This window comes from Chenopodium album, chromosome 23 (assembly GCF_948465745.1).
Source record: "Chenopodium album chromosome 23, dcCheAlbu1.1, whole genome shotgun sequence".
In the NCBI taxonomy this organism is placed as follows: Eukaryota; Viridiplantae; Streptophyta; class Magnoliopsida; order Caryophyllales; family Amaranthaceae; genus Chenopodium; species Chenopodium album.
In genome coordinates, this window is record NC_137856.1 from 35,408,608 (window position 1) to 35,530,503 (window position 121,896).

Sequence of the window (121,896 nt, forward strand, 5' to 3'; positions counted from 1 at the left end):
CTTCTGACGGGACAAGGGTTATCAGGCGCTGCCCCAAAGCTTCCGACCCCTACGATACTCTTGCTTCCGTTTGCGGGCGTGCTCCAGCCATTAGTGCCAAAAGAAGAGCTGAGATCATGGCCGATGAAAATACCAAGAAAAGAAAACTAACACCTCTAGCCAACCGGCGAGGAGGCATTGTGATTTCCAGCCCCAGGCAACCTGAAGGGCGAGCCGAAAAGAAAAGGGAGCAATCGGCGCCCGAGAAGAAGAAAGACCAGTCGGTGTCTGAAAAGACCCCGACTGCTAACAAAGCTAAAAGCCCTGAGGCCGTTGTGAAGAAGGTTATTCAGGGTATTGAGGTCGAAGATCTCACTTCTGCTGAATCTCCCCGTCTACCTCAGGCAACCACCGTAATTGCTCCTACAACGGTTGGGTCGGATTCCAGCATCCCAGCCTTGACTTATCGGTCCAATCAATGGATTGAACGTGTTTCTGGAAGGTTTCCAGATGAAGTTCTGAAGGGGTTTGCTGTCCCTCCCGGCCATTCCGGCGACCGTTGGCAACCTGCTATGGATGTCGGCCAGAACGAATCTATGATAACCGATGACCCAATGCAAGGTGGGAATCTCGGTTATCGGTTGCTGAGCAATTTGACTCTGCCAATGGACAGACCTGCTGGTCCAATCGGTCCCCTTGCTGCTATCCACATGCACAACATGATGAAGGTACGTATATATGTTATTACTTTATTTCTTTATATATATATTTTTATGTAGTGTTCTCGGCTTCCCTATTTTTACTTATATAAACATTTCTGTAGGCCGTCATGTCTGGCACAGAGCTGGTTGAGATGTATCGTTACTATCAGGAGAAGCATCATCAAGCCTCCGCCAGCGAAAGTGCTATGCAGGAAGTCATCAAAAATGCTGAAAAAGCTTTGGATGACTTGAGGAAAATAAAAGTGAAAGACGACAAAGAGATGTCGGAGCTGAAGGTCAAGGCTGAGAGGGTTGCCAATCTCGAGTTAGAGGTGCAAAGTTTGAAAACTCAGATCACTGAGAAAAACAAGGCCGTTGAGCGGCTTCCCTCAGTTGTGAAAGATCTCCGAGATGCCAGGATTAAAGTTAAGAGCCTTGAAGAAAAGGTTCAAAAAATGGAAGCCGACAAACCTGGTATCCGTCAGAGAGCGGTTGGCCGTTATTTAGCCTCCGACGAGTTCTGCTCCAAACTCCAAGATCGTTTTGATGGAGGTTGGACCGCTGCTCAGAGATGTATTGCCCACGTCGCCGGTTGGAAGAAGGATGATTGGGCAAAAGTTGAAAAGGCTTTCGGCGAGGAAGCCTACAAGATCCCTTCCGGCTTCGAGGCGCAGCAATTCTCTGAAGAGGACTTGTATAACCTGGCGCCAACTGCTGATGACGGCCCCAAAAATCCCAGCATTTTGGATTCCCCAGTGCCTGAGAATGCACAATCTTGAAGGGGCGGGCAGTCATCACCGACATCCTTTTGTGGGTCTTGTATCATTGGGCCTTACCAGCTTTAACTCTGTAATTGTCTTTTGTATGTATGAACACTTATTTTGACAATGCTGTCCTATCGGCATATACCCCTTTTTTGTGGTGATGCCTGTCGATTGTCAATTTCATCTGCTATCTGTCAACTATTTTTTTTTTTTTTTGTTGTCTGTCAACTATCTTACGAATTTATACACTTTTTATCATAACTATGTTTTTTTCTGCTTATCGTTTTATAATCTGTTTGTACTCACAACGTTATGATAGCTATATTGTCTTGCTACTTCAGCATATATAAAAGAACTTGCAAGAAATAAAAGTTTACCTGATAGTTTATCTGATGTTCGACAACTTCCCATCAGAAACTTCAAGACCTCGGCTTTGGAAGACATAAGGTCTTTACCAAAAATTGCATTTAAATTTACCAAGGTATGACAGATAAATACCATATCACTCCCTGCTCCCCTCAGTATATATAGTTCGTTGTAGATCTATGTATACTGAGTCATAACCGGTTGTCGGTGGTTCAGATTATAACATCGGTCACCTACTGCTTTGTTGTTTCAGCCAGTTAGGTACCCTCTCGGCGATCACATTCTGAGTTACGCCTCATATCGGCGTATACTCGAATTGATTTGGCCGGTATTTATATTTTGAACCAGCAACCTCATGAGTTAACGTATACAACTGATCAGGTTGTATAACTGTTATCTTCATGGAAGCGGTTTTGAGCTGTCCGTCCCACTTAACGATGTTCTGTTAAATGGAGGATGCCTATTTCAATGCGCATTGCCTGAATACTTCTTAATTCATCACTGACATCTTTCTTGATATCAGCTTCACATTAAAAACGTTTATTACACATAATACTTCTTCAGTACAGCCGAATTCCATACATTTTTTAGAGGTGTTCCATCCAAAGTTTCCAGGTAGAATGACCCTTGGACGACGACATCTCTAATCCGATAAGGCCCCTCCCAGTTTGCAGTCAGCTTCCCGTCTTCATTTCCCTTACCGGTTGCTGCGGTTCTTCGTAGTACCAGATCTCCCACCTTTAATGGCCGATGAGATACCCTTCTGTTATATGCTCTAGACATTCTTTCTTTAAACGCAGCTGACTTAACTGCTGCTTTCTCTCTTAGCTCTGGCAGAAAATCTAAATGTTGTCGCAAGAGTAGATCATTTTGGTCTTCACAATAATGCTGAACCCTAAATGTCGGCAGTCCGACTTCTGCTGGTATGACCGCCTCTGTCCCAAAAACCAAGTTATAAGGTGATTCACCTGTGGCTTCCCTTACTGTTGTCCGGTTTGCCCACAATATCTCTGGTATCAAATCCGCCCACAAACCCTTTGCATCTTCTATCTTCTTCTTAATGGCTGCTATGATCTGTTTATTCGCTGCCTCCGCTTGGCCGTTAGACTGTGGATGGCATACTGCTGCATAAGCAAATTTTACCTTATACATCATTAAGAGATCTTTGACTGGTTTACAGTCAAACTGGGTTCCATGATCAAAAACCATCGCCATCGGTAACCCAAACCTCGTGAAGATATTTTTCCATATAAACTTTTTCACCTCCGATGCCGTTATCTTCGTTACTGGTTCTGCTTCTATCCATTTGGTGAAGTAATTAATTCCCACTATCAGATACTTTCTGCCACCTGTGGCCGATGGGAACGGGCCTACTATATCCATCCCCCATTGGGCAAAAGGGATCGGGTTCAATATCGGAGTCAGATCATTTGGAGGCAAATTGATAATTGGGGCAAACTTTTGACACTTTTCACATTTTTTAACATAAGCCACTGCATCGGCGTTCATTGTCGGCCAGTAGTATCCCCTTCTCATTGCCTCTCTGGACAAGGCTCTTGCTCCAAGGTGGTTTCCACAGCTTCCCTCGTGTAATTCTTCTATTAACCTTGCTGATTCCACACCCGTTATACACCTTTGCAATGGTAATGAAAACCCCCTTTTGTACAACTGGCCCTGGTACATAACGAACCACACACTATCCTTCTGTAACCTTTTCAGCTCTCCTTTGTCTGTTGGCCCTACACCATGAACAATGTATGCCAGTATTTTATCATACCATTGATCCCCCACTTCAACACAACAGACATCCGCCGACATCTCATCTATGCTTCTCTGCCTTAAAACCTCAACCATTACTGTTCTTTCCAAGTCATTGAAGCTTGAACTTGCCAATTTTGCCAATGCATCTGCTTGAGCATTTCTTAATCTCGGAACCAATTTAATCTCAAAGTATTGCAACTGAGCTGCTAACTGTTTCATTTTCTCCAAATACTTCACCATTGCTGGCTCTCGAGTTTTGTATTCCCCACTAAACTGGCTTGACACCAGCTGAGAATCAGTTGTCAAAACTAGCCGTTTTGCTTCTGCCGCTATTGACAGCTGCATTCCGGCTACCGCAGCTTCATACTCGGCCTCATTGTTTGTTGCCTTGAACTTAAATTTCATGGCGTATTCAAATATTTTTCCATCTGGAGCCGTTATCACAACTCCGGCCCCTACCCCCGTTGCTGTGGCTGATCCATCAACTGATACCTGCCATGTTCCCAACTCCTCTTCTTCATCTGTGTATGTGGTTTCAACAATAAAATCTGATAATGCTTGAGCCTTAATTGACGTCCTAGGCTTGTAACTTATTTCATACTCCGATAACTCTACTGCCCATGTCAGTAGTCTACCAGACGTATCCATTTTGCGCAGTGACTTCTCCAGGGGATGATTGGTAAGTACTTCTATCGGATGTGCATCAAAGTAAGGTCTTAACTTCCTGGCTGCTACTAGTACAGCTAAAGCCATCTTTTCTATAACTGGATATCTGCGTTCTGCCGCATTCAAGACATGGCTGACAAAGTAAATCGGTTGTTGTTGTCTCTTCCTTTCTACCAACAAAACGGCCGCTATTGTTTTTGGTGATGCCGAGATGTATAATTGTAACACTTCTCCCTTCTCAGGCCTGGCAATTGTGGGAAGAGATTTAAGATGATTCCTCACTACTTCTAAGGCATCACTTTGTTCTTTTCCCCACTCAAATGCCTTATTCTTTCTCAGCACCATAAAAAACGGGAGTGCTTTATCAGCTGATTTGCTGATAAATCTTGTTAGCCCTGCCATCCTGCCCGTTAATCTCTGTATATCACGGATGGTTTTTGGTTGTTTCATTTGAAGCACCGCATTCACCTTATCGGGATTCGCATCTATCCCCCGTTCACTAACCATGAAACCTAAAAACTTCCCTGATCTAACCCCAAAAACACACTTCTCTGGATTCAACTTCATTTGATATTTTCTCAAGGTTTCGAATGTCTCCCTCAGATCGGCTATATGGTCTTCTTTGTTCTTACTCTTTACTATCGTATCATCCACATACACCTCAAAATTCCGCCCTTTCTGTTTTTCAAAAATCTTATCCACCAACTTCTGATAAGTTGCCCCTGCATTTTTCAACCCAAACGGCATTGCCTTATAACAATACACACCTACATCTGTTATAAAGGCCGTTTTATTTCTGTCGGCCTTATGCATGCTGACCTGATGATATCCTGAGAATGCATCCAGAAAACTAAGCATGGCATGACCAGAGGTCGAATCTACCAGCCTATCTATCCGAGGTAATGGGTAGCAATCCTTAGGGCAAGCTTTATTCAAATCTGTAAAATCCACACACATTCGCCATTTCCCTGTCGGCTTCCTTACCATTACTACGTTTGCCAACCATTCGGGATATGTACAGGGTTCTATAAACCCTGCTGCCAAGAGCTTATTCACCTCGGCCTGGATCGCTTCTATCTTCTCAGTCGAGAAATTACGCTTCTTCTGCCTTATCGGCCTAAACTTTCTATCAACATTCAGCTTATGTTCCATTACCTCAGGATGTATGCATGGCATCTCACTGGCCGAGAACGCAAAGACGTCGGCGTTCTCGCGCAATAAACTTATCAGGTTACACCTGGTCTCCACATCCATATCCGCCCCAACTTTCACTGTTCTACTGGGGTTGCCTGGCTGCAATTCAACTTGGACGGTTTCTCCGCCCGGCAACGGCCTTGGTGTTTCTTCAGGTCTTGCATCAAAGTTTTTCATTGTCAAATCTTGCACTGTCGGCTCACCTTCCCTTGTTGGGTTGCATGGAACTGCGGCACTACCAACTGGGTTCTTCAAAGCTGTTACATAACAGGCTTTCGACATAACCTGACCTCCATACACCTTTTCCACAGCTCCCAAGTTTGATACATAGGCTATTTCCAAGTGGTAGGTTGATACAACAGCCTGCATGTCATGAATTATCGGTCTGCCGACAATTGCGTTATACGCCGACTTGACATTCACCACCAGAAACTCTGCCATCACATCTCTTGCTTGTGGTCCATCACCCATCCTTACAGGCAACACAATGCTCCCCTCCGGCCTCACAGTTGATCCATTAAACCCGATTACTGGATACGACACCGGTTTCAGGTATTGCCTTCTGATATTCATCTCATTCAAAGCTTGAACGAACAAAACATTTGCTGAGCTACCCCCATCTACCAGCACCCTTTTGATGTCGGCACCATTTATCTTGATTATCAAGACTAACGGATCGTCATGTGGGAACACTACACCTCGTGCATCTTCTTCCGTAAACACAACTTGTGGTATTGATGCCGGCCGAGGACGATTATCTACATCTAAAGCACAAACCAGATGCCGGTGCTCCGCTAAATGCTTTTTTGCCCCACTAATCGTTCCTCCGTGAATCGGTCCTCCCGTTATCACATCTACTCTTCCAGTAGATAACGGTGGTATTCCTGCATCCCCTTGTCGGACTATTCTTCCTTGAGCTCTTTCAGGCCTTGCTTCTATCTGTTGCCTCTCAACGGCCTGTGCCGGTTGTTGATTTCTACCGGTATTCAACCGGTATTGTGTTAGGTGCCCTCTCCTGATCAACTCCTCAATGTTGTCCTTCAATTGGGTACACTCTTCTGTATAATGCCCCACATCCCTATGGAACATACAGTACTTCTTCATGTCCCTCGACCTTGCTTTCATGGGAATCGGCCTTGACCAATCTTCTCTGTTCTGATTCACTGAGTAGATTGCAGCCCTTGGTGTATTCAGGGGGGTGTAGGTGCTGTATCTCATTGGCAGCCTTATCGGTCTGGTATCTTGCCGACTTCCTCCTCCCCTTCCCGGGGCAGGAGTTCTCGGCTTGCTCCCTCCAGACGAGGTCCCCTCATTTTGACTTTGCCCCTTTCCTACCACCATATGCCTGCTACTCGTCTTCAACAGCTCCTCACTCTTTATGTAATCGTGAGCTTTGCTGAACGCTGCCGCCAATGTCGGGAAACTCTTCCTTGTAAGATACCTTTTGAAATCCGAATCAACTAATCCATTCATCAAAGCCATCACAGCTATCTCCTGTTGTAATTTCGGAATAGTGTTTGCTTCATTATTAAATCTCCTGATGTAATCCCTCAAAGATTCATCTGATTTCTGCTCCACAGCCATCAATTCTCCAGAAGTTTTCTGCCTCACGCTGTTACTGACATATTGCCCTACAAACATCTCAGTCAGTCTTTCAAAGCTATCTACTGATCCAACTTCTAGGTTGTTAAACCAATCGGCTGCAGCCCCAATCAAAGTTGTCGGAAAGACCTTACACCAAACTGCATCTGAGTTTGTGTACAGCATCATGTGTCCCTCATAAGACGTTATAAATCTTGCCGGATCCCCTCTTCCATCATATCTACAAGTCGGCATTTTCACTTTCTCCATTGGTTGTTCTAAGATGTGCTGGGCAAATGGGGATGCCCTTAACTGCAATACCGTGCGTACTGCTTGACCTGCCACTTGTGAGCTTCTTTGCTGCTGAGTTCTGGTACTCGCAACACGACTCGAGGATTGCCCATCCTGCCGTGATGTTGTATGCGTCCTTACTGACGACTCATGTCGGGGTCTCCTTGACGAGTTCTCCAGCTGATTGTGTTGTTCCTCCTGATGATGGTGCGATACTCCTCTATCGGCCTGGGTAGCTTCTCTTTCAGCCCGTGCTGCCTCAGCCTCCTTTCTCTTCTTGCTCATTGCACTCATTACCCTTGCGGCTGTTTCCAATTCATCTGGAGTAAATGCTGCCATAGGATCCTCTGCCTCCCTTCCTCCTGCAGGGGGGGTTATCGGCATATGGAACTGATTACCCTCTAGGGTATGGGTTTCATCTACTATCTCCACCTGGGGTTGTCCTTCTGGTATTCCATTGCTTAAATTGTTTCCGGCCATGATTATTGTTGTTGTATATATATTTTGTGTGAGGTTCTTAGGCGATAGAAGTGATCAACTGTCCCCTCCTTCTAGCGCCAAATGTTTCTGTCTGATCGCGACTCCTCCAGGAACTCGGACCTGAGATTCTGATACCCCTATCGGCAAGCTGAGAACCTACACAATGAGAAGAAGTTAGCTAACCCCGGGGTGATCCGGGGATAACCACTCCGATGATAAAGTCAGAAAGTGTTTGAGAAGAGAAGATAAGTAAGAGAGAGAAAGTAGAGAGAGATTAGAGAGAGAGAGAGTCATTAATGCCCTCATTAATGAGGTCTTACCAACTATTTATAATAGTTTACCTTGACAGGTGGCTCTCATCCATGCAGAGCCTTTTGTGCCAAGTGTTGAGCTTCTGTTGCCACGTGTTGAGCTTCTCATCCATACAGGCCGACATGTCTTCATTCTGTAACATATCAGCATCTTCTCTATAATTATTAAAACCTGGTCGTGTGCTTTCGCAAGATATCGGTCATGCCCGGATATCATCCCATACACTAACGACGTCAAGTGACGAATACACAAGCGTTAAGTTTTGTTTCAAAATTCGAATTGCTTGTGCCCCAAGTCTACTGTAGTACAATACGTGTAGAAATTTTCTCCTCATCTCTAATTCTGTCTCATCACTATAAATTACTGCAGTTAGGTGAGTTAAATGAGAGTTTTTTTTTTTTGATGGAATCGAGGAGTAATTGTAATTCATGTGAGTGATCTTTAAAGAAAAAAAAAATTGAGTACAGCGAGATTACTTGCTGGAGTAGTCTGTGTAATAAATTTGTTTTCTAAAAGGGAAACAGACTTAATGTATTGACTGAGTAGAAAGAGTTACGATACTAACGCCGTGAAGTTACTCAAATTGCTTCTGCCCCTAAGTCTAGCCATTTGTACACTACAAATTCTCTCATCAATACACTAAACATGAGAGTATTTACTAACTCATAAAAGGCTAAGTTTTCGAATTTTTTTACCACTAATTTTTTTTACTTATTATCTAAGTCGGTGAGTTATCTACATACTAACTCACCGTTAACCACACCAAATAAAAAACTTTTATTACATGTTACTCGGTTTAAAGGAAAATTTCAATAGCTAGCCATAAGATGATGGATATATTGAATGTATTTTTGTAAAAAAAAAACATGTATAGTGATGGTAATATTTTATTGTGGTGGCTTATGAATAGTTGATTTTTTTGTAATTTTGATAATGGCCTTAAGCTTGTGTGAAGCCAAGGTGAATGGGAGAAGTCTAATCTGTTTTAGACAATTTCCAAATCCAATATATTTTGATTTCTTGTTGTTTTATTTGGAATTTAATTTTTAATACTTCGTAGTTATAATGAAAATACTCCGTACAATGTTAGATTAAAATTTATAATTTAGCAATTCATGGATCATGGCATAGCAAAATGTTACATATAGACTAATAAACTAGCAAAAACAGAGGTAGCATAAATCTGAGTCTTGCATCTTAGCAGTTTAGCACCATACTTTCTTGAGTTCTTCTATCAAAATTAGTCCATGCCACCATCATTACGCTGCTTGAGCTTCCTTCAACTTGCCTAGATCGATATAGAACTTCATGTTTGATTAAACTAGAGGACAACTTAATCTAGAAGAGGTAGATCAACTATGTCTTCTAGTATAATAAAGTCGGCTGGATCTTCTAGAGGATTTTCCGGTTGGACACCTTCTAGTTGAATAAAGTCGGCCTGGCCAGGAGGATTCTCCAGTTGAACATCATCTGGAATAACAAATTGAACCGGACCAGGAGGCTCCGGTTGTTGATATACCGGCCAAGTCCCCTATTTTAAAACAAAGATGATCAATAGACATATTCATAAGGATTTGCATTTATTCAATGTTCCACCACTTGAAAAGACGAAAATTACTCAATTAAACAAAGCATAGAAGGTACCTCTGGTGGCTCATTGGGCAATTCAGCTGCAGGATGAGGTGACCTTTGGCTAGGAGTATAAGTATCAATAAGAAACACGCGATCATTGAAGGTTGCAAGTGTTCTGTTCGAGGATTGATCAAGCAAGCCTAGCATCCCTGGGTTGGACTGAGTGAAAAACACTTTGCCAGTCTTAGTGAACCCAAAGAATTGATCACAATCCTCTACGTCCAAATCACATGAAAAAGCAACAGAATCCACCCTTCCAGGATACTTCAAAATCTCAAATTTCAATTCATTTTCAGAATATGAACTACATTTCGATAAACACCCTCCCATCACACACAATGCATTATTACTCAAACTCAAATGGAAATTAATTGGCAAATAAGGGAAGAACTCGAATGTGTCCCGGGCCAAATCAAAGGCAAGGTTTCGGCCTCTAACCAAACACCAATACAAAGTCTCATTAACTAAATGTGCTTGACCTATAATTATATCACTATCCTCAATACAACATTCAACTTTGGACCAAATGTTAGACCTTAATGAATAAACATGAACTATGGAAACTTCTCTATTCTGATATAATATTATCCTGACTACTTTAAAGTCATCAGTAGATGATACATACCCAAAACCCCAACTAGTAAAGGGTTTTTTCAAAGAAGAATTCCAATAATCAGAATCAGCAGGGTAGTATTTGTGGGATTGGTTAGTAACAGGGTTATATAAGTAGAAATATTTTCCATATCTTTCAGCTAAACAAACTAACCCATTTGAACATCCAACCAATTTAATCTCATCAATTGGACTATCAACTTCAAAATCAACATTTAATCTAACCAAATTGTTGTCATCAACAACTTCAACATTTTCATCATCATCAAGATTAGTACAAGAGTAGAGATAAAAAGTAGTACCAGATTGAATAAAGAGAGATTCAAGAGGGATAAAAGGGTTACTTTGGATTAAGGGTTTGACTGGAAGATGTTTCTCTTCGCCATCTTCTCCAGCATTCTTGAAATTGCCATTGTTATCATCCATTTTCTAACCCCTTTTACTCTCTCTCTCTCTCAGGGTTTGTCTCTCTTTAGATGCTACTCCGTAGCAAATGCGAAATGGTAGTTGTCTGAAAATATGAAGTAGAGTGCAACTTTTTTTTTTGCTACCCCTTTTTATTTGAGAAAATACTAACGAGTAACGTTTATATGAGGGTCAAAAGGTCATTTTTACCTATTTACTAAGGGTAAAGTCGTAAAAATGCGGAAGGAGCTTTAACATCATACTACCGGCGTTAACTGCTTCCATATCTACACTCCGTTGCAACACCTATTGTTACTCCGTTCTCCTCACTCTTCTGACTCTCCTCCCTAAGATACTGGCCATACTGCAATTCGAGAGCTTCTTCTCTACAAGTCCGGTATGTCGCAATTCGAATCGAATTTCAAATTAATGAGGCGGTTGTTCTGGCGAGGAATTCTGGGTATGGTGGTGGTAGTGGTGGCGGAGGGGGGAAATAGGAAGGGGAGGATGAAGGAGTAGATGAGTATGAGGAGGAGGATGGTGGAGGGAGAGAGGATGCTAGTGGGCTGTCGAAGAAGATAAGAGGTATGGTGATGGTAGTGGTGGCGGAGGCAGAAGCGAGCATGATAATTATGGGTTTGGTGGTAATGGTGGCAAAGGTGGGCTTTCTGGAACCAATTTGTTCCCCTTTCCTTTATATTTGACTGTGAATGGTTGATTATGCAAATTTACTGCAAGTTTTATTGGACTTGATTGTTTAACGATTGGTTTTATTGATTTGATTTTATGAAATTGAAATTGACGGAATTGCAAATGGTGGGATGTTATTGCTATAGTATGATTTAATTTGCTTTGGTAGTTGAATGATTATGTTTCCGTAGTTGCTGAGGTTTGTTCAATGGAGAATGTTTGCTAAATTACAGAGAGAGGAGAGAGGAGAGAGGAGAGAGAAGAAAGGAACGGGTGAATGATGAAGAAACGGAGTTTGTAAATCGTTAGAAAACGTCCAGTTAATGTCACATCATTGAAATGCATAAATAACATTAAAATATTTTGCTCATTGCTCATAATTGCGAATATGCCACTATATTAACAAAGTTGGTTAATATGGCATATTAACCGGGTACAGCTCTTTTTATTTAAAGTAGAGTGCAACTTTAAATAGCACCTTGACTTACATCTTTGGTGGGGGTAAAACCGTAAAAATGTGGCGTTTCAGGCAAGTTTTTGTAGTTCTTCCTCCGTTTCTTTATACTCCCTCCGTTTTTAAATACTTGCTCCATTTTCTTTTTCCGACCTTTTTTTAAATTTTTGCTTCATTTCTTTTTTTGGAAAGCTTTTACAATATTTAATTCATTTATCACACTTAGTGGACCCAACATAATACTCACTCTCCTCCTATTCTTCCACTATTTTTCCTTTTTACAATTTTTTATTTTCTCAACTATCCCATTACTTCCATATTTTATTATTTTCTTCCATTTCTCCTAAAACTCCGCGCATGGAGAAATGGAGCAAGTATTTAAAAACGGAGAGAGTATTTACAACACTTTTCTAATATGGAATTGTCATAATAGTTGCAACACTATAAAATGAAGGTTTTTATGGTGAAAATTGTGTTTTAACTCTATTTAAAGCACATGTCCCACTTAATTATGCTCCTAACAACCTATTAATCCCATTTTAAGTGTATTATACCATGTGATGTCCACTTTTCTTAAATACCGTGATAAAGTGTGTGTTGCATCCATAAAGAAATGGAGGAAGTCCTTACTAGTAGGGATGGCAATCCAGTCCGAATCCAACCCTACTCTGCCCTGATCTGAGGGGAAAAAATCCGCTTTGAGTCTGAGAATAATTAATCTGAGTCCGAATCCATTAAAATTATCCACCTCCTAGTCGGAGGAGGGTCGGAGTTGAATCCTACTAAAATTAAAGATATAGAGGTACTAGTACTTTCTAAATTTTGATATTTTTAAAACAAAACAAACAATACCCTTCATAATTATAATTTTTTTTACACCTTTATGTTATTTTTGGTTTTGGGATATTAATATTACTCTCACAAGTCACAACCCGTTCATCTAACCCGACACATATTTCTATCTTATCAACCTCTTTACGTAAGTAAAAATTTTAGTAAGTGACTCATCGCCTCTTTTTGAGCAAATATGAGAAAATGAAGGGAATAGTACATACATTAGTAAGGAGTATTCATTCAAATCAAAAAATATATGGAGTAAATAATTTGTACTCTGATAATAATAGAAGTCAATAAGTCATATAACAGAGTCAACAGACTAATGGAGTAGATACATTAGTAAGGACTAAGGACTACTTAAGGAGTATTCATTAAAGAGTTATTTATGAGACTTGCAACATGAAGTGAATAAATAAGCCGGGGGAAACATATATATTTGCATTTCTGTCTCATCATTATAAAATATAAATTACTGCAATTAGGTGAATTAAATGATAGAGTAAATTGGTGCGACCTTAAATGATTTTATGAGATTTTTATATGCTGAGTTAAACATAAAATGGCTAAATTTTCAAATCATTTAAATTTTCAAGGCATTTAAATTTGCCTTGAAGTGAATAAGAAAGATAACGCGATATACCTAATAAAGTTAAGTGTCTGGTTGAGTTTTAAATTTTTTTAAAAGTAAAAGTTTAAAAAAACTAAATACATAACTTCACCATTTAAGTGTTACGCAAAGAAGGTTGTTGGTAAACATATTTTAAACATGGTGATGAAAGAGAAGAGAAGGAATCGAGTCACAAAATAGGACATGCAAAAAATAAAAGCAACACATTCTAAAACGGTAAGACCGTTAACACATTACACAGACATAGCATATTAGCATGGAAACTTGCCTGAAAATGAACCACAAGTAATGCACATCAGCATAAAGTTTACATTCCTTGATTGATCATCACATTCATAGCATACTAACATAACAAGGAGTCTGGGAGGCCAACAGCATATCAAAAGTCACAGATTTCATAGGTTACAAGTCGTAGCATTAGTACGTAATAGTAGTTCCCTAATGGATCATGTCTTAGCAACATGTTACATATAGGCTAATATAATGGCAAAAGACTTCCATATATAATAGACTAAGGTAGCATAAATCAGAGTTTTGCATCTTAGCACCATACTTTTTATCAAAATGAATCCATGCCACCATTGTTACGCTCTTGAGCTTCCTTTATATATTTGCCTAGATCGATAGAGAATTTCATTTCTAATACTATAACAATGTCGGTTGATGTCCCAGCCAAGTACTCTGTTACAAAACAAAGATGATCAATAGACATATTCACAAGGATCTGCAATTATACATTCAATGTTCCATCACTTAGAAAGTCGAAAATAATTCAAAATTAAAAATACGGAAGGACAAGCATACCGATCTTATAGTACAATAACGTTGTCTAGGGATCAGGAAGAATCTCCAGCTGATATACCGGCCAAGTCCCCTATTTAAAAACAAAGATGATCACTAGGCATATATATTCAAAATCAGAAGGATATAATATAATTATGCAGTGTTCCACCACTTCAAACGACGAAAATAACTCAAACAAACAGAACATAGAAGGTACCTCTGGTGGTTCATTGGGCAAGTCGGCTGCAGGATGAGGTGAGCTTTGGGTAGGAACATAACTCTCAATGATAAACACCTGATCATCAAAGGTTGCAAGTGTTCGCTTTGAGCATCGATCAAGCAAGCCCAGCATCCCAGGCTTTTCACGAGTATAAAAGACTTTGCCAGTCTTTGTGAACCCAAACAGTTGTTTACAATATTTGAGTTCTCTAGGATCTTCAATCTTCACATCACATGAGAAAACAACAGAAGACACCCTTGGAGGATGTTTCACAATCTCAATAATCAGATCATTTCGAGAGTTGGAACTACTTTTCGATAAGCACCCTCCCATCACACATAATGCATCTCCCAATAGATGGTTAACTGACAGAGAAGGGAAGAACTCGAACGTCTCCCGGGCCAAATCAAAGGCAAGGGTTCGGCCTCTACACATACTCCAATACAAAGTCTGATTAACTAAATGTGCATGACCTATAGTCATATCACCTTCCTCCAAACCACTTTCGAGTTTCGACCACATATTAGACCTTAATGAATAAACATGAACTACGGCAACTTCTCCATTCCGATATGGGATTATCCTAACAACTTTATAGTCGTCCTCAGATGATACATACCCAAATCCCCAATTAACCCAGGGTCTTGGGATACAGGAATGCCAGAAATCAGAATCAGCAGGATAGTATTTGTGGGATTGGTTAGTCTTAGGGTTATATAAATAGAAATATGTTCCACATTTTTCAGCTAAACAAATTAACCCATTTGCAGATCCAACCAATATAATCTCATCAATTGTAGTATCAGCTTCAAAATTAACATCTAATCTAACCAAATTGCTTTCAACATTATCAACAACACCATCATCATTATCATTATCATGATTAGTACAAGAGTAAAGGTAAAAAGTATTACCAGATTGAATAAAGAGGGAATGAAGAGGGGTAAAAGGGTCACTAAATATAATATAATCGGAATTGATTTTAAGATGCCATTGCTTAGAAAGTAGCTTACATCGGATTAAGGATTTGATGGGAAGACATGGAAGGATGTGTTGAGCAATGATTTCATCAGGAAGATGCCGACTTTCTTCTTCAACTACATCATCTTCTTTAGCCATCTTGCCATTGCAGTTGTTGTCTTCCATTTCTAACTCTTTTCTCTTGGATGAACTAATTTTGTGAATTGACAAGACTGAAGAGTGAAGACTGAGTAGAGAGAGTGAGTGTGCTTTTATTTAAATGGAATACAATGAGAGATTACTTGCTGGAGTAGTCTGTGTAATAAATTTGTTTTCTGAAAGGGGAACAGACTAGTGTAAATACTGTGTAATTAACTGAGTAGAGTAGAGTAGAGAGAGTTATTGATAATAACGCGTAGTATTTGCTCTTTTGGTCAAATTGCTTGTGCCCCTTACTAAGGCTGACAGTGTAATTTTTTTATTTTCTCAAGGAAATGAGAAAGTAGTACAAGTAATTTTTATGAAATTAGAGTGAAATTCTATGGCCTTGTTTGACAATTGGCTGCTGGCTGTTGGCTGTTGGCTGTCGGCTGGTTTGATTGGCTGGTTTGACTGGCTGTTTGTATTGACTTTTTTATTGGTTGTTTGACTTTTTATTAGTTTAAAAACATGTTTGGTAAAATTGGCTGTTGGATGTTATTTATAACTTAGATAGCCAAAAGCCAAAAGCTACTCCAAGTAGCTTTTTCATTTTGGCTTAAAAGCTAGCTTTTCAGCTGGCTAAAAAAGCCATTTACCAAACACAATTTTTAGATGTTTGACCAAATGAAAAAGCCAAAAGCCAATCAAAAAGCCAATGAAAAGCCATTTACCAAACAAGCCCTATATGTTGGTTGAGTTAAACATAATAAGGCTAAGTTTTCAAATTCTATATGTTGAGTGAAATTCTATATGAACATATTTCAACTAGTCTAATTTGATCTGGTCTAATCTGATTTAATTTGACTAAACTTTGACCTTAAATGTACGATAAAAAATGTATCAAATGGAATCTTGTTAGATTCCTAATAATGTGTATTTTATTAATATGTAATTTTCATAATTTTTCATTACGAAATTAAAGATATTTAACGATTAAAAATTCACATAAAACAATGATCTGATCTGAACTTATTTTTTCTAATCTGATGTAATCTAAACATATTTTTTCTAAAATACACCGTACGTAGTAAGTGGAAATAAGTTAAACTAAACAAGGCCTAAGTTGGTTACATACGAAGTATTATCTAAGTTCGGTGAGTTCTGTACCTACTAACTCATTGTTAACTAGAGCTATCAAAAACTGACTTGACCCGAGAACCCGATCTGAACCGGTAATGATCTGAACCCAACCTATACCTGGACATTGGGGTGAAACTAGTGACCTGTAACCCGACCTAAACTTGACCCGATGTTAACCGACAACCGATTTGATCCAATACTTTTTGACATGAACCCGAACCTGCACCCTGAGAGTCACCGTCAACCGATTTAATCCGACACAACAACAATCTGAACCCGGACTAGTACTCGACCCAATTAGAACATGTACCCGAGTCATGGAAGGTTTAATAAAATTTATATGCCTTTTGTTCAACTTATATACTGGTACAAATCTGTAAACCCACAATCCGATTTAGCATGTATACCTTTTGTTCTCTATTACTCTTATACAGGTTTAATAAAATCTTGATAATGCTAATTAAATTATGGAAGGCGTAATTATATAGGTTCAACTTGAGCACATCGATATTTATTGGAATTGAACTTGAACCAAAACCAAACTCAACACTAACTCCAACCCGAATGTACCATCTATTAACCCACTCAAACCTGACTCACACACAACCCGAACCTAAATTTGAATTCGATCAGAATTTGGCTCGAGTTGAACACGAGGACCCGACCTTAACCGACAATGATCTGAACCCAACTTGTACTAGAAAAATAGGGTGGATTAAAGCCTTCAATTTTGCCACTTTTTGCCACCGGGCTCAAAACCTCAAAATTTCCTTAAATAGCGTAGATTATAGCCTTCAATTTCGTAATTTTTAACCTTTTTTCGCCTGAAAATAAAAATTGCCGAGATGTTTACCATGGTCCCTAATACCCTCCGGAAGTCCAATTGGGTCGGTGGAACCATCCAATATGCCCTTAAACGGTCATTTTACCGTTTGCAACTTGCACCGATTGTGTAAACTCAAGACTACCACGAACGTTTATGACAACATATAATGATCATATATGGTTTTAAACAGAATTATATGACCCCGAGATTTATTTCTTAGGATCTCAAGGCTTTTTGCCACCGGGGTCCGAAACCTCAAATTTTTCTCAAAAAACGTGGATTATAACCTTTAATTTTGTAATTTTTTGACCTTTTTTTGCCCGATAATAAAAATTGTCGAGATGTTAACCATGGTCTCTAATACCCGGCCTCCAGGAGTCCAATAGGATCGGTGGAACCATTCAATATGCCCTTTAACGGTCATTTTACCCGTTCACAACTTGCAGTGATTTTGTAAACTCAAGCCTACCACGGACGTGTATGACAACATATAATGATCATATATGGTTTCAAACGACACTATATGACCCCGATATGTATCCCATAGGGTCTTGCGACTTTTCCCCACCGGGCCCCTAAACCTAAAAATTTCCTCAAAAAACGTGGATTATAGCCTTCAATTTCGTAATTTTTTGACTTTTTTTCGCCCAGAAATAAAAATTGCTGAGATGTTAACCATGGTCCCTAATACCCTCCAGGAGTCCAATTGGGTCGGTGGAACGATCCAATATGCCCTTAAACGGTCATTTTAGCCGTTCACAATTTGCAGTGATTTCGTAAACTCAAGCCTACCATAGACGTTTATGACAACATCTAATGATCATATATGGTTTCAAACAGCATTATATGACCCCGAGATATATCCCTTAGGGTCTCATGACTTTTCGCCACCAGGCCCCGAAACCTCAAAATTTCCTCAAAAAACGTGGATTATAGCCTTCAATTTTGTAATTTTTTGACCTTTTTTCGCCCGAAAATAAAAATTGTCGAGATTTTAACCATGGTCCTTAATACCCTCCAGGAGTCCAATTGGGTTGGTGGAATCATCCGATATGCCCTTAAACGGTCATTTTAGCCGTTCACAACTTGTAGTGATTTTGTAAACTCAAGCCTACCACGGACGTTTATGACAACATATAATGATCATATATGGTTTCAAACGGCATTATATGACCTCGAGATGTATCCCTTAAGGTCTCAAGGCTTTTCGCCACTAGGGCCCGAAACCTCAAAATTTCCTCAAAAAACGTGGATATAGCCTTCAATTTTGTAATTTTTTGACCTTTTTTCGCCTAGAAATAAAAAATTCCGAGATTTTAACCATGGTCCCTAATACCATCCAGGAGTCCAATTGGGTCGGTGAAACTATCCAATATGCCCTTAAACGGTCATTTTACCCGTTCACAACTTGTAGTGATTTCGTAAACTCAAGCCTACAACAGACGTTTATGACAACTTATAATGATCATATATAGTTTCAGTCGGCATTATATGACCTTGAGATGTATCCCTTAGGGTCTCATGACTTTTCGCCACCGGGCCCCTAAACCTAAAAATTTCCTTAAAAAACGTGGATTATAGCCTTCAATTTTGTAAATTTTTAACTTTTTTTCGCTAAAAAATAAAATTTATTGAGATGTTTAACATGCTCCCTAATACCCTCCTAGATTCCAATTGGGTCGGTGGAACCATCCAATATGCCCTTAGACGGTCATTTTACCCGTTCACAACTTGCAGTGATTTCGTAAATTAAGCCTACCAAAAACGTTTATGACAGCATATAATGATCATATATGGTTTCAAATGGCAATATATGACCCCAAGATGTATTCCTTATGGTCTCAAGACTTTTCGCCACCAGGCTCTGAAACTTCAAAATTTCCTCAAAAAATGTGGATGCTTCAATTTTGTAATTTTTTGACCTTTTTTCGCCCAAAAATAAAAATTGTCGAGATGTTAACCATGGCCCTTAATACCCTCCGGCAGTCCAATTTGGTCGGTGGAACCATCCAATATGCCGTTAAACGGTCATTTTACCCATTCACAACTTGCAGTGATTTCGTAAACTCAAACCTATCACAGACGTTTATGACAACATATAATGATCATATATGGTTTCAAACAACATTATATGACACCGAGATATATCCTATAGTGTCTCAACACTTTCGCCACCGGGCTCCGAAACCTAAAAATTTCCTCAAAAGACGGAATTGATGTTACGACTCCATTGCTTTGAAACTAGATTACTTCGTATTGGTTTGAGGGGAAGACATGGAAGGATGTGCTGAGCTATGATTTCATCCGGAAGATGCTTCTCTTCACCATCTTCTCCAGTATTTTTAGAATTGCCATTGTTATCTTCCATTCTCTCCTTCTTTTTTTAACACAACACGACGAACTTATATTACAGGCTTAAAGCCTTAAAGAGTATATTACAACTAGGGATGGCAATGGATCTGGACCCGACCCGGATCCGTGGATCCAGATCCGTTTTTCACGGATCTGGGTCTTCAAATTTTGGACCCAACGAATCCGGGTCGGATCCGGGTCCTGCTGACAAAAAACGGATCTGGATCCGGGTCTAGCCCCAGACCCGGATCCAGATCCGTTTACCCGTTTTTTATTTTACATATTAAAAAAAAAAAAATTTGTTTGTTTCTTTATTTAAAATGTTGATGATGTTAGTAATGATAAAGATTAGCCCTTTCAAGAGATGAATATTTGATGCTCATATTGAATATATCATCGTATATGTAGCATCGTACTTTTTTCCGTTGTTTATAATTTTTATTACAAAATATAAGTGTATAAGTTAGTTACTTTGTGTTTTTAGATTAGGTGTATAACATTAATTAAGGTTGAAATTAAATTAATAACCCCCAACGAAAGTTTAAAATAAATTTTTTGACCCAAACATTACATTTATTGCAAAATATTAGGCAAAATATATTGGACCCGTTTTGGACCCGAATCCGGACCCGGATCCGTGGACCCGTCGGATCTGGATTCGGGTCTTCATTTTTCGGACCCGACGGATCCGGGTCGGATCTGGATCCAGGTCGGATCTGGATCCTACATACGAAAACGGATCTGGATCCGGGTCCATCCGGACCCGGTCCAGATCCGACCCATTGCCATCCCTAATTACAACAAAAGCCCAAGGCTAGCCAAGATACCAGTATACCAAAAGTCCAAAATACATGGCTAAGTAAGGGATTCGGAAACTGCATCCTAGTGCAAATACTACTAGCAGAACCATCAGAAAGAGAGTTACTGACAGACATAGTTACATCAATATAATACAAACTGCAAATAGAAAAAACTAACACATAGCTGAACATACAAATTAAAATACTTAGCCATTCTCTCCTTCAAATGGTAGTAATTTGAAGAAATGAAGTAGAATAGAGCTTTTAAAAGTGGAGCACCTTTTTCTTGTCAAAAAAAAAAAAAAAAAAAAAAGTGGAGTACCTTTTTGGTTAAATTGAGATGAGTAAATCCTAAGTTGATGTTTTATTGAAAAAGCAGAGTCCAACTTGAGTACATAATTCAAAATAAATTTGGACGTGAAGTGACTACACAGCCACAGGGGCAGGGCCGCAAAGGGTTAGACTAGCGCTACTGCAGTGCTACACTGGGCATCATTACATTACTCATAGGCCAAAGATCATATATGGGGGTTAAAATGTTAAATGTGGCTGGTTTTCTTACCACTCGTATTTTCAATCTTAATCTAACCTATTTAATACCGGGTTCGTGTCGACCCAATTAAATTTTTGGGTCAAAAACCTCAATCCTAACTCGTTTTTACGGGTCAGGTTTAGATCGGGTTCTCGGGTTGAGTTAGCTTTTGCCAGTCCTAGCAATTATACACAAAAAAGATCCATCAGCACACTTCCTCTGTACTATTTTAACTAAGTAAAAATAATAAGGCCCTGTTGACTTCACCTTATTAAAATAATATTATGTAAAAATAATTACATTTTAGTAAAAATAATTTTAATTCAGTAAAAATAATTTCTGTTTAGTTCAGAAAAATTTAGTAACTTTAAGAAAATATATATAGTAATAGAAAATCAGTAAAAATAATTTCATTTCAGCAAAAATAAGGTGAAGTGAACAAGATCTAAATCAAATTTAAGTCAACTTGGGTCATTGATTAGGTTTGACTTACTTGTAGGATTTTGGCAATCTTTTAGGAAATAAAAAATATGGAGTACTCCTTCATTTCATTCTAATTTGCTTGCCCCTTTTGACTTATTATCACAGTCTTTAAAACACATAAAAATTGTTAAATTTTAAATAAATATAACAAAATCAACTAAGGTCTCATATTACTATATTACGGAGTTACAAGAATTAATAATCAATTTTAAATGATCAACTTTTTCGACCTGAAATTTTATGGCAGTTTTGGAAATGTTGTTTTATGTATTCCCATCACCCTCGGCTCAGGGAAACCATTTTAGTTGATTTTTTTGGCCCACCTTGAAAAGCCCACACGACCCAACCTTTTTGGGCGGATTTGGGAACAAAAAATCCGGCCCAAGGCTTGATCCGACCCGAAAAGTGGGTTATTTTTTTTCCTCAGTCCGACACGAACTCAGCCCACCCCACCGGAATTCGGCCCACGTCGCCCCGTCTAATCTATTAACTATTACTAAAACAAAACTTTTCTGATGTCATCACTGTCTATATGTCACTCTCATATTAAAATTTTCCCGCGTAAATGCATGATGATGTCATCTTTTTTTTTTGAGCTATTATTTTTAATAGATTTTAAAATTCGAATAATAGAAGCTTTTATATTACAAATACAACCTATTAATTTATCCTTAAAAAATGAAATAATTTTAAGTTGTACACTAATAAATAGACTCCTACAAGTAGTCACGAAATAAAGTTAATAAACTTTCTCTCTCTAAAAATCCTCTCTCTCTCCCATAAACCGCCGCCCCTCTTCTTCTTCTCCGGCTATGAGGCTCGCCGGCGGGCGTGTGGCTCACCGCCCACGCCACAGCGTCGGCGAGCCTCCGATCTACCCCTCTAGCTTGTTTATTTCTTTTTCTGTTATGGTTTTTCGTTTTTTCAGCCTTTCATCTGGCGCCGCACCGCCTCTTCGTCCGCCGCCGTTGTTCCTCTCCGACTGTGAGGTCGGCCTGTCGTCGTTTCTTTATACCGCCTCCCCGCCGCGCCTTCGCCCCACCCCTTTGTCCGTTGCCGCGACGTGGTTTACGAGAACGGGGAGGGGGAGTTTCCTCCCTCTGAGTCCCTCGTGTAGGGCCGTTCTAAGTCCCTCGTGTAGGGTTGTCGTTGCAGCGGCTCAGGGGCGTGTGGGGTTCGGTCTTCTCTGGCGGGCCTCGGTGGTCCGTGCGTTTATTTCCAGCGGTTCGTGGGCTGGGTCGGTGAATCCCATAGCGTGGGTGGTGGGACTCGGTTTGGCGGCGGGGTGGGATGTTAGGGTTTCGTTTTTTGTTTTAGGGTTTAGTTTTCGTTCTGTTTTTCCTTTTAGAAGTCGTTGTGTGTTTTTTAGTTTTATTATTTTTTCTGTTTGTGTGGTGTGTTGGAGTGATATGGGGCTTGCAGATCGGTGTACCGATCTTCTGGTGCAGGATTTAAGCCGGGTTTTTTGGCTATGGGGCTTCGGTTTGATCTTCTGTTGGTTTGGGCTAAAGGGTTTTGCTTCCATGCCGATATCCGTGTTTGAATCGGAGTTGATCTTGTCTATGGTGAAGTGTACGACACCAATTTTGATTTCAGGTCGAGGAGTACGGGATTCTGAGCCAATGAAGGTTCTCGTCAGAAATTACATCATATTGCCAGACCCCCTTGCAAGAGGCTGCATAGGACAGCGTTATATGAGCCAAGGGTACTTAAGAAAGTCATTCTGCGCGTGCAATTGTAGTTTCGTTTATTTCGAACTTGTAATTGGTTCGGTTGTCTTTGTATTGTTCGATTTTGATCTCTTATGTAAGTGCCGTATGACTTTTTATTAATGAATATAATCTCCCCCCCTTCAAAAAAAAAAAAAAAAGACTCCTACATTAAAATATGCATTAGGCAAAGTTGAACAGGTGTTATATAATAATTTTTATAAAAATCTAAAATTTTCAAAATACAGATATTTGTACAAGGTGCATATTCTTATTTATATTTATCCATTTTTTTTTTGTAAAAAAATGTACATATTATAAAAATAAATTTTATATAAACTGTGCATCACACGGTTTCTAACCTAGTGATCACCTATTATTAGGCTATTAGATATGAGAGCTTGTTATATACACTCGGGTGTACTGTATATCCATGTATATTTTGTTCTCATTTTGATGAATGTTTTTTATTTAATCTTCAAATAAAAATCAAACACTAAACTTGGACTAGTTGGGTGTCCGGGAAACAATTCAACAAATGGGAACGGAGTGAAAGCGTTTCAATTAAAAGTTTAAAACAGAGAGGTGGTTTAAAAATTTGTATACTGTACGGTGTAGGAGTACTTCATTAAATTCGTTTCCTCAACTACATTTGTCTAATAAAAGGCAAAAACCGGGAGAAAACCATCACAAAGAAACTTAGTTGAGAGTAAAAGCTTAGAAATGGAAGACATTAATGGCAATGCCAAGAATGCTAGAGAAGATGCTGAAGCAAGGTATCTTCCTGATGAACTCATCACTCAACAAATCCTTCCATGGCTTCCCATCAAACCCCTGATTCAATGTAAGTTAGTTTCAAAGGAATGGAATTCTACTATTTCAGAACCTAATTATATCCTTAATCACTTCAATAAATCTGTATTTAGTGACCCTTTTACCCCTGTTGAATCTCTCTTCATTCAATCTGGTGATTCTTTTTACCTTTTCCATTGCTCTAATCTTTATCATGATGATGATGAAAATGTTGAAAATGATGATAATGTTGATGATGATGAAAATGTTGATAATGATGAAAATGTTGATAATGATGAAAATGTTGATAACCCTATTTATATAACCCTAAAACTAACCAATCCCACAAATTCTACCCTGGTGATTTTGATCATTGGAAATTATGCGGGCCAAAACCCCTAACTGTTTGGGGTTTTGGGTATGTATCATCAGTTGACGACTATAAAGTAGCCAGGATAATCCCACATTTTAATGGAGAAGTTAATATGGTTCATGTTTATTCACTTAGGTCCAACATTTGGTCCAAACTTGAATATGGCTTAGAGGAACGTGTTTTAATTACTGGTCAACCTAAATTAGCTAACGAGACTTTGTATTGGATTGTTGGTAGTGGTCAAATTCTTGCCTTCGATTTGGCTCGGGAGACATTCGAGTTCTTTCCTCATTTGGGAATAATTGATCGATCTAGCAATGCGTTATGTGTGATGGGAGGGTGCTTATCCAAGTTCAGTTCAATGTCTCTAGGTGGTATGCTTATTGAGATCATGAAATATCCTGGAAAGCTGGTTTCTGTTCGTTTTCCATATAGTTTGGACCTTAGGGATATTAAGCAGCTGATCGGGTTCACAGAGGCTGGCTAGAAGCGAACATATAATCAGACATGAAGTTCTCCATCGATATAGGAAAGTGAAGGAAGCTTAAGCAGCATGATGATGGTGGCGTGAACTCATTTTGATGGAAGAAAGTATGGTGCTTAGATGCAAAACTCTAGTTTATTAGGGAATTATTAGTCTATATGTAATATTATGTATGAACTGCTAAATGCTAATGCTATAACTTGTAACTTTTGAAATTTGTGACTTTTGGTATGCCGTTGGACTCTAAGACTCTTTGCTATGCTAGTATGCTGTGGATTGTATGATCAATGATTTACAAGTACTGTTGGTTATTTGGTTTATCCAGTTCAAGTTTCTAATGATGCTATGTCCTGTTTAATGTGTTACTCGTATGTTTTATGTGTGTATTTACATTTATAAAGTGTCATACTATGATGAATTGTAACACTATCATTTTCTTCACTATGATCGCCATATTTTAAACATGTTTATCAACAACCTATCCTTTTATCACTCTATCTCTCATCATCATATATGTATTTATATTTACTCTTAAGCAACTTTTAAAGTCATTTCACCTAGTTATTTGAGGATATCCTAGAGTTTAACTCTAAATTTGATAAGGAGTAATATTCTGTCAATTATGTGATTCTTTGTGAAGCGTAGTGGTAATATAGTCGCACACGATTTGACCCATGGTTGAGCTATTGGACGGATGATTTTCTTGATATCCAAATAATAAAAGTTATCCCATTGAATATGTTTGGTGATGTGCTATATTTGCTAACATTATGAGCTATTGGATCGGTTTCATAATACATTATTTTTTGGATCTGTTTCATAATACATTATTTTTACCATATTTTTACTCAAACAGAAATAAAAAATAGTTGATCCAACCGTAGTAGGTGACTAGATGGCACCATCAGTCTTTGCTTGTTGCAATACAAAATACACTTTACAAACTACTCATATATTAAAATAAGATATCTATTGTACAAGTATTGCTTAGCAGAAAACAAGTGTAATAGAGTTACATCCCCTGTTCTTTAACACTGCTGTAACCTTCAAACTACAAATGGTGGAATTAAACTGGGGAAGTAGCCCACCATATGAGGTTTTCGAGCTTCTTCAAAAGTTACAAGGGGAATGTACTGCTTAGGGGATGAATTCAGATCAACCAGAGCTAGTTCCCAACGCTTTGAGACCACAAGTGACTTGCCAGTCCTTGTGAATCCCACCAAGCTAGAGTATGACCACGATTTTGAGCTAGAGGATAGTGGAATTGTTTCCACGACCTCACCGGGTTGCTTCATCATCGATAAATAAGACTCCCTACGCATGTTCGAGCTGCACAGGGATAAGCACCCTCCCATGACACACAGAAAGTGATCATGAAAACCGGCACTCCTAGGAAAAAGACCGGGAATTTCATCAAACTTCTCAAGTTTCAAATTGAAACCTACAACAACATTCTTCCTAGTAGGATCTCTTGTCTCCATGATCCAATAGAGTGTGTCGTTCACCAAAACACCGGGGTTAGTTTTGGCTAAAGAAACACGATGATCAAGCCCGTGATCATGAATCTGTTTCCATTCCTTGGTCTGCAATGAGAAAACTGACACACTGATTTCCTGAGTGTCATAGTTTTCTGCTATTCTCACCACCTTATAGTCATCAATAGAGGAAACATATGCGAAACCCCAAGAAATGCAGTAGTTATAAGAATACAAGCAGAGGTCAGAAAACTTCTGCCAATTATAAGCAATGGGGTTCCAAACATAGATGTAACCTGCTAAAGAATCTGATAAACATACAAGGCCATTACACGACCCTACCAAACGAAGCTCATTTAGGCTGTTACATTCAAAATTAGGCTCAAGTTTCACTAAGGAATAATCAAGCACTTTTTCTCCTTCTTGAAGGTAGAAAAGATAGAAATCCTTTTCTGCTTGAATAAAGAGGCAGTCTACAGGTGAAGAGGGACAAAAACTAGAGTAACAACTTTTTAAATGAACATTAGCAAATTCTTTAGAGGAGACAGTAGTGTACCATTCTTTGGAGACCAACTTTGATCGAAGCAAGGATTTGATAGGCAGTCTAGCAAGTATCTGATGCATTAATACATCGCGAGGGAGCTCACTTTGCTGCTCAAGAACATCTTCGTCTTGAACCTTAAGCTCTTTCGTGCTTACAATGCTACTTGTTCTGGCAGTATTGCAGGATTCAGTAAGCAATCTGATTCCTGAAACTATCTTCCGATGATGTTTCTGATGGAGGAGGGTTTTCAGACAGGTACTCCTATCTTCATATTCACAAGTTTTCAGTAATAACTCACTCATTTGATTCATTCTTTTTTATTTCCTTTCTTTTGCTTCAGCTAGATAAGGTTTGATGGATACTCTCATTTGGCAGTTGGCTTGCTCTATAAATACAAGAAAAAAAAATTGAAGCATGTGTTGACAGTTGTGTTTCCTCCCACCCTAATAAATAATTGGAAATCTAACTTTATCGGCGCATAACTTTGATCATTAATATATTTGAAATATACATGAGTCTAATCCAACAATACTTTACACAATGATAGTTAATTCTTTATATTTTAGTAAAAATTGTAATGATAGTTGATAAATAATGTTAATTAATTGAGATATATATATTTCTTAGATTTAAATGTTAATGTTGAACCCGAGTACGCGTAAGTGTGGATATAACATGTTTATTTTACAAATAAGTTTTTCACGGTCCAAAATGAAGACTTAAATTTAATTAAAGAATACAAGAAACATGAACCACATATACAATTAAGAAGATAATAGTTTGTACATAATAGAGATCGTTATGTACCCAGCAGCCTCTATTCTCCACATAAATGAAAAAAGTATTAAAATCATAGTGACAAATGATGACATAAAAGCTCTTTATTCTTTTTGGTGCAACAACATTTCATTATTAATATGGTAATACGTGTCTTAATATTGGATTAGGATGCCAAGCCAATCATGACGCCACGAACAAGATTTTAGACAGTAATTAACAAACCATTTATCTTAAAAAGCTAAATCAACAAATAATCTTACATATATCATCGTCCTTTCTCCACTAAATTCCCAACAATTCTCATCCTTTTCTTCAATACAATATACGGAGTAGGGTATAACCCATGATTAGGAATCCAAATAACCCCCTCAAATTGCCCCTTAAGAAAAGCACTAGAAATTTCAGGAAAGTCCATATTATGTTCATTTGATAACTTTATTATAAGCATGGAATTTGGCTCTTGCAAAATCAAAAAGACATTAGAAATTATAGACAGATTTAGAAGTAAAACAAGATTCCTGTAAAAAAAGATTACAGGATAATCATGTAACACAAGGGCATGTGTTCGAATCCACCTAATAATCATCCCTTATCATCTTATCTTTAATTAAGTCAATGACTAAATCCAGCTTCAACAGCAAGATTACATAAACAATTCCCACGCTTACAGAGAGAAGAGTTCTAATTTACAGAAACAGATCCTATCTTGTTAGACCTGTCAAATCGACATCGTCATATTTGGTAACACATCTAAGGATAAAAGTATCCGGGTTGATTTTGGTTTCGGGTTGATGACTGTGTTTGAGATTTCAAGATTGTCAGGCAGGCTGTTATTGGGTATTTTCCGGGTTAGACAGTTCAACCTTAACACGAGTTAAAACCCATCTACATTGCTGGAATAATATGGTAAAATTCAGAGGACTCTTGAAGAAGGGTACTGTAATGAGGATAGCCAAAACTGACAGTATGCACTGTTGCTACCAGGATTATACTTAAATTGATCCTATGATACATACAATCTGACATTCTGATCACTCATAAATTCTGACCCTTTCAGATTGCAAAATCCAGTGACCTGATAATTGATGATACAGAGAAGCAAGTATGGCTAACTGTAGGGCCAGATGAATCTACCATCACTAGTCCGATACGGCACTAACCCCACCCGCCCCCTTGCCCCCACCAACCGAAATCATACAAGAGTAACTGTAGGACCGGACACGTGGTGGTAAATCAGAGCTCATGGAGCCTATAGATCTCATCAAATTCGACTCTAGCAGGAATTCGTCAATGTGGTTACCCATTATTGAGCACATGAAGACATGACTCTCTTCTGAACTAAATTTTATTAGCTACCGTAGTGCCCCAGAATCGGAAACAGAAGGAAAAATAGAATGGTTATCAAGGTCTGAGATCAGAAGTTTTTAATTCCAGAAGAAAATCAGTGATCCAAATGCTGTGCTTCATAGGCATTATATACTTACTAAACTATACATCGAAACTGCCATCTGATATATGTGCTTGCGCACACAGCACAAAGACACACACTGAGAGACCTGTCAAAAAATTATTTCAAGCAGCTTATTGACAACAATGAGAATTGTAGCAACTGAATGCCAAATTTTATAAGAACATGTTGATACTCAGAAAATCTTAAAAACAGAGCATGTATGAGTATGACTGTATGATCAGATTAGAATATCTGAGTGGTAATTGGTATTAAATACAAAGTACACAAAAAACTCATGGTCACCAATAGAATTTGGATCCTTACAGCAGGTTAAGGAGCTCTATGAAAAGTTCTTACAGTAGTAATTTACAGCCATTCAGAATGCTTTTTGCCAAAGGTTATCTACGAACCGTTTTCATCTAGGATCAATACAGGTTACAGGTAAAAAGTTCATTACATCATACTTAATCTTCTTACACCGCACATCTTCATGTAAAATAACATCATCCAGTAAGGCAATGAATTAATAACAACAATGAGTCAATGAGTCAACGACTCAATTGGCCAGTTTGGATCTTACAGGAAACCACAGTAACAGACATGTGCCTAACAAACTTAGCACACAGCAATTGGAGCGACCTAGATAATAATAATAATTAATAAAGCTTGCTGAAAAAGGCTCAATGTTGGACAATAACATTAAAGTCTTCCATGTTCTATAAACAATAACTTCTAGAAGGTTTAATAGTTGTGAGAAACACTGAAAGTTGTGTACAGGTCTTTACAAAGGGAAGAATCGATCGGTGTTATTATATGATGCGTCTTAAAAGCCCCCTGAGTGGTGCCACGAGGTCTAAATTCAAATGAATTGTCATGAGACACAGGACTGATTTTAGGGGGTGTATAATCTATGGTTTCTGAGTTCAAGTGGCCATTCTAGACTCTCAGAAGTCAGAAGCTCCTTGGTGCTTCAGGATGCTTACATTTAAACTTTCCACCAGCCTATGAAAACATATAAGCCACAGTTTAAACATATGGCTTTTGAAAGGAGCTTTCATACAATAATATATATTACATTATTACCTCAACACCACTAACAAACATCCTACCTAGGGCCGGTTAGAGAAGGCAGATCTATATAGCCTCAGATATACCTATAGAAAAGAAACATTATTGTTTGTTATTATCTAATGCAGTAGTAGCCAATAGCTACAAGTCACCTTGAAATTCTTATAAGGACTCCAAGAAACTTCCTCATGAATTCAATATAAAATTTTCACTAACTTTGAAAAAACTCCAAACCGGCTATTTTTTTTTTTTACTTGGGGTGGGGGGCTTATCTTAATCAAAGGTTTTGGTGGCCTTTTAACATAGCCTCAACAGCACTCAGAAAATGAAGTAAAAACAGTATGCAGCAACTGAAAGATGTCAACACTCAACAAGCATGGAACTCAAATTCACAAAATATCAGAAGTCAGAAAATGAGATACATCTGCAACTGAAAACAGCATGAGAAAATGATAATTGTAACATTCCAAAAAGATGTCCATTTTGCATTTCCTCACCTGCTTTCTTTTTCCATTTTTTTTAGGGAGACGAGGGTAATTATTGCAGAACATAAGTACATCTTTGTTTACTACTTACAACACAAGTCATAAGGTAGTTTACATGCAATAATTTCATGCAATATATACAAAAAGAATACACAGATGAATGATAATTGTTACTGTTCCACAATATTGGAGCACTCAAGGGAAAGGAGAAACAGGACTCCGAATGTAATTCACTACCTCAATATCACCCAAAGCTTTCACTAATGATATAAAACGTGGCTGACCTTGATCCGGATCAGCTAGCAACAGACATCCATCATTTGTTTGGACCAAAACTTTACCGCTCTCTAAGCATCCATAGAAGTTATCCAAACCCGGAATCATGTCAATCTTGAAAAGTTTCGTCCAAGAATCCCACACCCCATATTGCATCAACATCCACATTTCCACCCCACCATAGATATCTTCACCCCAAGCACACAATGATCCATTCATCTCACTCAATTTAAAATCCAAAAAATGATCATTATGCCAAAACACCCTAGGCATCCTCACATCCTTGAAGCTCTCATCAACCAAATCAAACCCACTTATACACTTAGCATTCTTTCTTCGAACTTGGGTTGTAACCCAATGCAATGTCTCATTAACCAATACTCCTCTACCACCCAAATATATGGAAAACTCATCTTCATCAAACGCTCCGATTTTCTTCCAATCATTAGACCTTAATGAATAAATATACACAAAATTCTTATAACTCTTCCTCTGAAGACCACCAACCAACAACAAATAATCATTTTTACAAGAAACAAACCCAAACCCAAAAATCAATTTCCCTTGAAAATTCCCTAAAGGATCTGATACATGAAGAAACTGACCCATTACCGGATTATAAACACGAAAGTTATAGCCAAATTTACTAAAAGCAGTTCCACGCCCAAAACATACTAACCCATTACATGAACCAATCAAGAACGTATTAACACCATTATCATCAAAATGAAGACTTTTAACCTTAATCAAACCCTTATCATCATAATAATCATCTGGGTATCTATCATATGCAGAATAATTAAGAATGTAAAAATCATAAGCAGATTTAATAAACACACAATTTGAGGGCACAAAAGGGTTTGAAATAGTGCATTTGAGATGGGAATTGATGAAATTTGGGGTGGAGATGATGAAATTCCATGTTTTAGAAACAGATTTGAAGCGGGTTAAGGAATTTACCGGTATCCTTGGAAGGATTTCAGAAAAGATGAGATCTTCAGGAAGTTCAACAGAATTTGATAGGGGTGAGTGAATGAGGTTGTTTTGGGGTTTACTGTTGTTTATCTTCAACCTCTGTTTCTTCCTTTCTCTGTTTCTTTCGATTGATCTCATCATTTTGAAATCGAGGGTTTGGATTTGGAGGGGGCAACCGGAGGTTTAACCGCCGGTGACAGCAAAAATTTTAAGAGTTTGACTTTATTATATACCAATGTATGTGCGTTTGACTTCTTCTTTCATCGTTGATTTGTTACTCGTAATTTTTTACTCTGTATTTTATGCTATACTGTATTTTCTGTTTTTTTTTTTTTTTTGTTATGATATTTTTTGTATACCAAACATAGCTTGATCTAGTGAGTCTTTAGCCCGCTAACCCAGACCGAAAGGAGATACACTGATACAACACTCTACTTTGTCTTTAAGTAGAGAGAGATACATAATAGATCACTACTCCTTCCTATTTTCACTCAACAACCAATGTTAATACTCCGTACGTCGTATAATTCTATATTTTTTCCTTTTACTTCGTATTAAATTTGATGTAATTATCTCAATTTATTTATATTTTTTGATATGGAAACTTGAGACATTCATATTACCATGAAAAAAAATTATAGTACTAGTCAATGCTAAAGGGGCATTGGTTATAAACTTTGACCAGAATATATTCTTGTAGATAACTTATTACCAAGCTAAACTTGGTCTAGTAAGAATGATTGCACTTTTAAATTTTAAGGTCGGGGGTTCAACCTCAATAGTGGTACTTTGAGGGAGGGGATCTCTTACCTTTCCCCCCTTACTCTCAAAGTGTCCGACTCGTAAATTTCGGACTAAAAAATCATGAGAGGTGAGGTATAGTTAGGGTCCTTTTTCTTAACATAGAAAAATATTTCTTGTATTTATTATTTATAAGATAAAAATATTCAACAAGCATGACTCCATGGCCCAATGGATAAGGCGCTGGTCTACGAAACCAGAGATTCTGGGTTCGATCCCCAGTGGAGTCGACTGGTTCAGTAATTTTTGACCGCCAATATTTTTTGCGTTTTTTTGCTCAAAAAAAAAACGAAAAGTACTTTCTTCCCACCTATCCTAAAAATCTAGGACAAAAGTTCCACGACCTCAAACCATCCACGTGTACTACAACGAGTGGCTAATCAAATTCTTTCATATAAAAAGATAATCCACCCAAAAAAAAAAACAAATAAACAAAACAAAACTCACAAAATTCTCAAATAATCTTCATCAATGGCAATTTCTCCCTCAAATTTGTTCTACCCACTTCAAAACTCCACTAAATTCACCATTTTCAAAGCTTTCCACCATTTTCTCTCTCCTCCAAAGCTCATAATCCTCCATTCCTCTGCTTTTCCTTCCCCTGTTTTAGAAGAAGAGCCTTCCCCTGTTTTACCCCTTGTTGATTTCACATATAATAATCCAAATTCCGATTTCCAAACTCTTAAACCCGATGAAAAGAACATAAATCAACTAATTAGAGAGCTGTTAAAGGATCCAAGGACTGAAAATCTGGGGTTGGAGTATTATGAGAAGGCGAAAGCGGGTTCAGAATTTCATCCACAAAAGGCAACCATCAAGGCTTTGTTAAGGTACTTAGTGAAGTCAAAGAAATGGGATTTGGTTTCAATGATGTGTAAAGATATTAAAAATTGGAAAATTTTGCCTGATAAATTTTTTTGTGCTAGATTGGTTAGTTCTTGTATTAAAGGTAGGAAGTTTAAAGTTGCTGAATTGTTGTTAGAATGCTTTGAATTTGATCAAAAAGTTGCTTCTTTTGCTTATGATTCTGCTTTGAGAAGCTATAATAAGCTTCATTTGTATGGAATTACCATTGAATTGTTTGAAAAGATGAGATTAAAGGAGATTGTTTTGGATCCTGGAGGGTATGTTTTGGTTATGGAAGCTTATATGAAATTGGGGAATTTAAAGAAAGTTGTTGAGGTTTTTAGTGAATTGGGAGATATTAATAAGGTTGAAAATGTTGATAATTTGTCTAAGATTTATGGGGTTTTGATAGATGCATTGGGGAAATCAGGGGAGCCTTTGAAAGCTCTTGAGCAATTTGAGCTAATCGATGAGAAAGGGATTCCTGTGAGTGCCTCCATTTACGCCTCGTTGATCGGTTCATTGGCCGAGGAGAAAGAGATTGGTGTGGTTGAGAGACTCGTGGAGGAAGCAGAATCGAATCGAATGTTGAAGGATCCAGCATTGTTTTTAAAGCTGGTGGTCATGTATGTTGAAGAAGGTTTGTTGGAGAAGACCTTAGGTGTTGTGAAGAAGATGAAGGCGGCAAATTTGAAGATTTCTGATTGTATTTTTTGTGCAATTGTTAATGGTTATGCCAAGAAAAGAGGGCTCAAAGAGGCAGCAAGAGTGTACCAAGAGCTTACTTTAGAAGGGTGTGAACCGGGGCAAGTGACATATGCATCTATAATCAATGTTTACTTTCGTCTTGCATTGTTTTACAAGGCTAAGATAGTGTTTAATGAGATGCAACAAAGGGGTTTCGACAAATGTGTGGTGGCTTACTCGACTATGATTGCAATGTATGGTAAGACGGGGCAATTGAGAGAGGCGATGACACTTCTAGCCAAGATGAAGGAGAAAGGGTGTGAGCCTAATGTATGGGTGTACAATACGCTTATTGATTTACATGGGAGGGCGAAAGATATGAGACAAGTAGAGAAGTTATGGAAGGAGATGAAGAGGAGAAAGGTGAAACCTGATCGAGTGAGCTACACTAGCATTATAGGAGCTTACTCTAGGGCGCAAGAATATGAAACTTGCACCGTGTTCTATGATGAATATCGAACAAATGGTGGAGGGGTCGATCTAGCTTTGGCAGGGATGATGGTGGGTGTCTTCTCAAAGATCAATAGGATTGATGAATTGATTAAGCTATTGCAAGATTTGAAAGCAGAGGGAATTCAATTAGATACTAGACTCTATAAATCCGCTTCAAATGCTTTGAGAGATGTTGGGTTAGAAATGCAAGTTAGATGGTTGGAAGAGACGTTTGGGAGGCCTTCCATGATTTCGAATAGTGGGAAAATCAGAAGGCGGCCAATTCCGTTTTAAGCATAAAGCATTCAAGAGCAAGCAGTGTAATTAACAATATATATTGGTATTTTACAGAATTTATGTAGCTTTATAATGTTAATGTTCAATGCATATTACACGTAAATATCATAATGTGTAGAGCTGTTTGGCTACATGATAAGCATTACCTGAACGTCGTCATGCATCAACAAGGGTAGATCAAGTGGAGAAAACTTGACTCGATTTTATTGCCTCTAGTAATAACTATGATCGTAGCCTCATTTAGTGCTGTTAAGCTTGATTTGGTCAGTGAAACTTTACATTTGGAGATAACCACCATGGTTGGAATTGGAACTTCTTGCCGTTTTTCTGATGGGAATCACCGGACATTCTGAATCTTTTTGAGCGAAGAAACTTTACAGAAGGAAACATGTACTCCTGGGATACGTTGGATGTTTGCTTTTTATCGACCTCGTGGACATCAATTGCATCTGCCTGAAAAAATCCGTGGACCGTGGCTTAGGTTCAGTGAGATACTGAGATGTGCATTAAGTTACAACTAGAAGCATTTGGGCAGGATAAGCTGTGATTTTGGAGGGGAAAAAAATTTCTTTAGTATATAGTTATTAATGATGACCAAGATTTTTTTTTTTCTCTTGATTACCCCATTCCAAACATCTTCAAGATTATAAAATTACAACCCAATGATTGAAGTTTTCTCATATACGGAGTATACATGTAGTAGTAGAAAAAATTGATCAAAATTTTCCATCCAAGATTATTCTCTAATTTAACTAAGTTTCCGATTTTGGACAGCAATTGAATAAAACTTGGATCATGTAGATAAGCTTAAAGAAAAATTGACAGAAAACATAAAATCTACCATTCAACACCAACTTGTCCAAGTACAAGAGATTCAATATCCAAAGCCCGATTTCCATTCTAACTCTTTCCTCCAAAATCTAAAGGGAGTCCTATTGCAAATACAAAATACTCATAATAAAAAGAAAACTTACAAGCATAAGACAGGATGTCATGAACAATAACAGCACATGATCTTCACCCCTGTAAAGCAAAGCCATATTCAGCTGCAATTTAACAGATTCCACCTTAGGATGATGACGCCGGAGTAATATGCAAGCTTGATTCCATATTCCAATACCTCTGATTCCTCTGAATCATATTCCCTTCTACTTAGTTGCAAGCTTCTTACAGCATATTTCTGCACTCTCAATCTTAATTTCTACTGATTTTGCAACATTTACACTAAGCATAATCTTTCACACTTTATTTCTTGTAAACCCATAAGAGAAATTAATCATATACCCACTCAATGCAGATTAATCATTATCGTCATCACCATAATCATCATCAGCACCATAATCATCATCAGCGCCATAATAAAGGAAATCAACATCATCACTTTCATCATCATTATCAATATCCTTATCAAGAGGAAGGGGACTTAAAGGAGAAACAAGACTTTCCACATAATCGATCAACTTAAAAACCTCTGCACCAGCCTCCCTAACAAAAATATGTGAAGGCGGATTGCACCTTGGGTTAACAACCACAAGTCCATCAGCCACAGCTTGAATGCAAATAATGCCACTGTATGTGAGCCCTAAAAATTGGGTGCAACGAGTAGCAATCTCCTCCCGCAAGTCAATTCTATATAACTTTTTCCAAGAATTCCAATTGTCATATTCCTCCAACATCCATAACTCGAGCATCCATTCCACATTTTCACAGTTTTCCCTAGAGTCTTCCTCCTCAAAATCCTTCATGGAGTAATGTACAAACACAACACATAGACAATCATATTCTCCCATGACACCAAGCAACACCTGATCAACTCTTGGAAATAGCTTAGGCACAATTGAGAAGGGTATCCTCTCAACAATCTCAGTATCTAAATCAAATTTAAGTATGCACTCACGATGAACAAGGTAATGCAACGCTTCATTCATGAAAACTGAGTTAGATCCCGAAATAAAAGACAAATCTTCATCACTAACACACATTACTCTCCAATGATCAAGCCTTAACGAGTACAAATGCATCCGTTTCCCATAGTAAGGCTTACACACCGTAGAAACCAAGACAATCCTGTAGTCATTTAAGGAGCGAACAAAGCCAAACCAGCAAGAAACTACATGAACATAAGTCGAATTCCCACCAACAGGCAAAGCAATTTTTTTGGCTTTTCTAACCAAAGGGTTCCAAAGATACATCATGTCTTCTCCTCGTTTCCCCTCCTTAATGTAAAGACACAAAAGACCATAACACGATCCAATAATGAAATAGTAACAACTCTCAAAAATGGCATTGTTTCCGAATTGTCGGTCCCATGGGGTTAAGCTTACACCCTCATTGACATCAGTGTAACTTGTAAAGTTGAGTGAGGCTATGGTATTATATTGTAGCATAGCAATGGTTAAGGGTGGAGTGGTAGATTTCGATAATTCGAGAAGAGGGATGGTGAATTCAGGGTCTGAGATTAGGGTATTCAATCTCTTGCAAACACATTTGAGAATCCCTAATGATTTCAGGGGCAATAGAAACAGGATTTCATGGATTAAAACATCTGTTAACCCCAATAATGAGCTTGCTTCAAATTTGGGTTCTTTTACATCATTCATTGTAAAAGAAATCAGGGTTTGTGTTCTTCTGTCAAAATACACAAAATTTAACCGTAAAAAGCTATAATTTCACACCAATTTTATACTGCAGTTCTAAAAGGGGAAATTAAACAACAGAATCATGCAATTGAAAGATTATTGATGAAATCTGAAATTCAACAAATTAAGGTCTTTGAGAGTGAGTAAATTGCTAAGAAATGGGAATGAATTTACCTTAAAATATGAGAATCTGAAAGACAGAAGATTGATGGATTCCGATTGCAGTGGCTGAGGAACAAAGCGGTTGCCGGAGAGTGAATTATCAGGTTTCTTCTCAACTAACTGTCTTACTGTCTGCAAAGTACAAACCTTAATAAGACAAAAATTTCATTAGTAAATCTATACAAATCCAATTATAAAATCACTGCTTCTTTGTCCTACTTTACATTTGTAATGGTATTTTCATTGAAAATTATACAATTCAATATTAGGAGAAACTATACTTATAATACTCCTTTCGTCTCCTTTTGATAGTCAATTTTGATCAAAAATTACGGGAATTAATAAACATAAATAAGAAGTAGAAAAAGTACATTGAAAAAGTAAATTTACATTGGGTATGCAAAAAAATAAATAAAGAAAGTAATTAAAGTACATGGAAAAGTAAAATTTACATGGGAAAATTAAATTTACACAAATATTTTTGCAAATGGGAGAGAATTTTGGCAAAAAAAAAAAAAATAATATTAATGGTATTTGAAAAAAGCAAATGTGACTAATATTTTGGATCGCTAAAAATGGTAAAAGTGACTATCAAAAGGGGACAAAGGGAGTAATTTTAATGAGTGAATGTTTTTACTTCGGACTTACGGAATACTACTCCGTATTATATTAAACTCAATCCTCGTTAAAGCACAAAAAACACTTTTCCATATATTTATTTATTTATTTACTAAATTGAGTTGAAATGAATTTATTGGAGCTGAACTGAACTGAACTGAATATTTTATGAGAGAAGGAAATTAAGATAAGAACAGAATTGAACTGAACTAAACCGAACTGAACTTATTGGAGTTAAACTGAATTGAAGTGCATTGAACTAAAAATAATCTGAAGAGAACAGACCCTAATACAAAGGGTCTATTCACATTTACTAAACTGAGTTGAACTGATTAGAGCTGAAGTGAACTGATCTGAGCTGAAATGAATAATTTATGAGAGAGGGAAATAAATAGCTGAACTGAATTGATTGGAGCTGAACTGAACTGAACTGATTGGAGCTGAACTGAAATGAACTGATTGAAGTTGAACTGAAATTAAGTAAATGTGAATAGACCCAAAGTGTTCAAGGCCCCTTCGCTTATCAAATCATGTTGTATCATTTACGCTTTATAACTCTCTTTACACTAAAAAAAAAAAAAAAAAAAAAACATTATATTAAGTGAGAACCAAAAAAAATAATACATTTCCTTCTTCCCCAATCAACAACTCCTCGTAAGTCTTATCACATTTCTTTTTTTCCCAAATAATTTTGTTATTCTACTATTGTTCAATTTTTCTTCATATTATTCTAAACCCCTATGATATAAACACACATTATAATAGGAGCAAGCCACAAAAAAAAAAAAAAAAAAAAAAAAAAAAAAAAAAAAAAACAAAACAAACAAACAAACAACACAGAGGAAGTATATTACATTATTACATGAGCAAGCAAAAAAAAATAAATAAATAAATAAAACTTTACAAAAATTAAAACATTTAACTGAATTTCATTAGTGGGCTCCAATTATCAACGACCCATAATGCTATGGTCCATTCATTTGGCCAATTCAAGCCTTGTTTTTATTTATTTATTTATTTTATTTTTTTTGAAGATTGTTTTTATTTCATTTTATTATTTAAACTCATTTTACTTTACAATTTTCATTTATAAATACCCCTGAAAATCCTCATTCAATCATTCATCATCAAACTCTCATTACTACAAACTCAAAACACACTCCCCTGTTTTTCTGACCACCCAAGAAACACTCATTTCTTCTCTCTTTCCCGGCTTCTCTCCTCCACTACCACCACCGCGAAACCCGAAAACTAAACTCCGATGGAAAAGCTTCCTGACGACCTAATCTCCATTTCAATCCTCTCAAGACTTCCCATCAGAACTCTTATTATATGCAAATGTGTCTCGAAGCAATGGCTTTCTTTGATCTCATCTTCCCATTTTGCTGAAACCCAACTTCAGCGCTCTTCTCACTTCTCTTCAAACTCCATTCTTACTCTTAACTATGAAGGTACATTTGAATCTGTTAATTACGAAGCTTTTGACAAGAATCTTGATAATTTCAGTCGTATATTTGAGGGTAATCATGAGAACAAGATAAACACTCGTTTGATTGCTTCTTGTAATGGTTTAGTACTCTTGATTTCTTCTCTTGTATTGGTAGATGATCGACATAATAATGATTTTGAGTATATTGTTTACAACCCATGTCTTGGTGTTCTTGATAATGTTGTGAGGATCCCAAATGATCGAATCAATTTTAGTAATCGCGGTGAAAAACAGTTCAGTTTCGGGTTCGGCTACGTGTCGTTGACTAAAGATTACAGAATTGTTGCCTTATCTTTGCCAATTAGTCCACGACGTCCCGGGGTAGTCGTGAATGTGTACTCGTTAAGGAATAGACAATGGCAAACACCGCGAATTTTTATGAGACGTCTAATGTCCTTGTCTCTTCAAGAATGTTGGTATAATTGTATTGGAGTTTTGGTGAATGAAACTTTGCATTGGGTTTTAACTATAGGGGAGTTCGGGAAGTACATTGGTGCATTCAATTTGGCTAATAATAGGGACGATGCGTTTAAATTGATGGATTTGCCGCCAAAAACCGAGTTAGGGAACGATTGCGTGATTAAGTTGTGCAACATGGATGATTGCTTGTGTGCTTGGGGGGAATACGATGGACATTTGGTTAAAATGTGGGTGATGAAAGAGTACGGTGTAACGAAGTCGTGGGCGTGCTTGTTGAAATTGAATTTGGAAGGTGTTTGTCACGGTGTATTCCAACGAACGGAGTCCGGGAAGGTTATGATTGTCGAGGAGAATGATCTTGTGTTGGTTGACAAGAGAAGTGATCCGCCAAATTTTGTGCAATTTCATCATTGTGAGAGGTTAAGTGAAGTGGTGAATTATGTTCAAAGTCTTATTCGACCCGACATTGAGCCTAGACAAGAGGTGTGACAGCTTAGGTTGTGTGCAAGTACTATGATATAGTAGCCTATTTTCGACATTCCAAGAAATTCAGCAATACTTGCTTGGATTAAAATCGGAAAGGAAGAGTTTTAGTTGTTTTTTTTGAGTAATTTTTTTATTTGTTTTGTTAGAAATATCGATCTTGATGATGTTGGTATGTTGGATCTTAGAAGTTAGAAAGTTAGAAGTGTGTAAGTTGTTGTTTCTTGTTTGTAATAGACCCAATTGTTTGATATGATAGATTTGTCTTCTTTCTAAATATGTCATCAATCAAGTTTATTCCAATTTAAGCTAAACTCGATCAAAACTAAATACTACAAATCTAGAATGACCATTAGTTGTGATTATTGAAATTTGGTGAACCTTGCTAAAACTTACTTCAATATGCTCTTATTTTGTCAATGGAACTCCATCATAGAGCTATTAATGTTCAAGTACTTTACAAAGTAATTCCTTGTAACCTTTAAGATACTATAATAGTTCTATTGTAATAATTTCATAACTCGATACTTTATTAAAGGCAACTCAAATACTATAGAGTAATTTTCTTCATTTTTTTTTTTTTTTTTGAGTTTTTTATGTAAGAGTGTAGCCTACAATAATTAACAGTAAATTTCTTTAAATACCCTACTTTAAAATATGAAAGGTTCTTATATACACCCGGGTGTACCGTATACCAATTAACAGTAAATTTCTTTTAACACCCTACTTTAACGGGTAAAATGACCGTTTAAGGACATATTGAATGGTTCCACCGACATAAATGGACTCTTAGAGGTTAATAGGAACCATAGTAAACATCTCGGCAATTTTTATTTCCGAACGAAAAAAAGTCAAAAAATTACAAAATTGAAGGTTATAATCAACGCTTTTTTAGGAAATTTTGAGGTTTCGGGGCACGGTGGCGAAAAGCCTTGAAACTCTAAGGGATACATCTCGGGGTCATATAATGCCGTTTGAAACCATATATGATCATTATATGTTGTCATAAACGTCCGTGGTAGGCATGAGTTTACGAAATCACTTCAAGTTGTAAACGGGTAAAATGACCGTTTAAGGGCATATTGTACGCTTCCACCAATCCAATTTGTCTCTCAAAGGATATTAAGGACCATGGTAAACATCTTGGCAATTTTTATTTCTAGGCGAAACAAAGTAAAAAAAATTACAAAATTGAAGGCATAATCCACGCTTTTTGAGGAAATTTTTAGGTTTCAGGGCCCGGTGGTGAAGATCCTTGAAATCCTAAGGGATACATCTGGGGGTTATATAATGCCGTTTGAGACCAAATATGATCATTATATGTTGTGATAAACTTCTGTGGTAAGCTTGAGTTTAAGAAATAACTACAAGTTGTGAACGGGTAAAACGACCGTTTAAGGGCATATTGGATGATTCCACCGACCCAATTTGACTCCCGGAGGATATCAGAGACTATGGTGAACATCTCGGCAATTTTTATTTACGGGCGAAAAAAGGACAAAAAATTACAAAACTGAAGGCCATAATCCACGCTTTTTGAGGAATTTTAAGGTTTCAAGGCCCGGTGGTGAAAAGTCTTGAAACCCTAATGGATACATCTCGGGGTTATATAATGCCGTATGGAACCATATATGATCATTATATGTTGTCATAAACGTCCGTGGTAGGCTTGAGTTTACGAAATCACTACAAGTTGTGAACGGGGAAAATGACCGTTTAAGAGCATATTGGATGATTCAACCGACCCAATTTGACTCCCTGAGGATATTAGGGACCATGGTTAACATCTCGGCAATTTTTAATTCTGGGCGAATAAAGGTAAAAAAATTACAAAATTGAAGGCTATAATCCACGTTTTTTTGTGGAAATTTTGAGGTTTCAGGGGACTGGTGGCGAAAAGCCTTGAGACCCTAAGTGATAGATCTCGGGGCATTTAATTTCGTTTGGAACCACATATGATCATTATACGATGTCATAAACGTTCGTGGTAGGCTTGATTTTACGAAATCACTTCAATTTGTGAACGGGTAAAATGACAGTTTAAGGGCATATTGTACGGTTCCACCAATCCAATTTGTCACTCAAAGGATATCAGGGACCATGGTAAGCATCTCGGTAATTTTTATTTCCCGGCGAAAACAGGTCAAAAAATTACAAAATTGAAGCTATAATCCACGCTTTTTGAGGAAATTTTAAGGTTTCGGGGCGCGGTGGCGAAAAGCCTTGAAACCCTAAGGGATACATCACGGGGCCATATAATGCCGTTTGAAACCATATATGATCATTATATGTTGTCATAAACGTCCGTGGTAGACTTGAGTTAACAAAATCACTTCAAATTGTAAACGGGTAAAATGACCGTTTAAGGGCATATTGTACGGTTCCACCAATCCAATTTGTCTCCCACAGGATATTAGGGACCATGGTAAAAATCTCGTTAATTTTTTTTTTTCGGGCGAAAAAAGGTCAAAAATTAACAAAATTGAAGGCTATAATCAACGCTTTTTTAGGAAATTTTGAGGTTTCAGGGCCCGGTGGCGAAAAGCCTTGAAACCCTATTGGATACATCTTGGGGTTATATAATGCCTTTTGAGACCATATATGATCATTATATGTTGTAACAAACGTCCGTGGTAAGCTTGAGTTTAAGAAATAACTACAAGTTGTGAACGGGTAAAACGACCGTTTAAGGGCACATTGGATGGTTCCACCAACCCAATTTGACTGCCGGAGGATATCAGAGACCATGGTGAACATCTCGACAATTTTTATTTCCGGACATAAAAAGGTCAGAAAATTACAAAATTGAAGGCTATAATCCACGCTTTTTGAGGAATTTTGAGGTTTCGAGGCCCAGTGGTGAAAAGCATTGAAACCCAAATGGATACATCTCGGGATTATATTATGTCATTTGAAACCATATATGATCATTATATGTTGTCATAAACGTCCGTGGTAGGCTTGAGTTTACAAAATCACTACAAGTTGTGAACGGGTAAAATGACCATTTAAGAGCATATTGGATGGTTCAACCGACCCAATTTGATTCCCAGAGGATATTAGGGACCATGGTAAACATCTCGACAATTTTTAATTCTGGGCGAATAAAGGTAAAAAAATTACAAAATCGAAGGCTATAATCCACGCTTTTTTGTGGAAATTTTGAGGTTTCAGGGGCCTGGTGGCGAAAAGCCTTGAGACCCTAAGTGATAGATCTCGGGGCATTTAATTTCGTTTGGAACCACATATGATCATTATACGATGTCATAAACGTTCGTGGTAGGCTTGATTTTACGAATTCACTTCAATTTGTGAACGGGTAAAATGACAGTTTAAGGGCATATTGGATGTTTCCACCGACCTAATTGGACTCTTTAAGGTTATTAGGGACCATGGTAAATATCTCGGCAATTTTTATTTGCGGGCGAAAAAAGGTAAAAAAATTACAAAATTGAAGGCTATAATCCGCGCTTTTTAAGGAAATTTTGAGGTTTCGGTGCACGGTGGCAAAAAGCCTTGAAACCTTAAGGAATACATCTCAGGGTCATATAATGCCGTTTGAAACCATATATGATCATTAAATGTTCTCATAAACGTCCGTGGTAGGCTTGAGTTTACTATACGAATCACTTCAAGTTGTAAACAGATAAAATGACCGTTTAAGGGCATACTATACGGTTCCACCAATCCAATTTGACTCCCAGAGGATGTTACGGACCATGGTAAAAATCTCAAAAAATTTTATTTTCGGGCGAAAAAAGGTCAAAAAATTACAAAATTGAAGGCTATAATCCACGCTTTTTGAGGAAATATTGAGATTTCGGGGCCCCGTTGCAAAAAGCCTTGAGACCCTAAGTGATACATCTGGGGGTTATATATGAGACCATATATGATCATTATATGTTGTAATAAACGCCCGTGGTAAGCTTGAGTTTACGAAATAACTACAAGTTGTGAACGGGTAAAACGACCGTTTAAGGGCATATTGGATGGATCCACCGACCCAATTTGACTCCCACAGGATATTAGAGACCATGGTAAACTTCTCGGCAATTTTTATTTCCGGGCGAAAAAAGGTCAAAAAATTACAAAATTGAAGGCTATAATCCACGCTTTTGAGGGATTTTGAGGTTTCGAGGCCCGATGGTTAAAAACCTTGAAACCCTAAGGGATACATCTCAGGGTTATATAATGCCGTTTGAAACCATATATGATCATTATATGTTGTCATAAATGTCCGTGGTAGGCTTGAGTTTACGAAATCACTACAAGTTGTGAACGGGTAAAATGACCGTTTAAGAGCATATTGGATGGTTCAACCAACCCAATTTGACTCCCAGAGGACATTAGAGACCATGGTAAACATCTCGACAATTTTTATTTCTGGGCGAATAAAGGTCATAAAATTACAAAATCGAAGGTTATAATCCACGAGCCCTGTGGCGAAAAGCCTTGAGACCTTAAGGGATACATCTCGGGGTCATATAATTCCGTTTGAAATCACATATGATCATTATATGTTGTCATAAACGTCCGTGGTAGGCTTGATTTTACGAAATCACTTCAATTTGTGAACGGGTAAAATGACTGTTTAAGGGCACATTGGATGGTTCCACCGACCTAATTGGACTCTTGGAGGTTATTAGGGACCCTAGTAAACATCTCGGCAATTTTTATTTCCGGGCGAAAAAAGGTCAAAAATTACAAAATTGAAGGCTATAATCCATGCTTTTTGAGGAAATTTTGAGGTTTCGGGGCACGGTGGCGAAAAGCCTTGAGACCCTAAGTGATACATCTGGGGGTCATATAATTCCGTTTGAAACTACATATGATCATTATATGTTGTCATAAACATCCGTGGTAGGCTTGATTTAACGAAATCACTTCAAGTTGTGAACGGGTAAAATGACCGTTTAAGGGCATATTGGATGGTTCCACCGACCCAATTATACTCTTGGAGGGTATTAGGGAACATGATAAACATTTCGGAAATTTTTATTTCCGGGCGAAAAAAGGTCAAAAAATTACAAAATTGAAGGCTATAATCAACGCTTTTTTAGGAAATATTGAGGTTTCAGGGCCCTGTGGCGAAAAGGCTTGAAGTCTTAAGGGATACATTTGGGGGTCGTATAATGCCGTTTGAGACCATATATGATCTTTATATGTTGTCATAAACGTCCGTGGTAGGTTTGAGTTTACGAAATAACTACAAGTTGTGAATGGGTAAAATGACCGTTTAAGGGCATATTGGATGGTTCCACCGACCCAATTGCACTCCTAGATGGTATTAGGGACCATGTTAAACATCTTGAGAATGTTTAATTTCGGGCGAAAGAAGGTAAAAAAATTATAATATTAAAAGCTATAATCAACGCTTTTTGAGGAAATTTTAAGGTTTTGGAGCCTGGTTGTCGGTTAGCATATGGTCAGGTTCAGGTCGGATTACAAGTCACTAGTTTCACCCCATTGTTCGGGTACAGTTTGGGTTCAGATCATTGTCAGTTTCAGATCGAGTTCTCGTGTCGGGTCAGTTTTTGACAGCTCTATAACAAATTCTACCATAATATATTACTTGTAAAAAATAGTTGTCGGAAAGAACAGATTCATAATTTTATTTTCTATATATAAAAAATGAGTATTTATAAAATTACCTCAAACAAACAAACAAACAAACAAAAAAAAAAAGTATTTTTTAAAACTTCTAATTCGTACTTCCTCCGTTTTCTTTTAGATGCAACACACCCTTTAGCGTGGTAATTAAGAAAGGTGGGGTTTACATGACATAATAAACTTTAAAAATAGGATGAGTGGTTGTTAGGAGTGTAATTTAGTAGGCCATGAGCTTTAAATAAGGGATATAGTATAGTTTTTCCCTAAAGTAACTTTTCTTTTATAGTGGTTGCAAGTATTGTGAAATTTCTTTTTTCGGGAAGTGTTGCAAGTAAAAGAAAACGGAGGAATTTTTAAATAATAAAGGGTTTTTCTAAGCTATACCCCTAAGGTATTCGAGTTTCTAAGGTGTACCCATGCTTTTTCAAGTTTCTAAGTCGTGCCCTTCAAGTGTTTATCAATACTAAAATGTTCCTTATTAGTTGTTTAAAAGTTATTTGAGAGTGTGATTTCGCGGCTTCGATTTTTAATATTATGGTTGCGGTGGCTATGATTTCTTTCTCCTACCATTTCCTTACCTTTTATCATCTTTCTAATAAATTTATAGTTAACTTTAGGTGATATGGAAGTCCCAAAGAAGGTACCATTCATTAATAGTACTAAGTTCAGGGACACAACTTAGAACCTTGAGAAAGCATAATTACACCTTAGAAACTCGAATATCTTAGGGGTATAATTTAGGAAAACCCAATATATAAACTAGCCAACTAGGGCAATTTTTTTCAAAAAAACAAGAAGTGGTAAAGTTTTTCAAAAATCTCTCCTCTTTCCCTCTAAAGAGTTAAGACTTAAGACTACTCTGCCGATTTATCAGGAAGCCATCGCCGTCATCAATCTTCTTTCTTCACAATTTCAGCTTTAGCATTCCTAAAGGTATTATCTTTATTTCTTTTAATTTTCTTATTTTATTTATCATTTTACTCCCACACATTTTTTAATGTTTTGTTCATAATTCTTCATTTGGGTACCTCAGTACCTGATTATATTTCAATGACACAATTCTATAGTTTAAACAACAAAAAATTGAAATTTTTGTGGGAAATTGTTGTGGGTTTTTGTGGGAAATTGTTGTGGGTTTTTGTGGGAAATTGTTGTGGGTTTTTTGTGGGAAATTGTTGTGAAGTTTTAGTGGGAAGTTGTGAAATTGTAGTGTGTAATTGTGTAAAATTGTTGTTCTTGACTGTTGGATTTTGTGTGAATTTGTTTTCAGAGGAGTGCCAAGCCTTAATCTACTATGAAACACGCCAAATATGAAAAATCCCTACTTTTGGGGTTAACAGATGATTTAATCCATGAAATCCTGCTTCGAATGCCTGCAAAATCCTTAGTAAGCCTCAGTTGTGTGTGCAAAAAACTGAGATCCCTTATCTCAGACCCCAAATTCGCCATATCTCATATCAATTTTTCGTACTCGGCCGCTAATCCACCCTTAACCATTGCTATGCTCAAGTATAATACCTTGTGTTCGCTCAAGTTTAGTAGTTTTGCTGATATCACTGAGGGCGTAGAGTTAAACCCATGGGGCAGACAATTCGACGATGATGATACTTTCGAGGGTTGTTACTTTTTCATGATTGGATCATGTAATGGTCTTATATGTGTTTACATTAAGGAGATGGATAAGAAAAGATATAGTGAGGATTTTATGTATCTTTGGAACCCTATCACCAATGAAGCTAGAGAAATTTCATTGCCTGTTGGAGGGATTTCGACTTATGCTTATGTAGATTCTTCCTGGTTTGGCTTTGTTCACTCCTCAAATGACTACAAGGTCCTCTTAGTGTCTAAACAGTTTAAGCCATACCGTGAAATGTACATGTATTTGTACTCGTTGAGGAATGATAGTTGGAGAAGGATACGTGTTAGTGATGATGATCTGTCCTCCATTTCCGGATGTAACTCAGTGTTCAAGGATGATGCATTGCATTACCTTATTCATCACCGCAAATGCATACTGAAATTTAATTTGGTTACTGAAGCCTTTGAGAGGATACCCTTCTCAATTGAACCTGAGCAATTTCCGAGTGTCAATCAGGTCCTGCTGGGTGGCATTGGAGAATGTGATTGTCTTTGTGTAGCGTTTGTACATTATTCTTACAATGAATTTGGGGAAGGCTCTGGGGAAGACTCAGAGGAAGATTCCGAGGAAGAAATTGAGGAAGGGGAATGGATGTTAGAGATGTGGATGTTGGAGGAATATAACAATTGGGGTTCTTGGAAGTTAATGTATAGGATTGACTTGCAAGAAGAGATTGCTGGACGTTGCATCCGAGTATTAGGGCTTACACACAATGGCATTATCTGCATTCAAGCTGCGGATCATGGATTTGTGGTTGTTGACCCATATTGGGATCTGCCACCATATGTTGTTGTGAGGAATTCTGATTCTAAGGTTTACAATATGAACGATTATGTAGAGACTATTGTTTCCCCCTTTTCTCCTTTTCCTCTTGATGGAGATGATGAGGAAGAGGAAGAGGACGAAGAAGGTGGTGGTGATGTTGATGATGAGGACGAAGTAGATGGTGGTGATAGTGATGATGGTGATGAAGAGGAAGAGGACGAAGAAGATGATGGTGGTGATGGTGATGGTAGTGGTGGCGATGGTGGTGAAATTAATTTGACTTTGAGTTTATAGGACTTTTCATTTAGTATTTCCAGTCAGACTGTATTTGTAGTACTAACTACTGAGTTCTATCTTACTTCATATGACTAATCATCAGTTGGTGCGGCTATATTCATTATGGATCAATTACTACTTCTGTGGGATCATTAATTTTTATGGGATTACAAAGATCTAAAGTACACAGTGCGTCTTTTGGATGTATGAGACAAATTATGCCTAATGCTGTGGCCATAGATTGGGAATTGTCTGGAAGATTTGTGTCAGCAGCTTCTAGCCTTGACATGGATTGTAATTTTGCAAATGGATCCGGTTTCGACGTCCAATCTGATAACTTGCAGCTGAACTTGCCTTTTGTAAGAGTGATATAGAGGAATATCATGTTTTGTTGTTGTTCATGATATCCTCTCTTTGCTAGAAAGTTTAGTTTATTATGAGTAGTTTGTCTTTGCAGTAATCCCTGAAAGAGCTTGGTTTTGAAACTGTTGTACTTTTGGACAAGTTGGTGTTAAATTATTAGTGATTCCTATGCTTTCTCTCAAAATTTTCTTTAGCTGATTGATAGTTTTCACTGTATCAAACATGAATCAAATGCAGTCAAATTTGAATCAGAAACTTGAATGGCAAATTATTTAGACCCCAACCCGGCCGGTTTTGTTAATCGAATTTGCAATGGGTATTAAACTAGAGTATTAAGTTATTAACCCCTTCCTTCTGGCTTTGGGATGGGTATTAACACATAAAAAATCCCAGCTTCTCATTTTTTTATTTTTTATTTTTTATCAAGCGTGTAATATAGTTTGTTTTTTGACAACGTGTATATATAATTTGTTGGTAATTCCTTTTGTTGTTTTACAATGGGTCTAACCTGAACATTATACGAAATTATTGGACTCCTCAGTCAAGCGAGAGATGTATTATGTTCTAACTGAAAATTGGTGTTGGTTGTAAATGATGAAGGATTTTAACCAATATAGTAATTAAGTAATAAACTCCCACCATCTTCTCTCTTAAACCCTAATTTTTTTAATGAAATGATGAAGGATTGTAACCAATATAGTAATTAAGTTATAAACTCCCACCATCTTCTCTCTTAAACCCTAATTTTTTTATTTTTTATTTTTTTATATATTTTGCTTATTGTTTTAGGTTTATGATTTTACAAATTTGTTACACCTCTCATAAGCCAATGCAAGATAAGTTTTAATAAAGAGTTCCTTTATTAGCATTGTGGATCAATCATACATTAGTTATGTGGGATTTATAGTTTCTTAAGGTATACTTTGTACAAAAAACTGGCACAACTCCAGTACATACTATGTAGTTAAAACACAAGGTATGAGAATCAAATAAAAGAAATTATATCACTATTGATAGTGTTAATGAAGGAAATGTAAATAAATATTTTTAGGAGTATAAATGTCCACACACTATTGTAAAATGCAATTAATATTAACAATGGCACATATGACCCTATTTGGGAGAAAGCTAAAAACTTTAGCTAATTGAGTTAGCTGATTTTATTAACTGATTTGACTAACTTATTGTATTAACTGATTATATAAAAGTGTTTGGTAAATAGCTGATAGCTTAAAGGTGATTGAGTCTGTGAAATGACCAATAAGCTAATTGTGGGGTAGGTAGTTTAGATAGGATTTTAAATAAAATGAGGTTACAAGTGTTATTTCACAATAATTAATGAATAAGCTAATTGAAAAAGCTCCTAAAATGAGCTTTTTCTAAAAGAGCTTATTTAGTCAATCAGCTAAAGTTAGTCAAATAAGCTAATATACCACCAATAAGCTTACTACCAAACAGGGCTATAGACATTTTAGAGGTTATAAAGATCCAAACACTATTTATAAGTGTTATTTCAACTTTTCAAAATGTATTGATATGACACAAGCTATTAGATTTAGAATTTCCCATGTAGTCAAACTCACAATTCACAACACACTCAAAAAGGAAATGTTAAAACAAAAATTATGAAAATTGGTTTCATAATCTTCACAAAATATGTTAGTATAAAATTTATAGCAGGATACTAATGGTGCATCCATGCATGAATCGCAAATGGATGAAGACAAAACTTTGCAACACGCACAAAATCACTTCAAAAAATTTATTACTATTCTACGAAGTATTATAATTTAGATACGAAAAAAGAAAAAAAGAGAAAAAATGGAAAAATTAAGTACTCGTATATTAAAAAAATTAAAAATAAAAATAATTGATTACGATTATAATATAAAACACAAAGCACGTGGTGGATAAAAGCATCTTAACAAAACTATGTAAGAATTTCAAAGATGAGATTGCATGTTTTAGTCCATAAAAAAAAAAAATAAAAAAAAAAAAAAAAAAAAGGATCAATTCCAAAAATTAAACAAAAGCACATAAATCCAAATAATCCAACAAATGGAACATAGGCAACATACAGAGTGATACAGATGCTTGCCAAAAGAAACATTGCCTTTTCATGCCAAAATTATGCACAAAACATGAAGGAAATGCAGAAGCAAAAGCAAAACAGCTCATCAAAGAAAGAAACACTTATTAGGGGCAGAAAAGGAAAAAAAAAACACAGATGCATTTTGATTTTATTGCTTTGATAACATTTTCTCTTCATAATAGAGAGAAATATGAAAGGATGGATGAAGGAAAATTGCTGAGAATTAAACGAAAATTAAAAATATTTAAAAAAAATTGTTTCAATGTGTACTTTCAGGAGCATGATGTATCCGACTCAAAATTACCGAATCCGACTCATTTGACACCGACATTAAAGTTTCACATACTTTAACAGAATCATGGGACATAACTAAAGGACCACTTACAGCAATATCCAACTGCTCATCAGAAGCGGCAGACTCAGCACCACCTCTCATACCATCATTATATTCATTACCAACAATCTCTTTATCGGTGTTTGATTCAAATTCATCAGAATAGGTGTTCTCAACAGACAAGAGTTCCTTGTCAGGCTTAATTTCTTCATCAACTTTCTCCGCCATGAGAACTGGTGTTTGTCCTTGATTGCTAAGACCAAGATCCAGCTCAGCACCCTCAAAGGATTCATCACTCATCACTTCATCACTGGTTATGGAAACAGGTTCTTTCCCATCTACCACAGGTGTGGTGGAAACAGCTTCTGGAGCCGCCAGAATAGGCTCTTCCTTGTTAACACCACAATCAACAGGATCGTCTAATTTATCCTCTTGAGCCAAAATTGGTTCCGCCTCAAGCTCAGAATCTTTGGGACTATGCAAGATCTCCCAATTAGGTATCCCAGAAAATGATCTTTTAGTGCTCTGCGTCTTGTATAGATTCATTGCTTTCTGCAATCAAGTTGATAGCACATTAATCGTTACATTTAAGCACAAGCTAGATCAGTGAATTCCACTTATCTGGTTTATTCAGTTAGTCAGAAGGTCAAAAGGCAGCAATCACAAGAAAATAATCAACAATAACTACATTACTACATTATATTGTAACAAACAAGGACTCAGGAAAGTTAAAAGTTAACAGATGTAGTCACATAATTGTTCATCACCATTATAATGTATATCTCGCATGAGAACAGAACAGATATACACACCTCACTGACTGATGACATAAAACAAAAGTCCAATCGAATGAAATTTGCAGCAAAATAAACAAAATAGCCGTATTACTCATACATAAGCATTACCATTTATAAGGAATACATATTTAGGTGGATAAATAACTAATAGCAAACCAAAAGACAATAAAAACTAACATAAACAGCAGCCTTGTCAGTTATATTTAAAAAACAGCATCAGCCAGCCTGAACAAATCAACCTTTTTAGCAGCTGAACCACCTAAGTGATTCCAATACTATTTTCATAGTCCTTATTCCAAAAACAAACTATCCCTACCTCAAACAGAATATATTTTCATGTTAGATTTTATAAAATCAGACCCAAGAGTCATGTTATATTGCATCAGTTAAAAGACATACCTTAAAAATAGAAGCTTTGGCAGTAGGGAAAAACGTCAAACCCATGGATAGATTTGCGATCTCTGAGTCAGCAACTGTCCTCTCCTGCTAATGAGTCACAAAAATATAAGGACTATGTTATAATATGTCAAAGATGATGAAGGGAGGCAAGACAAAATTCAAGAAGATTCTACCTCAGTATATTCAAGTTCCATTTCTTCAATTAATTCGGACTGTCCCTTGACAGCAAGGTTAATAAATTGATTATACAATTCTGGATCAGCCATATCTATCGAAATATCAAGCTTAGCAAGGTATGCACGCACTGATTGAGCAGTTTCATCAACACTAGATGATTCAGGAGTCTTCTCTGTAGTCACTTTAGCTGGAGTCATTGGAATTTCCTTTAAGGATGACGGACCACTTGAAGTAATCATCTTTTGACCTGGCCCCTCATCAAAGGCACTACTTTCGACATTAAGCCTTGAAGCACCCTGCACAGATGAAACTTCGTCCATAGATGCTTTAGCCATGGGACCATCTTTTTGAGAGACAGATGTCACATCCATATTCGGATCGCCATTTGGTTTCCACATATCTGGATTCATGTCCCTTCTTTGAGCATTGGCAAGATGTCCAGGCCCATACATGGATGACTCATCCCTAAGGACACCATTACTTACATCCCATCCATGGAAATGAACTGGGCCATCTACCATATTCTGCCATCCTAAAGGTCTTACATGACCAGAAAACCGGTCCCCTTCAGACATATGATAAGGCATCCCAGGGTGGTTCATGTCCATAGATGGTCTAACACCAAAAAGAGGAGGAAACTGGGAGAGCATGGGTGGGAACCCCCCATGATGTGGCCCGGGAGGACCTGGTGGGAAGGGCATAAAGCCATTAGGTAGGGGTGAGGGCCAGTTAGGTGCCCCCTTCCAACCATTTCCAGGCCCTCTTCCTACATTGGGATCAACACTTCTCCTGAATCGGCTTCCTGAATGACCTCTAGTGTCTTCTCCTAAAGATCCCATGAAGGAAGGGCTGTCAGCTCCACCCCTGAACCCAGATGGACCAGGAGTGTGAGATGAAATATTGCCCTGACTTGATTTATGGTGAAAAGGAGATTCTACTGGAGGATACTCCTCCCCAATAGGCTTCTTTACAGAAAAATCTCTACCCTGTCGGTCCTCATTAACAGAAATATCTCTTACATCATTGGAGCCACTGCTCCTCCTCTCAGCCTCATCAACATCAAGGCTCCTTCTCCTGCTAGTTCTATTTTGAAATCTGCGATCAACACTAGTTGTAGGAGATCTTTCCTTCAAACCTGCAGGAGAAGCCTTGGCATTTGGAGATCTTTCAGATGATTCTCCAACATGATTGTCGTCAAACTTGGAGCGCTTCTCCCCTGATCGATACTTAGGAACTTTATCAAGTGCCTCAGACGCAAGGGCATCTCTCGAGGAATCTCCATACTTAGCCTCATCTTGGATTCCATCTCTAAAACATTAAATAACAGACATAAGTATTATAACACTGCAAAATATGCAGTTACAAATATTACAATATCATAAATTTGAAGCCAATCACTTAAATACAGCAAAAAGTATTTTTCAAAAAAATATGTCCTTGGAAGCCAAAATATAAATACCCAAGTAACAATCTGCAACTACATACCCAGTTATACAAGAAATGTATTTAATAGGTACAGACAAGAAAAGCACCTGTATTTATCTGTATTAACATAAGCCCTAGAATTGGGTGAGGATCTACGTCGACCGCTGCTCACAACACTGTCTATATGTGCTTTTCGGGGTAAAGATCTTTCCTTATCAACCTCTGACTCTACCCTTCTAGATTTATCACCATGATAGTCATCATACCCCTCAACAGATCTTCTCCTCCCTCTATCATCCTTGTACCTAGAGCTTTTATCATCAACATGAGAGCCATATTCATGATCATAATCCCGATCTCGGCCTCGATCATGGTTGTGATCACGATCACGGTTTCGGTCTCTGTCACGTTCACGGTGATAACGATCACGGCCACGTTCCCTGTCCCGGTCTAATTCACGATCTCGCTCATAACTACGTTCAAGATCCCGATCACGATCCTTCTCACGATCAAGATCATGCTCCCGGTCATCATGGTCCCTGTCACGTTCACGATCATGACGGGTGCGATCCCGCTCTCGGTCCCGAACTCTGTCTCTATCATTATCACGGTCTCGTTCTCGCTCTGACTCTCGTTCATATTCGCTGCCTAGGGGCTTAGATTTCTTTTGGGACACATCCAAATCTTTTTTCTTTTCATTTAGATGTTTATCCTCTGACCTGACACTGTTATACTCTTTAGTAGCCCGATTATCCCTCTGCTTTTCATCCTGATGCCAATTCTCCTTATCTATATCTTCTTGGTACCTATCTCTAACTCTCTCATCCTTGTGACCTTCATCTTTATACTTTCCTGGTCTGACAATATCTTCCCTAGAAGACAATCTTCTATCATCCAGTTCTCGAGTACTTTCGTGATGCTTGTCCCCATCACCTGAACCATCTCTTTTCCTTCTAACTCGTCGATCGAGATCTTTCTCAGTATCAGGGTTACGAGCTTCATCTTGTATGATATAGTCTGATACAAAATAACAAGAACAATGTTCAATAACTGTACAGATCTTCAAAAGAAACAAAAATATCACATATCATCCCTTATCCAATATATAACTTCAGCATAAATCCTTATTCAAATGAATACACAATACTTAGCAGAACCAGGCAATCACCAGCAACAACAGGCAAACACGGCAAACTGATTGTTTTGTCAGGGGGAAAAAAAAGTGTAATGTTAAAAATCACAAATCAAACATTGACACAATACCTTATTCAACAATACTCTCATAGTCACAAAACAAACCTTGAAAAATAAATAAAAAAATACAATAGCCAACCAATGGAATCCTGATGGAAGGAACGACACTTACACTAATGTATTAAAAAATTATAATTTAGCAAAAGCCTTCAATAAGATAGAGGCAAACAAGCATGAAAAGGATATGCAGTATAACCAGGAACATATATGTGCTGTCAGTATAAGTCCACTCCGATTAACACAAGGAAAAAACCAGCATGCGAGGGTTTAGTGCCTTCATTGCTCTGTATTCTTAGCTTTATTTATAATCCCTGATTCTATGAAGACTCTCACTTAAAATTCTCGCTAGAGGAAGATAAGTCTCATCCAACAAAATGGTGGGATATACATAATATTGAATTGCATCGCACATATCTCAAATCAATTAATTATTTCAATAAAAACTGAGATAACAAATAAATGGAAAGTTATAATGACGATAAAGTAAGTGGACTGGAAAATTCTGTAACTGGTAGAAATTCTTATTAAAATTAAGGAAATTATGATAAGACCTTAGAGTAATAATAAATAAGAACTGTCAACTGCCAAACAATCTCTCGACTTGCGAATTGTTAAAATTAAAAAAAAAAAAAAAAAAAAAAAGGGCAAATTTGAAACTAGCAATCACTAACCACAGAATGAGACCTCCAGGTCAATGTCTCATCCTCTCCAGCTTCCAAAGTCATGCATTTAGACAATTCGTCAAAATATAGTAATCTACTTTAAGGAACAAGACACTCAACAACTAATTCATGCAGTGCAGTGATTCTAATAGCTTATTTTGGCAGCACTTAATTATATTACAGTGCCAAGTGCCAACGAGTCTTCTTCTACCAAAAGAAACAATGAAATTTCAAAGTACCCCACAAATAAACTCCCAATAAATCAAAGAGCTTAAGCTTGGCAAAGAAAAAAAAAAGATAACTTTTTCCCCACTCTCCAATGCATTCAACAATACAGTACAGAAGTTAAAATAAACACAAATATATGCCATATTGCTGAATTTTTTAGCATCATCAACCGGTTAAAAATCTTATGTGTACACCAAACAGAAATTATTCTTTTGGCAAATAAATAAGTATAACTAATTGACATAGGTGATGACTTACAAAAAAAAAGATGATCACAACCCCAGCAATGCAAAGTAACCGATTAAATTAAGGAACAAAAAAAGGATAGATCTAAAATTTCTGCCTAGGAAAATACTGGATAGAATATGGCAACTAACAAGATATTTAAATATAAACTTTAAAAAGTAAATATACTTCAAAACACCAGATCATAAGTATAGAAGTGCATGTTCTCTTAGATCCTCTATCATGTAAATTCCATTACTTGAACATGTTTAGAGATAAAAAAAAACAGATGGTAGTATGCAAACATTTTGCACAAATCTACAAAATGTAAGATGATTGAGCACAAAAGATACCCTTCCAACACCAACAGGGCAGTCCCATGATGAGTGCATGACCATACCCATGAAGTGCACAACCCTATAAAATCGACAAATATAATAAATTTCAATTCTATAAAGATGCTCTTTACAGATGGTAACCATGCTAAGGACCAAGACTCCAGGTGACAATTTACAATGCAGCCCAAAAACAATTAAAAAGCCAAAGAGAGAGATAGCCACGATGCAAGAGCTAACTCAAATGCATGATGTAGATATAAAGGTGAACACCATAACTCCATAAGTCTCCTACAAGAAATAAGCTCCAAAGGGAAAATTCAGATTGCAATCCTCAAGGTTTTTCAAAACAGTCATTAAGTGAATAATAATGAGCTGAACTATCAACCCAGCAAGCACCAAACAAAAGGGAATGAATATCTTTACTTTTTTATTTATTATAATAATAAAATAAATTAAAATAAAAAAAAGCATACTTGCATAAGAACAAAGAGCACAACAAGCATATATATATATAAAATAAAAATAAAAAAAGCATACTTGCATAAGAACAAAGAGCACAACAAGCATAATGAATACAGTTTTAAACCCTATCTTTCACAAAAATAAAGCACTCCAAACCCATGTATACATCCCATATCTAGCTACATGATTGCCTCTAGCATGAGGTGGATAGCATGACATTTCATATTGTCTTTGATCTTACTGCAACCATTAGCCTAGATTCTTGGTCCCATAACAAAAAAATATTATAACTATCCTCTTAATTCTGTATTTATAATTCAAAGCCCTCCCCCTCCCAAATGTTTGATGAATATGTCCAGAAGATAGCACACTAACAGGTCAAAACTCAGGTCATCTGCTCAAGTGCCTATCAACCAACCCAAGTGCCCCAAAAACCAAATACCAAACAAAATGATCAGCTTACCAGTATCATCCGAAATACAAAAATATATTTCTTCCTGCTTCCCCTAAAATCATGCAGATGAAAATCCCAAAACTGGTCCTTCCCACAAATATTCCACCTTTACCACTTCTCAAAATCACTGTAATATTAGAAGCCTACCTTAACACTTTCACCAAGCCCAATTAAACAAATTAATACATCCAAATTCTAGATACTCTTTCTTCCATTATATTGAACTTTAAACCAACAAAAGCCTATAGACAAACTATTCTAACTTACTGAATGCTAATTGCTAAGACAGTAATAACAAAAGAAAAGGAAGGGAAGTAGGAGTGGAACAGCAAATTCCTCTCATAATTTACAACATTTGAGAGTTTAGCATAATAAAAATGAAGGGAATGGACCCTTTCCTTTTGGCTTTTGCTCATCAAATATCCAAGCAAAGAAAATGAAGCCCTCACCTTAATTCCACTACCATTCCTTCAAATACTCAATCCAAACACATTATTAACATAATCCTTGTGCGCCGCAAATCAGTTTTAAAGCTAGACATGACATTGCCCACACAAGTACAGCCAATTGAAACAATTAGTAAACATCCACTTCCTTTAATGGATGAAGGGGTGGCCGTGAAAATAAAAAAAATAATCCATACACTGCAACACCAACCACACGACGAAGAAACGCCAGGACAATATCAATCCTACTATGTAAGCAACTGTTCCCTACAAGTCGAACAATCATTCAACAATAAACAATAGTAAGAAGCACATAAACAGGTTACCTTACCAGTATTACCAACACCATGCTTTCCACCACGCTCCTCTCCACTGCCCTGTTTCCTATTCCCTTCATTGCCAACATTCTCATTACCAGTAACACCAACCATCAATCTCTCACTTTTACTGCCCTTCCTATCCCGCTCCGAACCCCCTTCTTTCTCATTCCTCTCTTTCCTATCAGACCTATGGTGCTTCGACTCCGCCTTACTCCCACTTCTCTTCCCTTCTTCCCCATCCACCACCAAACTCCCTTCTCTCCTACTCGGCCTTTTCGAATCACTTTTAGACAGATCATGCTCGATATCACCTCCCGTCCACCGGTCATCATCCTCCTTCTCTTTCCGCTTCTTCGATGTCGTAGACGCAACATACTCCTCAACAGTATCAACATTCACAACAACACCACTCAAATCCTTCGTCACATCCGCCGATTTCGAATCAATTTTCCGCTTATCACCAGAAGTAGACTCCTTCAAATGCCTGCTACTACTATTACTCCCACCATCTTCCCTCCCTTTCTTCTCCTTCAATCCAGATTCTTTCTCCGAATCAGAGTAATCTCTCACTTCCCTCGAACTATGCTTGCTAGATTTATGTCGCGAACTTCTCGGCATTTTTCCTATTTCCTCAATTCAAACCCTTTACCAACTCAACAAAAACCCTAATTTCCTCCCTTTCTCAAACCCTAATTTTTATTTTTAATTTTCAAATCGAAAAACAACTCCTACCAAACCAAAAACATACGTACATTACAAAACCTTCAAATCTCGCTTCCAAAACCAATCCGCAAATCTTCCCAAATCTCAAATTCAATCCGCAATAAAACCGAACCCTAATTTCAAAAATCCAACACCAATCCACAAAAAAAGAACCGCTGCAATAACAACACAACCACGAAAATGACAACGAACAGAATCTCCGGCGACCGGAAGAATGCGAAACCGCCGGCGAAAGATTCCGGCGACGGAGGATCTCGATCGAGAGGAGAGAGAAAAATGTGGAGGAGAGAGAAAAATGAGAAGAGAGAGGGTTTGTTGCTTTATCGGAAAGGAGGCGAGCGTAGGATAATACAGCCTTTAAAAAATATGACGAAAATACCCTTGGGATTAGAATTGTAAGGGCGTGTTTGGGTTAGAGGATTTGTTTATGGGTGGGAAGTTTTAGGGTTACGTGTGTGTTGCCAATTGGATTTCGACACTTCATCGATTGGATTACCACTTATGAAGGGTGAAACGATGCGTTTATGGGAATGCAAATTAGGGGAATTGGAAATTTTGGTGTAAGAGATTGGTATTTCTTGTTAAGTTTTTGATGATTTGATTCTATTTTAATGTTAGTGAAGTAATGTTAATCAATTCCTAAAAAAAAAAAAAAAAGTAATGTTAATCAATTACTCGTAGTTGTTTGATGAATAAAGATTGTAAGTTGGTTCACTTAACTTGCTTGATTAAATAATACTCCTTTATACAATTGTTTGATTGATGTATGAGTAGTAATCAACTAATCATTGCAATTGAATTTTGCTTATAGTACTTTGTATAATCCTATTAAACTTGAACCGAAATCATCTAATAATATTAACCATTTACTTATTTAGTTTGTAAATATTTATCTTTATCTTTTTAGTCCTAATTGTATCATATTTGAAATCGTTAATTTTTAATCATTATCTTATCTTGTACGTAGTATGAAATTAATATAATTAAAATAACTATATTGAAAATAAGATAGAGTAAACATGGCTTTTATTATTACTTTGAGTCACTGTTGATCGATTATAAGAGTAGTAATTAATCATTTTGAGCAAGTTACAAAAACAATCTAAACAAGTGTGAAGTTACTTTCTCTTTCTTTTAATCAATTTTCTTTTACTACGTATATTTTTCTTAAATGTCATTCATTTGAATCGTTTTAGTTTATTTGAGCACAAGGAAAAATGATAATTCAAAAGAAAAAAAAAACATGGTAAGAAATAAATAAGATTGAGGTTGACTTGCTCCATAATTTCTGTGTCTTGCTAATTGCTATAAATGTTTGCGATGCATGCAATGTGAAAGAGATGACACTTTTAAAAATTTACTCATCCATTTAGTATTTAGTGTTCTAATGTTTCATATATATTCAAAGGTTTTATTTTTTATTTTTTTAATATAGACTAGGGCAGCTAACGCGCGCGATGCGCGCGTCATAGCTAGCCATATCTTGAAGGTTTTTTTTGTTTGGCTTTTAAATCACAAAATTAGTTAAATTAACAATAAGAGAAATTTTTTCTAAAAAAAAACAATAAGAAAAAATATGTAATCAACTATATTTATGAGGTAAAAATGTTCAAGACAACTAACATTTATGAAAGCATAAAAGTACATAAATATTTTAGAGGGTATAGTTGTCTAAACGTTATTCATTAAAATAGCATCTACATATTAATGAGGGTATGTATGTAAATACACATTTTGAAGGGTATAATTGACATTACACTATTCATAAGAGTATGTTTCTACTTTTTATAAGGTAGGGATATTCATAGGGTTTGTTTGTTTCAATTTAATTTACAGTATCTTATTTTGTTTTATTACAATATTAAATGACACTTGAATACATGTGTTCAAACCCAAATGCAATCAAATTTTGTAGATTTTGAGGGAAAGGTTAATAAACTATATCCTAGATTTTTTTTTCCCTAGGTAAATCTACATACATCAATTTGTAGTACACTTAATGAAAGTCAATAAACATGTGTCTTTGTTCTTAATCAAAGTTATCTCCTTCATTAGTATTATTGCCTTAATTGGTAAAGGTTATAAATGAATTTATATATTATTGGTGCAATGGTACTTAATTAATAATGACCAACTCTTATACTAGTAGGCCCTTGCACCTAGCAAAAAGTTAAGTTTAGTTGCTCAACGTCAATGTAGAAGTTGTCCCCTTACAAAATTAAAATCTATGTATAGATGCTCGTGTTCTTACCTAGTTTTAAAAGAAGAAAAGGTATAAGGGTCACGTTTGAAATGGTCATTTGGTGAATATCATATGGAGTGGGCAAGAGAAAATTATGTTAACAAGAGATAAAGCATGGTATCTTAAAATGATACTCCCTTCTTCTAGATAAAGTGAAGTTATAAAGTAATAAAGTCGCCCCACATGTTCATGTAGTAAGCAAATATGGTGGCCATTACTCATTTATTCAATGCTTTATAGCAATGTACCATCTTCAGTCAAGAGAACACGAAGCCACATTTTATATAGGGTGTGGATCATGCAGAGTATAAAGCAGATAGATTACAAGACGTTGAATGAAAGTTAATGCACATATTAGATTTTTGATAGGCAAATCTTATCTTTGGAGGAAGATTAGTCAAAAGAAAATAAAGATTAAGAGCATTATGCTAGGTATACTTTAAATAAAATAAGGCCAAAACAAGCTAGGTTAATTAATGAATGAAATTTAATTTCAACCAATTTCATCCCTCTTGTAAAGGTGTAATGTTATTGCATATTTGCATGCATAAAACTACAAACAAAATAATTGTATGGAATCAAGGCATACATGCCACAATTATATTTCTCCAACTTTTTTTTTTCACATACAATTAGCAAGTAGCTAACTATTTCAACTCCTTCAATTGTTCAATCATTTTCAATATATACTTTAATTTCTTCAATTTTTGGTTGTATAATAGAACAATTTGGCAAGGTAAAATTATGAATCAACAAGTACAACATTTATATTTTCCTAGCCAAATGTAATCAATGAAATTAGGTTAAAGATAGAAACCTGCTCATCTCTAGAATGGTTCATGAAAGGTGATGGTGTTGTGATGGTTTTTTTTATATAGATAGATATTACTTGCATGAAAAATCAATTAACCATGGTAATAGTTACTTCTATCTCCCGTGGAATAATTGGTGCATGATGTTTACGCATTTATGACGATGACGAAGGTGCGATGGATGACAAGGTGAGGATGATCATGTGATTAGTTATGGTGATAATGGGCTCTTTTATGAAAGAAGAAGTGAATCACCTTTTCTACTTCACTCATCTCATTGATTACTTCGTTAAGAGGAGAAGGATAACAAATTAAGAAAGCCAATTACCCTCAAGAAATTAATGAATAAAAAACATATAGCTAAACAAGAAGAAACATATACCTTAGTTTTCTAGTAAAAAAATATATATATATACTACGTACCTTGTTTTCAATCCGTTATTAAGAGCTGAAACGTGTTAAACTAGTACATCATGTGCGGAATAAAATACATATCTCTATTAACGCTCTACTATATACACAATTACATTCCAGGATACAAGACACGCCTAATTATTTAGAAACAACTTCAAAATTCCAATTCTTGACACTATACAAACAAGTTAAAATTGCATAATCCAAAAACTCAAGAAGAACTCTAACATAGTCCACGAGCAAACCCCGTGAATAACTTCCTCAAACACATGCAAGCATAGTAGTTCCCCACGAGTCTATCCAAAATTGTGGCGCGCGTATAATTCAACCATTCATCATTGATGAACATCTCAACTACAGAGAAAACGAAGAAGATAGATATTTTTCACCAGTCTTTTTTTAGTTTTGTTTATTTGTGAATTGTGTGTGTGTTTGGAAGAAATAGACATGCTTTGGCGCATGCCCAACTATTCAAACCTCTACTTTGCTCACAATTATCACACGCCATCTTCCTTCTTCTATAATTACTTCTATTTCCCTTCAATTTGATCATTCTGCAATAAAAGTTTCTGGGATTATCTCCAATTTTTCTGGGTATGTTTCCTAATCTACAATTTATTCAACCCCTTTTCTGTTCTTGCTTAAATTTCTGGGTATGTCTCTTAATTATCTGGGTATGTGCTATAATTGTCTGGGTATGTCTCATAATCATCTATTAATTTTCTTGCAGTGTAAAGTTTTAATTTTTTTTATGTTATCTTGCTGAAATTTGCTGGGATATTGCCGAAATTTTGATGATATAAGTATCTGGATCATAGAATAGGGCATTTTCTGAAATGTTGATTTGCTGATTTTTTTTTTTTATGTCATAGGTTGAATGTTAGTAAATGGCATTTGGCAGAATTGGAGCTAATCCGAGTATGGAAGCCATTGATTTACGCTTTCCCAGCATAAATTCGCCGACTTTACTAGTTAAACCTGTATTTTCAAGTCCAATTTTGAGACCCTTTAATCAATTATTGCGTAGAGGTTCTAAAAAATGTGTTAGAATGACATGCAAGGCTGCAAAAAGTATTGCCTCAGATGAAAATGATAAAATGGGTGGATTGTCTACTGTGGATGATGAATTGGGGCTGGTTAATAAGTTTGAAATGTCTGATTTCGAGGTTTCTGATCGTGTTAGCATCGGTCTTGGTGGGCGGGTATACCTTCTACTTGAACTTGTATCTTTTTGTGATCTTTTAGCTGAGATATTATGTTGCTGCCTTGCTGATGATATTGTGCCCTCTTAATTTGAAAATTTTTTAGGGTGATGAGCTAGTTTTTGAAGCTCTTGTGAAGAATCCTGACAGGTTAGTCTGATAATTCTTCTTAGTCACTTTTTTAGATTATGTTAGTTGCATTCTAGCCCCCCTCCGTTTTTATCATTACCATAGTTAGCGTGTGTATCCGGGGAATTGGCAGCCCAATGTGTATTTGTTAGTATGTTATCTTAGGGAATTGCAGCCCGTTGTATATATGTTAGTATGCTGATTTGTGGGGGTATTGCAGCCCATTGTATAATACAAGAGTTGTGCTTCGGGAGCTTACCAGTATTCAAGCTCGAAGGAGAGGCAAGAGAGCTATAGAGGTCTGTGAATATTTCATAATGTGAATGATGTTTTAGCACTCTGGAGATTTGAGTTGGTTGATCAATGTTGTTAATTTTGTTGCAATCAGGTATTCAAGAAGTTGGTTCGTCGTAGACTTTTGTATCTTTCTTATTCCATGCAAGTTCATGGTTATGTCTCTTCATCAACGAGTGATAATCGTGCCAAGTTTACACTAGTCCATGGTGTAGGTTTCTTTCTGTTTAGATTTGTATCTTTGCGCATGTTCATAGTGTACTCAAATGGGTAAAGCTGATTTAATGTTGGGTGGTTTACATCTTATTTCACACTTTGAATTTTAGGAGTCCTGGATAATTAGCACAGCAATGAAATTCATGCAATTGCTTCTTTATATGCAGTATCATGGGAGTTTCTCGCTGAGACACTGGCTTCAACAATCAGACTGGTTGCCAACCTTAGAAGCTACTCTTGCTCTTGATGAGGAGTCTGTTCGAAAGGTGGGGGATGACAGCATTGGAGGTCCAGCTGTGTCCAGGAAATTACGTCTGATTCGATTACTTATGAGGGATCTCTTGATAGGAGTATGATTATCATTATTATTACGAGTATTAATCTATCCATGTCTTATGTGTGTTCTCCTACTTGGAAGGTCCTGAAGTTCATTATGCACTACCCAATTTTTTTCAGGTAAATTATTTGCATAGTCATGGACTTGCCCACACTGAACTGAGGCTGGAAAATTTGCACGTAAGCCCTGTGGACAGGCATATTAAAGTGAGTAGCGATTATCTATATCAATGGTATATTTTTTATGTACTGTATTGTTTTTCTTTTCTTATACTTGTTATTAGCCTGAAGTTGATCTAGCATACTCAACCACGATGGTTTTATCAATTATAAATTAGAGCTCATTCAAATGGTTTTGCACACAAATGTGTGTTAACATGTACTGGAATGAAACAGGTTCTTGTAAAGTATGTAAACACAGCTTAGAAATTGTTGGTTGCTTCGTAGTCATGATTAATAACTGTATGCATATACAATTTGTGTGGTCTCATTGTCTCCATGCCTCATTAGCTATGTTCGACATTTGTTGGCTGCAAGCCTGCAACTTGGTAAGCCCATAAAAGCTTCTGCGGTCTTCCCTTGAAGGATTTGAAATTTTCTTTTGATTCTGTTGAATAGTTAGAGTTGCAATGCAAGAGGCACTCTTGTTTCTCTTTCCGCCCCTTAAGTTTTTATCACATTTGGGTTTGTTACAAATTATAAATCTTAATTTTATTTAGTTTATGGTGAAAAAATTAAGGATAGTGTGATAAAATATGTACTACTGGATAGAGGAAACAGAAGGAAAAAAATCTGTTATGATAGAGAGAGATAAAAGGTAGGTGTGATGGAGAGAGGAGAGTGTATTTAATTGAATGAGAAGTGCGGTTTATTTTTGGGGGGGACAACCCAAAAAGGCATGTCTCAAAGCAATTACAGGACAGGGAATATTTGTACATGAGCCTACCACGAGTAATAACCCTTTGCGGGGGTCATATTAATTTAGTTTCTCGATAGCTCCCTCTGCTTCCCCCTCCCTCACAGAAAGTTTTTTCATCTTTAAAATCTGTCAATTCTCTCGTTTTACAATTTCTCTAACAGTTTGTCTTATGGACTCATATTTTGCCAGGTAGGTTTTTTGGGGAATGCTGTTGACTTCATTGAGAATGCTTCGAATAGTAAAGTTTTTAACAGTAAGAGAAGGCAAATGATGATTGCATTTGATATGAGGTACTGAAAAGGAATGTTTATGTGTAAATCAACTTGAAAGTCTTGCAGGTTTAGTGATAAAACACACACACACACAGATACCTTATACATGCTATCTACTTTTTATTCTTAGGTGTGTTGGATTTATCATGGCAAAGATGGTTCTGCCGGAGCTCATGGATCCAGTAATCTTTGCAGAGTTCAAATCATTTCTTACAAAGGTTCTTATTCACGATATCCTTGCTAAGTATCCCATTTTGAATTATTAACACATATCAGCTATTAAATAAGATTCCATGTTGCTGAGTTGTCACTAAAAAGATGCTATGCTACCGAGCTATAATAAGATTCTATGTTGCTTAGTTCTCGCTACGTCATGTTCTTCCTGGTGTTAATGTTCATTATCTGTAGGGAAATGATCCATCGTGCTTGCGTGAATTCATGTTGCCAATTTTGTGCAAGAACTCCCCCTCTGGAAATATTGGACTTCAGGTTGGTGAACTGTACCCAATTGAATTTCTGCATTTTGCCATCCGGTCCTCTGTTTCTCGGTTTTCTTTCCCCTTTCCCTTTTCTTGGAAGAAGGTTTTAAAAAAGTCATGTAATTGCAGATACTGGATCGAAACTGGGGTGCTGGGTGGAATCTTTTGGCGTTGCTGCTTGCACCAAAACCTTTTGATAGAGTAAGGTACCTTTTCAATTATTCTAGTCATTGGTGCTTTCCATAGCCCTTTGATCCAACTGGATATCTGCTTGTCATTATCTTTATTTTTCCTTCAGTTAATAGTACTCAAATGTGAAACTATAGCTTTATGTGTTGTCAGCTGAAAACCCTAAAATGTTGCAGAAGCCAAGCACGTGTAATATTGAGAAATGAGAATAACTTTTATTGTGGATTTTTACATCATCATTTTCATCGTAATACTGTCCTCATTGCTCAGAGGACTATCAGAAAGATGCGGCATTGTGGTAGGAAAGTGTAATTTACAATTTACAAGTGTTCTGCATTGAATATATAGATGATGAACTCTTTGGTTCAATAATTTGGCTTAAGAACTTGTGCTGTTCTATAGCTGTAAATTGGTGTGGTAGATGTCCACTACCTTGATTACACAGCTAAAGTGGCAGTGGTTGCAAAGCTGTGATATCTTGAAGAGATACAGAGAGCTTTTGCTTTCTGTGAGCATGGCAGATGTTCATTTATCTTGATATAGTATAATTAGTCCAAAGAATTATAATGATTATAATTAGTAGTAAAGAATGCTCAAGACATGCATGGCAAGGTTTAAAATCTTGAATGCATATGATGTATGGAATATACTCATGGCTTCAATTCGTTATTTTATTTTGTCATTCTTATTTTGGCGACAATCTAGATCTGTTATTCAGCTGACCAGCTCTATATATTAAGTTATTTCATTTTATCACGTTCTTATTTTGGAATTTAAAGGGGGGAGAAAAAGAAGGAAAAACATGCGGCAGCATTTCTGAATGGGTTATGCTATCTATGTGTGCTGTGCAGCTGTTTAGATGCTCTGAGGCACCCATTTTTATGCGGACCAAGATGGAGAGTGCAGCCTTCAATGAACATAATTAGATGGGGTCTTGGCTCTACTGCTGTTCGAATTACTGAAGAATACATTTATCGCCAGCCTCAGGTAGCTACTCAGTTGCTTGTACCCTTGTGAGTTGTGACTTTAACTAAGATAAAAGAGGATCTTGACAAATTTTGTTGTCCTCTTTTCTCATTATGTGAGAACAAAAATCAATTTTGTCCCTCTCTCTAATATAGGCTTCATAACCATATGTGATGCTTAGAATTTAAAAGTCACATAGTTCTTTGGCTTTGGCTTGATGAAATACGCGTTCTACCTACATACTATAGTATAGAGGAGTAAGCTGTTAAATGTGATTCAAAGTTAGCCATTGGATGACTGATGTTTGATGAGGAATTGGAGGGACAAGAGGGGGTTTGGAGGGAGAGAAGGGGGGGGGGGGGGGGGGGTCAAATAGCCATCCTCACTTCCATTTGCTTGTTATACTTTATCAACAAATTTAGAAAAGCTGATAAGGTGCCCTTCCAGTACCAAGACTGGTTGAATATTTTGTCTTAGTTTGGCCTTTCATTTTCCTTCTCCCAGGTCTAACTTGAACAGTGAACTTAAGATAAAAGTTAGTAGCTAACATGTAGTCAAGTAGTCTTTTCACCAATGTCCGTATCAGTTGGGTATTTGTGTGTGGTAGTGGCTAACATGTAGTCAAAGTAGTCTTTTAACTCACCAATGTCCGTATCAGTTGTATGAGTTAACCCATTGCCATAGCATGAATTTGGATTGACCTTGATGCTTGTATTTTCAGCGTAACAGGCTCTCTTACTTTGTTGAATTGATGGAGATGCTGAATCCTCATCCGAAGCCTAAGGTACTGCTCCATACTCTGAATGCTCTCTGACATAGATTTTACTTCTATTATTTGAATGTCAACGCGTCCTGCTTTAGTTTTATCTTTTCTCTTACCACAGTAAACAGTATCTTGTCCCCTGGTGTTTGTATACTGTATTTTGTATACTATTTTTTTTTTCTGTTTATACCACAACTACTTCAAGTTAAAAGAGTTAATAAGTTTTAGTATTGAAGATTTTGGGTAGCTAATTTGTATGATTTTGCAGAATTGGTTGGAGTTGTTGCCAGGAAAATGGCGTCTACTTTACTGCACAGGTCGGCACATAGGATTAACTCTCCGGCAACCTGCTCACCGAGTTCTTATTGGTGATGTGCACTTAATTGTTGATAAATTATCAAGTCCAAAGACAACATTTAAGTTCACTTCAGATATTGCTTTCAATGTGATTACTGGTCGAGATTGGCCTCATGACAAAACCGGTACACCTGGAAATCTAAAAGTCATTTCTCCATCCAGATTAAGGGCTGGCAGGCGGCAATACATTAAGAAAGAGAATTCAGAAATGTCATTTTCTACCTCTCCTAGCGCAAACTCGGTAGTCAAGATATCATCTAGCAGAAAATGGAAAAAAGCATTCCCTTACGAGGAGATTCCTTCTAGTCTTCCTGTAGCTAAATTAGCATCTAGTGAAATTGAATTGACCATGAACCTTGGTGAGCCACTAAGTAACAACATTGATGATGCTAGAAATGTGCTTAAAGAAGTTCGACTGCAAGTGCCACCGGAAATGTTTGATTTGTCAAAAGTTGTATGTGGTACATATGTAGATTCTAGGCTGCTTGTCCTCCGTAGTGTAAATGGTTCGGCACTTATCTTTACAAGATCATGTAGATAGGTCTATAGAATTGTATCTGTATATCCCTTGGACAGGCCGGTAGCTTTGTATAGTCATTATTACATAGCTTAAGATAGATTAGGCAGCACAATTGTTATGTGCTGTAGTGCTGGTCATGGGTTAAGATTATACACCCAAGGGGCTGCAAGCATTGTTAAATGCAACATATGTCCACTAATTTATTAAATGCTTATTTCTTATGTTGAAATTGAATCCCGAAAAATATACTGCTGAAGAGAATTTATGACATACGTAGTACTAGTATAAGTATATAACCATATGTTCTGTAGTTTTATTTAAAAGATGGCATTAGGATGGGGCCGAGGCCAACCAATTATGAAAAAACATGCATGTTTTATGCATGCACTTAACTTTTAGCACAGCCCCAATGGTTTATTAAATTAATCATAGTTGATGGTTAGCTGCTTATTTTTGCTCTACAACTAGGGAGTTTAGGACAACATGCTCAAGTTGTTAATGTACTCCATATCGCTTCTTCAGCACTTTGCAGCGTTGGAGGTAACACATATTGTGATATTGCACTTGAAAACAATCTGATGCCCATCACTCTGCGTCTCTGCCTCGTATGAGACGAAGTCATGAAGATGGCCATATGCCATAAGACACTTCCATGATTTTAGTGTCCAAGTGTGCATAAGCAAATCTACAATGCTAAGTGCGCTTGGTTGTCCTCCACATGATGGTAACATAGTATGCTAGTCAGCTGTTTGGTACTTTGGTTGTCAATATTGTCATCACTCATCGTATTTTACTTTTATCTACTTTGGTTTTATTAGGAAGGTTGAGGTACGATATCTTTTGTCCAATTCCAATTTTTGTACTATTTCAAAAGGTTGTAACCAAATGTCCGTAACTATGGTTATATGCTGTTAACATGATTCTCCTATTTCGCGTTAAAAAAGATAGTACTTTGTTACGTTATTTGTGAATTAGACCGAAATCATAGAAGACAACTCCAAAAAGGGGACAATCGATCCTTTACTCAGTGAAGATAATGCGAAAACAGTACACCATTATCATGACAAAACATAATACCCTTTTTTAGTTTTTTTTTTACTAGTAAAAATATAATCATGAATAAGATTGCCGCTTAGCAAATTTGCAATACATACTCAAATTTTACACAAGCCATGCTTCCATATATTCTTTATAAAATGCAATTGGAAACTGATACTCTTCAGAAGCAACCTGTGATAGGAAAATGGCAGGCTCCAACATGCAGTTGCAGCTAGGCTTTGATCACAATAACCAATACATGGTCAGAGTTCCCTACACAAAAGTACTAGAATGATCAATGAAGTTTGTCATCAACTTTGGTGATGACTGATGACCAAGGGAATCAGTGAAAAGTTACCGCTTACCAGAATGTATTGTCAATGTCGTCTAAAGACATTTGTATAACAAATCTGCTGAGAAAAAGCTCAAATATAACTCTGTTTCAAAGAGAAAAAACACAATCACATTTCTTTTCCACCTTTAAATTATTTCTATGCTCCATTAACTCCTAAAGTTTGGAAATAGAAACAATCAGGCAACGGGGGAAAATGAAACATGTTCTTGGGCAAGGGCAGCAGTATATATGAGAGGACCCAAAATGACTTACACAATAGAAACTCTATATCAATCCTTGACGCTGTAGATCAGTGTATGTCTTCTTATTATAGATATTCCCCTCTTTATCTTCGTATTCCTCTTCAAGGTCTGGTCGCCACTTGTGCAATCCTTGTCTTCTTTGGATTTTTTCCCAGAGATTCTTAGCATCCTGCAAATTAGATTGAACATGTTAAATCAAGCACTTCCAAAAATTTAGAAAGATAAAAAGTTTCATAAGACATATTTGGGGCCAAAGAATTCAAAGTGATTATAAACTATGTAACATGGAAACGGTGGGGTTTTGGAAGCAGGAAAAACTAAGTTTCTGTGTTTCTGTGTTTCTTAGTTTACAAACACGATGCAGATGCAGTATGCAAAAGGCACAGCTACAAGTAACTCTCAGTTTACTTAAAAGTTAAAACCTTTCAGAAAATATGAAAAATGTCTCCAGTATGCATAGGGAAACAGAGAGTGATACCTGAATAGATGTGATTTCATTAAAGTTCTTTGTGTTGGGAATTCCAAGACAGCGCATTCCATGTTGGTGACGCCATTCTTTAAAATGTCTCTCAAAAGCTCTACGGCCCCAATAGCTATGGTTCCCACAAATTTCACACTTGAACTCCTGAATTAAACAAGAGAGTCAATCAATCAATCACTCAAAGCCTTTATGCCATAAGTGGGGTCGGCTACATGAGCCAAATTTGATCAGGAAATTGAAGAGTAAAAAAAAAGTGTTATTTTCACAGAATGGTGACCTAAGATATTTAAGCCAACACATTACAAAACATAAATCAAACCAAAAATATCAAGCTATCAGGAAAAAGAAGAGCCAGAAGAATATAGAACCAGGCGATAATGCCCTCTTGATGACTAAAATAAATGAAGGCATACCTGTCCAAGACCGTGGAGCTTATAAAGCCAATATGGTATTGGTTTTCCATCCCAACCAAGAGGCAACTTTAGAGGATTGTATATAGGTTGATCTTCTTCATCACTTTCAGATTCAGCATGTACATCTTCCTGCAAAATCATAGATACGGAACATCACTGTATGAAGCAACAAGGTACAACTTAATAGCACTAGAAAACATATGATGAATAAAAGAAAAGCAACGAATAAATTTACCTCCTCGTGTTCACCCGCAAGCTCCTCATAAGTCATTCCCTGCTTCTTCTCAGAATTTTCTTTAGTTCGGACTATAATCTGAAACCAAAAGAAACCAGAACAAAAGAAGCACTATCAGCCCCTTTTTTCTCACGTACTAAAAAGAGCAATATACCCAAACAGAAGAAGTAAATAATACTTAATTACAGAAGATAATTTGTATTAAATACAAGTTAAAGTGCTGGGCAGATTCTTTTATCAATGCTGTTCCCAGCAAAACTACAAAGAGTTATGAGCTAACCTCTTCAAGCAGTTCACAAAGCTTTACCATCTTGGCCTCAACTAAGACCAACTCCTTAATATCTTCCTGCTTCTGAAACTGCAGGTCGCCATTACCATTCTGCTTTGAACCACGTTGCGGTTTAGCAAAATGCTTTTTGTCCAACTTTTCGAGAGGAGTGTTCTGTAACAACGGAAAACAAGACGTAATGTTGCAGGATATGTGCTAAGAGCATTTACAAACAGTAGAACTAAACAGATGTTGCTTTCATGGCACACCCTAATAGCCTCAAGTAATAAATGATGAAAACGTTTCATTGCAAGGGGCTTAGCTAATTAAATTAAGCTCGGATTCAAAAATATGAATTTAATACCTTGGTAAGGAATAGTCTCTCCGCTCTTTGTTGAACAGTACCACCTGTTTTCAGTCCTAGAGCAGCCAAGGCCTGAAGGGAAACAACAAAGCAATCTAGTTTTAACTTTTAAGTGCTCAAACAAATAATCACATACTAAGAGCAGGATACTGTAACAGACCATAAAGAAAAATAAATAAATCCTTCAAAGAAAAAAAAAAAAAAATAGGAATAAGAAAAAAGGAAAAAATGCATGAAAAATAATAACCAGCAAGGTAAATATGAGGCTAATATTTTATTAGTACCCTGTTCTCCAATACTGACACATATTTTACTCTCTTGAAACCAACCCAAAAATATCCGATTCAGATTTCAGCTCGTATGGACACAAAAAATTATATTGACTCAAGTTTAAAAACAGACTCGACCCGGGAAACAACAACGCCGCCGCCTTAGTCCCAAAGGCGTCGGCTAACATGAATCGTCATAAGAAACCGTACAAAATTTAAATTAAAAATAAAAATTAAATAAAAAAGGGGACATAATCAGATAATCATTTGAACATAAAGATTTGGGAAAACTTTAGCAAAGGAAATCAATAAAATTCATAAAACATTAGTGGGATAAAATAATAATATTAAATACGAAAAAAAATTTAGAAAGTGTATATATAATCACGACGTGGCCCCTACTCCCCTAGGATTAAGTCAGTCAGTGAGGGTGGCTTAAATGGAGGGCGGCCACGGGAGTGTTATGTACTTATGTGACCAAAGCATTCCTTTCTAGTTGAAGAGGAAATTCTATAGGACTGCCATAAGACCAATATTGCTTTATGGTACAAAATGTTGGGTAGAACTTAGAAGGAACACATTAAAAAGATGGAGGTTACAGAAATGCGCATGTTAAGATGGATGTGCGGGAATACCCACCTCTAAGAGATAGAATCAGAAATAAAGTTATTCACAAGAAAGTGGGGGTCACATGCATTGCAGACAAACTAAGGGAAATCCGCCAACGCTAATTTGGGCATGTAAGACGGAGACCCAAGGGTGCACCGGTACAAAGAGTGGAAGAGTGGGATCATGGAGAGATTAAGCGATGAAAAGGGAGAGTGAAAATGACTTGGTTGGAAGGAGTTTGGAAGGATATGAAGCATATGATGATATAAATTTGCATGAGATGAGGTATTTGATCGTAAGAGATGGAGAAGGAAGATTTTTACAAATGACTATTCAGAATAATCACTTTTAGTTCATGCAGCCGACCCCACTTACGGGATTAAGGCTTTGATTGATTGATAGATATATAATCACGACAAGTTGTTGATGTGAATTTTTTCCCTCCACACCGCCCTATCCTACTATATTTTCCTTAATCCCCAAAGCATTCATGTCACTATCAAATCACCTTCTTTCAAGTTTTCTTAGGTCTTCCTCCGTCGAAAATTGGGTCTACCATCCAAACAGCATGCTACATAAAGAATATACTCATTACTCAATATAGGCATACCAACATTATGTGAAGGATAATGCCTAAAGGAAATGTTGATTTATACTTCCTTTGTTTTCTTTATATTGCAACACTTCTTATAAATGGACATGTCATATTAAATGCAACACTATACATGGTAAGTTTTTTTAACCCTTAAGCAACATTACATATTTTAATTACTCACCAACAACTCTTAAAACATTATAAAAACTACAAACTACTCTAGCACCCAAACCCATTAATGATGATCTCACCTCCACACACCCCCCCTCTCTCTCTCTCTTCCTCTCTCTCTCTCTCTCTCATCTTCCTCTCTTTTCCCCATAGCCACCACCTCCCACCAAAACCACCATCAACACCCACCACCATTCCCACCAAAATCACCATCAACAAAACAACCGGAACATCATCAACTCATCAACCTCACCAAAACCACCACCAAATCCACCATGCGCCACTCCAAAACCACCACAGCCCCCCCCCCCCCCAAAACCACCACCCACCTCCATGACTCTCGCCAAAACCAACACTAATGTTCATCACTATCTCCAAATCCATCAAATCTACAAACCCTAAAATGTTAGCCACTGCTACCACCACTTCTCCAAGTCTATTGACCCTTCAATTGGAACCATACTCTTCTGAAGACCAATCTAATCAATTTCCTGCACACTATAATTGTTGAATTCTGACCATTTTTTCTTTCCCTTGAATTGCAGATTTGAACCCTAAGTTTCGTATTTTTCGGTGAGCATAGTGGGGTGTTTTAGTGGTTTTAGGTGGGAGTGGTACTTGTGGTTTAGAGTAGTTTTGGAGGGAGTGATGGTGGTTTTGTGAAGTGTCAGAGGTAGTGGAGGTGTTTTCGATGGGAATGGCAGTGGTTCTAGGTAGTTTTGTGGCAGTATTTGTTTTTGGTGGGGATGGTGGTAGTTTTCGGTGTAAGTGGTGTTGGTGGTTTCCGTTGGGAGTGGTGGCATGGTGCTGGGTGGGTTTTAAAGTTTAAATACAATCTGTGGGTCTTAATATCTCCTCTAATCAAAATGTTTCAGCCCATGTGGGTTCAAAATTTTACCCTATCTCTCCACTTTCTTGATTTCTGTGCAAAATATTGTATTTTAAAAATACAAAGGAAGTACTTCGTAATTATTCAAGCTTTGAGACATGTAAATTATTTAATAGAGAACAACTATGTTAACATTCTCAAAGACCACAAGCTTTAAATATGATAGCATTCACCAACAAGCACTTTTTTTTACCAAAGTAAACATGCTAGGCATATAAACGGATATAAATACATCCAGCATTTGCAATTTAGCATCAATACATACACCAAAATTAACAGTCCTAAAAAAAACATTACAGCATTAACACTATCATATTCTGCAACATGAAATAGCTTAATGAGTACCTAATTTTAAAGACATTACGGTTTCTATAGTAAAGACAACAATGCAAGAATTAGTACAACAGATGACTAACCTCTTTCAATTTCTCAGGCCCCAATTCCAAAAGCTCCTCCACTGTGCTATAATAATCAAGATCAATCAAGGCAGTCTGAGAAATATGTCCATTCTCTTGTCCCTCATTCTCCCAACCCTTTACTTTCCCATTGGCCCATTGCTCTTCAAATTCAGAAACTACCTGTTTTTACAGATGCATAATAGATTAGAGAGCAAACAAATCAAGAATTGCTAACAAACACCATAATTTGTTGATTAACTAAGATTAGCTAAACTTAATCAATATTCTTCATGGGTAATTAAATGGCCAGTACCCTAGATCACTACAGAATTCTATATGTTGTAATGTGCAGCGGCAAAAGGAACAACACAAGAATTATGAATTAAGACATGCAGCCCCTCCGTCCATAAAACAGATCTTATTCATCTAAGGTCAGTCTGCAAAAGGTATCAATCATGCTCGGCAAAAACATGCTATGTACAGAATGTAAGGAGATCCAACCTTTGAGAATATTCTATCTAGATCTTTTAATGGCTCCGTTCTCTCAAAGAAAGAGATCAGATACTCCAATAGCTCAATAATGTACTCTTTGTATTGCCTGCAGAAGCACCATGCAAACAAAAAACAAGGATGTTGGTACTATTGCTCAAAGAAAAGATGGAGATAACTTATGACCACAAAAGACATATAAATAAGAAGAGAATTATAATATGAAGGGTTTACCTTGTCATCTTTCGTTTGCGAGGAATCATATGTGGCTGTGAGAATCTTTCTAAATAAGTAATGTAATCCATCGGTTCACCAAATTTTGAATTAATGTACCTATTGTAGAATTCGTGTAAATCCAAGTACCGGCCGGATGCTTCCTGAAATTCCATTGAGCATTTTCGTAAAAAAAAAAAAAGTACAGACGTTCAGTAATAATATTGCAACATTGTGAGGTAAAAAAATAATGCAAAATTAATCCTAAAACTACACAAAGTAAACTCTTTAATGTTAAGAAATATTGACCTGTCATATTAACATTTGAACCAATACAGGCTGCTTGACAGAAAAGAAACATCTCTTGAACATATTACAAACTTTGTAATCTACACCTTAGGCATTATAAAAATGATTCATCCATATACCCCTACTACCTTATCTATAAAGACACGCCCAAATAAAAAGAAAGAAAAAAGGAGGACAAACATATTGACTGCCTAAACGGCTACATATTTGGCACAATCATTCCTAGATGCCTTTTTCTGTTCTTGGCAAGTCCAAACGAACAAGGACAGGAAAAAACAAATTAAATAAATAACTAGATAGTTCCAAGAATGATTAACGACTCCTCTTGTTCAAAAACCTTAATAATGACCCCTCTTATTAGAAGTTTTTAAGAGCCTATCAGGACAGAAATTGATAGTTATGCAGAAACATTACAAGTTCACATACTAAAATGAGAAAACACAAGAGATATAACTTTCAAATATTAGGAAACATGGAAAGGGCACCCAAGCTAAATCTTTTTTAAAAAAGAAAGCTACAAATGGGAGAACCGAGAAAAAAAAAATAATTAACTAATACTTGGACAAATACATTGTTGTCACAAACAAATCCCCAAATCTTATCCATAGCCAAAGGCCCAACCAAATCATAGCCCCTTTGACCAATATACAATCAATAACCTAGGTTACCTCCATCTTTCCTCTTTAGCTTTAGTTTTACCATCAGTTTTACTATCATGTCTCCACTTCCTCACAACAGCCTACCCAATTATAGGGGTTGACCCTTCAGTTTCTTTCATGTTGATCGTTAATCAATATCCATATGTAACACCACCGGCATATATATGCCTATCTCTGATTCCATCATGAGAAAAACCAAGAGACTCAGTTTCGCCTTAAATACACAAGGTAAAAGTAGTATTAACAACAGATTGTCAATCTTTCAAGTTCAGTTAACACAGGCTTCTTAGTTAAAAATGATTCAATTTTGGATGCAGAATAGTTACTGATTTGAAATATGATAGGGTTAAGTAATCAATCTGTCGATTTCCTACTCTTTTCTTATGCTTCATAGAATCATAGCTAAGGTTGGTTTCTCCAAAGATAGTATCAATACAGCTCAACCACCTATATCTATTGCCCCCCCCCCCCCCCAAATAAAAAGATGATTCATAGTATGTACTATTTACCTCCATCCAAAATCTTATCTACTAGTCCTAATGACACGGAGTTTGTGGTGCAGAGTGCTCCCACTTAAGGTTTACTGATCATCCAAGCAATAGTTGGCGTCATTAATACCAATTTTTCTTAGATGATAATGATGGAGGAATTACATTATTAAGCCATACCCATCATCATCGAGAACAACCACACTCATAGTAAATAGTAAAACTCAAAGTCATCAATCTTTTAAACTATAGTTGTTTTCAAATCATCAATATGAATGACTCCCACTGTACCATAGACTTCCTATTGTCTTTACCTACCTCCAACGGGTTTTGCAATAGGTTAAAAGTTGCCCAAAAATATGCTAAAATTAAAATCTTAAGCATTCATTCACCCAATAATCTATTACCTCAATAGTACCAAAAATTCTCAATATATTGAAAATCTAGCTATGATTAACCCAAACTCCCACCAGAGTTTACCCTATTGATGCCATTATGAAAGCTACCATATCCAAGCCTTGCAAGAAAGATAAATTTTATGATGTTTGGGGCTTTCAAGAAAAGCTTTTTTTTCCTTCCTCGCCTTCAAAGTAAAATCACCCTTTCTACTCTTTCAGTTAGCACCCAATTTGAAGCTTGAATGTCAATTACCATGAAAAGATCTTAAGCATTCATTCACCCAATAATCTATTACCTCAATAGTACCAAAAATCTCAATAGATTGAAAATCTAGCTATGATTAACCCAAACTCCCACCAGAGTTTACCCTATTGATGCCATTATGAAAGCTACCATATCCAAGCCTAGCAAGAAAGATAAATTTTATGATGTTTGGGGCTTTCAAGAAAAGCTTTTTTTTCCTTCCTCGCCTTCAAAGTAAAATCACCCTTTCTACTCTTTCAGTTAGCACCCAATTTGAAGCTTGAATGTCAATTACCATGAAAAGAAACTAAGCATGATCATTTGTCACAATACACAAAATGACCAATACAACAACTCCTCCATCAGTAACCTTGAATTAAATCATTTGGTGGTCAATCTTTCCTAATAAAGTGTCTTGTCTTCATTAGGATGTAAGTCACAACTTACATAAACAAACCACCAACCAAGTCCCACATTTACAAACTGGATGTACTTTAGATAAATATCACAAGAATAACAAAATTAATCTCTTTCTAGCTCCCTAAAAACAGTGCTTTTTATCTCTCCCCTCCCGTGTTCCACTTTTTTTCCTATCCCCTACGGTCCTACCAATTTCTATGTTCTCCTTTAATACATGATTCTAACTTCTTCCCTTCTTTCCTCATATACACTTCTATTTTTTGTTACTTCTTCTGTAAATCCTTGAGATATTAATATCAGTTGTGCCATTTTTAATCCTCAACTTCTCTAATTGGGCTAAAACATAAAATTAAAGAAAGCATACAAAATATCCTGAATTATTCAATGGTAATGCAGTTGCATGAAATATGTCTCATCCAGCAGGAATTCTCAAAACATAAAAGTATAAAACAAATAAATGATTAAAAAAATACCTCTCCACTAAAATCAAGCAATGGATCCTCCTTAAACATCTGCTCATATTCATCTTCGGCATCAATGACACGCGCAGATGGATGCCGCCTGTGATACTCACGAATCTGCACACAAATTCAAATTAAAAATTTTCACAATTCCAACATGAAAACATCCATAAATACCACAATTCTTATGGAAAATCGACAAAAGACTCAGAGACAAAGAAGCATAAAGAAAACATGACGTTTTCAAAAGTCCCACCCCACACAGACCTACAAACAATTTTTTGCTCCAATGGGGATAAAATTCGAATATACAAAACCATAAAACATACATATACTCCTGCAATCATAACAACTCCATAACTAAATTTAACAAAGCACAAATTTCAGCTATTTCTCAACCTATAATTGTTTGAGACCACCACAATTTGACAAAACCTTAAAAGTTCAAGCTTAAACTCACCCTAAATTTTTAACACAACAAAGAAAATCAATTTTGCAATTATCCAGAATCGGGGAAAAAAAAAAAAAGAGAGAGAGAGAGAGAGAGAGAAAGAGAAAATTACCTCTTTCAATCTATCATAAAAGGCACTAAACACATTGGTACCATTAGCAGTCTGACCTCCAAGTGCCGCAATTTCATCTTTCCGAGCACCATCTTTATCTTCATAAATCTCAACCTACAAATCAAACCCCCAAAACGTAAAAAAGCATAACCCCAGAAAAATCAAAGCGCAAAATCAACCAACTGAAAAGATTAAAATCAAAACACAAAGAGAAATTACGAGTTTATCAGTGGTAGAGAGGATGTGCTCAATCATGAAACGAACACGATGACTTTGCAACAGACGATCTCTAGAAGAGGCACCTTCATTTTGAAGCTCCTTCACAATGAGGCGCTCCAATCTCTCAACTTCTTCGTGAGAACCTCGAGTTAGTTCTAGAAGAGTCGACGACATCGTGTTGTTTTGCCCTAATTTCGATTTCGATTTCTAGGGTTTTTTTGTTGTTTCGATTGAGAAAGTTGCAATTTGAGTTTCAGGGGTTTTGAGTTGGGGTTTTTGGAAAAGAGGGAGTTTGTGTTGTCGGAGATTTTAGGAAGAAAAGATGGTTTCGGAGTTGAGTCGGTTTAGGAGAGAGAAAGTGCGTAAAAGAACCGAGGGAGTGCCACCACCGGTTAATGTGGGTGAATGGGGATGAGTTCGTTTTGTATATGACCGGCTAATGAGTAATCGAGTAGCAGATTAGATCGCTAGACATGCTCAAACATAGCCTAGCCCAACAAAAATCGGTTTGGACATAACTTATAGGCCCGAAATTGGACCAGTCCGATTAATTTACTTTTAGATCTTAGGCAAATCAAAATTATAATTTATCTATATTAACATATTAAAAGCATTAAAGTAAAGGGTTTTAAAAATTATTTTTCTTACCTTTCAAAAAAGGATAAATGGATATGGTTGAAATTGATACTTGTATATATAATCGCATCTCATAATAAGCTAATTGTCAATAGACTTTGAAAGTTATCACATCATGTTTGTTTTGAAACGAACATGTTTGTTACTAGGGGTGCTAATTGAGTTGAGCAGCTCGCGAGCAACCCGTACTCGACTCGGTTAATGCTCGGTCAAAACTCGACTCGAGTTAGCTCGACTCGAATTCGACTCGACTTGAGATGTTAACGAGCACGAGTTGAGCAAGCTCTAACTCGACTCATTAAGCTCGTGAGCAACTCGATAATTTATTATTAATATAGGATTTACAAACAAAGTTACTATGTTTAAACAAATTTGACACTTATTAAGTCTTAATTTATATCATAAAAAAAGAAAGAGTAAATCTTTTATAATATCTATATATAATAAGGAAAACAATATAAATTGAACAATAAATAATTAAAAGACACATAATAATAGAAGGACCAAAATTTAAACGAGCAGATCGTGAGCTACTCGACTCGACTCGAAACTTTAACGAGCACGAGTCGAGCAGGTTTTATTTGCTCGAAACTTTAGCGAGCATGAGTTGAGCACATGTAAAAAGTTTTCGAGTTGAGTCGAGCACCCCTCAGCTCGTGATCGACTCGCTCGATAAGCACCCCTATTTGTTACTATTGCTTGTGAATACGAAGTAGTTATTACTTCAAGGTCCACTTGAAATTATTTTTGGATTTCAAAAACCTGGTGTAATTTGAATTGCATATTACGGAGTATTAAAGAGGTTAAGACTCAACTACCACTATAAATCTGCAATGACTCTATTACTTATACTGTACAACCGTACAAGTATAAAATATGATACAAAGTATGTAGAGTAATACTCATATAACAATCCGGGACATCGTTTGGGCCATTTAGTTCAAATTTTATATGGTGGCAATTGCAAATGTTAGAGCCCAATTGGTTCAGGCAACAGCAGTAGAAGAAAGTTGGAAAGTAAACCCAGAAACGAGAGAGAAAACAAGAAGTAAATAATGTGGAAATCCATTTTAGGAGGAGACGATGATGAAGAAAGAAATGAACGCTTCTTCGACGATCAAACAACCGAAGATGATGATCTTTGTGCTCTCTCTTACACCCAGGTTCTTCATTTCATCTTCTCTCTTTCTGTAAATTCATCACCTTAAATTTTCCAATTTTATTCCCAATTTTTTTAGTTGATCTCACTGTAAATTTTGATTTTTTGTCTGCAGAGAATGTACGCGTTTGCTGCTTGTCTGCTCGGCGGATTTCTCTTCATATTCTTGGTATGAAATGTTGAAACCCCTTTTCTTTTTAATCTTAATTTCAAGGATTTGGATCAAATTTCCTCTTTTTCTGGGGAAAATTTTGGTCCCTTATGCATTATATTGTATATTAATGTGATGGAATTATTGTTAGTGAACAATTGAATCATGTGATTTTGTATAATGAAAGTCAATTAGCTGTATGAATTTATGTTATGCCTAAAGTTATAATATTTATGTGTTTATTTTATAATGCTCCCTTGGATTTGGTGGTTTCAATGTGCATGATGTGTGATTATTCTTTGCATTGAATACTTTCTTAGATTACATGTAATACTGGAATTACTGATAAAGGGGCGGTCGAAGAACCGGATAGCATCATGACTTTGTAGTGGATAATGATTTCAACAAAGAAGGAAATGCAGGATCCTTGCTATTTGTTTAAGCAATTAGCATCTGCCTTATAATGGGTTTATTTTTTCATGTCTTTATCAAACCTTTTGTGCTGACTGCCAAGTACTTGGATGGTTGACTTTGACCTTCATTGGCTTTCTATCTATGGAAGCTTATATGGACTTTAGTCCATTGTCTTGAACATGATAAAGATATATGGAGAATCACATTAGGAACCTACCTGAATTGAGGGAGAGACTTTCTGAATCCGAAAGGGATTGACTTTGGGGTTTCGGGCACCATCTAGTTTTTTATATTTACACTTAACAGTTTTTATCTCATAGGGAGTATTCAAACAATGAATAAGCAACCATGACAAGAGGTGGTGCGTAAAGGTTTATTGCTTAAGAACGATATTTTTTTTTTCACCTTGTCCATGTGGATTGGCTTGCAGCTTATCAGGCTAGCAGCATATGCTAACTTTATTTCTGCATGTTTTTTTCACTTGAATCTGTTGTGTCTTGGATTTTTCAGGATCATTACTAGCTTAAAGCTAAAAAAATAAAGAACTCTCTATACCTAGAAAGATATGTATATCATTTGAATGACAAAAGCTTTATCTTTCATGTATTGTGACCAAAAGGACTTTATGCAATTCTTCACGTGAATCATCATTTTTTCTTCCTAACATAGTTGGTATTTGAGTTTTTGGCAGTCAATTATCGTGTTCGTAAAGCCCATCAAGTTTGCCCTACTGTTTACTTTTGGGAATGTGATGGCTGTTGGAAGGTAAACATGTTCTTTCACTACTTGATATCCACTTTTTGTACAATTCTAGGTTCGTAAACTGTTAATGTGTACTTCTACTATTTGGAACATGTTTTGGGACACTTTTCTTTAATTTGACATCTGGTACGTTAGAGACGAAGCCACATTCTCTCAGTAGATCCTCTCTGGGAGTTTGGTTGTATTGATTATCTTAGCTAGTTAGCTGTACAGGTATACCAGATAAAGTTAAGCAATAATGACTGGCTTAGTGGTTAGAGTATTAGCACTGAAGTTGGAGAACTTTGGGATCTTAGAGTATTAGCACTAATTTTTGATTCATGCTAACCTTTTTTTTTTTTTTTTGAAAGTTTATAATATTAAGTGCCCACGACTTGCAACCTGCTTTTCAACTTCATGTTCTGTTTTTACTTTTACCAATAAAATCAATGTGTCATACAGCCTGCATTTGCTCGCACAAGTATAGAAAGATCCATGCTTACAGTCTTAAGGTTCAAGGTTCATGAAAAAATCAAAAGGTTTCTTTACATTAAATTGCTAACTTCTGTCCATGGTCTGTCAAGTTTGTTTGCTGTAGAAGAAACCTTTGTGCTTGTGTTACCTCTGAGGCTCTGACATTACAACTAGGGTACACAACGTGACTTTCAATCAAAAAGTTACAACTGTAGCTATGCCTAATTGTCTGTTATTAATCATGAAAAGCCTTTGGGCAAGCCACCATGTCAACATAAATTCACTTTTTCCAAATTGTTCAGCACATTGCATGATCTTATATATCATGTTTCTTTTGTGTGGCAGTACAGCCTTCCTCATTGGACCAGCTGAGCAATTAAGAAAGATGTTTGATCCTGTTCGTCTTTATGCAACTGCAGTCTACCTGGGATGTGTAGTTTTGGCACTAATTTGTGCTATATTGGTAGGTCTGCTTTTTATCAATTAGGAATATAATTCTTTTTTTGGGTTCATGGGTGATCACTGCCTGCAACATTATTAGCCAAATTTTTTGGATGTTGTTGTTGCTGTTGTGTCTTAAGGTTAAAAAGTTAAGATTTGGGTACATGTATAAAAAAAAATTAGTGATTTCCTTTAAAATCCTGTAGGCATACTTCCTTGGCTACCTTTAGTGACTTTTTTTTTTTTTTTTTTTTTTTTTTTTTTTTTTTTTTTTTTTTTTTTTTGAGATGATGACACTATCCTTGTGGATGATATTTGTTCTTGATGACCCTCTGACATCTTCTTGTATTTCTCTTTGATAGTTAGCTAAGGTTTTCTTTTCTTATGCACTTTGAAGAGTTTGACTTATATAGTCATTGAAGTTTGCCATGCAATTAAAAATTACATGGCATGTAGATTGTAGTGCCTCTTTCTTCCTTTTACAGAACTTTTTTTGTGGCGTTTTGACTTTGGTGTGCATACCCTTTATTGTTCTTGTAAAAGAGGCATTAAAGTGTAATTTTTTCCCCCTAGTTCTTTTATCTTTCTAAAGGAAGTTGAAGCCTTTGTTATGTTCTGATATTGGCAATTTTTTTTTGCTTTCTGCCTTTGCAGATCCACAGCAAGATTTTAACTATGCTTGCTATGATATGTGAGATATGTGCTCTCATTTGGTGAGTTCTCTTATCCACTGAATTTTAAGCTGCTTTTGCCTATGTGTGCATGTGTGGGTGGAGGAGGGGGTTATTCTACCCATTCTCTTTATGATTGTGCATGTGGCTCTCTCTATATCTGTAAGCCTGAATGAAGAAGCCATCTATTTATTGACCAATGTTCATCATCTGCTCATGCTTGCATACTTTTTTTTTTTTTTTTTTGGTGGGTGATGAGAAGGCCCATTGTAGGAGGGGGGATTTCAGTGAAATCCCTACTAGAATGAGCTTGGTCAGATTTGACCCTTGGCCTCATGTCTTGAAGTAAAAGAGCTAGCAAACTGCTCTAGCCTCCTATCTCAAGGGGGAAAAAATCATGCGCATACATGATGTGGACATCTCTGAAAACATCACGTTTTGAGTTAAGCATAGCCTTTTGCTGATGATTTGATGAACATTCTTAGGCTGTTGAATTTATTGGAATAAGGATTTTATGAACAACCTTAAGAGAGCAGGACTGGGGTGGAACTGTGGAATCACGGGGTGGCTAGGAGGAGCTCTATCTCCCTTTATGAATAATACTTTCTAGTTAGGAGATCATTAAGTACACTGTACCTTTAAGGACATTTGATTAAGGCTTACAGAAGACAATAGGGGTCATGCATTACAGTGTCAGAGAAAGCATAGTTAGAGCATACACCTACCTCTAAAGTCTTATTTGATCCCCTCCCACCCTGCGGGTACAAATGTACAATAAGTCAATAAGACAATTGAAGATAAAAAAAAAAAAATTAATCAAGCCTCCCAACAATCCATTCTCTGGTGCCAAAGCTCGAAAAGGACATGTTTTGACACCTCTTGTTAAAGATTAAGAAATAGGGAATGAAAAATCACTGCATAAGTCCAACACTCCAACATGGTTTCTTAACAGAAAACAATTCAAGTTAGCTAAATTGTTGCAAACTTGCAATTGCAATTAGGTGTATGGGTGATGGTTGTTCTTTGCGCTGGAAAATATTCTTTCAAAAGGTAAGTGATGGGATGAATTGATATTACTATATAGGAGGGTGTTGGAGGTTAGCCTAGCAGAAGTCAGACAAAGACTCTTAAGGTGTTTGCTGTGGGAAACTCTAGTGAAATCTAAATGTTGACTTGTGAGAGAAGGCTTTCCTGAAGGATAAATCTTCTATTTCTTGATTTATTTGATCTTAAGAATATAAGAAGGCTTAAACTACAAAACCAACCATTTGTATTCTTTGGCTGTTGTAGGTACAGTCTAAGCTACATCCCTTTCGCCAGAAGAGTGGTCTCTGATGTGATGATCCGCCTCTTCGACACTGAAATTGAATTTTAGAAGTGTCATGGTTTAATCACCTTCCTCCACTGAATTCGCGATTTTGCTTGGCTCTTTCAGTTATTCTGGTGTGATAATCGTTTCAAGCAGGTTCATACAATTCCTGTTATAGCCAATTTGCAATTTGCATGTTACTCTAATGCCTCGTGTGCAGTTTCCCAATTTTCCTGTAAATTACCCTCGAATCTTTTTTCTTACTGGACTGGAAAGGAAAAGTTCCAACTAATCAATCAAGCTAACAAATGTCCATTTGTGCTGTATTGAAATTGACCACTAACCTCTGCACCTAGAATCTTATGATGTTGATTCTCAACAACCTTACTTCAGTCTTCACCACCTACCCAGAATGTATACCTGTGCAACCAAAAAGTTTTACTTGTATTATTTTTGTACAAATGCTGTTTTTTATGGGCACTACTCTGATTGGCTGTGCTCGTTCCGAATTCTTTGGAAGAAAAATGTATGCATGCGGTAATTGCTTGCATATTGAGCAAAAGCTTTCCAGCTTTGAATTCTAGTGCTGGTTGATGTTGATTTCTCTATTTCTATTTGAGTCTAATCGCGTCTATCTTACCTTATTATATACAAAGTGCTTCTGTACATTAGTAATATTATAGTTGTATTATAATATCAGCAGCAGCATTTCAACCCGACTCTTTTGACATGTTCTACTAGTTCTGTACATTACCAGTTTCTGTATCTTTGTCTCTTCACATCATCCACACATCATATGCTCTGCCTAATAAAGTTAATCATCTACTGGGAATTGGAGTTGGTTGATTAATTTTCCTCAAAATTCTATCTTTAGATTAAAACACCTAAAAGCAAATACATGATCACCCATAGTTTTCACCCATCACGCGAATTGACTATTGCATCTAGAACTAGATCGAATCCAGATTTCATCTAACTTGCCCGGCTGTTTTTTTACAACATCACAGAAAAAAGTTGTGTCCCCTACTGCTCACTATAACAGCTTCACATCATGCATTGCACTATTATGGCAATTGGCAATACTACTAGTTAAAACCAAACCTTTTGATCAAACATTATGTTGGAATGTAAATTACTACTGTAATAATTTGTTCTGTTAAAAAAAAAAAATAAACAGTGGCTTCAGAATTTCATATTTATGAATTTGTCATGCTCTATAGTTTATACTTGTAGAGTTGTAGGATTGTCATGTGACCAACGATTTTTAGATCTTGCCGTATCGCCGACTTGGACTTGGACCTACCACAATACTCAAGTCCGCCATCTTTTACTTATTTCCACTACTTTTTATTTTGTTTATTAGAGAGATTTTACGGTACACTTAACAAATTAAAAAGACGGAGAAAGTAATTTGTATCTATTATTTCAAGGGAAAATATTATTTTCATATTTAATTTGTCTTTAACTACTTCGATTATTATTGCTAGAGGAGGTGCACATACAAGTATAATAAATAAATTGATTTTACCCTTTTGTTTTTTTTCCCCCTTCCAATCTACCTTCATTTAGATTACTGTTACAAATGAATCAATACTAGACACATCATATTTATGGCCAAGTTGATTCAATTGGATCGATTTCAATAAAAGTAAGATTGAGCCATGTTTTCGATCTTATCAAAAAAAAAAAAAATGTCTAATTTGAAATTAAATTATCACTAAAAAAAGATGCATTACCTTGAAAAGTTAATTAAACGATAGGTATCCTTCTTTTAAATTATTTCTTTTGTAGAACTTTATTTTTATTTTTTATATAGATATGATCCCGATCCAAATAGAGACTATTGCGTGAGATGTATCACTACTTATAACCTCACATTAATAATAATTTCCTTTTGGTTAAAGCTAGGGTGGCCACTTTTTAAATGTAGATGGATTAAAATAAGTACATGTATTATTTTTGATATGTTTGAAAAAATAAAATAAACACCTTTTACTATGTAGACGTGTCCTAGCTAGCTACCCCATCACAATTTCTAACTAGATGTATAAACAATGATATCACAAAACAAACAAATCTTCTACAATTCTACCTATTTATTTAATGAGTACTATGATTAATTTTTTATAATCTTACTAAACTATACACCTAATATAATATTAATGAACTTTAACTAAGAATCTAAGAGTAATTAGTCCCTTAAACGCCTGGAAAGAGACAAAGAGTGATGCTACTTTTCGACAATTTGACTAACTTTTCATCCCTTTTCTTCGTTATTTGCATGTTATTGAAATAATTGCGGCAACTTGTAAGGCCAATTTTTTTTTATTTGTTGATAATTAATGTGGCGACTAGCCGACTTGTCCTGCAATTCTGGTTTTGGATCTTGTGAAAAATAAAAATTAAACTAATTAAGCTTACCTAATAGAGTTTAGTGGTATTACTAAATGTTGAGAATTAAATATCTTTCAATGATCAGTTGTTATATTTGTTGAATATTAGTTTTTCATGATAATTAAAAAACACATAAATTAAGTTTTGTAATCATTCATCATAATTGATAATTGTATCACCAATTAGAATAATTGGCCTCCCGTATTCCATATCATAAGATAGTTAGGGCTTAAGACCTTTTCTTCTATAGCACACTACCACCACTAATTCTAGCTTCGCTAATCAAATGTGTATTATTAGTGTATTTGTTTAATACTAACATAGTACATGTATCTAAATATCTGACACGACTTATTTCAAACAAATTTCGTTGGTATATGACAATATAGGACGATAGGTGAATTAAGATTTTCTTTGCTTTTGACATTCATCCACAATTAAAACTGTGTGAAAGTCAACTTCTATATATAGCTCTATATGACTTTAAACGACCAACTCTAATTATGTACTGAACATAATACATTATGTTCATCATTAAAAAAACTTACAAAAACGAAATGAATATAATACTAGCTTGTTGTCGCATAATGATTATGTTAACCCTGATTAATAATAATTATACAATCTTGTAAACAGCAAGTGTTAAATTAATTGGAGACGTGCAGTAGCAACCTGTGATTAGTCTGATAATCATATATAAAGATATGATAATAATGGTATAATTCCCAAGATCAACCGGACTGTCGGAAAGAAGGAAAAGGTCGTTGGCTGTTGCATGAGTGGAAGGGTATCATTGTTAACTCTTTCCCCTTTCAAAGGGTCAGGATTTGGCAGTTTGGAAACCCACCATATACGGCAATAAGGTTGGAGCGTGTGTCTCTCACTTCTTTTTTTTAAAGGTAAGATGAAGAACGTTATTAAACCAGCACCTCTTACATATTAAACCAGTCCAGCTTCGCAAGTCGAGGGGGAGGCAAAGAAATCCTTCTACTCCCAAGCAAATGTAGTTGGTAGGGGTTGAACTCATGACATCCAAGCCACAAACCAAACTTTGCTTTGGAAAAATATTTTAACACTTTTTTTGCATTTGCATACTTCATTCATTTTATTTTTTTTCTTGAGCGGGTACGGCGTTACCTATACGGTCCGATTTAGCAGGTTTATTATTGAAAATGGGGAGGAAGGATATGTAATAGGGAGTAAAAAGGCGCTTATCTTTAAATTGTCTTTAAGGGAGTTTGATTCCCCTAAGATGTGAGCTTTTCATTAAACTACAGTAAGTATTACCTCATATATACTACGAAGTACTCCGTAGGAATTATTATTTCTATACAGGGAGTTGTTAAAAAATGTACTTTTTTTACTTGATATTGTTCTACAGATAATGCATGTGACTAGTACACATTTCTCTAAAACTTGTATAATGGTTTGTTAACACTTCATACAAACAAATGATTAAGGTTAATCAATGGACTATATATTATTGTACTTAGGTCTCATAGATTGATCTTAACAAGATTAATCAATTCAATAGCTATACACTCGACTCGAGTGTGTATTCATGATCAAGAAACCTAAGACATAACTACGAAGTATAAGAAACTCTTAGGAAAAAAAATAAAATTGAATTTTTAAACAAAAAGTAGAAAGATATTTGAAGAACGCAAAATTGAAATACGTTGACAATTGGAGAGGCAGACAATCATTTATTCTTGCAATTATGTGCAAAGATACAATTTGTTTTGTGAGCAAGAATATTGGAATACTCTTTGTTTTATAGATCCTTTAATTTAATTTGCTCAATAATTTGAATGGAGTTGGAATCTTTGTGCTTTATTTTGCTTTCCTACATTATTGTTGTCGAGGTTCGCAGCGCAATGTACTAAAGCTCTAATATACTAGTGACAAATGTTCGTTCATGTAGGAAAATGGAGATTAAATCAGGAACTTTTTTAGATGTTTTAATCATTGAACATTTATAGGAAGAATTAGTACTCATTTTGGCTTGCTTTATTTGCTTAGAAATATGCTCAAACTTTAGGTTGTGGTACGATAGATCACAAACGGTTTATAAGTTCTAATCAACCATTTTTCTATCACTAAGAAAGAATAAGATTCGTACCTTATTCTTTAGTTTTTCTTCAATCATTGTTCTGCATACCATTGTTCAACCTAGCTACTCCACTTTGATGAGGAAATTAAAAATAAAGATAAATTAAAGTAGGAATATAAATATTAATTGGTATTATATATACTCCGAATATGATATTGTAATCATAAATCTTGATAAATATATCTATGATTAAAGAATAAAATACTTCGTATAATGTTTGTTCTTACAAATTATAACAATAAAAAGTAGTAGTTAAATTACTATGAAACCTATATAAGAAAGGGTAAGATTTTTTAAGGCGATACATGATGTCACTAACAAGGCAACAAATAATAGTACTAAGTAGTTTTTTTTTTTTTTTAGGACGTATAATAGTAGTTGAAAGGGAATGAAATAAAATGCCTTATAAAATCCCTACCTTGATGAAAATAAGGCTTTTTAAGGTGATCCATGATGTTATGTTGCAGCAAACAATAGTAGTTAAAAGGGAATAAAAGTGTCTTATAAAATCACTATTTTAATGAAAATATCCAAGTTGAGAGTTTGACACTTTGACTACAACAATTTAATGTTGATTTGGTAGGTGAAAAAAAAAAACTAATTAATATAACTAATTATTTAATGGAGTATGCAATAGCAATAACAATAACAAAATATATGGATCTTGAATCTTTTTTAAAATTAACATTTGATTCTCCTTCATTCATCTTCACGATACTTTACCTATCTACTAGCTTTTAATGATGACTTTCTTAGGACAAAAACAAAAGGTGCATGCTTTAAAGCTTAATCGCCCAAATGATGCCCCAAAGGACCCAACTATTGATTTTAAAATTACTTCACAGCAGCCCCATGGATGATGGGCATTTGCTACTTATATGGAAAAAGGAACAATGTACGAGGAAAGTCATGATGATTAAGATTATATAATTAGTCCGTAACATAATTATTAATCGATCTAGCGTTACTGCGTTAGTTATCGCAAGAATAAATCACATTACACTGTCATTTAATTTCGACAATTAATTTCAAATGAATGTAGGGTATACTAATCTAATCCATAATAAGCTTTGAATTTATAAATCAAATTTGCATTACTACTTGTACAAGCTTCGCTCTATGCCTCTAGCTTTATTATTGAATCTCTCAATAAAAATGGAAAAAGACCTTAAGATAATGTAATATCAGCTGATATATATTGCTCACTTTATTAATTTTATCATTTATAATTATTATAGAAATTCTTGGATTATTTGTGCTACTATTTGTCCAACTTTGAATATATGGAACTTTATTTATTTACGTAAAATATATATAATATACGGAACTATTCGTGTTGGATTGATGATCTATTTTTTAAAAAATCACACTTGTATTAATTAATACTTTAGGTCATGAATATACTAACAACATTTACTAAAAAAACTACAAGGTCAAATGTCAAAATTATACTTGTATTTTGACAGCTCATGCAATGCAAGTATGATGATGAGCACTAAACCCATGCTCCATAATTAGTTGGAAGGTTGTCTAAATGATGAATAAGTTATGCAGTAATATTATAACAATTGTTTGCAATTTGGAGGATAAATCTTTTTATATTTGGACCACCTTGAATAAGATTTTTGACTCAAGAATATATATAGTCCCATAACTCCTCTGTTTTTAGCTAACTGTTTGACTCCGACTTGTAAGCAGTTAGATTTAGCTAAGCGGGCTAAGCAGTAAGTACGGAAGAGTTGCCTTGATGTCTCCTTGAATTAGCATTCTTCTACTAGTTCAAATGTTCAATAATGTGTTCAAACTAGCTAGGAATCCTAGGATATATACTATACATTCATTCATTCTTAATACGAGTACTAATTAAGGGTCTGTTCATATTTGCTGAATTGAGCTGAACTGAACTGAACTGATTGGAACTGAACTGAACTGAGCTGAAATGAATATTTTATAAGAGAAGGAAATTAGGAGCTGAACTGAACTGAACTGATTGGAGCTGAACTGAACTAAACTGAACTGATTGGAACTGAACTAAACTGAACTGAAATTAAGTAAATATGAAAAGACCCTAACATTAATTCATAGTTATATATAATATATGCGGATGATCAACTAGCTAGTTTAGTTGATTAAAGTATTGAAAGGTGATATTATATTCAAAATTAGGATTAAATCTCGTTTATATTCTATAACTCTCTGCACACTAAAAGATTAAAAAAAACTAAAATTGTACATGGTGTAGTTGCTAGCAAAATACAATCAATAAATCAAAAAGTATGACGCGTGTCGGTAAATAATTAGCTACAAGATATGATCATTGTTTTGACAAATCTTTGTTTTGACAAATCTTTGTTTGTTTATATGTCTCCTAATGTGCATCACAAATTCACAATTGAGTAAAGTTAGATAGACATGCATAAATTTGGATAGACATGCAATATTGTCAACACATTGACAACAACGATGATAGGATTTTCCCATAAGTTACGTGAATTGATTGGTTGTTTTAGTTGCTTTAACATTGTAATTTATTGATGATTAAAGAGATGAGGTTGAGGTGTGGGAGACACTTGGAGTACTTTGCTAGTTAGCTTTCCCAATATCTCAAGACCCACCTCCAAACAACTCTTAATAACGAGTACTTGGATGAAAGAGTTTGATTGGCCCGGCCTGTTGGCCCAGACCAACCCGGCCAGATAATGCTGGTTATAGGCAGATTTGATTGAGCATGGATTTTGAGTCCGGGTCATTTTTTTTTTTTAAAAAAAAAAGGTTTTGGGTATCCAAAACTTACATTTTTTGGCTTGCAAAATCCGTTTATTTTTGTCCAATATAACTACGACCTTTTCGGCTCCAATTTTGAATCCATGACCCGTAACGGGCCACTTTTGGGGCCAATCCAACTCGACCAGTGATCATCTCCATTTTAATTCACTCACAAATTCAAAGGAAATTTCATAATAAATCCAAGTGACACTAACAATAATAACTTTCTATGCGAATTTCACTTTTTATTATTTAATACTGCTTTACGATATGGGGCAACTTACATAAGATTGATGTGGATTACAGATGGATATTTATACCGGATTAACAACAAAACCTTTAAATTCTACATGCTTTCTCCGCTAAAAAAATTCTCGTATAAGGATTGGTATATTTAACGGATATAACAGTATTAATATATAATTAAAGGTGTAGACGTGTGGTCCATTGTTTGGGAAGTGGACATGGACGTAACTTGATTGTGTTTTGGGACCATGAAGACGACCAAGCGGACTACATCAAACGATGTTCCTATGATCCTAACTACGAAGCAGTTCTCTCCGGCAACCTTTGTTGATAACAACATCTACTTGTAATATCTCTCGTTCTTTTTTTTGTCATTTTTTTTTTTTTGGAAAATTGACAACTAAATAAGTATAGAAAAATCTTTCTTTTTTAACTTTCAACAAACAAATGAATAAGCATACCTCAAAAAAATACTACAGCACATTCGTTTCACATTTTTTGCAATAGTTAAATTTTTTTATTCCTTACAAAAAATAACCAATTGTTGCACATATTGTAAAACGGAGATAGTAAATAAATTACAAGAACTTTTATACCAAAAAAATAGTAGTTTATGTTCTCCCAGTTGTTGAGTCACATACCAGAGTCTAGCAACAAAGCTTCGTCACCTGCGGTTTGGTGTCATTGTAGAAAGTGAGACCGTACCTCTTTTTCCAGGCCTGTTGAAATTCCTATCAATGATATTAAAAAACAAAACAAAACAAAACAAAAAAGGTCGCAGGCAAATTTTTTCTTTTTTTTTCCTTTGTGTTTTGGTCTCCATACCCTAAAACTTTAGGTCAAATCCATTTTTTGGATCGGCCAGTTGAGCCCATTCTTTTAGGGGGTAGGCTTCCCTCCTGCGTGGTTCGGGGGCACTTGAGTCAGCCGCCGGCGCCCCAACTCTGATTAAGAAGGAATTTCTTCTCGAGGCATTTTCTCTACCCCGTCTTACCCTGAAAAAATTTGCATAAAAACAGTTATATAAGAGTACGGATTGCGAATTACCTAGCTCACTTGATCACAAATTTAAAAACAGACGAGTATAGTATGAAGAGAACGGACCTTAGTCATTTAGCTTTCTTATGTACATGACGTGGTGTAGCAATTAGTTATTGACGAGTGTTTAATTGCAAGGATCGTTGCGTTATGCGGCCAACAGTTAATGTGATAGTGTTGCCAATAGTTTTACTCAGCCAATAGAATTATGCTTTGGTTCCCCCACCACCCCCGTCATTAACTATAGTCAAAATTCAACTCTCTTCTTATCTTTAATGTATTTCTAATTTTCTATAGTTATAGCGAATACTCCTCCGTCCCCTTTTGATAGTCCGTTATGAGCATTTTTTACAAGAATTAATAAACATGAATAAAAATAGTAAAAGTTCATTGAAAAAGTGAATTGACATTGGATATGCAAAAAAGTAGTTGATAGATTTTGGGACATGGGAAAACAAAATTTACATGAAAAATTTAAATATGTACAAGTATTGTTGCAAATTGGAAGGACTTTTGGTATAAAAAATTAATATTAATGGTTGTTGGAAAAAACAAATAGGGTGAACATGTTGGAACTAAAAAATACCCATAAGAGACTTTCAAAAGGGGACGGAGGGAGTAAAAGTATAACATTAATTATACAGATTACGTGTGATTTTATTATATATTCTTAAATTAATAATTATTAAATATTTATTTTTAGTTTAAAGGCTATATATTACATACGAGTATACAAAGTATAACCTCTTATTAAAATATGGAGGAAGTACACAAAATATAACCTAAAAGAAATTACTCGTAAAAACTTAACATTGAAGACTCGAAAGACATAACAACAGTAAAAAATTTACTTGTTCCGTAGAATTTTCAGTAATTCAAATATGTACGTCAGCCATTTCGTCATCTAAGACGGTCAACCATTCACCTAACTATGCAGCTTTTACCATTATGTCCTCCATAATAATCACAATCTAATCTAACATTCAACATGATTAATTAGGTGATACTTCCCCAGTTGTAACCAGATTTGCGTCAACTAAGTATGCTTTTGACCATATTATATTTATATAAGATCTTACTGTTACTTAATTATACACTTATACACATGGTGTGTGAGCTCGTGTGGGCCACTAATGTCGTCAGAATTCAGGCCTAATTAAACAATTAACCAACTTCATTCATAAGTTTGATTACTACTTTTCTTCTGACAAAAAAATATTATAATTATTGTTTGTTGGTATCTAATACTTTCAGTGGGATTAAGGGATATTATTATAATTTAGGCCTAATTGAAATACGGAGTATTTGTTTTATGACTAGTTGATATAGATGGTGTCTAAGGGCCTGTTCTCATTGATTGAACTCAGTTGAACTGAATTGAACTGAGCTGAACTGAATTAAAATGAATATTTTATAAGAGAAGGAAATTAGAAACTGAGCTGAAACTGAACTGAATTTCAACGTATAAGAACAAACCCTAAAACTATTAGTGATACTAATGATGGGAGGTTGTACAATAAATCATAGAAGTATAAATATTTAAGGGTAATAGTGTTTGGAATCCATTATAATTATATTGACCTAATATGATACAAGTAGATTTAAGATTATTAGATTGTCGAGGCAGTCACCAACTATCAATTCAATGAATGTTTTGATTTTTATCTTCATAGTTTTGTGAAAATCTAACAGTTTTGAAAAATGGTGGGGCATGTACCACACAAACTCATTACTAAACCCGCATGAATAAGCTTGAATGGACTCATTACTAAAAAAAAAACATTAATTAAATATTTTGTATAACTTGTAGAAGAATTATTAAATACAAATTTATAAATATGAAAGTGTAATGCAATAGCAATTATGAATGTCAACCGGAACAAAATATATTACGAACAATTATCTCATGTGTCCAACATACAACACAACAAAGTAGTCATTTAATTCTATTTTTGTTGATTCAATTATAGATAGTCATACAGCCGATACAGGTAGCTTAGATAATTACTCCATTGAAAAACTTGTCGTTATTATCACATGCGCACATGTATAACAATTTGAGAAAATTTTTCAAAAAAAAAAAAACAATTTGAGAAACGAGTAGAAAATCACTAAACACTCAACAATACAATTGTCGAGTCATCATAATTTATGTTGTTTGACTAAAGAACATCAAATGCGAAAATTTATTGATGTTTAGGAAGCACTCTATACATATCATTTAAATCTGTTTAAAATTATTGTATGATAAATTATAATTTTTTAGTTTTTGGATTTTTTGAAGAATCTTGTAAATTAGTACTCCCCCGTGTTTTACTAAGTGCTACACTTACCAAATCCGGTCGTACTTTAATAAGTGTTACGCTTTCTTTTTTGGCAAAATGCTACATTAAAATATTGCATCTCTCTCCTCTCATGGTCTCCACCCAAACCCACTACTACTTGTTTTATTACTCCCTCTATTTTTAAATACTTGCTCCACTTTCCTTTTTCGGACGTTTTTAAATACTTGCTCCATTTCCTTATTTGAAAAGTTTTACAATAATTAATTAATTTCTAATAGGTTGTCGTACACCTGTCAAAAATAAAATCCTAACGAATCCAACTAACAATGTAGTAGGGTAAGTAGGGTCGAATCCACAGAGAGATGGTATTCAATCTAACCTCTAAGAAATTGGTGAAACTAAACAAGTCACGAAATTCAGATAAAAACAAATAAAATTGGTCGAAAGTAGTCTAAATTAAAATAGGATTAAAACAAATAATAAAAAGACCTAGGGTTATGGTTCACCGTGTTTATAGTTCTGAATCTATCAAATACCAATAATAATTCAGTCAATCAATTATCTAGAGCAATTGTTAAGCCTATGGTCGGGTCTTAATGCTCTCAATTCAACATATGTAGTTCGGTCGCTAACATAATCAGAATTACTAATTGTAGGGAAGCCTCTAAAAGTAAGATCTTTCGATTCAAACTCTTATTAACATGAATTAATCATACAATTGATCAGGTTGAAAGATTATCAATAAAAACACTATCAATTAGAGATATGAATAATCAAAATATTAAAATTATCAATCAAGATTCATAATATAAACATGGATTCCCAAACCCTAGAAATAAAACTACTCTAGCATGAAATAAATAAATAAAACTAGATCTAAGGAATAAAACATAATTAAAAGCAAGAAAATAGAAATAAAATACCTCAATGAGTTAAAATAATAAATCCAAGAATCATCCATGGAAGAATCCATGGAGATGCCATGAGAAACAAGGGTTTGAGAAAAAAACTAAAAAGAACGTAAAATAAAAAGTATAAAAAGGCATATGGGAAAAATAATATCCCTTCAGTATTTATATTATCCTAAAACTAATCTAAAGATAAATAAATAAAATAAAATCAGAAAAATAGCAATTACACAAGTCGTGATATGATTAGTCGATTGAAAGAATTATAATCGATGTAGGATTCCTAGTAGCTTGCGCGCACACCCCACCCATCGGGCGATGGGTGGCCGATGGTTGGACGAGCTGCACAAGGGGGAGTTCGACCAGCGGGCGCTGGTTTTCCATCGCCCCAACCAGCAGCTCACTCTTGCTCGCACAGCACGGCCATCGCCCGATGGCTGGGCGATGGATTGGCAGATTCGCAAGGTCAACTTCAAAGGCTTGTATCTCGAGATCTAGGATGCGTGTAGGGGCGTGCGACCTATCAATGGAAAGCTCTTCAAGTCTAGTTTTTAACTCAATTTGAATCGAATCAATTCGATTTGTAGAACTCAAGTTATGATCAAAAGAGTGGACAAGGGTCATTTTTTATACTTTACGAAGTCATTTCCGTAAAGTGCATAATGACCCTTGTGGATGCAATTATCAGTCCTAATGCATATAAATATCAACCGAAGCTTCCACAAACACATATCCTTGTTTGAGCAATCCTCGATTCATCGACTTTTCATCCTTTCATTGTCCGATTCTCCCAAAACCACTTCGAAAGTGTCCAAATAGTTATAAACACTACCTGAACATTAAGAAAACACAAACGAAGCGTAATAGAGCACAAAATGGAAAACTTATGCATTTGCAACCTAAAAAGAGACAAAAGACTTAAAAAGCAACTATAAACTTAGCATAAACGTGCCTATAAATACTATATAAATGTGATTTATCAATTTCTCTCACCTAGTAACCCAACATATATTCTCTCTCATCCAATTCTCTCAACTACTTTTACCTTTTACATTTTTTTATTCTTCCACCAACCCCACTATTTCATATTTTATTACTTCTCCAATTTCTCCTAAAACTCCGCGCATGGAGAAATGGAGCAAGTATTTAAAAACGGATGGAGTACATCGTATATCTTTGCTCTCACATTAATTACTTTTCAATAAACTATTAACCTCAGTATCTTTCTTTTACAATTTTTTAATACTCCAACAACCCCACTTACCTCTTATTTTATTTAAGTCAATGAATTGCTTAAATTATGTGTCGTTCAAACTGTAACACTTTGGAATAAAAATCATTTGAGATTCAGAAAATAAATTGGCATTAATTAGTAAAATTAAATTATTATGAATAAAGAGTGTGTTCTATTTACTTTATTTTCACTGATCTGAACTTATCTTAACTTATTATCCGAACTTACTTGAACTTATCTAAACTTATTTTAATTGTAATTTGTATTTGAATAACCCTAATCTAAACTTAAGTGAACTTATCTGAATTTTACATGAACTTATTACACCTAAAATAAGTGGAAATAAGGTGAATAGAGTAGACCCTAAGTACTAAAGGAATTATGTTTCAAAAAAAAAAAAAAAGTACCAAAGGAATTAAAATCAACAAATAAAGGAAAGTAATTTCAACTTAATCAATTCCCTCCAATAAAATCCATTTTCCATAATTTACTTCTATACAAAAAAAAAAAAAAACATATCGACAATTTACAGCTATAGCCTATAGTTAGCACATTTTTCATTTGTTTTAAAACATTTATTTTGGATGGATAATCACTATTTATCCAAAAAAAATAGAAGTTAATCCTAATCCCTAAATCCAAGAATAAAAACGACGCCGAGCCGCGGCGGTTCGGTTCCAAACCGAGTGGCGGCGTAATCTTAACAACCTTTTTTACCTTTACCAATTTTGTAGGTTAACTTTACGAAATTACCTTTTTACCCCTCCACTTCCCTCAGCGTCTGTCGCGTGCCGCATAAGCTCATTCCTCCACGTGGCATCCCGACACCCTATTTCCTCCTGTCACGTCGATTGTGGTCCCCACTTTCCCCACTTTTTATTTATTTTTTTACTTTTTCCCGATTTTCCAACCTTTTTAATTACTGCAAATAAAAATAAAAAAATAAAAAACCGAGCTCAACACACTCTCTTCTTGTTCTATAAAAAGACCACACAACCCTTCTCTTTGAAACGCTTTCACCTCTTTTACTTTCTCTCTCCTCTGCAATATTTTCTCTCTCTTCTCGCGGAAATCCGCCATTGCTGAGGAGACGGGAGACCTTCAACTTCTCTCTCTTCTTTCTCTCTCTACTTCGTCAACTCGACGCCGTTTTCATCCCCTGTATAATCACTGGAAATCAATTTTCGTATATATTTAATCAATTATAATTATAACGACGATAATAATAACAATAATCTTAAATTAAATTAAAAATCAATCCTAAAATCAACCGGAAAAGCTCGATTTGACGACATGTCGGTGGCAGCAGGGGTAGGTTCGGTGTTAAACCTCCGAAGCAAAGTAGGTTCGGAGAACCACGGAGGACTAGTGGTGGTGCAGCCACAGTTGTGTAGGTTCGGTAAGAGAACCTCCCGAAGCTACGCGGTTCGGAGGTCCGAAGCCAAGATCTGTGAGAGCAAAATCTTCGGAAATAGGTTAAGATCCGAGAGACTACGACCACTGCTTCGGGACCCGAATTCGAGGTTCGTTATTCAATCCTCATTATCTCTGGTTCCGGAGCAGCCTCTCGGGTTATACGACCCGAAAAATGATAAGGATTCTTGTGGTGTTGGTTTTGTTGCTGAACTTTCCGGCGAGTGCAGCCGTAAAACGGTAAATAAATTTAATTCACCTCTTTTTTAGGGTTTTTGAGTTTAAGGATTAATTAAATTAAATTTACTGATTATATTTGGTAATTACGGTAAAAAAAAAAAGGTTACGGATGCAGTTGAAATGTTGGTGAGGATGTCGCACAGAGGTGCGTGTGGTTGTGAGACTAATACTGGTGATGGTGCTGGTATTCTTGTCGGTCTTCCGCATGATTTCTTCACCGAGGTAATATTTTACTATTACTCGGGTTTATCTCATTTTACTTGTCGCATTTTACTTGTCGTATTTGACTTGTTATTTGGATGGTAATTTTATGAGGAAGTTGTGAATTGAATTAGGTGACGAAGGATCTTGGATTTGAATTGCCACCTCTAGGAGAATATGCAGTTGGGATGTTTTTCTTGCCTACTTCTGAGAGTAGAAGGGAAGAAAGCAAAAATGTGTTTACAAAGGTAAATTTTGATTTAATTTCATTAGATTTGACATTTATTATTCTGTTACTTTTTGGTGGAAAGGAGGTATCACGTGACTAAATGACTATCAAGTGGTATAATATCATGTACTTCTTGTGTTTTGTTGTTTGCGTTTACTTCCAGTTTGTAATTTGTTTACGGTTGAATGCATCAATCATTAAGATTATGGCAGTTTTCTGTTTATTAGTTATAGGGTCATGTTGCTTTGTCCTGGCCTGTGTTTAGAGATTTTTCGTTCATTTTGGTGAAAGAGATGCGAAAGTGTTATGGAGTATGAGATAGTCGAGTTTGACACTTGGACATGAACCTGCCCGAGTTTGAGTAACAATGGTCTTGGTGACAACGAAGTTTTTCATGAATACTTTTGTCTGGAGTTTTAAATTATGAAATTTGGCCGGTTGAATTATTTGTTAGGTTGCACACTTGCACATCACTTGGTCATAGAGTCCCTTGACTGGAGTTTTAGACTATAAAATTTGACTGTTGAATCATCTGTTGTCTTTTTAGGTTGCAGAATCACTTGGCCATACAGTCCTTGGATGGCGTCCTGTCCCAACCGATAATTCGGGACTGGGTAAGTCTGCTCTGATGACTGAGCCGGTGGTTGAACAGGTGTTTCTTACACCAACCCCTCGATCAAAAGCAGACCTTGAACAGCAGGTTGCTTTCAAATTATCTGAAATTTATGTTCTTTGCTTTCTTAGTAACTATGCAGTGCCTGGTTATATTTGAGATGATGTGGATTTTGAAATTATGTATTACCAAAAAATTTGATCTTGTTAGGCAATCAGTAAAGCAAAAATATGATCTTTCTAATATCTGTGCTATTATTGAGCTATTTTCTCTAGTTTTATGTTCTACCTTTTTCTAGCTTATTTACAAATTATATATATTTCTAACAGATGTACATACTGAGGAGGGTTTCAATGGTAGCTATTAGAGCCGCTTTGAACCTCCAACATGGCGGTGTAAAGGACTTCTATATATGCTCTCTGTCCTCAAGGTTGGCAATATTCTCTGGCACTCTCTATTTTAGTTAATTGTGGTACATTATGATTCTGTCAGCAATATGTATTTTGGCAATTTCTGTAATTTGGTGCTTGATTATTGCAGGACTATTGTATACAAAGGTCAGTTGAAGCCTTCTCAACTGAAGGAGTACTATTATTGGGACCTTGGCAATGAAAGGTTTACGAGCTACATGGCCCTGGTAATTATATTTTCTATTCACTTGCATCTTTGTCTGCTAACTTATATCTTAACAACCAGAAGCATGGGAACTACGGGTAACTGACGAGGTGCAAGGTTGAGGAATGACTTCTGAGGCATTGAAGTATGAATGATCTCTTAAGTTCTTCCACTCCTTGATTACTCTATGTATTTGGATGCCCGATTGGATGCATTGGGTGCGTTGGTAAGGAACTCATTAAATCATCTTTGCAGAATTTGGTGCTGTTGCTCTCTATGATGTTCTTGAGGAGAGATGGAAAAGAAAATGTGTGTCGAGGTAGTATAGGGAGTTCGGATTTTTGCTGGAAATTACCCTTACTGTAGCCCCTTCGAATGTAAAATTGTATACAAATCGGTTTTAAGAGAGTTTTGGATGTGTATATGGTAGAGGATTTCTTTGACTGAAATGTATGGTCCTCGTACTTTGCAGGTGCATTCTCGCTTCTCCACCAACACATTTCCAAGCTGGGATCGTGCTCAGCCCATGCGTGTATTGGGTCATAACGGGGAGATCAATACTCTTCGTGGAAACGTAAATTGGTAAGTTAACCAACTTACGAACTCTGGCTATGCTAAATTGTCCATTTTGTTGATATTGTTGCCTATACTACCTGTCCTTGCTCCATATATTAGTATTCCAGTGGACTTATTACTTAGTATATGCTCCTTAACTCATCCGGCAAGTCTTCCACCTAGCAGAAATAGAGCTGAAGGAGTTTATAGCCATCTCACTGTTTGTTCTAAAATAATCTATCCTAGGATGCGGGCTCGTGAAGGTCTGCTTAAGTGCAAGGAACTTGGTCTGTCAAAGAATGAAATGAAAAAGCTTTTGCCTATTGTGGATGCCAGCTCTTCTGATTCAGGTGAGAACAATACTCTCAGTATCAGAAATACTGTCGGCTATTCTTGGCTTGGCTTGGCTTGTACTTTCCAGATTCTTAAGATGAGCTGGTGGATTCAGAGAATGAGCTTTAACTGTTTTACCTTTTTAGGAGCTTTTGATGGCGTTCTTGAACTATTGGTTCGTGCTGGTAGAAGTATTCCTGAAGCCGTCATGATGATGATTCCTGAAGCTTGGCAGAATGACAAGAATATGGATCCTCAAAGAAAGGGATTTTATGAGTACCTCTCAGCCCTAATGGAACCATGGGATGGGCCAGCTCTTATAACATGTAAACATTCATTTCTGATCTCTTTGGTACATTAAAGCTCTTAATAGTTTCCTTGCTGAGTGCTGACAGTAGTTTCCTTGCAGTCACTGATGGTCGATACCTTGGAGCCACATTGGATCGGAATGGATTACGTCCTGGACGTTTCTATATAACTCACAGTGGACGAGTTATAATGGCAAGTGAGGTTGGAGTCGTTGACATTTCACCAGAAGACGTATCTAAGAAAGGGCGTTTGAACCCTGGAATGATGCTTTTGGTTGATTTTGACAAGCACATTGTTGTCGATGATGATGCCTTAAAAAAGCAATATTCAACGGCTCGGCCATATGGGGAATGGCTGAAAAGGCAGAAATTAGTCTTGAAGGACATAGTTGATTCTGTGGCTGAGACAGAGAGAGTTGCTCCTGCTATTTCTGGAGCAGTTCCTGTAAGTACAGCAGTTTTTTCCATTAGCCTGGAATGGATTATGTCCCGGACGTTTCTATATTTGTTTGATGAAGATACTTGAATTCTTGAAATGATCTAATTGGATTTTGTTTTTGTTGTTATAGGTGTCTAATTTGGACGAGGACATGGAGAACATGGGCATTCATGGTTTGTTGGCGCCATTGAAGGCATTTGGGTAGATGCTATGACTCAACACTATTGCCACATGTTTATGCGCCATTTTTCCTGAAGTATTAACATGAGGTGCTATTTTTCTTTAGGTACTCTGTTGAAGCCTTGGAAATGCTGTTGATTCCCATGGCAAAGGATGCCACTGAGGCTCTTGGTTCCATGGGAAATGATACTCCCTTGGCTGTGATGTCAAACAGGGAGAAACTCACTTTCCAGTATTTTAAGCAGCTGTTTGCTCAAGTCACAAACCCTCCCATTGATCCTATTAGGGAGAAGATCGTGACATCCATGGAGTGCATGATTGGTCCTGAAGGTGATCTCACAGAAATGACTGAGTTGCAGTGTCACCGTCTATCATTGAAGGGTCCTCTTTTGACCATTGAAGAAATGGAAGCTGTTAAGAAAATGGATTACAGGGGATGGCGTAGCAAGGTCATTGACATCACTTATCCTAAGACCCTGGGTAGAAAAGGCTTGGAGCAGACGTTGGACAGAATCTCTGCTGAAGCAAGAGATGCAATAAAGGAGGGATACACTGTTCTGGTGCTTTCCGACAGAGGTATGATTAATGAGTCACTGATTGTTTTTTCCTGGTTAAATGACAGCAGAAATTATATTCTGTTCATCAATTCTGTGATATGACTGATGTATTTCGGGCCTTTATTTTCTTCCTCTTTTGTAGCTTTCTCGCCAAGTAGAGTTGCAGTGAGCTCTCTATTGGCGGTTGGTGCCGTTCATCAGCATTTAGTTAAGACGCTTGAGCGAACTCGTGTTGGTCTGATAATTGAATCTGCTGAGCCACGTGAAGTGCATCATTTCTGTACTCTAGTTGGATTCGGAGTGGATGCAATTTGTCCGTATTTGGCCATTGAAACTATATGGAGGCTACAAGTAGATGGAAAGATTCCACCTAAATCAACTGGTGAATTTCGCTCAAAAGATGAGCTAATTAAGAGATACTTTAAAGCAAGCAACTATGGAATGATGAAGGTTCTTGCAAAGATGGGAATATCTACCTTGGCATCATACAAGGGAGCTCAAATATTTGAAGCTGTAGGTCTTTCTTCAGAAGTCATTGAGAGGTGTTTCACTGGAACTGCAAGCAGAGTTGAAGGTGCAACTTTTGAAATGCTGGCCTCTGATGCATTGAAACTTCATGAGATGGCATTTCCAAGGCGGGCTCTTCCGTTTGGAAGTGCAGAATCAGTGGCACTACCTAATCCAGGGGATTATCATTGGAGGAAAGATGGTGAACTTCACCTCAATGATCCTCTTGCTATGGCCAAGTTGCAGGAAGCTGCTAAATCAAACAGTGTTGGAGCTTACAAAGAATATTCAAAACGCATCAATGAGTTAAATAAATCAAGCAATCTAAGAGGACTTTTGAAGTTCAAGGACATGAAAGATAAAGTTCCCTTGGAAGAGGTGGAACCTGCGAGTGAGATTGTGAAACGATTTTGCACTGGTGCCATGAGTTATGGATCAATATCCCTGGAGGCACACTCTGCTCTGGCTATCGCTATGAACAAGTTGGGAGGGAAATCTAATACAGGTATGTGGCTTTTGATCTTTCCCACTCTGTCCATGCTAGCTAATTCTAATGGCTAAAATCTTATCACAATTAGTCAGGCTTTTCTTTTTATTTGAATAACTATCTTGACTAAAAAGTTCTTGTCTAGGTGAGGGAGGTGAGAATCCATCACGTCTAGAGCCACTCCCAGATGGTTCAATGAATCCTAAGCGTAGTGCTATTAAGCAGGTGGCAAGTGGAAGATTTGGTGTTTCCAGTTATTATTTGACCAATGCTGATGAGTTACAAATTAAGATGGCTCAGGTATGACATGGCTTAAGAGATTGGAGTACTTGTACCAAAATAATTTGGTTTTCTTTGAACTACATCTATAGCACACCCCCTGCATTCTTTAGGAATGGAGGTTTCCACTTGTTCATGAATTTATGTTTATGGACAGATGATGCTGTGTCTGCAAAGCACCCACGGGTGTCTTTGCTTCTTTAACTTGTACCTACATGTTAACTGTGGTGAGAATAACTTTTATGCCAAATTACTTTACTATTCGTTTAATCTCTTGGCTAAGTTGTGGAATTTCCTTATTTAGGGTGCTAAGCCTGGTGAAGGTGGTGAGCTTCCTGGTCATAAGGTGATTGGAGATATTGCTGTAACTAGAAACTCCACAGCTGGTGTTGGACTTATAAGCCCTCCTCCTCATCATGACATTTATTCAATTGAGGACCTTGCTCAACTTATTCATGACTTGAAGGTACATAACACATGTGGTTACGTAAGACCAATTTAACATGTTTACCTGTGTAAGAATTATATATAGATGTTCTGATGTGTCATTTTGGAATGCAGAATGCCAATCCATCAGCCCGAGTAAGTGTTAAACTTGTGTCTGAAGCTGGTGTTGGAGTGATTGCCGCTGGGGTTGTCAAGGGGCATGCTGACCATGTTTTGATCTCTGGACATGACGGAGGTACTGGAGCTTCTCGATGGACAGGCATAAAAAATGCTGGGCTTCCTTGGGAGCTTGGCCTGGCTGAGACCCATCAAACTCTCGTTGCTAATGACCTTCGAGGCCGTACAGTTCTTCAAACAGATGGTCAATTGAAAACAGGAAGAGATGTGGCAATTGCAGCTCTTCTTGGAGCTGAAGAGTTTGGTTTCAGCACTGCTCCCCTCATCACACTTGGGTGCATAATGATGAGGAAGTGCCATAAGAACACTTGTCCGGTGGGCATTGCTACACAGGATCCTGTTCTTCGTGCAAAGTTTGCTGGTGAGCCTGAGCATGTTATCAATTTCTTCTTCATGCTAGCAGAGGAGGTCAGGGAGATCATGTCTCAGCTTGGGTTCAGGAAGCTTGATGAGATGGTTGGGCGCTCAGATATGCTTGAAGTTGATGAAGAAGTGACGAAGAGCAATGAGAAGCTGAAGAACATTGATCTCTCTCTCTTGCTTAGACCAGCTGCTACCATCCGTCCAGGCGCTGCTCAGCGCTGTGTCCAAAAACAGGATCATGGCTTGGACATGGCTTTGGATCAAGAATTGATTGTGAGCTCTAAAGCTGCCCTCGAAAAGGCCCTTCCTGTATATATTGAAACCCCAATCCGGAATGTAAACCGCGCTGTGGGAACTATGCTGAGCCACGAAGTGACAAAACGTTACCATTTGGAAGGACTACCTACAGACACTATCCACATTAAATTCAATGGAAGTGCAGGCCAAAGTCTCGGAGCTTTCCTTTGCCCTGGTATAACATTAGAGCTTGAAGGTGACAGTAATGACTATGTTGGCAAAGGACTATCAGGTGGAAAGATTGTTGTATATCCTCCAAGGAGTAGCGGCTTTGATCCCAAAGAGAACATTGTAATTGGCAATGTAGCTCTTTATGGAGCAACCTGTGGAGAAGCATACTTTAATGGCATGGCGGCAGAAAGATTTTGTGTGCGTAATTCAGGGGCTAAGGCCGTTGTGGAAGGCGTTGGTGATCATGGTTGCGAGTACATGACTGGTGGAACTGTGGTGGTATTAGGAAAAACTGGCAGAAATTTCGCTGCAGGTATGAGTGGCGGTATAGCATATGTTCTTGATTTGGATGGAAAATTCCATTCCCGATGCAATTCTGAGCTAGTGGATCTTGATAAAGTTGAGGAAGAAGAGGATATAACGACTCTAAGAATAATGATTCAGCAGCATCAACGTCATACAAATAGCAAGCTTGCTCAGGAAGTGCTGGCAAGTTTTGACACCCTCTTGCCCAAGTTTATCAAGGTCTTCCCTAGAGACTACAAGCGGGTGCTTGCAAGCATGAAAACTGATGGAGCATCCCAGGAAACTGGCGGTAAGGTGGCTGAGGAGGAAAAAGATGAAATTGAAGTGACTGAAAAAGATGCATTTGAAGAATTAAAAAAGATGGCAACTTCTGCATTGCAAGAGCAAGACAGTCAGGTATATTATGTTGTGTTTTTAATCTAACTTATCTTGCTGGAATTCCATGGATCATACGGGGCTTATGTTTTCATGATCATGCAGGAAGAGGACGAAGAAGAAGAGTTCAAGCGTCCTTCTCGGGTTCCTGATGCTCAAAAACATCGTGGTTTTGTTGCATATGAGCGTGAGGGGATTCAGTATCGTGATCCAAATGAAAGGATGAAGGACTATAATGAGGTCATGGATGAAAAAAGACCTGCCCCCTTATTGAAGACACAAGCTGCTCGGTGCATGGATTGTGGTACTCCATTTTGCCATCAGGTAAGTGTAATTGTTAAATGTGTAAATATTCATATTAACACGATCTTTCCAGTGGCTTAGTAGTCTTATTGTGAGACTTGCTCTATTTTGCTTTATTTGCAGGATAATACAGGGTGCCCGCTAGGAAATAAAATTCCGGAGTTTAATGAATTAGTTTACCAGAATAGGTGGCGTGAAGCTCTGGACCGACTCTTGGAAACGAATAACTTTCCAGAGTTTACTGGTAGAGTTTGTCCAGCACCATGTGAGGGTTCCTGTGTTCTTGGCATCATTGAAAATCCTGTGTCAATCAAAACTATTGAATGTTCAATCATAGACAAAGCCTTTGAGGAAGGATGGATGGTTCCAAGGCCTCCACAGAAAAGAACTGGGTAAATACTATTTATTTGCAGAAATTGTCTATTTTTTTGGGTTAATAAAATTCCACTTCCTAGATTTGTGATCTGATGGCTTTCATGTATGTGATATCAGGAAAAAAGTTGCTATAGTTGGAAGCGGACCTTCTGGCATGGCAGCTGCAGATCAACTGAACAAAATGGGTCATTTTGTGACTGTTTATGAACGTGCTGATAGAATTGGAGGGCTAATGATGTATGGAGTGCCCAACATGAAGACTGACAAAGTGAATGTTGTTCAACGGCGTGTGAATCTCATGGCTGAGGAAGGTGTTCAATTCGTAGTGAATGCAAATGTTGGCAAAGATCCACAATATTCCATTGACCGGCTTAAGGAGGAGAATGATGCCATTGTGTTGGCTGTTGGGGCTACAAAACCTAGGTAAAACTGTGGGCAAAGTTTTATTGCAACTTTACTTTTCTTCCCTTCTATGGCTCAGAATAGGACATAACTATACCTTTTTTTTTTCGCTTTAGGGACCTTCCTATCGAAGGACGGGACTTGTCAGGAATCCATTTTGCCATGGAATTCCTACATGCAAATACTAAGAGCTTGCTTGACAGTAATCTACAAGATGGTAATTACATCTCTGCTAAAGGGAAGAAGGTTGTGGTCATTGGTGGAGGTGACACAGGCACTGATTGCATTGGTACATCGATTCGACATGGCTGTACTAATGTTGTCAACTTGGAACTTCTTCCCCAACCACCAAATTCGAGGGCTCCTGGCAACCCTTGGCCACAGGTTTAGCATTCCCTTCAATCTCTCTAAATTTCAAAAACTTTGCCGAAATTCACGTCTTCTTCCCCATCTTTCTCTAAATAATATAAGTGTTCTAATTGGATAATTATCTTATCTATTTATTCTTGGCCTTGCAGTGGCCACGTATTTTCCGAGTTGACTATGGTCACCAGGAAGCTGCTGCCAAATTCGGAAAAGACCCAAGGTCTTACGAGGTTCTCACAAAGCGTTTTGTTGGTGACGAGAATGGTAAGTTAAAAGGTCTTGAGTTGGTACATGTCATGTGGGAAAAGGATGCCAGTGGGAAGTTCCAATTCAAGGAAGTTGAAGGCTCGCAAGAGTTCATTGAGGCAGATTTAGTACTTCTCGCTATGGGATTCCTAGGCCCTGAAGCGGTTAGTATTCTTTATTTCTCATCTCAAAAAAAGAATGATGAATAGTAGATTTTGTATCACTTCTGTTTAAATGGGAGAGAGGGACTAGAATTGGTTTTTAGATGTTTAATACATCTAATGCCTCATTCTTGAAATTTAACTGGGGGATGGTTGCTTACCACTTTGTTGTTGTGCTCCTGCAGAATGTGGCAGACAAGCTGGGCGTGGAGAAAGACAACCGGTCGAACTTCAAGGCTGATTATGGTCGGTTTTCAACCAATGTTGAGGGTGTATTTGCTGCTGGGGACTGTAGACGAGGGCAGTCCTTGGTGGTGTGGGCCATCTCAGAGGGCAGGCAAGCTGCTTCTCAGGTTGACAGGTATCTCATGGGTGAAGAAAAGGAGGTTGTCGATGTCAGCTCTCCAGCAGAAGAAGTTGCCGGTAAGAGGCAGATGGAGAGTGACAAACGAACTGTGATGACATAGGTTGCTTGTCTTGATCAATTCTTTTCTCTATGCCTAAAAGAACCAGCGATTAGGAGCTGCTGCTTCATAAAATGTGAGAAATTAGAGGTGTTTGATTGATGACCACCAAGCTTCTTGTGGCTAGTAATAAGTAAAAGAAAGTGGTCGTATTTGTTTCTTTGCCACATTTTGTTTATATGGACTGCCCATCACCTAAAAGGCGTTATCGGGTAGAAGCGAAGCTAGATAGAGCAATGTACAGTTTTGTTTGAAAGCTATATATGTGAAAGTTAGAGCTGGAAACTTAAGATTGCATATGATGCCAGATTGTAGTTGAATCTGAAGCACCAATGTGAGATTTTTTTCTTTGTGAACAAACAATATGAGAAGCCTCGTCCACCTATAATTATTAAAATTTGAGGCTATAATTTTTCAGCTTTCTATAAATGTTGCTCATTATTTTTCTTGTTTGATTGTTTCTAGCCTTTCATTTTTTTTTTTTTTTTTTTTTCATGCAAATTTTACTGTGACACATGTTGCAAACCAGTGCTTGAGCTATGTGTATCATGTTCTCTACATTCCTGGGTTACCATTGTAAATTTTAGAAATTGCTGCACAAGCCACATTCAAGTGTTGAGATATTCGATTCAATCTCATCATATTCGGGTTGGATTTTATCTGTGACTAATCCCATTTGCCAGTACAAAATCAAATTGGGTTAGGTCAATATTGGCTGTAGCTTTGTAACAAATAATAAACGAGATCTAATCAGTCGTCATTAGTTCAATATGAGACGATAAGATTTTCATTGGTTCTGTTTATAGGCGGTTTTTCCTGAGGGGAGACAATTCGTCTCCAAAATAATTTTCACTGCATTAGCCGTTCTGCAACGATCACTGTGATAACTGCATAAGATAAAAGTTTATTATAAACAGAAAACATATATCAGTACATCTGATGGTTATACAGACAGTTGCGAAAACAACATTCCGAATTTGCCAAGTCCAAATGTGTCTCACACCGATGAGGTTGAAAATTCAGCTGGGCCATTTTGACGACTTTCCAAAATGAAACTAAACGCAGCCACCCAACTGCAAGGACATAAAGGAGAAAGCTAATTAATTACTATGTACTTGTTTCTACTGTGTCATTTTCAGAAAATTGAATAAAAAATCTGAATTGGAGGAACTGTATTGAGAGGGAGTAATTCTTACCAAGATAGCTTCCATCTCCTTGTCTGAGACTGGTGTGCGCTTAGGCTGAAGTGAAGCTTTACCACCCCCTCCCGCGGAGTTGGGTGGTGCAGGAACATCAGACTTTGATGTTGAAAGCTTGCGTGTATTCGTGTTTCCTGAAGGTGGCTTTGGTTGGGACTCGACACCTATTCAGCAAAGCAGATGATGTAATGTTGCTGATAGCATACATTGCATAGCAGTAAAAATAGGGGGATTGTTCTCAAGGTTCAAGTTAAATTCAGCTTCATCTCAAGGAAAATTAAAAAAGAATTCAGATAGCAGGAAACTATTGATATCAATGGTACATTAATACTACAACAACATTGTCTAAAAACATGGAATGCAGTAAAAACATGGAATGCAGTAAAGTACTCGAAAGTGAACTCCTCACACCATGCACATATGACATTGGAGAGCGTCTCTAAACACCAATCTTAACAAAATCAAAGGCTCGAAGCATCAAGGCTCGAAACAACCCTACTCAGTCACTTATTAGCATGTAATTTGTCCCTAGAATGTGACAATAGAAAATGCAATTGTAAGGTCAGTTGCAGTATGTGAGTGAACTCTACTGGTAAGGAATTCGAAAGGCCAAAACCTTGTCATAGTCCCACTTAAATCAGGCTTGAACAAAACACACTGACACTACAAGTATAACATATCATGCATACTGCAACTGAGCAAAATTCTACACCAAGCTTACAAGCTAGAACATCTGCTTTGTATCTAACACCAGCATATATATGCTAATGATCAAGTGTTCAGATTAAAACTACAGTAAATAAAATCTAAACCCTAACATGTTCTGATAATAGCTAATTATAATCCCACTTGCAACCCCTAAAAAGTCATGCCAAGATAGATCACAACAATAATAAAACAGTACTCGTATTAATCTTAATATGTGTTTCGGAAGATCCAGATGTACGCAACCTTATCCGTGACCAAAAACTTGATCACTTACTTTTTGGCAAGCCCAATTTTGATTTGTGACAAAAGCAAAAGGCAAAATGAGAAAGGGTGGACAATAGAAGAAGGAATCTTTAACTACCCACACTAATAAAGCAATCCCAAATTGGCCAATAATGGCAAAGAAGTGCACCATAGTGAAATCAAGAATTTCCAAGCCGCCATTGAAGAACAACCACACCAATGAAACAGCAGAGAAAAAATTAAAGGGTTTATTTTTTTTTTTAAAAAAAAAGCTAAATTATGACTTTAGTATGATTAAAGCTATGGAATTTCTTATAATTATTACAAACTATTAAGAACAACATACCCAGAAAAAGCAAACCCAATTACCCAAGAAAGATTAAACACAACAAAAATTAATAAATTTAACAGCAGAAGATTAAAGATTAAAACTTTAACTAAAATAACAAGTAAAAAAAAAAAAAAAAAAAATCAAAAAAAAAAAATGCAAAAAACAGAGAAATTCAGAGGGAAAAATAGGGGAAAGAAGTTTATACCAGGAGTTGAAGAAGAAGGCTTAGGGTGTCTATCAGGAAATTTGATGCGAGGTATCCTCTTCATTCTTCCTGCTTTTCTTTCTCTCTCTTTCTGAGATGTTTGATTGTGAAATGGGTGAAGTTGGTGATAATAATTGGGAGGCTTTGATGACAAAGAATAATCTAAGCTTTCCCTTTTTATTTATTTATTTATTTATTTTATATATTTTTAATACTCGTATTATTTCATGTCTTTATATTTTTATAGATTCCATTTAATAAAAATCCGCATTGTCTTTATATTTTTATAGATTCCATTTAGTAAATAATGGTTAAGAAGTGATATATTGAAAGTATATATCGAATTAAATTTGACAAAATTACATATAAACTATGTGTTATGCATAAATCACAGAAATAGGTAAACGGAGAATTTCAATTTCAATAATATAGTAGAATAAAATGAAACAATTTTAGAATAAATAGGAGAAGCCACTATATTTATTTTATAAAAATGTATCAATTTATTTACATATAGACCTTAGTACATTACATAAGTTATCTTTCCTAGCTTTAGGGCCTGTTATCATACGTTGAAATTCAGTTCAGTTCAGTTTAATTCAGCTCCTAATTTCCTTCTCTTATAAAATATTCATTTCAGTTCAGTTTAGTTCAGCTCTGCTCAGTTCAATTCAGTTTAGTCAATGAGAACAGACCCTTACTCTTGTTTTATTGTTTGTGAACAATTTGTGGAATTGTGGGTGATGATCTTTGTCTTTGAGTTGAGTAATTTATTATTCTTCATTTTCATTACAATCCTGTTTTTTGGATAAGGACACAACAGAGAAGGAACCTAACAAATAGCAAAGCCCAGTCCAATAACAACCAACACATAGAACAACGGTAATACACTGGGCTGTTATGCTTTAGAATTTAGAAAAATCAACTTTTTAAATTTTTTTATAATCGTTAATTAAAGTTATTAACGGCTGAATTTGTGTACTGGCAAACTTGACTAAAGAAACGTGTCAATTAAAAAGAAACGGAGGAAGTATATAATTGGAGATCGAGCATGGTTCACGACTACATTGTTTAATTTTGAGCTCGGTCCGAGTAAATCAAATACAATGAGATTTTGACAAGTATATCATATCATAGTAAAGAGCAAGATTGCATTTTTCAATTATCTGAACTTAATGAACTTTTGATTCGTAATTTTTTTTCTATAATGATACTAAATTAAGCTATATTTTACTAATCTTAAGACTTCCCTAGTAGCCTTGAAAAGTTGAAAGTGATCAAGATTGCATTTTTATTTACTACGTATTTGTTCGTGACCCTAGGAATTAGCTATATCATAGTCATTTTCTCAAAAAAAAAAAAAAAAAAAAAAAAAAAAAAAAAAAAAAAAAATAGCTATATCATAGTCATTTTAGACCGTTGCACTTATTTTCTTTTTAGTTATTGTTATATTTTACATCATAAATGAGAGTGTTATACACTTATACAGCTTGTACTCCATTTACTATGTATTTCTTTTATTTGTTACATTTGTTTACAACTTTACATGGTTTCCAATACATACAATATTGTATTAACAATATAAATACGTATTACGAAATTATTCGGAAGCTAAAATCAAGAAAACTAACGAGATATAATTGCATGAGCATATACATGAATAATAGAGTAGATTTGTTAAGTGATCGGAGACCAATTTTTTTTATCGATACATGGATAAAGTATTAGATTTTATTTGCAATCGAATCTCCAAAAGACTTCAAATTGGACAATTTAAAAAATTAAAGAATAATTTTTTTGGTATAGTACTAAAAATTTATAAATTGTACTTTGTACATTGTCAAATCGGAATAATTTCTGCTCGATACTAGATAAAAATTGAAAAAAAATTAATAGAAAAGAGAGATTATGTTTGGCCATGAAATGTCCATTCTACCCCATAATTAATATTAAGGGATACCTCTAAAGGCTCTAATCCAATCCATCCTTTCAACCTTATCCACCTAATCAAAAGCTAACACAACCAATAATAATCATAATTATTGCATGCCAAATCTCTAATACAAATTTCCATAACTAATACAATTATTAAATCAATTTGTTCTACTTGTTAGAGAACAATAATAGAGACCAATTGCATGGTATATTTAATTATATATGATACTTTTATGCTAATAGGATCTCCTGAAATTAATACATTTGCAATGTCATCAATGTCATGCATATTGTTTATTGGTGCATACTTATGCCAACTTGGCCGCTTGTGTATTTGTGAACACACAACTAATCTACTCAATCCCTTTTCTTGATTAATTTAATATACCATTTGAGAAGGACTAATCAAGATTAAATAATCATTAACAAACCTATAATAACATAGTTTACTTCTTCAATCAACCCCTCATAATTTGAGCAACAAGTAATATAAATGTATACAAAACAACAACTAGTTCTCTTTCTAAATTAAATCATGGATCTAAACACACTAATTTTTGTCCTTTTATTCTTTATTCTTACCTTCATTAGCAACTTTCCTTACAAGGTGATGAGCAACAACTGTTCCATCTCCAAGTGTGGTGATTTTTCCGGTAGTCCGACAATCCGATTCCCTTTCCGGGTCAAGACTCCCGGTGAAGAAGAGCCCGAATCTTGTGGGTATCCGGGTTTCGACGTGCGGTGTGATGAAGGATCCAAAAGCTCCCTTATTGAGCTTCCAAGGTCAGGAAACTTTAGTATAAAAAGTATAGATTATGTTGCACAAGAAATGTGGATAAATGATCCAAATAATTGCCTTCCCAAAAAACTTTTAACTTTTAATCTTTCAAACTCTCCTTTTGTTGGAATTTATCATCAATATTTTTCCTTCTTTAATTGCTCAAAAACCCTAAATACCACAAAAAATAACACCACAAATTATATAAAAGGTCTCATTGGTCCAATCAAATGTCTTAGTGGATCACAACATTTTATTTATGCAATCCCTTCAAATGGGACTAATAACAACTTTACTACCACTTTTTTGTCATCCTCAAATTGTTCCCTCATTGCACCTTTGGTTAAGGTTCCGGTCCAATGGCCGCCTTCATTGCACAACAATAACACAAATTCATCCTTATCATTGGAGCTCCATGACGACCTCCGGCTGTCTTGGTACATGCCAGAGTGCCGGCCATGCGAGTTACGTGGTCAAATGTGTGGGTTGGAGACTAATAACAACGGTTCACAAGTCATAATATGCTCGAATATTCCGAACCAAGGTACCCTCTTTAGCTAATATGTTTCTTTCTGATTAGTTAATCTTGCTTATTTAAGTATAATCGTTATCATCTTGGTGGGTTTGTGTTTGAGAATAGAGATTAGAATCTTTCCTTCTATTTTTGGTTATAAATTACTCATAATATACATAGTTATTGCAATATAATGAGTATATAATAATGCAACTTGCTTATTAATAATATGTATAATATTTGTCTTCTAATTAAAAGACCAGTAAGTTGTTTGAATTGATAATTAGGGTTTTCATGAAAAGCATAAATTTGAGATTCTAAAATGATATGAACAGCCCCTTATAATCTGGATTAGAAAAAAGTAGTGTTGACTATCCAATAAGCTTAGGTTAATTAATCAAGTAATTCCGTAAATTTTGCCGGCCAAAACTTGCTGTTGCAATAGAAAATACAAATTAAATATACATATTTTTTAGGTTTTAATTTGTCTTAGGAAATGGGGCATTTTGGATTTTACATTTAACAAGATGATTAACAATATAGAGTAGTACTTATCAGTTTCTTTTTAATTGTAGCATCTTGATTTTTGCACCATAATTTACTATGATTTTTAAGTGATTTATACTCAAAGGAAGATGCACATATCATGATATGATATCTTGTTATATAGGACTGTACTATAGGAGTACATTTCACCTTTTTTTCTTAGATTAAAACATATCAACTTTTTATAATTAATGTGTTTTTGTTGATTGAAAAAAAAAATGGCTGGAATTATTAAACATGTTATCACGTATGTAAATGTTTAAACTATGTGATTCGAAAGAGATAAATGAGGTATTTCAAATTATTTACTTTAACTATGATTAGCATCAGGTAATTAGTAATCTTACATTCTAATAATGCGTCAGGCTGATTATGGCAAAACCTTTCAACACTTCTAAACACATTGTTGTGGCATGTTTGATAGCCGGTTAAAAATTGTGGAAATGGTAATGGATTTGTTTGCAATATTGCAAGAAAATCCTATATGGTTATTAGTTTATTACCAATTTACCATGTCAATGAAACTTTACCTACAAACATGTGTTTTTGTTTCCAATTTTTTTGGCCAAACACTAATGATAATGAATAGTAATGTAAATTTATAAAGAAAATTAGTTAATTAAGGAGGGACTAGAAATACCATAACCATAGGCATTTACACTTATTCACAAAATCTATAAGGACTAAGGAGCGCTATATGTTAAAAACGTTCCTAAATATGCTTACATATATATATATATATATATCATGTGATACTCTCCTCATTCAGTTGAGTCTTTTTATTTCATGTGTTTAAAATATGGTTTGAACATGATTTGAATCCACAACTCCAAATTTAATTTAAGCACTAAAATGATGTTAACCACTAAATATGTTATTCTTTTAAATCTAATATAAATAAGGATTTATCATGACATTAATGCAATAACTCGAGATAGACATTGCCTGAGTCCAAACACTACTCGGTATTACTTGTAAAATCATTACAATTACCACCACCCTTCATTATCAACACAACCAAACGGGTCTTTAGCACTTTAGCCGCACTAAATAGATAGGGCAACCATGATGAAATAGTCACTGCCAAGTTACATTCAACTAATGATGCATAGATGACATACAAAGTCCTCTTTAAGTTTAAAAGTTTTTTAAAAAAATCACTCAATATTATAAACACCTGTCTAATTCCATATACACAACCGTAGGTCCATAGGGAAAATAAACTAGGTTTTTTTTTTTTTTTTTTTTAATTTTTAAATTTTTTTTTGTTTTATTTTATAATTTGTTCTTAATAAAGATAATTCTAGTCAAAACCTATCTGATAATGCAATGTACGTCGAATAAGTATTACTATTATAAATGTTAGTATGTACCTTTATACCCAGAATCCTATCCTCCTTTTAGCTGAAAAAAGCCTGCCTTTCGACTCGACTTTTATCTACCCAATATGTGATTTCATAAGATTGTAATCTTTAAAAAATGAATTGAGGTAAAGAATGATCCAAGTGATTTATAAGACCAAGGAACATAATCAATATAAAAGGCCATCCAGTAAACTTATTCGATATCATAACCTTAAATACAATGAGTCTGTGGACAACGTGACTATTATTTTCGAACAATAAGAGTTAGTAAATCGCGTAACAAAAATCATACATTTTCCAAATTTCAGGTATGGTTGGGAAATTGCCCATAACCACCTTCGTAGCAGTGATACTAGTGATATGCTCACCAACACTAATTTGTCTAGTGGGCTCACTAATTATTTGGATCCGGGCCTGCCTTAGACGTAGGAGTTTAAACCGCGATTTACAACTCGAATCAGCCGTCACAAATGGGCCTGACCGCATTGGAGAATTGGGCCTTGCAGAACTTAACATAGAGTTTGCAAGGCAAGTAGTTCGATTGGGCCTAAACGAGGAAGCAAGCCCAGAATATCGGCCCACTATAGTAATAAGTGAGATAGAAGAAGTGGGCCAAGGCCCAAATAGTAGGGAGAATGAAAATGCATGTGCAATATGCATGGGAGAATATAGAAGGAAGGACAGAATTGGAACTTTACCTGTATGTGGGCATTATTTTCATGCAAATTGCGTAAATAAGTGGCTTTTATCTCGTGGAAGGTTTGGAAAAACTTGTCCAATTTGCAGGACTCCAGTTGATTCATCATGACAAAAAAAAAATATATATATATAAATTTGAGGAATTTTTGATGTAGAGTGATGTGAATTTGTTGCTTGAAATCTTTGTATTCGATGTATCATAATATATAGTTAGAAACTTAGAATCATTCGATGTATGTTACTAGCTATACATAAAGATGTAAATCTTACAAGTTATACATGTCTCTTTAATTAGTTGAAAATTGAAACTTTATTTTAGGATAGGATGGAGGGTACATCGGCACAGTGACCTATGCTTAAGATATCCTCATGACCTCACATACGGAGTTTTAAAATTAAAAAATTTATAATCTTATAACGTAATTTTTGAATTATCATGTCATCATCCATCCTATCATGATTATCAGATTTTTCAAAATTTAAGGTGTGTTATATTTTCCTAATTTTCCTTATTTGAATTTATAATATTCTATCTAAACTTATTAGACTTTATTAAATCATATACTTGTATATACTTACGACTTTACGAGACTTAAAAGAAGTGTCCGTAAAAAAAAAATAAAAAAAAAAGAGTAAAAATATATATTTACTTTTGAAACCAAAAATAAGTGAAAATAAGGTGAACAAAATAATGGCCAACTAAATTTCCAAAATGAAGAGTAGTTGAGCATCAATTATTATGGTAAATTGTGATTAAGTTCAATAAATGGTGTGAAGATCATTGAATTCATGTTGGACACTTGGACATCTCAACCAAAAACCAAACTTATTAATGAACACTTACTCAAATAGAAAGGAGGCATGACGTACCATTGTTTAATTTTGTGGTGAATTAACATATATCGTAATTACTTTAGAGGGAATATGGACCTCTAGTGCCCATACTAAAAAAAACATGTGGAACATAACACTAGAAACGAGATAACTTGAGGCATGGGAGATTTGGGTAGTTGAGCATACTTTTAAATGAGAATTTCTCAGCTTATAATAAGGGGTGTTAAATACCGCCTACAAATATGATCAGAATTGCCGACATTTAGTGTGAATGGACAACCATGTTCTTAGTACTTCACCACTATCTTCTTTCTTGCCACTAATCACTAAGACCTTGACAACACCACCCTAATCGGTGACGACCACCACACCGTGACCAGTGACCCACCACATCCCCCTCAGTAACGACCCACCACGTTCCCTTGCCGATGGGAAGGTGGTGGTTTTTTTATTTGCGACAATCGCGGTAATCGGAACCCAAAACTGATTACCAACCATAGTAACCGGTTTTGGGCTCCGGTTACCTGGCACGGTAACCGGTTTTGGGCTCCAGTTACCGTGGTAACCATTTACCATGCACGGTAACCGGAGCCCAAAACCGGTTACCGAGCACGGTAACCGGTTTTGGGCTCCGGCCGTGATTGCCGGAAATTAAAAAAAATACCACCACCTTCCTGCCGGCGAGGGAAGGTGGTGGCTTGTCATTGAAGGATATGATAGGTCGTCTGTGAGGGTAGTGGTGGTTGTCGCCGGTCAGAAGGGGTGGTGGGTTGCCGGGGAGGAAAACTAAGTGGTTAAATAGTAAGGGCATGATTGTCCACTCACACTAAATATTGGCGGTGGTGATCATTTTGGACGGCGGTGTTTAGCAATCCACTATAATAACGTGTGTTTTCAATGACTCTATTATTGGCCTTAAGTACTAAATTGTGCTTAGTACACTCATCTTAAATCTATCTTATATTGCAAATTAATTAATGTAATGAAATAAATCTGCACTACAGCAAGGTAATGGGTCCAATGGCTTTTATGAGGAGTGAGGCCTGAGCCTCTTAATCTCTTATACACCCTTTTTTCACTAAATAACAAATGTTGCCTTCTTTGTAAAAAAAAAAAAAAAAAAAAAAGAAAAAAAAGAAAAACAAATGTTGCCTTGTGTAGTTTAAACCTATTTATAGAATACCATATTGTAAACTTTTCAATCAAATAATGGAGTGAAAATTAAAATGGATGAATATGTCAATACAAGTAATTTATTATTATTCAACAATAAATAAAAAGTATCTTAAATAGCATAAAAAACTATCCATCTATAGTTGTTGACGCG

At 36.2% G+C, this 121,896-nt stretch overlaps 13 protein-coding genes, 1 long non-coding RNA gene and 1 other non-coding gene across 21 annotated transcripts; 8 read left to right on the plus strand and 7 right to left on the minus strand.

Moving 5' to 3' along the window:
* Window positions 1-13,723: 13,723 nt before the first annotated feature.
* LOC145609656 (F-box protein CPR1-like) lies at window positions 13,724-15,618 on the minus strand. The gene is made up of 3 exons (XM_081665109.1): window positions 14,354-15,618; window positions 14,158-14,227; window positions 13,724-14,034 (listed from the first exon to the last, which is right to left on the minus strand). The coding sequence occupies exons 1-2, from the start codon at window positions 15,500-15,502 to the stop codon at window positions 14,183-14,185; spliced, it is 1,194 nt and encodes a 397-aa protein (XP_081521235.1). The 5' UTR covers window positions 15,503-15,618; the 3' UTR covers window positions 13,724-14,034; window positions 14,158-14,182.
* Window positions 15,619-25,994: 10,376 nt separating this feature from the next.
* Window positions 25,995-27,278, minus strand: LOC145607489 (F-box/kelch-repeat protein At3g23880-like). Its single transcript, XM_081663125.1, has one exon. The coding sequence runs from the start codon at window positions 27,276-27,278 to the stop codon at window positions 25,995-25,997; it is 1,284 nt and encodes a 427-aa protein (XP_081519251.1).
* Window positions 27,279-29,545: 2,267 nt separating this feature from the next.
* Window positions 29,546-32,297, minus strand: LOC145608691 (F-box/kelch-repeat protein At3g06240-like). The gene has a single exon (XM_081664297.1). The coding sequence runs from the start codon at window positions 32,140-32,142 to the stop codon at window positions 30,946-30,948; it is 1,197 nt and encodes a 398-aa protein (XP_081520423.1). The 5' UTR covers window positions 32,143-32,297; the 3' UTR covers window positions 29,546-30,945.
* A 662-nt stretch (window positions 32,298-32,959) lies between these two features.
* TRNAR-ACG (transfer RNA arginine (anticodon ACG)) lies at window positions 32,960-33,032 on the plus strand. The gene has a single exon. It is a non-coding gene; the product is annotated as a tRNA-Arg (tRNA).
* Window positions 33,033-33,218: 186 nt separating this feature from the next.
* Window positions 33,219-35,235, plus strand: LOC145608470 (uncharacterized). Its single transcript, XM_081664086.1, has one exon. It carries the CDS (start codon window positions 33,274-33,276, stop codon window positions 35,119-35,121), a length of 1,848 nt encoding a protein of 615 aa, XP_081520212.1. The 5' UTR covers window positions 33,219-33,273; the 3' UTR covers window positions 35,122-35,235.
* Window positions 35,236-35,961: 726 nt separating this feature from the next.
* On the minus strand, window positions 35,962-38,085 carry LOC145609365 (F-box/kelch-repeat protein At3g06240-like). The gene is made up of 2 exons (XM_081664866.1): window positions 37,938-38,085; window positions 35,962-37,752 (listed from the first exon to the last, which is right to left on the minus strand). The coding sequence occupies exon 2, from the start codon at window positions 37,722-37,724 to the stop codon at window positions 36,423-36,425; it is 1,302 nt and encodes a 433-aa protein (XP_081520992.1). The 5' UTR covers window positions 37,725-37,752; window positions 37,938-38,085; the 3' UTR covers window positions 35,962-36,422.
* Window positions 38,086-39,804: 1,719 nt separating this feature from the next.
* On the plus strand, window positions 39,805-40,941 carry LOC145607490 (F-box protein CPR1-like). The gene has a single exon (XM_081663126.1). The coding sequence runs from the start codon at window positions 39,805-39,807 to the stop codon at window positions 40,939-40,941; it is 1,137 nt and encodes a 378-aa protein (XP_081519252.1).
* Window positions 40,942-47,839: 6,898 nt separating this feature from the next.
* On the plus strand, window positions 47,840-49,243 carry LOC145607491 (F-box/kelch-repeat protein At3g06240-like). The gene is made up of 2 exons (XM_081663127.1): window positions 47,840-48,997; window positions 49,118-49,243. The coding sequence occupies exons 1-2, from the start codon at window positions 47,840-47,842 to the stop codon at window positions 49,241-49,243; spliced, it is 1,284 nt and encodes a 427-aa protein (XP_081519253.1).
* A 2,556-nt stretch (window positions 49,244-51,799) lies between these two features.
* Window positions 51,800-60,405, minus strand: LOC145607813 (uncharacterized). 2 transcript variants are annotated; one of them, XM_081663410.1, is made up of 5 exons: window positions 59,213-60,405; window positions 54,920-55,829; window positions 53,384-54,695; window positions 53,211-53,297; window positions 51,800-52,566 (listed from the first exon to the last, which is right to left on the minus strand). In XM_081663410.1, exons 1-5 carry the CDS (start codon window positions 59,817-59,819, stop codon window positions 51,940-51,942), a joined length of 3,543 nt encoding a protein of 1,180 aa, XP_081519536.1. In that variant the 5' UTR covers window positions 59,820-60,405; the 3' UTR covers window positions 51,800-51,939. The 2 variants fall into 2 exon arrangements, with proteins under 2 accessions (XP_081519536.1, XP_081519537.1); XM_081663411.1 differs by having other exon boundaries at window positions 53,211-53,294; window positions 59,213-60,404.
* Window positions 60,406-63,688: 3,283 nt separating this feature from the next.
* Window positions 63,689-70,263, plus strand: LOC145608052 (putative plastid-lipid-associated protein 14, chloroplastic). Of its 2 annotated transcripts, none has more exons than XM_081663655.1 (14): window positions 63,689-63,986; window positions 64,265-64,594; window positions 64,701-64,744; window positions 64,944-65,022; window positions 65,112-65,228; window positions 65,401-65,583; window positions 65,690-65,776; window positions 66,678-66,778; window positions 66,891-66,978; window positions 67,169-67,249; window positions 67,369-67,445; window positions 68,208-68,415; window positions 69,116-69,178; window positions 69,426-70,263. In XM_081663655.1, the coding sequence occupies exons 2-14, from the start codon at window positions 64,280-64,282 to the stop codon at window positions 70,053-70,055; spliced, it is 2,073 nt and encodes a 690-aa protein (XP_081519781.1). In that variant the 5' UTR covers window positions 63,689-63,986; window positions 64,265-64,279; the 3' UTR covers window positions 70,056-70,263. The 2 variants fall into 2 exon arrangements, with proteins under 2 accessions (XP_081519781.1, XP_081519782.1); XM_081663656.1 differs by having other exon boundaries at window positions 63,695-63,986; window positions 68,280-68,415.
* Window positions 70,264-71,068: 805 nt separating this feature from the next.
* Window positions 71,069-81,217, minus strand: LOC145606666 (splicing factor SF3a60 homolog). Of its 3 annotated transcripts, none has more exons than XR_014105413.1 (14): window positions 80,825-81,217; window positions 80,606-80,719; window positions 80,055-80,159; window positions 77,085-77,227; window positions 76,863-76,959; window positions 76,380-76,541; window positions 73,431-73,502; window positions 73,079-73,240; window positions 72,799-72,876; window positions 72,564-72,692; window positions 72,148-72,294; window positions 71,680-71,838; window positions 71,438-71,509; window positions 71,069-71,358 (listed from the first exon to the last, which is right to left on the minus strand). XR_014105413.1 is itself a non-coding variant. In XM_081662477.1 (12 exons), exons 1-12 carry the CDS (start codon window positions 80,996-80,998, stop codon window positions 71,692-71,694), a joined length of 1,530 nt encoding a protein of 509 aa, XP_081518603.1. In that variant the 5' UTR covers window positions 80,999-81,217; the 3' UTR covers window positions 71,516-71,691. The 3 variants fall into 3 exon arrangements, 1 of the variants encoding a protein (XP_081518603.1); XR_014105412.1 differs by having other exon boundaries at window positions 71,074-71,345; XM_081662477.1 differs by lacking the exons at window positions 71,069-71,358; window positions 71,438-71,509 and having other exon boundaries at window positions 71,516-71,838.
* Window positions 81,218-82,455: 1,238 nt separating this feature from the next.
* LOC145609169 (uncharacterized) lies at window positions 82,456-87,486 on the plus strand. Its single transcript, XM_081664716.1, has 6 exons — window positions 82,456-82,623; window positions 82,735-82,788; window positions 83,876-83,949; window positions 84,745-84,862; window positions 85,495-85,553; window positions 86,802-87,486. Exons 1-6 carry the CDS (start codon window positions 82,516-82,518, stop codon window positions 86,884-86,886), a joined length of 498 nt encoding a protein of 165 aa, XP_081520842.1. The 5' UTR covers window positions 82,456-82,515; the 3' UTR covers window positions 86,887-87,486.
* A 13,331-nt stretch (window positions 87,487-100,817) lies between these two features.
* LOC145606593 (glutamate synthase 1 [NADH], chloroplastic-like) lies at window positions 100,818-111,661 on the plus strand. 3 transcript variants are annotated; one of them, XM_081662385.1, is made up of 22 exons: window positions 100,818-101,457; window positions 101,560-101,679; window positions 101,793-101,906; window positions 102,435-102,587; window positions 102,830-102,930; window positions 103,041-103,137; window positions 103,588-103,697; window positions 103,917-104,020; window positions 104,150-104,329; window positions 104,413-104,756; window positions 104,881-104,951; window positions 105,037-105,506; window positions 105,630-106,499; window positions 106,627-106,781; window positions 107,065-107,226; window positions 107,322-108,917; window positions 109,002-109,220; window positions 109,323-109,591; window positions 109,692-109,997; window positions 110,093-110,360; window positions 110,495-110,752; window positions 110,935-111,661. In XM_081662385.1, the coding sequence occupies exons 1-22, from the start codon at window positions 101,098-101,100 to the stop codon at window positions 111,214-111,216; spliced, it is 6,609 nt and encodes a 2,202-aa protein (XP_081518511.1). In that variant the 5' UTR covers window positions 100,818-101,097; the 3' UTR covers window positions 111,217-111,661. The 3 variants fall into 3 exon arrangements, with proteins under 3 accessions (XP_081518511.1, XP_081518512.1, XP_081518513.1); XM_081662386.1 differs by lacking the exons at window positions 100,818-101,457; window positions 101,560-101,679; window positions 101,793-101,906; ... (1 more) ...; window positions 102,830-102,930; window positions 103,041-103,137 and adding an exon at window positions 103,197-103,341; XM_081662387.1 differs by lacking the exons at window positions 100,818-101,457; window positions 101,560-101,679; window positions 101,793-101,906; ... (1 more) ...; window positions 102,830-102,930; window positions 103,041-103,137 and adding an exon at window positions 103,396-103,434.
* Window positions 111,662-112,097: 436 nt separating this feature from the next.
* LOC145606595 (uncharacterized) lies at window positions 112,098-114,057 on the minus strand. The gene is made up of 3 exons (XR_014105391.1): window positions 113,900-114,057; window positions 112,410-112,576; window positions 112,098-112,286 (listed from the first exon to the last, which is right to left on the minus strand). It is a non-coding gene; the product is annotated as an uncharacterized LOC145606595 (long non-coding RNA).
* A 2,312-nt stretch (window positions 114,058-116,369) lies between these two features.
* Window positions 116,370-119,844, plus strand: LOC145607494 (putative RING-H2 finger protein ATL21B). Its single transcript, XM_081663128.1, has 2 exons — window positions 116,370-117,156; window positions 119,345-119,844. The coding sequence occupies exons 1-2, from the start codon at window positions 116,370-116,372 to the stop codon at window positions 119,842-119,844; spliced, it is 1,287 nt and encodes a 428-aa protein (XP_081519254.1).
* Window positions 119,845-121,896: the final 2,052 nt, after the last annotated feature.

Bases quoted from the DNA above. Each gene is read 5' to 3' on its own strand.
- LOC145609656 (XM_081665109.1), bottom strand. From the start codon at position 15,502: ATGGAAGACAACAACTGCAATGGCAAGATGGCTAAAGAAGATGATGTA. The intron at 14,228-14,353 runs GTACCTTCTATG...GTTTTTAAATAG, and splicing joins TGCCCAATGAACCACCAGAG to GGGACTTGGCCGGTATATCA.
- LOC145607489 (XM_081663125.1), bottom strand. From the start codon at position 27,278: ATGAATCAAATGAGTGAGTTATTACTGAAAACTTGTGAATATGAAGAT.
- LOC145608691 (XM_081664297.1), bottom strand. From the start codon at position 32,142: ATGATGAGATCAATCGAAAGAAACAGAGAAAGGAAGAAACAGAGGTTG.
- LOC145608470 (XM_081664086.1), top strand. From the start codon at position 33,274: ATGGCAATTTCTCCCTCAAATTTGTTCTACCCACTTCAAAACTCCACT.
- LOC145609365 (XM_081664866.1), bottom strand. From the start codon at position 37,724: ATGAATGATGTAAAAGAACCCAAATTTGAAGCAAGCTCATTATTGGGG.
- LOC145607490 (XM_081663126.1), top strand. From the start codon at position 39,805: ATGGAAAAGCTTCCTGACGACCTAATCTCCATTTCAATCCTCTCAAGA.
- LOC145607491 (XM_081663127.1), top strand. From the start codon at position 47,840: ATGAAACACGCCAAATATGAAAAATCCCTACTTTTGGGGTTAACAGAT. The intron at 48,998-49,117 runs GTTTACAATATG...GTTGATGATGAG, and splicing joins TGAGGAATTCTGATTCTAAG to GACGAAGTAGATGGTGGTGA.
- LOC145607813 (XM_081663410.1), bottom strand. From the start codon at position 59,819: ATGCCGAGAAGTTCGCGACATAAATCTAGCAAGCATAGTTCGAGGGAA. The intron at 53,298-53,383 runs GTAGAATCTTCT...GTGACTCATTAG, and splicing joins TGGAACTTGAATATACTGAG to CAGGAGAGGACAGTTGCTGA. The intron at 52,567-53,210 runs GTATGTCTTTTA...ACTTGATTGCAG, and splicing joins CCAAAGCTTCTATTTTTAAG to AAAGCAATGAATCTATACAA.
- LOC145608052 (XM_081663655.1), top strand. From the start codon at position 64,280: ATGGCATTTGGCAGAATTGGAGCTAATCCGAGTATGGAAGCCATTGAT. The intron at 64,595-64,700 runs GTATACCTTCTA...AAAATTTTTTAG, and splicing joins GCATCGGTCTTGGTGGGCGG to GGTGATGAGCTAGTTTTTGA. The intron at 67,446-68,207 runs GTACCTTTTCAA...TGGAATTTAAAG, and splicing joins AAACCTTTTGATAGAGTAAG to GGGGGAGAAAAAGAAGGAAA.
- LOC145606666 (XM_081662477.1), bottom strand. From the start codon at position 80,998: ATGTCGTCGACTCTTCTAGAACTAACTCGAGGTTCTCACGAAGAAGTT. The intron at 80,160-80,605 runs GTAATTTTCTCT...ATTTGTGTGCAG, and splicing joins TTTATGATAGATTGAAAGAG to ATTCGTGAGTATCACAGGCG. The intron at 71,839-72,147 runs GTATCACTCTCT...TCTAATTTGCAG, and splicing joins ATGAAATCACATCTATTCAG to GATGCTAAGAATCTCTGGGA.
- LOC145609169 (XM_081664716.1), top strand. From the start codon at position 82,516: ATGTGGAAATCCATTTTAGGAGGAGACGATGATGAAGAAAGAAATGAA. The intron at 82,624-82,734 runs GTTCTTCATTTC...TTTTGTCTGCAG, and splicing joins GTGCTCTCTCTTACACCCAG to AGAATGTACGCGTTTGCTGC. The intron at 82,789-83,875 runs GTATGAAATGTT...AGTTTTTGGCAG, and splicing joins GATTTCTCTTCATATTCTTG to TCAATTATCGTGTTCGTAAA.
- LOC145606593 (XM_081662385.1), top strand. From the start codon at position 101,098: ATGTCGGTGGCAGCAGGGGTAGGTTCGGTGTTAAACCTCCGAAGCAAA. The intron at 106,500-106,626 runs GTATGTGGCTTT...GTTCTTGTCTAG, and splicing joins GGGAGGGAAATCTAATACAG to GTGAGGGAGGTGAGAATCCA. The intron at 110,361-110,494 runs GTTTAGCATTCC...TTGGCCTTGCAG, and splicing joins CTGGCAACCCTTGGCCACAG to TGGCCACGTATTTTCCGAGT.
- LOC145607494 (XM_081663128.1), top strand. From the start codon at position 116,370: ATGGATCTAAACACACTAATTTTTGTCCTTTTATTCTTTATTCTTACC. The intron at 117,157-119,344 runs GTACCCTCTTTA...TCCAAATTTCAG, and splicing joins CTCGAATATTCCGAACCAAG to GTATGGTTGGGAAATTGCCC.